The 144179-nt window shown below is 45.1% G+C and overlaps 2 protein-coding genes and 2 pseudogenes across 2 annotated transcripts; 2 read left to right on the top strand and 2 right to left on the bottom strand.

The window, feature by feature from the left end:
- Positions 1-26070: 26070 nt before the first annotated feature.
- LOC119382464 (beta-galactosidase) lies at positions 26071-75017 on the bottom strand. The gene is made up of 15 exons (XM_037650171.2): positions 74907-75017; positions 71815-71978; positions 68492-68642; positions 66466-66529; positions 63870-63964; positions 63056-63236; positions 62440-62620; positions 62283-62326; positions 61504-61619; positions 55765-55839; positions 55577-55663; positions 30047-30154; positions 28128-28259; positions 27775-27978; positions 26071-26308 (listed from the first exon to the last, which is right to left on the bottom strand). Exons 1-15 carry the CDS (start codon positions 75000-75002, stop codon positions 26078-26080), a joined length of 1929 nt encoding a protein of 642 aa, XP_037506099.1. The 5' UTR covers positions 75003-75017; the 3' UTR covers positions 26071-26077.
- Positions 75018-80146: 5129 nt separating this feature from the next.
- Positions 80147-140442, top strand: LOC119382460 (putative bifunctional UDP-N-acetylglucosamine transferase and deubiquitinase ALG13). Its single transcript, XM_037650168.2, has 20 exons — positions 80147-80421; positions 91921-92004; positions 93184-93234; positions 93486-93532; positions 94018-94090; positions 94157-94238; positions 94360-94495; positions 97548-97593; positions 97660-97789; positions 102863-102921; positions 103825-103937; positions 104739-104791; positions 105043-105120; positions 107369-107415; positions 110549-110682; positions 114116-114221; positions 124224-124290; positions 133300-133355; positions 139167-139364; positions 140119-140442. Exons 1-20 carry the CDS (start codon positions 80299-80301, stop codon positions 140440-140442), a joined length of 2007 nt encoding a protein of 668 aa, XP_037506096.2. The 5' UTR covers positions 80147-80298.
- Positions 85248-86415, top strand: LOC125757106 (uncharacterized; annotated as a pseudogene).
- Positions 119919-120460, bottom strand: LOC119382461 (uncharacterized; annotated as a pseudogene).
- Positions 140443-144179: the final 3737 nt, after the last annotated feature.

Genomic DNA, 144179 nt, shown 5'->3' with positions numbered 1-144179 from the left:
ACGAGAAATGTCGCTTACCTCAGAATCAGAGGGATCAATCGTAAGAGCATCTTGTCTTCTGACAGCGTGTTCACGAGCCGTCGGAGGACTGCTATCTCTTTCCCACACTTTTGCACTCAACGTCCTCGTCGCGCTGGCTGCTTTTATCGCTATCCACAGGCGGCGTCGCAGGACGATTACTTTGGCTTCCGGTACTCTGTGCTGCCACCTCAAAAATATCCGCAGTTACCAGTAAACGTAAGTGTCGGTCGAGCACCTGCAAGTAATGTATTCACATTGATAAGTTCTAAATGCTGCAAAACAAGGTAAGAAATATGCGCATGCCTCCGTCTTATGAACAACGAAGGCATGGGTTCTCGAGAGATGCTGAAATGAGGTAACGTTGATGCTACGCACCAGAGGCAAACTCACGTAAATCAGGGAACTTGTTCCCAGGGAATATTCCTTGCGCTCAGTATGGTTCTTCGTCGTACCGCGTAGCTTTTGCAGAAAACAGAGTCCGCACACCCGCAGTGGTAGTACATGCATGGAAATTAGGCACAAATAAATTAGAGTGCTTTCCGCCATTTGAGTCTACGACAAAGAGTTCTCGAAGAAGGAAGTGGCGATATTTTCTGCAACCCGATAGTGGTGGTTTGAGGACTGCTCTGCAAGGAAGCACGACGCAGTGTCGTTGTGATTGACAGAAGAGCACCCACGACACCGAGTGCCAGGCCTCTCTCCCCATTAGGAAAAACCCGTGGGTGCCCGGCGGCACTTGTAATCGAACCCAGTGCCTCCCGCATTGACCCTGTAATTCCTAAACAGGGTTCAAATCAAGAACAAGTAAAACACCTTGATCCCTTTTATTTCTAGCCATTAAGGATATAGTTGTGCAGCAAAAAGAAACGTTAAGCATGTAACTTGAATCTCATTTTAATTAATCGCCGTTAGTTTGTCGAACTATCTACAAATTAAACTTTTATCCATTTTATCAAAAGTGTTAAGTTACAGGCTATGCTTACGTTTCAAATCAAATCAATTCAAATCAAGCTTTATTTCCTTTGAGAGAGGAGGAGGCGGGACTAAAAGGCGCGAGTACGGCTTGACAGAGGCCCCTGCCCCCTTTGCTCTTGGCATGGCAGAGCGCGTATACGTAATACATGACATATACGTTGCACATAGCGTACGGTCTACAATATTTGTTTTAGAATACAGTAAGGTAGAGGCAAGGATACATTGCTGTATAGAAAAAAAATTGCACAAACTTCTCCAACACAAATACACAAAACACACAATAAAAGTAACACAATAACAAAATAAAAAATGAAACAAACTTGTTTAACAGAACTCAAAATATAGTATTAGTTCAACAACGTACAGTTTACGATAACGCACCAATAATGGATGTTATACCTGCACACTTCATTTAGCCATTTCCGATAAGAAAAGTCTGATTTCATTGTTTGAGTAACAAAACGGGTGAAATGATTCGTGATGTAACCAATTTAATAAATGCGGAAGGGTATAAGATAACGATTCTTTATAATAGTTAGATCATGGGGTGGCTATATATATGCCATAATTTTTTTGTACTTTGTATACTTTTACTTGCATGTAGGTTTGCAAGTTTAGCTATATATATATATATATATATATATATATATATATATATATATATATATATATATATATATATATATATATATATATATATATATATATATATATATATGTCATTGTGCTTGATTGATGATTTATAATTAGAGGCCGGAATTTTAGGCACTAAAAAAGCGCGTTTTGGGCGTCAAAAATAGGCAGGCATGACAACGTTTTAGGCCTCCTACGTCATAAATGTAGGTACAATAAATTTTTACATAAATGCAAATGATTTTGTGGCGATACACTGCGAACAAACCGGCGCAGCCTCCGCCTCGTCATTAGCTAGCCCGCCGTGACACGGCTGCATGCTGCACCACGCCTCCGATAAAGGACAGCGCCGCCGCAGCGTCACCGGAGGCTTATGTCACCGACGGTGGCTATAAACCCAAGCCGCCCAGCTCGGAAGTTATCATTCCTTCGCTAACCGTTCGAGCGAAGCGTCGGTATGCTCGCCCCGCTGCTGCTACTACGCTAATAAAGTCGTTATGTTGTATGTTGGGATGCGTCCTTCCATCGACACGGCATCCCACAATTTCAAGCGAAGACATGCGTGACCTGTATCTACGACAGGAAAACAAAAAAAATGTTATTGTTTCGTGATGGCGCAAGGGCGCCAACAGTTGAAAATGGCCGTGCAATTGCCCCATAAGACTGCTGAACTAACAAGAATCAATGGACCTTCAACAGGCACACTGCTGAGATACGTGTTCAACGAGCACTGTCGCTTACCCGAGCGTCGCATATAGTGAAACAGACACGAAAAAGAATACTTGAGAGCTGGAAATACTGATATAAAAAACGCTACTTTATGTCTGACAGAGCAGTTAAATTAAGACACAAGAAAAACAGATGTATAATAAATGCAAAACAGACGACGATTTATTAAGAAATTAACTTGTTCTTACATGAGGACTGTTAGGTGCAACCCTGGCAATTTTCTCATACACAATTACATTATTCGAATTGTACAGGCAAGGCGTCCCTGCGCTTCCAAATACCTTTCCGCCCATTTGAAGTGCACATGTTTGAAGGAATCTGTTTGGAGAGCACGCTCAACGTAGTCTAACACTCACTGTGAAAATTGTGGAAACAATAGCAAACTGTCACTGAGAATAAGCTCGTACGCTAAGAAGGAACTGCTCGACGTCGACAGATGTTATTGGAGCGCAGTTGAACTTGGGAATATTCGATGGCTTAACCGACACTGGGGTCCTAGAGTGCCCACCAGCAAGGACTCCTAAAACTTCTTTAAGGACAGAAACTCCCTCGTTCTTGTCCAAGACCGATTGTAACTTCGTGCGGGCCTTTTCGGCCACTGGTCTTTAGGAACAGTGGCGACTCTGTTGTAAATGAAGAATTAGCGCAATGTTCGCAATTAAAGTTTCTGCGGAACGTTCAAATTTCTTGATAGTGATTTCGAGGGACGTGAAGTTAGCGCACAAGTATGTCAGGCCTCCTTGGAGGCTATCTACAGAGAGGACAGCTTGAGCCTTCCTGACTGTAGCACTCTCGTCACCTGAAAAGCCGTTAATCCCGACCTTGATGTCCGAAAAGTAGCAGTTGTAATACTCAACAGCTTCTAACCATGTTCGCCAACGTATAACGATGGGCTCTGGCGGAATGGGTCCGTACGGCAACTTCTTGAACCAGCGCACGCGAGAAGGTGCCTTCAGGAACACGGTCTTGGCTTTTGTTTGCCGGGAGTTGGTTGAACAAGAGGAGCAGGTTGAACCCCATAAAGTTCCCAACAGTCAACATTGTCCGGTAACATGAATAACGGCGCCAAACTGCACTCGAAAGCAAAACTTGAGGGTAAATAGTGTTTATATAGGCGCAAATTTTCATATAGGCATTTATAGGTATTTACGTGCACTTAGGCATGAACGCCCAAAATAGGCATTTGTAGGCGCTATAAAAACACTATAAAAGCCCTTCTTAAACTTCTCATTTATGCTCATATGTCAGAGTGGCGCGAGAGGAGCGCAAGGAACAAAATCGGCATTTGCCTAAAATCAGGTCTCTATTTATAACACAGTAACCATCTATTGTTAAATAGTTGATACACTGGGGAAATATTATTGTACAAACCACTCTTTCGTGTGCTCATAAGGTAGATTTGTAGTAATAGCTTTTTTTGTAAGAGATGGATTTTAGTGATGTTGGTAATATCTGTGGTACCCCATACAAGATATGGCAATACTGAAGCAGGGAAAGTACCAATGAATTGTACAGTAAAATTTTAATCTTTTCAGGAAGCACGTTTTGTAATCCAGTAATTGCACCAACAGCTGAAGCAACTTTAGAACACAGGTACTCTACATGTTCATTCGAAGTTAAATTCTTTGAAAAGAAAAAACCTGGGATTTTAACACTGTCAACAACCTCTATGATGTCATTTCCCATGCTTATATTACTCAGTATTGGAGAAGTTCTGCCTTTGGGTACGTCTAAGACAACTTTTGTTTCACTACAGTTTATTTAAGGCTATTTCCATCAGCCCACATTTTTATTTGTGCAAGCGCACAGTTGGCCTTGCGTTCAGTATCAGCTGTTGACATGCCCGTAATAAAAACGGACGTGTCATCGGCATAAAAAATGAATTCACATAAATTCACGTTCACATAAATTGTGAAAAGGAGGTGCCCTAAAAAGCTGCCTTGAGGTACTCCTGCAAGTATTGACGGTGAGGGTGCTGCGTGATTGTTTATATCAATGTATTGCGTTCTTTGGCTCAGGTACGATTTCAGCAGATCGTTTGCTATTCCACGTATTCCATATTGTTTGAGCTTACAGAGGAGAATAGACTGGTTTATCGTGTCAAAGGCCTTCGAAAAGTCTATATATATGCCCGCAACGTACTGTCCGGCACTGAAGGCCTTCAAAATTATTTGTTTCTGAGCCAAAAATGTAGTTTCAATAGGCCTGTGCTTCCTGAAACCATGTTGGAAGCCATTCAGCAATTTTTGGCCAGTGAGATAAGAGGAAATTCTAGTGCACTATATTTTTTTGATAGCTTTTGATAATATCGGCAAGATCGAGGTTGGACGATAGTTATTAATGACTTTCTTATTTCCGCCCTTAAATAATGGTATAACACGGGCATACCTTTAGGGAATACACACTACACGGAATAAGGCTGTAAATATAAGTTATTACTGGGCATATTAAATCGAACGCGTACTTTACAGGCGTAATTTGAATTCCGATAGTTTTAAATGCGAAGCATTTCTTAGCGAACCTCTGGCACTTTGAGCGTTTCTATCTACGTATCTATCTATCTATCTATCTATCTAGCCGCCTACGTCTGGGTGCTCTCGTGATCGCCTCCTTAACTTGGTGTAGACCAAAATTAGCATGAGAGGGTAAGAGGACTTTACGAATATGACGGTGTGGTCATGACATGAATAACGTGAAAATCCTGTCGCGTGCGTCGTCAAACCCTTTCCTCCAGACACGTGTGGCACATACCCGTTTACCACCAGCCGCGGTGTACGGGTATGCGCCACAGGTGATTGACAGTCTATATCTACCCAGGAACGGCGAGAACAGACATTGGTAATTTAAATGCGACAGCGTTAAGAAAAACCGACATCGGCAGCGTTGACCCGACGAATGCAAAGAATAAAAATCAGGATTCTAGCAGGAATCGAACCTAAGTATTCTGCGTGGCAATCAGGGATTCTACCACAAAGCCACGCCAGGTCTACGAACTGGTTTGGAAAAACATCCTATGCAGGCCTGATGTCGGTGCAACGTCAGTTGTGGTTGTGGTGCTGGGTATCCAATTTTACAAGAAAGCAATAAGCACTACATGTGTAGTCCTGCAGTACAGGCGTCATATCAGATTAACGTCCGTGATTCCAGTGTTGGCTCCGCTTTTATAGCAGTCTAATAAGCATTACATTTGTATTCCTATGATTCAGCAAGCTATATTGAAGCACTGCTCGACCCCGCAGGAATACATTAACGAAGACATGTTTAGAAAATGCTAATTCAAATAAATGGCGTGTTATTGCACTTGGTGATTTTAATATTGATGTTATGGGTAGATCTCCGATTCAAGCGGCCTTAACTGAAATAATGCTACTGTATGGCTGCACAAATACGATTGAGTCCCCAACACGAGTAAACAAATCAACAGCAACAATAATAGATCTTTGCTACACGAACTTTTCTCGGGACGCGGTTTTTTCCGGAGTGTTTTCGTCTGGTCTAAGTGACCACTTGCCGTTCTTTGTATTTGTCCCTTTAAGTAAAAAACGAACTACCCCTATCCATTCACGTAGAACGAATGATTCCAATAATATCGCTGTTTTCTGTGAGTTGCTGAAAACAACCGATTGGACAGACGTCTACAATGCAACCGACCCAAATGAAGCGTACGAAAATTTCATTATAAAGGTTATTAACCATTACAATGTCGCTTTTCCTGTTATGGCAATTAAAAAACACAGAAAGGCCCGTAAAGATTGGATAAACAAGGCTCTTTTTATGAGAATAAAAGAAAAAAACTTGATGTTCGCTAAATTTCTTAAAACGAGAAGTTCTGAGATATTAGCTGAGTACAAAAAGTTTCGTAATGTGCTAAATGCTGATCTAAAAAAAGCGAAGTCGTCATTTTACAGAAAAAAGTTTTCAAACATAGGTAACAATCCTAAGCAGATCTGGGAAGGAATTAAAACTCTCATCGGCAGCAAAGCTAACACAACACCCGTCGAAATGCTGGTTAAGGGTATTATCTATGACGGTGTTGCATTAGCCGACAAATTCAATGAACACTTCCTGGAAGCTGGTAAATATGCCGACTTAATTCCCTTGCCTAATAATACCTCTCTTACGTCATGCATTCAGATTTCCAACTATGACTCGATATTTCTGACGCCAACAACAGAGGCAGAAATCACAACCATTATTAATTCTCTAAAAAATACTTGTGCTCCTGGTGATGATGACATCTCACCATTGCCAATTAAGAATTCCATTAGTTGCCTTATAGAACCACTGACCTATATATTCAATCAGATGTTGGCTACTGGCGTGTTCCTAGATAGATTAAAGATAGCACGTGTTACTGTTGTCTATAAAGGTGGAAATAAAACAGAATTCGGTAATTACCGGCCAATTTCAGTTCTGCCAATTTTTTCTAAGGTTGCTGAAAAAATAATTTATACACGTTTCTTTGGCTTCCTTTCCACAAATAATGTGATAAGTGATCATCAATACGGTTTTCAACCTGGGAAATCAACTGAAACCGCATTGCTTTATATAAAAAATGTCTTAATTCGAAACATTGAAATGAAACACTTTACTATCGGACTATTTCTCGACTTCAGTAAAGCGTTTGATTCGGTTCAACATGACATTCTCTTAGCAAAATTAGAAATTTATGGAATTCGTGGCATTGCAAAAAGCCTTATGAAAAGCTACCTGACTGCACGTCAACAATACACAAAGCTACATAACGACACTCGCTCTAACTACGGAACAATAAAATATGGAGTACCTCAGGGATCAATATTAGGACCCCTTCTATTCACTATGTACATAAATGATATTGTAAACATTCCTTCATCTTCGAACATTATCCTATATGCCGACGACACTAACATCTTCTTTTCTGGTCCCAACCTAAAAGAACTTGAGCAGAGAGCGAATAGTTGGCTTGAAGAATTAGAGGGATGGTTGAGGGTAAATCAGCTGAGATTAAACGTGAAAAAAACTAATTTCATTTTATTCCGTGCTAAAAACAAAGCAATAAACCACAACCCAAAACTTTATTTTGGTAATTCAGAAATAACATGTAACAGTAGCTGTAAGTTTCTGGGCGTACACTTCCGCAATGACTTGAGCTGGTCTGATCACGTGAGTCATGTAAAACTGAAAATGGCTCGATCCATTGGTGTTATAAGCCGTATTAACCATCTTCTTCCACATTCGGTGGCAAAGCAGCTATACTTTTCTCTCGTTCATTCGCACCTCACATACTGCAACTTAGTTTGGGGCACATGTAATAGGACCAATGCACAAAAATTAATTACCATGCAACAAAAAGCATTGAAGCTAATAACTAAAAGGCCAGATAGACATAGACATAGCAATTTATTTTCTGTTTTTCGTGTATTGTGTTTCACTGAATGCTACAAACTTAAACTGATGGTTCTTATTTATAATCGTATAAAACAAGATTTTGCTTCATTCAGCAATATGTACCTCACTCGTCACATTGAATATAACTTACGAAGGACGTCACTTGTTTCAGCACGATCTAGAACAAATTATGGTACCCAATCACTTGACCATCAAATAGTAGATATATGTAACAGTTTTCCTTCTGTAGTAGAATTATCACTGATAAGCAGATCTGTACATTATTTTAAAAAGAAAGTAAGATTACTCTTCGATCCAGGATGAAGTGCTTGTTTTTGTTTTGTTTTCTTTTTTTTTTTTTTTGTTTTTTTGTATGTTTTATGTGCATGCAATGTATTTTGCCACTTGCGATGTATACTTCTGTTCACCAGGTTGTACTTCACTGCGTTTCAATTGTTAAGCTACGCACATTGTTAGCTCCACTTGAATTCTGAATTATGATGGATACTATTGCACCTCTTCATTCATTAAATCTATTCACAACTTTACTCTGATGGACATATCAACATGAAATGGTTTTTATAGGTTTTCGTACTTCTATAGCGAAATTGCTTGAAATTGGTATGAACCTTCCATGACTTCTCTTCAGTGATGCTGGTGAATTGTGCTGTACTGGATGTTTTTCGCTTTCCTCACCGCTGTCCTTGTTTTTGTTTTTTGTTCACGAGCCGGGATGTAGGCCTAGTCAGGAAACAGTTTCGTCTGTTTCCTTTTGCCTCATCTCGGTGGCATGTAACTGTTGTGTACACATGCCAGAATAAAGTATTATTATTATTAAAAAAGTTTCGTATGATATTCACATCATAGCAGCGTAAAGTGCACTTAGTCCGCCAGAACGACGCAGTATCCTAGGCATTTCTTACAAGGCTGAGTGATGGCCTTATGCTGACCGAGGATGATTACAGATTGATTGACAGCCGCTTTGTAGACTAGGCTACGTAGGTCACATACGCCCATGTATCCTACGAATACGACAAGCGCCATCCACTGAAGTTGGTCTACGTAGCCCTATCCAGGCCTACCAGCCTCAACGGCCTAACCCTCACCAACGCGATGGGTGACTTCAGATTTCGACATGTCGCCGGCTCTACAGAAAGACAATTTGTCGACGAAATGACCGAAGCATCCACGATTTCTAAGAGCTGTAGTATAACTCATAATTCACTACAAATGGACCCCTCGCCACCGCGATCGCGACCGGATCCGATAACAAGTCATGAGCAGCGTCTAGTGCTCACTGATCACGGTGATGATGACCTTGTTTAAGAACTGTTGGAGCCTCTTCCACACATGCATACGGGTTCGTGAAACGTGCGTGCTTTCTCCACGATAACGGACAAGTATAAGCACTACATATCAGCTTACCGCTTCTGGTGTTGGTAATACCCACGTTGCCGTTGGCAGCGTTACCCAACTGTAAACAACTGGTTTATAACACATATGCGGCACTTCAAGATATATAGGTGCGTACAAAATTTATACAAATCTTTAGCATTATTACGTGTGTTTTGCTCAGTAAAAAAAATTACGCCACAGTCACTTTCCCGCCGCATGCTTCGCATAACATCGACTCCCACGGCACGTAGGATCTGCCGAATTTTTTGATTTTCCATTTTTAATAGAGCTGATACACAAAAAAACTTGTACAAATCTCTTTTTAGAGGAATCAGAAAAGCGTAACATATGTGATACATGTGTAATTGTAATGTTAAATTAGCGCTGCAACACTTTTTCAAGTCATCATCGAATGGCTTCATTAAAATAGTTTATTGCCTCACGAATCGACTGCCGCAATTTTTTTAGAATCCGTCAAGTACAAGAGGTGTCACATGGAATTGCCGCACGCTTTAAGCGCTTTCTCTCTCCTTTCGTACCAGCGAGCGCGCTAAAAGCTACGCAGAGGGGGCATGACAAGAGGTCAAGAAGCTACGTCCGGTCGTCAGCGCGCATCATGACCTTCGCTTTTTTTTCTTTGAACGCTCGGCTTACTTTCAGTGTGATAGCGAGCGAGCACTCGGGCATGTGGCGGCATCCCACGGCGGCCGCGGTAACTATGCAGCACACGACGCTCATCAGCCAATGGCTGTTGACTTAAGTTTTATGGTTTATGGCGTGGTCACTTGGGTTTATGGCATCATTTGTCGAGATAAAAGGGAACAAACTCTAGCTGACTGAGAATTAATATTAAATTCCAGGCCCCGTGCTGTACTATAATGTTTGGCTCGCGTGTTCTCAGGAGCCTCGACTACCGATCGACAGCGTTTTCTGACCACGCTGAAAAAGTGTTGCAGGGCCCCTTGAAAGGTGCGTGCTCTAAGCACATGATCACCGCCTTTTCGCCTCCCGCTCTCGCCTTGAAATGGGGGATGAGCATGCGCAACAAAGCGCAGCGCGCAGACATGAACTTCTGTCGCGTTCACCCTCCACTGTTTGCAGCAAGTGTTGTGTGTACGCCTTCACAGTCACCGCAGATCGGAAAATCCTGATTACAGATTTTTCAAGGCGTTTTCCACGTTACAAGTGCGTGATTAGACACTCTGACCGGTTAGCTTTCTGCTGCGCTAAAGGAAGCTGGTTTAACAGAACTACGATTCAGGTTCGTAAATAAGATTACCTTTATTAGCAACAATCAATCAACTGCTTCATATATACTTGTGATGTTTGGACTTTACTACTATTGAGGAGAGAAGAAAAGCAACGAGCTAGGGAGCGTCACGTGACAATCTTCTGGCCAGTCATAAAAAGAAATGTGACGGGAGCTTCTATAGCCACCTCGCTTAGAGTTACTCTCCAGAGAGAGAGAAACGAAGAGGAAAGGCAGGGAGGTTAACCAAGCACTGGCTCAGTTGGCTACCCTGCAAGTGGGCTGGGGTAAAGGGGGAATAATATATACGATAGAGAAGAAAGAGTAAGAAGAAACTTACAGTTAGTGTGCACACATAACACGCGGGCTCCCCGTGTATTGAGACGATATGATTTATATGTTTCGGCTTGCTATTGTAAAAAGCGCAAATAAGTGCGCACACTTTCGTTTGCTCTGCGTTGTGAACTGTGCCCGTTGTTTCTTGAGCGAGATCCTATGAATCTCAGTGGATGTTTCAACATGGCCGTCTCCGTTAAGCCTGATGAGCCACGAAACTGACAATGTATCTTGGGAGCACTGTCCAGTTGTCGCTAGTACTTGGCTGTCGAAGCATCACCGCTCAAATACGTGTAAATCGAAGAGCAGCACCTGTTGCGAGTAAGGGGACACAACATCGTAGTATGCGACTAGGAAATAACCGAAACGGCCGGCTTGGTGACAGCGTAACGTTGCTCGACAATGCCGCTGTGATGCGCGTTCCTAACGTAAATGTAAGCGGTCTGGCAACATTCCGGGTCCAAACCTACTGGTGTGCTATTCTGGACACTGTCGAATTCCACCATCTCGTGAAATTCGCGATCTTTTTTATTCTGATTGGCCCAGAGGACCGCTGTGGCCTGTCTGATTGATTTAAAAATGGCCTCATTGCAGATTTTGACAATACGGCGAGATTTTCATAGTATCCTAAATAGTACCATCGGTGAACCACCGGCGACTGCGTGGCCACCGCGCAGACAGGCTGCGTTAGGCATCAGATGAGGTTGGCTTCTCAAGACTAAAAGCGGGACGTCATGCTCTCTGCTTTGTTCCTTTCCCTTTGTTTTAGGGGCGAAGCACCTTAAGGCCGAGGCTTTATCGTCCGTTTGGCGTCCGTGCGCACGGCACAGCACGGTGTAAAATCTAAATATCAGGTTTAACAATAGACTAATATCACTCATAAGTGTGACATAATATAAAACACCTACAAGCACAAATTCTTTATACTGGTCGGCGACTTCAACGTACACGTTATGGACCTTAGGACCAAGCTTGTTGTTGACTCTCACTGCCCGCTGTCACGGTATATAGAAAACCGTTGCTATAGTCGAAACATATGTGTGTATGTGAATAAAAAAAAGGTTTACAATAGACGAACACCAATCATAATTGTAACGAAACATTATAAAACACCTACGAACACAAGCCCTTTATACTAGTTGGCGACTTCAACGTATACATTGTGGACCTTAGGACCGAGCTTTGTCGCCGACTCTTTATGTCACTTTATGTCACTCAGTTTACATGAGGCAACGCTCGGTAACGTACGGTTACTCACCCATACGTAGGGCTCCGTGTTTTCGGTTTTATCCGAAAAAATCCGATAAACATTCGCCGGTAAAATTTTTGACAATTCGAATTTATCCGATAAACTCCGATTTCAGGGGCCAATATGACCTGGTTCCGTTTTTATGGAAAGGGCAAGTTCTAAGCGCTCATTGACACATCTTCTAGTTTGACCGATTTAAAGTTTACCGCACGTAGCTGTATTAGGGCGACGTAGCTGTATTGTTCTCCAACTCAGCTTCTTACATGCAGAAGCTTCACAGGGACTTGTAACTCTCCAGCCCCGAATTCAAGGCGCTTCACTTCAAAGATCCGTGCCACCTACTAAACAATGCTCTGGGGGATGGAATCAGGACAAGCCCGTTTAACGTAGTTCACGATTTTATTGTGCACTTTCCTGCCTTGTTGAAGTCATCGCGGGAGCTGCGCCGTAAGTTTGGTCTTGTGTGCTTGGCCATGGGCATGTCCATCAAGTCGCTGAAAACCGTATGTCCGTCGAGGTGGTTCTCTTTTTATGAAGCTCTAGAAGATATCTTGGACCACTGGCGCGCCATTTTGTCTTTCTTGAGAAGCGACGAAGCCAAGGGAACGGAGTGTGAGAAGCTCAAGAGTCTTAAACGCCTGAATCTGTGCACGACTTGCTCGTTAACTAAGGTTGAGCGTTGGGCTAGTTGGTGCAGCTTAATCCAAAGGTTTCACAGCGCATACAACGAGGACGTGCAAAGAAGAGACACACACAGCGCTGAACTTACAACTGGCTTTTTATTTTCCTGCCACGGCAATATATATGCGCATTTTTACAGGAAAAAAAGGAAGAACAGAGCAGACGAGGTATACAAAAATCAGTCAAAGGAACAGCAACCCATTATCGATATCACATGTTTTGAGATAAAAATTCACTTTCCTTGCTCGAAAGAGCAAGCGACGCAACACTGATACACTTTTCACCACGTTTCAAAATTTCCTGGGCTTCTATGATTTCGCGCGCTATCCTATTTTTGTTTCTCGCGAGCACACGTGTGTGATCGAAAAGAGGCCGGCACCCACAATCCCGACAATGAATTCCTAAATGCCCACTGATAGCCCTGTCTACATTGTACCGGTGTTCCTTAAGACGTTCATTAAGGCACCTTCCGGTCTGCCCGACATATTCACTGTGACAAGATAGCGGAATACAATACACGACGCTATCTTCACACGGGACGAACCTTTCTTTATGCTTGGTGGTGCACATTTTTCGAGGTCTTGCTTCAGAATTCACCTGACGGCACATTGTAAGAAGCTTGGCGGGAGCTGAAAAAACAACGTTTACACCAGCTCGCTTGCCAACCCGCTTTATGTTGTGGCTAATTTGATGCAGGTACGGGATTACTGCGACTTTTTCTCGCACTTGCGTTGCCTCACCGGATGTTGCAGTAGAACGACTAGAATTCTTGATAGTTTTTAAAGTTTTTTCCGCCACGGACCTTAATACATCGCGAGAGTAGCCTGCCCATCCTTGAATTGCACTTCATGGCGTCACATGTTTGTTGGTCCTACGCCCCGCGAGGTAGTAAGGCCATACTACCCTTCAATTCAGCTCACTCCAAGCTGGTAAAAAGAAGCATTGCCGGTTTGTGCCTTAAGAATGCGCTGACAAAATCCTGTGCCCACACTGTGTCGTCCAGTTTCACCAAACAAGTCGAGCGCTTAGAATGTGCAGGCTACTCTCGCGATGTATTAAGGTCCGTGGCGGAAAAAACTTTAAAAACTATCAAGAATTCTAGTCGTTCTACTGCAATATCCGGTGAGGCAACGCAAGTGCGAGAAAAAGTCGCAGTAATCCCGTACCTGCATCAAATTAGCCACAACATAAAGCGGGTTGGCAAGCGAGCTGGTGTAAACGTTGTTTTTTCAGCCCCCGCCAAGCTTCTTACAATGTGCCGTCAGGTGAATTCTGATGCAAGACCTCGAAAAATGTGCACCACCAAGCATAAAGATAGGTTCGTCCCGTGTGAAGATAGCGTCGTGTATTGTATTCCGCTATCTTGTCACAATGAATATGTCGGGCAGACCGGAAGGTGCCTTAATGAACGTCTTAAGGAACACCGGTACAATGCAGACAGGCCTATCAGTGGGCATTTAGGAATTCATTGTCGGGATTGTGGGTGCCGGCCTCTTTTCGATCACACACGTGTGCTCGCGAGAAACAAAAATAGGATAGCGCGCGAAATCATAGAAGCCCAGGAAATTTTGAAACGTGGTAAAAAGTGTATCAGTGTTGCGTCGCTTGCTCTTTCGAGCAAGGAAAGTGAATTTTTATCTCAAAACATGTGATATCGATAATGGGTTGCTGTTCCTTTGACTGATTTTGTATACCTCGTCTGCTCTGTTCTTCCTTTTTTTCCTGTGAAAATGCGCATATATATTGCCGTGGCAGGAAAATAAAAAGCCAGTTGTAAGTTCAGCGCTGTGTGTGTCTCTTCTTTGCTCGTCCTCGTTGTATGCGCTGTGAAACCTTTGGATTTTGCTCGTTAAGATGAGGTTGCTGAAGACCAATTCGTGCGCCATGCTCTCAATCATTAAGCCAACTCCGGCAATTTTTCGAGGTCAATGGATCTCAATGAAATTCGCTGGATATGTTTCTTTGCACGTTTCCGTCATTTATGCCAAATTACAGGCTTGAGACATGCGCAGATTGTTTGCAAATGAATTTTTAAGATTGTCTGCAAACGCCCTCCTGGCTTCCCACAATTATTGGCAACATTGCGTCTGTGACGTCAGTATTGGGAAGGCGGCGGAAGTGACGCAGCCGAGGGCACCGCTAACTTCGGCCGCTACAGCGAGCGTCTGCTGTGCTGGCCGAGACACTGTCAATACCAGACGTGGCATTGTCAGTCGCAGACATTACAGCTGATGCGCGGCGTGCTCACTTCTCCACTGTGCGCCTGTTCGTCCCGGCTGTCACAGTTTTCATACTCCGCGCCGGCGTGACCGGCATGCCTTGCACGACTTCCGGTTCGTTCGTAACAACGTCTACGTCATACGTAGACGGTACACTAGTGATGCAGAACTATCGATGGTACTATCGATACTATCGATAGCCGAGTCACTATCGAACTATCGATGGTGAAAAATACTATCGATAGCGCTACCGCTAGTAAAAATTTCGATGGTACTATCGATAGTATAAAATCAACAGCGCCAGGGGTGTAGCCAGGGGGGGGGGGGTCGAAAAACTGAAATTCAGTTTTGCTTGCGTATATATACACGCGCACATACAAACTCACGCACGAACATACATAAAGTATGGTTGAATCCCCCCCGAAAAAAATTTCTGGCTACGCCCCTGAACAGCGCGGACTCACTGCAGAATAAACTTGGTTTTCCGCGCGCGTGGTACATGGTGGAGCCGGAGGAACAGGCTGAAGGGCAAGAAAGTTGACACCATTGCGTTCTTTACCAGAGTGCTTTGCTGATGACATAATCATAGGTCAAATTGTTGAGCTGTAGCGGAAAGGAAGCCTTTACGTGTGGTAGGATATTGATATTGCATTTTATGATTTCAAAATAAAAAAAATACCAAGAAGTGAATTGTAAGGTGTAACTGGTTGCTTTTGGATACGAATTTATTGATGGACATATACAGCCATTTTGACTGCGGAAACAATTAATTTCTCTGCCAAAAATTGCTCACAAATTAAGCGAAGCTGGTAGTAGGCTATCGCAAATATTTTGGCAATATGGCCGGCCAGTAACCGCATCATTATTCACACCACTATCGATAGTATTCTCACGTGGTTGTGACGGTGAAGAATGCTGCAGCAAGACTGGGAAATACGGAGCTCTTTATTTGGGCGAACTTGTGTCCGGAAAATCAAAACTCAAAATACAAGCGATACATGCTGCGCACTGATAGCGGCGGGAGCAGTCGTCAGCCGTTGAGTAATCTGATCATCGGTGGAACGCGTCGTCCTTTATACATTAGTCATCAAACCTTTCAGCGTTATCGCTGCTGCTCGCGTAAGCTCTCGAATAAACTTGACTATTCGCGTCCGCCGCGTAATCTTAACAGAATGATGTCAAACAATTGTGAAGCTTCTCACACATTACGGTGCGGTCTGTGTCAAACGATGCTAACAGTCTGTGTAGGTGAAACCCGAATACGTCAAAACAAAGCAATAAACACGCATGGCAGTAATATAGTAATATCGCTATGGTAATATTAACGATGGTACTACTGATTTCACTATCGATAGTTTATCGATATAGCACTATCGATAGTGTCTTTACACTATCGATAGTTTCAAAAAAAAACTATCGATGCTATCGATAGTCAATTTACCGATAGTTCTGCATCACTACGGTACACTCGGTTGGGTTTCGGTTTCGGTGTTGCGCTTTTTTACTTATTTAAAATTATTCTCCAATTTGTCGAGTATTTCTGCTATCGGGCCCGTAACAGGAGCGTCTCAGGAACATAAAAGCACCTTTACTTTGACATGGCCAAAAAATCGCCGGAGTTGGCCTTTTTAAGGAACTTGAGGCAGAGAGTACCCTGGTACACCAAGTTTATCCCATAGGCTATGGCTGGTTTTCGAAGAGGCCGTTCTTCTATTGATAATGTCATCGACCTTGTAACCTCTGTGCAACAACAGAAATACCTCAAGCGCATCTCGGTTGCAATGTTCCTCGATGTGAAAGGTGCATACGTCAACGTAACGCACGATGCCATCCTCGATGCCTTGGCGAAAGTTGGAATCGGTGGAGAAATGTTTCGATGGATTCGGAGCTACCTACTGAGGAGATCCTTCTTCGTGCATACTGCGGAAGGCCGCACCGTTGACCATTACACCACTCGTGGCGTTCCACAAGGCGGGGTTCTCAGTCCTACGTTGTTTAACCTCACGATCATTGGCCTTGTCCAAATTCTACCTCGATCAGTCAACCTCTCTGTATATGCTGATGATATATGTATCTGGGCTTCAGCAGTGACACGACCCCAGGTACGCGCACGGCTCCAAAAAGCAGCGAGAATAACGTCGATGTACCTCCTTGCTCGAGGCCTCAGAATTTCCACCGAGAAGTGCGCCTTAGTCCCTTTTACCCGCAAGCCCATGATCTGGTATCCCGTTTCCATCGACAACGTGAGGCTTTCGTATACGAGACGTCACCGATTCTTGGGCGTCATTATCGACAGAGATCTTTCGTGGAGTGCTCACATCTCGCACTTGAAGAAGAGGCTCACCTCTATCACACACGTAATGAGATTTCTCGCTGGGAAAACGTGGGGCACATCAGTGTCATCTATGCTTCAGCTGTACAGAGCGCTCTTCTTGGGATATTTGCGGTATAGCACGCCCGTGCTTTCCAACGCCGGAAAAACTAACATACGGGTCCTGCAAAGCATTCAAGGCCAAGTACTGCGCACATGCTTGGGGCTACCTCGGTGTGCTAATACAGTAGCAACGATTGCTATTGCTAAAGACCACCCGATCACGACATATATAACTGTCGGCACACTCCGGGCACATATCCGTTATATATCCAGAGTCCAGAGTGCCTGACCACCACCTCGCTAGCTTGCCACTAGAAAGACCAAAGGCAGCGTTTTCCAAGGGGTTTGCGGCTAACCAGCATTCTATCTCGTGGAGATTCTCGCCCGCAACAATACCACTATCTCCGGAGTGGTGCATGAAACGGCCCACTGTGCACCTTGAAGTGCCGGGGATATCTAAAAAGGCAAGCCTGTCATCTGCAGCCCTCAAGCAGATCTCACTGGACCTTCTGCATTTGTCGTATGCTAACCGAATTCATATTTACGCGGACGGTTCGGTCTCGGGAAGTTCGACAGGTGCCTTTGTGATACCATCTCGATCAATCACCGTCAAGTTCAAGACATCACACGTCACGATATCTACGGGCTCCGAGCTCGCCGCTCTTCGAGCCGCTATGGAGTTTGTTATGCAAGAATCCCCTAGTAGACGGGCCATATTCTGCGACTCCAAGGCAGCCCTTCAATGCGTGCGAAGTCTACGACGTGGAAATACCACCAGTTGGTGTCTGATATCAATGCAATTTGTCATCGCGCCGCTAATCAAGGACACGACATTGTTTTACAATGGCTGCCGGGTCACTATGGCATCAGTGGTAACCACCTCGCTGACGACGCTGCCCGATGTGCCCACGATGGAGCGCCCACACTGTTCATACCCTTGTCAAGAGTAGGTGCAGCTGGAGAACTTCGTCGCATCGCGCATAGTACCACGCTTGCGCACTGGAATTCTCCGCTTTACTCCAATCCTCGCCCTAAGAACCTTGAATCATTACTCCAGCTACAACTGCCATCCAAGATTTCTCGACGTGACGCTACAATGCTGTGCCGGTTGTGGATCGGTGTAGCGTTTACTAACTCATTCAGCCATCGCATTGGCATGGCCGATTCATCCATGTGCGAAAGCTGCAATTGTATAGAGACTATTGAACATCTCTTGTGCCACTGTGCCCAATTTGATGAAGATCGCCGGACTCTCCAGTGTGCCTTGGATAGACTGGATGACCGTCCCTTTAATGAAACAAAGATCTTAGGAGCCTGGTCGCGCAGCATATCTGCCCAGAAAGCCACACGAGCCCTACTGCGGTACTTGAAAAGAACCCTATTGAGCGACCGCCTGTGAAACTCGGCACTGTGTGTGTGATGTGACATGTGTCTATCCTTCTCTCTCTCTCTTTTACTCCCCTATTCCTCCTCCCCATGTGTAGGGTAGCAAACTGGACGCATTGTCTAGTTAACCTCCCTGCCTTTCCTACATTCCTTCTCTCTCTCTCTTATCCCATACTGGGGGTTCGTTTGCACGCACTCATCAGTCAATGGCGCGATCCAACCGAAATCTTCGCATCAGCTGTCACAAGTCTGTTTGACCTCCTTGACGAGACTGACCGCTTAACGACTGTCGCAGACTTTCACGGATACTACTCTGCTGTCGCCGAGAAGTGGAGAAAGACATCTGAGAGGAACCTGTGCGATTAACTCCAGTACACCAAAGAATCGTTTTGGTACTGTGTTCACATTGTGAATCCTAATGTGAAGCATGTGCTGCATTGCATGTTCGAAACCTATGCGCCTATTTTTCAACGAGTGCTTCTTGAAGCTGACGACATGAGCCAGCTCCTGAGTGATTTTGCGAAATATCAGTCTATGAAATATGTAACGTTGTTGAGCGCCTATCGTTTTGGAGACTTCACAATGTCCAGTGGCCAGTGCTTTCCCACTGCGCGCTGCGTCTTCTGGCGCTTCCTGTTTCTAGCCCTAACGTTGAAAGGGCATTTTCAAAATGGAGAGTCGTCATTCAAAAGGAGCGCGCTTCGATCACTGACAGCAACCTCGCAAAGTATGCTTGCACGTTTTACAATAAGCTTTAAGCATAAGGTTGTTATAAGCACACATACAGGTGTTATGTGTTCAAGTATTTCGCTTGTGCGTATGTTTTTGTGCATTCAAGCCTTCTAGAAAAAAATGTCGTTCGTGTGTTTTGATGTTTTAGCATTCATATATGAATTGATCTAAGATTCTGGGGTTTCGAGAATAATGCAAAACTCAGAATTTCGGAGAATTGGGGATTTACGAGAAATAAACTCCGATAAACGCCGAATTTCCGCCAAAAATATAAACTCCGATAAACACCCGCCGATTTTAAAGAAAAGTAAACACCGAAAACATGGAGCCCTTGCCCATACGATACCCAGAGCTTCGCCCAGTCGTCATGATTCACTTCGTGGAGATTCGTGGATTTTTTACACATTATGAAAAATCCAGTTTGGGATTTTATAAATAGTTCGCTGAATTTGCAAGAACAAAATTGTGCCAGAAAGTGTTTCGTGTCAGCTGTCACTGTCAATACGAATACCACAACGGTGACTCGGCGACACTTGGTTATCATTTTGAATACGCGCCAAGCGTCTCAGTAGGCTGACTCGCACAAACGCGATTCTTGAGGAAGCCATCAGCGTCGTGGAAAACGCGCTAAACATGTCAGCACACCACGCGGGACGTTCTTAAAGGCGTTCTATTCCGCCTGATGACGCTTGCAGCTGTGGCGAGTTGAGGTGACCGCAAGAGTGAGCTGATTCTGGAAGTTGTGCAACACTAAACTGCACTTTACTATAGTGACATACCGACGAAACGACAAGCTTCGGGAAAGCAAGCATCGGGAGGTTTCAATTGGGCTCTTCATTGCGTATAGGTTTGTTGTTTTAGAGTAGTTTTCCAAAGAAACGAGTGGGCAGCACACGCGGGGATGTAATTCTGATGAGGCTGTGTATTAAAAAATGATTTTATTTGTAATATTAATGGTTTACATAACGAATGGGTCATTATCCCGGTGATAGTCCTACAGTAGACATTACTTGAGTGTGCAGATGTTTTGTTGAATTTGCTAGCAAAAGATATGTTCTCCTGGGTGAAACGAAAAATTGGCAAGACTTGGCGAGACCTGATGAGACCTCGTGAGACCTTGAGTAGAGCTTCGATGCTTCTCATCAAAAATTAAAGAAAAGGCCCCGCAACGTTTGTTGTTACGGGACATTCTGGGCATAGTGGCTTGGTCTTAAAACTCAGGGCACTAGCTTGCCGTCTACACTTTCGTGCGCGGTGCTCACAGCACCGTGCAGTCCAGTTTTCGAATGTGACTGCAGCGCCAGAATGCACAGCCTAGCGGATAAAAAATCTGCAGTTGTTCCGTGTACGAATACTACCGATGAGCGAAGCTCCTTAGAAAGGGGACGCAAACGACTATGAGACGACTAGAAACTGTTTATTGTGCCGCGCGCCTTGTTTTTTGGCGCAACGCACGCCTTGTTTTTAGTTTTTTATTTTCTTTCCTTTTATTTTGCGCCGGCGCCGCATCTATGTTGCAGGGAGCTTCGACGGCGACGGCGGGGTGCGGGTAGAGTGTACTAGAATATTCTAGTACATTCTAGTGCGGGCCTAAGGAGCTTCGCTCCTAAAAAGAGCAATATTGAGTCGGGCCCGGAAAATATGCGAACGCGGTGCGCGCGTCTCCCCCCGGCATGCGTGGGCGTACTGTGACAGGGCTAGAGTGGGGACGCGTGCGCGCGTCTCAGTTTCTTCGTGCCCGTAGCGGCAAATGCCAGCGACCTTAGGACGGCCACTCAGAACTACGTAGTGTCCTCTGGTCAGAGGACGGTGCCGTGGTCGGTTGATACGCCCCTTTAGAGAAGCAAATCAGCGCGTGACACACGGGAATAATTGCACAAATCGCAACCTGCACGAATTCAGTGCCTGCTATCAGTGTGCGATGGGACACACTTCCATAGGCTACACCACATCGCAGTTGCTCTTAGAACGAGGAGCGAAGCAGCATTATCTTTGCGTCGTCTGGGTAATGCGATTAAATAATGAAGCTCTTCACTCACAGGGGATGAATTCGGTCAAACATGCAGAACGGAATCTTTGCCTTCTCTGCCTGCTTCACATTCAACGGATTAGAACCCTGGAAAAAACGTACGTCTATTCTCACCACACAGGAAGAGAATGACGACCAGCCGAACACCGATAGATTGATGAGCAGTTTGTTGTTCCCTTCTCGTTTACAACAAATAGGAGCGATTGGCAGACACGTAAGGGAGCGAAATAACAAATAATACAGGAAGTAGTCCACTATGAGCAAGCGTCTGAGTCACGAAATTCCTGTGCGACGTATCCGACATTTGATATGGCCAATGGGAGGAGTAGGAAGAGGCGCTCAGGTTAGGAAAAGACGCTGTTTCTGCAGTACGTGCGTTTGCGTCTGCCGTTTCCTTTCCTCTTCTTCTGCGGCGCTGCGTGAAAAAAAAAATGCCTGCGTTGCTGGCTCTCTTGATGACTCGGAGAGTCGCCGAAGGGAGTGGACGCATCTCACGTCGGCTCTGTCTTCCGAAAACAATTTCGCAGTGGTTAACGGTCATTCACTCCGTGCATTTTACACCAGCCCACGCAGGAAGTCACCAGGAATATACTGACACCAAAACTCAAGGAAGGAAACGACATTTCTTTAGAATTAGAGAGGCTTTGGCCGCGCCTCAACAGCTCGACACTAACCCTAACCAGCCACCCGTGAGGACGCGCCGAGCCCCTTCTCTGACGCGGGCGCTGGCTTCGCCCAATCAACGATGAAAGTCCAAGTGAATTAGGACGACATGTTCCCCGCAGAGTTTCTCGACCACGCCGATTGGTGCACCATCGGATCCAAGATTAATTTAACGACGCGACCATGCAGAACAACACCCAGAACGGAGCCCACACCCGCACCAGCGAAGAAGTGGACGGCAACCGGCAGCGTTCGCATGAACAGCGTAGCGTCAAGCAGCAAGACATCAGGACCGCGGTGCACACGGCACGCGCTTACCAGCTCTATCACCACAAAGGCACGCATCTGTGGGCAATGGCGCAACACGCTGCTTTCGAGCTGGTCTCTGACGCCGCGGCACCAACAGAGCAGGGCAACAGCGTCAGCCGGACCTCACTCTTACGTGCAACACACACAAAGTAACTTGGACAAACACCATGCAAGACATAGGTAGCCACCACTACATTATATCCATAGAAGCAGAAGGCGGCCCGCAGGAACACAATGCCGGTCACCAAAGATCACCATCTAGAATCAGCTACGCAAACATCATGATAAGCAATTGTGGCAGACATAAAGACCAACGCCTCCTAAACTGGCGTTGCAAAGACATAGAACTGTGGACCGACCAACTGTGGCGGGTCAACGCGCATGACGCAGACGATCCCGTCGACAGGTGTGTGTGTGTATGTGTGTGTGTCAAAAACTTTTATTCAATAAAATGAGAGTTTGCAGGCCCAAAAGGACCCTTTACATAGGGGGAGTCCTTATTCCGGGACTCCGCTGGACAACGCCGCTACCCGCGCCCGTTGGACTAGAGCCCGTTGAGACTCCAGGCCTGAGCAATTGAGTAGGGCTGCCTCCCATGCCTCTCTAGTAGGGGAAGGGTTAGGGGGAATGGAAGGATTCAACTGACATGCCCAAACCATGTGAAAGTTATCAGAGATTTCCCCACAGTGAGGGCACCGCCCCTCAACTTTCGGGTCAAAAGGTTTTACTATTGCAGGACACAACAAGGTGTTGGTCTGCAGGCGCCTTAAGGTTCGTTCATCGGCTTTACACGGGCCCTTAGCAAGGACCGGGAAAAGCCGATGACGTTCGCAATGGTGAGCCAGAATTTATTTGAATCGCAGAAGCGGTTGCATCTCTGAGCCGGAAAAGCCTGGGTGAGGTGCCCGGGGGATAAGCGCGCGGGCGGCCGCGTCCGCAGCCTCGTTACCTCTAAGGCCCTGGTGGCCCGGAGTCCAAATGATGCGTTTAGGTTAGGGGTCCGAATCCCTCACGGCTCGCTTTAGAATTTCGTAGGCTAAAGGTGAGACCTCGCCCGCCAGGTAGTTTTCACAGGCTCTGCGCGAATCTGTGATGATTACCCTCGAGTTCGTGTCCGAGGCGGCAAGCGCTATTGCTACCTCCTCTGTCCGCGTGGAGTTGATAGCCCGATAGGAGAGCCCATTAACGCGTTGGTCCTGGTGAACTATGGCGGCCGTGTAGAATCCGGTGGGCGACGGCCCTGCCACATCAACGTAGTATACACCCTACTTGGATCCATATTGATGTTCGAGGGCCCGAGAGCGCGCCCCTCGTCTGCCTTTGTGTGTCGACAGGTGGGCTCGAGACAATAGATTCCCGGTGACTGCACATGTGGGAAGCCAGAACCCACCTGCAGAACCGATGGAAACAGAGACACAAGAGGAGATTGCGAAAACGGATAGCGCAGCTCGCTTACATACCCTGCAACAACAACAAAGGGGAGAGAAATGCGTTTAGATGGATGGTGAACTCACTACGAGTTGCACGTGGCAGATACTGTGGTACCTGATCCCGCCAACACCTAGAGCACACGCGGGCAAGGCATATGCAAAGTCATACATGCTTACGGGGAACCAGAGCAACAATTCGTGCGGGAGACGGAACACTGTTACATTTCCCAAATACCTCTGCAATTACACTTGGACTACACGGGAGAAAGCAGCGCCACCCTGGACGTGGAACTCTCTGTTGCCGAAATCCAGGCTGCACTCGTCAAACTCAACGAGTCGGCCCCCGGCCCCGATCGAATACTCAACAGGGCACTATGCAGTCTCGATTGCGGATCGATCAAGAAACTCATAGAATACATTAAAGAGTGTTGGGCGCTCGGCAAGCTACCCCAGCAATTGAAAGGATCACGGATCATATTGATACCGAAAACCGGCATACAAATGACAGCTTGGTAACCTGCGCCCCATCCCCCTCACGTCCTGCGTAGGCAAGTTGATGGAGCACGCGTTTCTCAATAGACTCACGCATTACCTCGACGACAACGAACCACACACCATGATTGGGTTCAGAAGACGTCCTTCCAAACAGGACACCCTTCTGCAACTAAAATATCAAATCATTGACTATTCGGGGCGCTCCACGAGAGCCATCCTTTTGCTGGCCCTGAAGAAGGCCTTCGATAACGTTCGCCACGACGCCATATTGCGAAAAATAAATAAGCTAAATCTCGGACTGCTAACGCACAGCCACGTCCGCGACTTCCTAACGGGAAGAACCGCAATTCCCGTTAGTGGGACAACTAGAGTCAGATCAAACCAACATCGGGAGCTCGGGCACTCAGCAGGGTTCGGTGATCTCGCCGATGCTCTTTAACCTCACCCTGCTGGGGTTACCCGACCGATGACGTGAAATCGAAGGACTCGCTATACGCGGATGACCTGGACGACAACTGTCAACGACGGAGCGATCGAGCAGCGTTTGCAGGAGACCATTGAATGCGGGGAAAACTACCTCGTGGACAGGGGTACTCGGCGGGCGAAAAATTCGAATGGCTACCATATAGACCGCTCAGAGAGGGGCGCCCACCCAAAGGCTACGTCCCCCTGGAGAAGGAAGAGATCAAATTAACGCCATCAAACGGCCTACCTATCCAGATGGTGGACAAGATCCGGATATTGGGAACGGTGATGAAGAATGGTGAAACACTTGGCAAGATAACGGCAAAGGCCACCAGCACGATGCAGCTCATTCGACGCATCACCAAAAAAAAACACGCGGGCATGCGCAGTCAAGGACGTCTGACTGTATCCTGAAACTAGGTGGCTGTGTTAGTGCCCATACTCAGTTCATTCGGTCCGAGCAGCTATTTTGAAGCTACAAGAACTCATGGCGATGCGATTATGGCTGCGGCAAGAACTGCAGGTAGTTCCGTCATTCTTGGTGCGCGAGCTGATCGAAATGAAGCCAGCTGTGTTGCGTAGCCTCGTGCATTCATATACTATTACAGCAACAGCTGTGCTTAAATGTGCATCCAAGGCTTTTCCAAATGCTCCATGGGAAACATACCAAGAACTATCCTTTATTTGGTAAATGTAACTTGCCAAATAAGGACAGGCGCTCGATAACAGGGGCGTAGCCAAGGGGGGGTTGGGGGGTTCAAACACCCCCCCCCCCCCCGAAATTTTTCAGTTTTACTTGCGTATATACACACGCACACACACAAACGCACGCACGAACATACATAAAGTATGGTTGAACCCCCCCCCCCCCGAAAAAAATTTCTGGCTACGCCCCTGCTCGATAAACAGTGAAAGAATTGGACAAGGCAATGCAGCGGCAACGCATTACTGTAATCTGTCAGTACACGCGATCATTAACTAACATATCATGTTTTTCTTTGTTCTTTTACTGTTACACAGATCTCCGCGCTACATTTGTTCAGTGATTTGCTTAAACTAACGAGCAATGACACTCAGCCTTAAACAAGGCGTGTGACAACTACGTGTAAGGGAATGTGGTGAAAATTATGTCTCGTTCGGACTTCCTTGCTGCAAGATTTTCAGTGTTTCGAGCAATGCAAGTTGCATGTGTGTATGTACAGAACAGGGTGTACAGTTGTCCATGAGGAACTTAGGCATAAGTGTCCACTTGAAGTCGGCCTTTGTCTGCCTACCAGGGCTGTAGTTGCAGTGTGACATAACGGAGAGTCCGATGACCCATATTCAGCTGGAAGCTTTTATTTGCCGCGCCTTCGCAATGCAGAACTCGCGGAGAGTGGCACAGTTGCGTTGAGTTCGGGCGTGTCGACGAATTCGGCAGTATAGTCCAAGCATGGCGCTTTTTCAAGCTCGATAACGTTTAGAACGTTCTCTGTCTTGAAGAGCACGGAGGGCACGTACAGGGTCTTCTGAGGTCCCATGGGCGTCCAGTATCGACCAAGATTGAACCCGTTCAAGAAAGCTGCACCCTGCGTCAGCATAGAAAACTGTCAGTTGAACAACCTCGAAATACAAGCGCAAGGCCGGCACTTCGCTAAGCTCCGAATGTTAACTTCGAATTTATAAATGCAGCAAACATGTCTTGCATTAGGCTCAAGGAACATTAGTCAGCAATGAGTAAGCACCTCTATGTTGAGGTACTTCACGAGTTAGCGCGGCTCACACAAAGTACAAAGCGTTCTAGTCTACACAAGACACATGTTCAGGAGAAGATGGAGGCTTGAAGTGATCTAATAAGGTGAACTTGTTGGCTAGTTGGGTTGAACATATACAACCAGGAAACAGCGCGGTAACAACGAAGACGAAGCGAAGGAACGGACAATACACCACACGAGACGCTGACTATTAACTAAAATTTACTGAGGCGAAGGACGTATATAAATACGTACGTAAGAGCACGTCGTCACAACAAAATACAAACAAACCAAGAAAAAGTACAGATAAGAAAAAATAGGTAACTGGATGGTCATCATCACATGGTGCTTCGTGCGCATGGCGAAAGCGGTTCAATCATGACAAGTTAGCCGAGAGATATAAAACTTCTTTGTCACATAGTAAAATAGATTGTGTACTGACACACTTATATATCTTTTAACAATGCAATATCGTAAGCATTGATGATTTATGGCGTGATTTGATAACTGCTCCATGCTAGCACGCCACATTTTACAAATTCAGGGCGACAACCACATCGCTTACACTGAACCCCAAGATAGCCATTAACGGCTGTGGTTACGTTGTAGTGGCGCTCACGAAGTCTAGTATCGCACATCGGATACAATTATTGGTGTAGTACCTTGTATCTCTATCGCAAATACGTGTTGCCTGAGTATCTTGTATCCTATGATGATACAATTTCAAAGCAACTATGCCCAGCCCTAACAGGGGAGATTGGGGGGGGGGGGGCAGCCATTGGGCTGAATAACGATTCTGCTAGGCCTCAAGAAAACGGCTCCGCTGTATTTCTTCATGCTGTTGTCAGACACACACCATATACCAAATGCTTGTATACTAGCCAATTTTCCTTGAAGCTTTCATCGCAAAGGACACAATGTGGCTTAATGACACAAACACGACAGTGTTGCAGCGTCATAACGTGCGTCTGTCCTTCATCAGGATTGTGTCCTTGCACTACATCGTGTCATCAAGCAGGCATAATATATGGACTAACAACATATTCTCCTGCTCTGTATTCTATCACAAAGTTATGAAACAAACGAGGATGACGGATCAGGAAGTGGCAATCTTCTTTTAACCAAACATTTTTGGCGCAACTGAGACAAGGAATAAAAAAGGAGAGAAGACAGGATATCCTGTCTTCTCAGTTGTCGTTGTCTCAGTTGCGCCACAAATATTTGGTTAAGCTATTCACCAACTCACCCAACGTTGCACTCTGCTAATGACAATTTTTTTTTCGCGTTAAATTAAATCTTACCTTCTTCCAGCGGTCCAACCTTAGGAATGTGTCCAGCGGCGAGGACAGCGTGAATTTTGCCTCGTATACTGCTAAGCCAGGGGCGCAGCATGTCTTCTGGGGTATACTGGCATAATTTCCAGACAGTACCTTCCGTTCGTCGATGGCAGTGACATTCCAGTGAGTGAGCACGATTCCAGAAAGAGTGACATCCGAAATGACTCCCTGTAACATTGTGTAAACAATTGATTCGCGACGACTTTCACGCTACAAAATTCAGAAGTGGTGCATTAGAACTGTTATGCCAAACCATCAATCGTTATGTCCGAACCAAGAGATGCACAAATCTTCGACGATACAGGCTATAAACTCACTTTCGGATCGTTGAGGTCTCCGTAGGCATTTCTTCCTTGGCTTTCGACCAGCAAAGACAATCTTTGGCCTTTGCTTATGGACACCATGATGTCGAACACGTTTTCCATGCGGGAAATAACGCCTTGATAGAGCTGTAAAACAAGAGGTAACTCTCAGAATTAAGTGATATACGTAAAGATAAGTTGTAAGTTGACATTTCATAAAAGGCAGTTTCCTCTCGCACACGGCCCATTAAACTGCACATTTGTGAGTTAAGATACCCTACAGAATGTCACTGAAGGAAGACAGTGTATTGTATTCTGTCGTTCACATACTACAAAGATCTAGTATCTGTAGCGCACTGGAGTTTTCCGTTTGTGTCTGGTCCATCCTCGCACTCTTTCTGGAGCATACTTACTAAAATTGCATATTAGAGCGAAAGCTATACTCCTCCATGTTTCGCAAGGTCATCCATTGCGTCGCAATGCCTTGAACCGCCGGAGCGCGAGCGCAACGCAGGGCGCGTCCGGTCGGTCTTGGCAAAAAAAGAGCCGCATGGTTCGAGGCACGAGCCAGAGAAATAGAAAAAATTGGCCGCGTATCTGCGTGCTTCGCTGCAAATGTCGTCTAAAGACGATAGAAGAGGCGCTGCGTGAGATATGGACGCCATCCGGCAATACGTCGGGAAACATGAGTGCTGTGTTGCGGGCTGGTAGTCCCGGCGCAGCAGCAGGCGAAGACCGGCGGTGACCAACACGACCGGCAGGGACGCCAGCCAGCCCGAACACGCGGTTTGGCGCGAAGCGCTGAAGCAGAAGAAACGTCCGCATTCAACGAGTACTCTCCACACACTCCTTCATTTACACCTCACCTGGGTAACACAGGAATGCCAGAGCGGCGCCCCATGGCATTCGTACAGTGCAATACAGAACCGAAACCGAAACACAACAATGAGCTCGTGCAGAGGGCACGGAGGAAGTCAAGTTTAACGCGCAGTCGCATTTTCAGCGCAGCTTAAGAAACTAGGGTATTTAGAATTACGTATGTATGCATTTTCTATTAAAGGAAGACACCACGTAATACTTACCTAGTGATGTTGCGCCTCAGATACGCGTAATGTTTGCTTTTTTATCGACAACGTACACAAGTATAAACCCAGTCAGCCGTTCAAGATGGCTGGCCCTTGGGCAAGTGGTTCAACTTTGGCCGAGTGGCTGAATCGAGTGACGTGCCGACAAAGAGAAAGACAGACAGAAAGACAGACCAAAATTTCTCCGTTTAAGTATCCCAAGAAAGACTATAGTCTTTAAAACTGCGCTTTCCTCTCGGCCAGAGCCGTATATTCCCTTTGCTCTCGGCCAGCTCGGACGCTACAGCCGCAGCTGCTGCTCTGTCGTCCCTGCGCTTCTCTCACTCCGAATCACGCCACGTGCTCCGCTTCGGAGAGGCTGCGCCAGCTCGGAGACTCGCCGTTGCGGTACCGCGTGACTAGGCGAAAGTTTAAACGATCATTCACCGGCACTTGGTCCCTACGTCTGAGCGGACGCTCAGCTGGCAGCTGGCCCATATATATATATATATGTGACAGCCGCCGGTACATCTCCACAGATGTGAAATTTCCTCAACACTTCAGCTTTATCTATTGTTTCTGTAGAACGTTCCATCCAAAACTCTGAACCGTAAGAAACAAACTGTTTAACAGGGTGGACAACAATAACTCTTAAAAAAGAAAATCATTCTGCGGGGTCACGTGGCCGCTGCGTGCTGTCAAGCTAATGTGGCGTAGTCTGAAAGAGAAAAAAGAGATCGCGGAAAGTGTCCCTGATTCGTTTCGAACACCCTTGCACAATTTTCATTGTGTTCGTAAAACCCTCACAAAATCTTTTAAAAGGTGCGGCTTTTTCAAAATCAGTCCGTTAGTCGTGGCGTGCGCACGTACGTCGTTTACGTAGACGTATCCGCGGTCCCGAAGTCCAGGCACACTGAGCCGTCCAGGGTCGCGCGGCAGGAACGCCACAATTGTGTCATACAGCACCAGCGCTTGGCTCTGCGAAAAAGAGGTTTAGGCACAACAAAAGCTGCGACAGATTCGTTTTTGTTTATTTCTCCTTCAAGGAATACTAAAGTGAGACAATCGGTTTAGATTGATAAACTGTACTATGGGAACCCTAATGTCGTGAATTTCACCGTCATAGGTTTATTAATAGAGGGAAAATTCAAGGTCAAAGATTCATTTTTAAATTTCGCGCCTAAATCTTCGCACATGACGTTTTGGATTTCAATGTGCGTTATGCGTACTTTGACGATGGCTGAACGAAATTTTCTGAAGCTCGGTATGTTAAGTCTATGGCCCTCTCAGACGACAATGTACACCCGTCAGCAAACGTTTACGGGATGCAGGCTCCACCACAAATGCCAATTGCTTCTCTGTTATTGTGCAACACGTCTACTCGAGCTGGTGACTGTGTCAGTTGCAATACGAACTACAGGCTGGAGTATTTATCAGAATTTCATGTTCTCAGACAAAGCGAAAATGTAGCTTTTTTAGAAAAGTTCGCGTCCTGTAAACTTTTGCTGACGGGTGTACGTCATTTTTACTGATTACCAACGACGCAGGAGGAGGTAGACGCCGTCAAAATCTACACTGTAAAAAATAGTTGTAAATTTACAGATAAAATACATGAAATTTCTGTACCGCGAAAGAAACTTTCTGTAAATGTGCCATGAAGGAAATCTGTTAAAAAGAGAAACCGAAATTTCCTGTTATTCGTGACCTTCAGCAAAACAAACGACTCGATATTGAACCTCCACAGTTTTAAATACTTCAAAGATTACAAATGTCCATGAAATAACATTTCATGTTTTTCTGGTTTCTCCCACAATGCTATTTTGATTGATTAATATTCAGAACCTTTTCTGCGGTTCTACGTTCGTGCCTCGCGGGCCCCTACATTTACAAGATGGCTACTGTGGCTACCGCTCACGTCGAAGCGCGGCTACGCATGACTGCAGCGTAAAGCGCGGCTACGGCACCCTCCTGTTCCTGCTTTTTGTGCGTGTGCCATTGAAAGGTGGGTGGTTTTCTTCTCACTAGACTTCCTTACATCAAGAACTCGTTGATATGCCTGCCTGCTTTCGAAATTCGCTCTCGCGTAGTTTCTAATTCTGCTTTGCGTCGGCAGCTCGTGCGACCACAATGTTGTGCGAGAGCCGGAATTCCTTCCATGCTTTGGTAGAAATACTGAAGAGGCCTTGTAAGTGGGTGCTTAAGGGAACGCCTGCTGTTGTACCACATTTAATTCTTTGCTGGTACACCGGCAGCGTACGACAAGGTATTCTCATTTGTACTTGGACGGTTGCAGAGCGCATACTACAGCGTTCGCAGCGCACTTCATGTGCGTTCTCTGCGGGCAGCCATTAACGAGGTTTCGCTGTACAGAATAATGAGTGAGAGATATTTGTTCACCTTACCCGCTTTGTTTCTTTATTACATCAAACCTGTGTATTCTGTGTTCTGCACCTATTTTTTTCTTGATGCTTGGCTCGACTTTCTATAAAAACTAATGAAGTGCGTATAACTCAATTCAGCTAACCGAGCGACGTTACAGAGCATATAATTCTTTCTTTTTAACACGAAAGTGTTTTATGCCGGGGTCCACCAAGTACATCCGTCACGGATATGACGTTGATAAAATGGACGCCAACGGGTGAGAAAGAAAAAAACCAAGAAAAAGATACCCCGCTGGGAATCGAACCCAAGACGTTGCAGCCGCGACGGCAAGCGCCCGACGCTCTACCGACTAAGGCAACTCGGGAGATGCTAGGCACGGCGCGAACGCGCCTTATATCTTTCACACCTTCTCTTTCGCGGCGGGCAGAGCGGGGCGGTGCCGCCGTCTGTGAGAGGTGAAAAGAAGTAATGCTTCACGATCGACACTTACTAGCGCTTACTCCGAGATTGCACGTGATATCAGAGGTCATGGTTAAAGCGTCTCGATACCAGAGAGGTAGACTGGCCGCGCTGGCGTCGCCGAGGCACCCTTGACGCAGTTACGTTCTTTGCCTTTGTATTCGTGTTAGCGTGCGTCGGCTCATTGGAGTAGTGCAGCTTCCACGTGCACGGACGGGATTTCTCTGCCGCCGACTGCTTCAATTGCGAGAGCACCGACTAACAAAACTGCTGCAATATGCGTTGCAGATAGGACGCGATTTCGACGGGCTAATGTCGTGCCTTGGTGGAGCGAGAGCAGCGCCTGCGAGACAGAGGCCAGCGGGACGCACGCGTTTGCGACTCAGGCTGCGAACCTCTACCTCCCGCGTTGCTGAAGTGCAGTGTGTGTTATGTATGCATGAGCACAGGCGTCGGCTACCCATTACTAGAAAGCGCACGCCGTGCCGTTTCTCTCCTTAATTGACGACGCTTTGAAGAAGTGCATACCGGGTACCAATGTTGATTATGAGCTTGTTGATATCATCCTTACGCGCGATTCACGATTCGCTGTGTCAAAATATATGTTCACACCGTCAGCTACCTCAACGGTTTAATCATGATCATGGGCGTTAGTCGTCGCGATAGAGACATGCTGTCAACATGGGTGCATCCACGTCAAACGGTGCTATAGCTGCCAAACACGAATAGACGTTGTACAAGCTCTCATATATCATAAGCACTACTTCTGTGAAGACACGTTTCACTTTCGTGTTATACCGATTCCTATGACGGAGGGATCACCCATGTTTTTTTTAATGAAAGTGCAAACGTTTCCTTTTTTTGTGTGTTTGTCTACGTGTAATAGGTAGCTTTCTCCTGCATAGTGAACATGGCCCTGAGCAATGATGTTGTGGCTTGGTGTACGGCGTTTAGTGTTTTGTAGTGGTCATTGCATGATAATTTCTGTTTGGTTGTATAATGCTGTGTATCTTGAACATTGCTGGCGGGAATGTGCGAACGCATAGCTTCTTGGCGTAGTATCATTGGATGACCTTCCTTACGAAGCTTTAAGTTCCTGGCGAAAGATAGATAACCTAGGTAAACCTAGTTTACCGAATGGACGTGTGGGGCACATCCACACGGTAAACTGATACCTCGATTGACTAGCCAATGGGGCACGGGCTTGACGTGTTCACGCGCTACCTTGCGTCATCGCACTCCGCCTGCGTTGAGGTGGAGCACGTCTTCTCCTTGGTAGGAGAAACGGCGCGTTTCGGATTGGCGTGTTCCCTGCTGAAGCTTATGTTAGATACGCGGTTGTTATCCGTGGTTTACACACAACGGCGTGAAGCCGTGAACACCTCTGGAAAGTGGGCTCAAGTGCGCTTGTAGTACAGGCGGTGCATCGTGGCACATGTCACATGTGATCTCTCAGTGAGCACCAACGCCGACACCGCTGTTCTAGCCGTGCGTGAAGGCTTATTGTGGACATCGGTCATGACTACCTTTAAAGAATCCCGGTTTCCGGAGAGGCGGACTTTGTTTTTAGTGGCGTATTGAAGGGCGGATGAATCTTTCATTGGCTCTTGCCCGTTTTGTTCACCAGTGCTTGGCGGCAGTAGTTATTAGGACTTCCATCGTCGAACGAAAGTACCGACACAAATTTTGAATGACGCAAGCAAGTGTGTTCGAGAGGTGTGTACGAGATGTGTTCGTCGCTGAACGCAAACTTTTTTAGCTCTTTGAGGCGCACGTTTTGTCGCGCGTGAGGTTTAGGGCGTCTGAAAAAAAAAAGACGTGCGCACGTTTTGGTCGACAGCTTTAGAAGGACATCCGTTCTATACATCCGCCCTATCGACATGCAGGCCACAAAAAGAGCAGCTTGGCAGATAACAGCGGCTCCCGAACTGATCAGACGACTGGCATATGACGGAATGGTCTATGTGTTTTGCCAGCCATGCTACCGCGACAGATGGCCTTTGTTTATTTGACGGTGCTGTTTCCTGCCAAATGACGCCATGCGAAACAAACTGTAATTACGCTAATATTACCATTGAAAACATAACATCTACTCCTTTAAGCGCATCACTCCTTGAATGAAGCGAATTGCTCATTAGAAATGTTCTGCGATTTGTAAGCATTCACAATATTCTATAGATTTTGAACATATATATTGTGTTGCTCTTTTACGGAGAAGCAAATTTCATGCTATGTATAGTTTACAGCACGTAATAGGCAGGAAGTGGCGTACCAGGGTGGGGGTTCAACCCCCCCCCCCCAATTAATTGTTAGATTTTGCATGTCTACATATGCACGCACGAACATACATAAAGAGCGGTTGAACCCCTCCCCGAAAAGAATTTCTGGCTACGGCCCTGCAGGCAGGTGCAGCTCGTCTTCTGGCCCAATGGCTTAGCCCAACTCTAAGGAGTTTTTCAGTAAAAATAAAAACCAATTGACCCTCTCCTTTTCATAAAACGAAGGACATTTTGCTCCACCTCAGGTGGCAAGTTTTCCCAGATTGATACAGATCATTGGACCAATTTCCCCACTACGTGCCCTTTATAAATGGATTCCTGGTAACGAAAAAGTGTGACGGAAATCGCAACTTGGTGGCTCGCTAGCCTAAATAATGAAATAGTCGACGCGAAGCAACCGTCATTGCGAACGTCATTGCGCATGCATTGTTGATTCCTTGCGTAAACACTTTCTGCAATGGAGGTTCACTGAGCGCGCCCACGTGCTCTGGTGTTATTCGTCTGCATGCTTAGCCTCGCGTCCGTGCAAAATGCGCATGCACGAGCTAGTGGTACGAGGCTTTTTGAAAGCATTAGGAATATGTTTCAATTAGGTATAGCATTTAATGTTAAAGATTCATTCTCTCTGAATTAGCAAAAATGTTTGTTACAGTCAGGCATTAGCCTCCTTTCCTTTCTCTTTAGAGCTTTACAGAAGTGCTTACCGTTATAACAGACTTTTCTATTTCTTTCGGTAATTGCAGTTTTTTATTTATTTCAGCGATGTATGTCAGCAGTCTCAGTGGTACCACCACGACGTCTGTGCCACGTTTCATGAAGTATGCCGCACTGCACAAAAACATGAATGCATTCTGCATGAAGTGCCCATTGGAACAGCACAGAAAAGTGTTCCGAGAGTTCCTTCTCTGAGCTAGTGGTACGAGATACCGAGGACGAAAATAGGACTGTAAAGAAAACGAAGGGTCCAAAAGGATTTATATGGTTGTGTGTCATGGAAGCCCAAATTACCTGCACTAAGACACAACATAATGGATCACACTAAGTTGGCACTGATGCTATAGTGCCCTAAGGTGGTGCTGCATCTCGAGCTACCAGAAGGTAAGAGTGGCCTGCTCCTCAAATTGTTCGCTGCTTTAATTTACCTTCTATTATCGAGAGAATTTATCTATTTTTATTTTATATCACGTCTACAGTGTCTTTAGTTCAATAAAAAATATTTTCTAACTTTTTAATTGTCTTCGTATGCTTGTTTGAACTCCAGGGTACAGGAGTTTTAATGGCTGCTTATCGCATAATTAACTTCATAACTTTTATTATTGCAGGCAAGTACAATTGAAGATAACGTCACAGACGTGCCGTGCTCCCCTTTCATCATTGCAAAAGGTATTGTTATGGATACTTGCAATATATTGCTGAATATTTCTAAACAGGAAATATTTTGTTCCAGGAGAGAACTTTCTTACTGCCGGGACATTTACCATCTGTATTGATACCCATGCTGTGATCGAATCCACCACACGGTGCCAGGCATTCAAGTTGATGTTCTTTACACACTTCGCCTTTACTATTGAATACCGTAAGGAGGTCAGCCTAACCCTGGTGTTCACACAAAGGTAAAACTTAATGTGATTTTTCTGACTTTTTCAGCAAGATTCACGCAACTAACTTAGATAAAGCCACATTAGATAGTACAAAAGTAGACAAGTACTGGGTAATTTCCAATATCTGATACTACACTCCCATTTGGCTAAGTCAATGAGGGTTCTGATGGAGGGTATGACTAAATGGAAATGTTCAGCTTAAGTGTGAAACTGTCTACGGGAATCCTGAGCGGTCATGAAAGATTTTAAGTAATAACGTTAGTATATGGAACGGTTGACGTTTGAAGTATTTTTAATCACTGTTTAATGAAGATTTCGATGGGGCACCAAGTAACATGAAAATTTTCATTAATTTAAATAAGAGATAGCGCTTTTTTATGCAGTTCTGCTGCCGAAGCAAGGTGTGTGTCTGGGCTAGTTGGTATACCATAATTGTGAGCACAACGCAGAAAGAGAAAGAGACGCAATAAACAAAGGACCGACGTGGATTGGTGCAATCAAGCGAGAATTCCCTGTAAGCAATGGGCACAGATTGAATCAGCGACACGTCTATAAGTTTATTTGGCATCTACAGCTACACACGACTTTTTCATATCTCCTATTGTTTGCAATGGAGAACATGTGCACGCATGCGCTTTAGGATGAGTATGTTCTTTCCCTGATCGTTTGGGGCAATGCCATAAAATCTGTGGTAAAAATTGTGCCCGTAGTGTCCCATCATCCACTTTGTCCGGGTATATCGCGCTACCATGGTTTCAGTGTAATTTTTAGCAGATCTAAATTGTGAAACCCATAGTGCCTACCATGCAATCATGCGTGTGCACTTAAAAAATCTGATAGTTCGGCGGTGTTCTCGGGTCCCAGCAAGCACACGCATTGTTTAATAACATCTTTGTTTTGTTTAATTGCATGGTAGCTTTGTTTTGACTTTGGGCTATGCGTGCACAATGTCACAAAGCTCATACATGGTGGAAGCTGAGGACCTTCAGCGGCACTCCGCAAGTTCACATAAAACTCGCTTGTTACATTCCGATGGACAAACGATCAGTTACCGGCCAATTTTTCGGCGACAAAATGATCATCACGTGGGTGTGGTGGTGTTGCCCGCGGAGGTACGTAATAAGGGATGGGTTGAGAAAACGTTTCGGTCTTCGGCCGCGGTCTCATTGTGAACGATGAACCTAATGACAGGAATTGTGGCTTTTACTCCTATGCAAAATAGGTACTGGATTTGCGCATTCATCAAGAAAAAGAAAATGCATTGATATAATAGTCATTTGTTCATTTTTTTAACACGAAAGTGTTTTATGCCGGGGTCCACCAAGTACATCCGTCACGGATATGACGTTGATAAAATGGACGCCAACGGGTGAGAAAGAAAAAAACCAAGAAAAAGATACCCCGCTGGGAATCGAACCCAAGACGTTGCAGCCGCGACGGCAAGCGCCCGACGCTCTACCGACTAAGGCAACTCGGGAGATGCTAGGCACGGCGCGAACGCGCCTTATATCTTTCACACCTTCTCTTTCGCGGCGGGCAGAGCGGGGCGGTGCCGCCGTCTGTGAGAGGTGAAAAGAAGTAATGCTTCACGATCGACACTTACTAGCGCTTACTCCGAGATTGCACGTGATATCAGAGGTCATGGTTAAAGCGTCTCGATACCAGAGAGGTAGACTGGCCGCGCTGGCGTCGCCGAGGCACCCTTGACGCAGTTACGTTCTTTGCCTTTGTATTCGTGTTAGCGTGCGTCGGCTCATTGGAGTAGTGCAGCTTCCACGTGCACGGACGGGATTTCTCTGCCGCCGACTGCTTCAATTGCGAGAGCACCGACTAACAAAACTGCTGCAATATGCGTTGCAGATAGGACGCGATTTCGACGGGCTAATGTCGTGCCTTGGTGGAGCGAGAGCAGCGCCTGCGAGACAGAGGCCAGCGGGACGCACGCGTTTGCGACTCAGGCTGCGAACCTCTACCTCCCGCGTTGCTGAAGTGCAGTGTGTGTTATGTATGCATGAGCACAGGCGTCGGCTACCCATTACTAGAAAGCGCACGCCGTGCCGTTTCTCTCCTTAATTGACGACGCTTTGAAGAAGTGCATACCGGGTACCAATGTTGATTATGAGCTTGTTGATATCATCCTTACGCGCGATTCACGATTCGCTGTGTCAAAATATATGTTCACACCGTCAGCTACCTCAACGGTTTAATCATGATCATGGGCGTTAGTCGTCGCGATAGAGACATGCTGTCAACATGGGTGCATCCACGTCAAACGGTGCTATAGCTGCCAAACACGAATAGACGTTGTACAAGCTCTCATATATCATAAGCACTACTTCTGTGAAGACACGTTTCACTTTCGTGTTATACCGATTCCTATGACGGAGGGATCACCCATGTTTTTTTTTTATACTCTCGATAATTGGGCATTCGGTTAATTCAGACGTTTTTTCCGGACCCGTGAAATCCGAATTAACGAGCTTTTCTTGTATTTGGGTGAATGTTTAAAAGCACATGAACCTCAGAAGAATTGATGCCTGGGCAAGTTGGAATTGGTTATGCATGTTCGAAACGGGCGGCGCAAAAACAAGGGACAAAGGAAAGACTTCATTTGTCCCTTGTTTTTGCGCCGCCCGTTTCGAACATGCACGTGAACCTTGCTGTGTGAGGAGCATTATTTCCTTTAAATCCTTACACTGCAATAAATGACATTGTATGAACCCATAATGCAATTTTATAGAAATCAATCTCCATCTGGATCGTGAGGTTATTTTTTTACTGATTCCACACACACCTTAAAGAGGAAATGCGAGGGTTTCTTAAGCGCTCTACCAACATAATCAGTGTTGTTCTCAGTATGGTCCATTATGTTCAGCATAGTCATGAACAGCCTGCTGCACCTAAAAATATCATTATTCGTTTTTATGGCAGCCGCAGCAGTCAGCCCTGACAGAGGGAGCAAGGTCGAGAAGTCAAGGAAGCAGCGCCGCCTCACACCACAAATGACCAACTTAATCAAAGCTCTGCGAGACTATGAATGCTAAGTGTTACAACGAAAAATTTGCATTGTCATTATGAATATACCGCATTTACTCGAATCTAAGCCGGTGTATTTTTTTTCGAAAAAACGATGTGCGAAAGTGGGGGGGGGGGGGGGTCGGCTTAGATTCGATTACATGCAATGATTAAGTTTTTTTTTCTGGCCTTGCGAATTTCGCGGGTCGGCTTATAATCAGGACCGGCCTAGATTCGAGTAAATACGGCATATCTACACATTTTCCAAACCAGTTTGAATCTACGGTGACAACATGTACGCAGTTTTCATTATTTTGAAGCTGTTTATAAATGCAGCATTTCCTGTGCTTAAATAAAGATTCGTTTCTTTTATCATGAAAGGAGAATCTACTGAAACGTGCCTGTTTTATTGCGTTATTTACTAGAGTGCTGGAAGCAACACCTCGCGGGTGTAGCTCCAAGAAGTTCACAATGTCCGCTGCGGTAGTACAGTGGTTCCGGTGCTCGGCTGCTTACCCGAAAGTCGCGGGTCCGACCCCGGCCGCGGCGGTCGCAATTCGAGAGAGGCGAAATGGTAGAGGCTGTTGGAAGTTCGTAGAGAGGCTCTCCCGCAATTGCGCTGGTTTCCACGCGTCCAGGCAGGCGGTCGCAAACCTCGTCCTCAAGAAGAGCTGCTGTTGGAGGGAACCGGACTGAGGAGCAGAAGAAGCGTATAGGAGGTTTATTTACATTTTTTACATATAGACAACTTGTTCCGGAATGTCCTTCGCATGCATCCGTTGGCGTCTTTTAACCCCTTGGCGGTCCCTAGACGCCAGACCTAGGGAAACAGGGGATGACGTTTACATCCAATCGGGCAGTGAATCCTGCAGGTCACCTTGCTGGCACCGCCCCCAGCACACGCACACACAACCCAAACACGCGCATTGTTCTCGCAACGATGTCGCGTCGGGGGAAGCATGCCGCCAGCACGCGGGTTGTGATGAGTCCCTCATGTCGCTGCTCGAGCCGACCACCCATGCGGCCGAACGGCGGCTGCCGGCCCGGCAAATCCACTGGTATGCGTCTGGGCAGCTGGCGCTGATTTGAGCGTAGACGACCTACCAGCCGGAGACACACAGCGCGGTGGTCCGAGGTCCGTCTTCGGCGGAAGCTCGGCGTCGCGGCCTTTCCTGGGGCACAAAGGCGCCATGTGTCGCATTTCCGCTCCGGCACCGGCGACAATGGTGCTGTCTCGAGCAAACTGAAACCATGCTCCTCCTGGCGCATGAGAATCAGCCGGGCGTCTTCGCGCTCTTCCTTATCGCCGCAAAGCGAGGCGGCTGCCTTTACGCCGTCCCGGCGCCCCGCGGCAAAGGGTGGCTCGCCGATCGCAACAGCTCCTCCGGGGCCAGGAAACTCTGGAATGGCCAGGAACTCAATTGCTGGCCATGAATAGGGGGTCTCGGAGTCGACGATGACCGCAAACATGCAGCTCGAAGAACCTCACACAAAGGGAAACAGCAGAAAGAACGATCCAGGCGGCACAACGCTACACCGCGCACAAACGTTCAGGATCTGCCTTCAACACGCCAGGCTTATCAAAACAAAATGTTCATAGTAAAAACTCAAAATTATGAACCTCATTAAATTTTGACCCCCGAGAGGCACATCAAGCAAAGCAAGTGACCATCTTCCCTCTTGAAGTTTCACGCAAGACAGAAATCGTTATTATGAATGATAGGTTGACTCCACTTGGGAACTATTCAGTAAACAATTACAAGACACCTATCAAGCAAAAGTTTATAATGGTATGCTCCGACATTACATTTCCATCTCGGCTACCACGCTCGTCGGCATTTCTACTCCTTTAACCCCTTCTTATGCCAGAGGAAAAGTAAACTTGGAGAGGAATACTCTATCGGAGCAAACGTTCATTCTTTTGATATGATTACTACACTTCCGCTAATTCAGACTCTCTTGGAGTAGGACGACAGTTTACAGATTCATGACGGAAGCTTATGTCCTCTCCCGGTAACGTGATCCGTACGTAACTCTACCTTTCTGAACCTATACTTGTCGCAGTTCTCGGCTTATGCGATCACCTGATCATCAAGCATCGAAACAAAACAAAGGAGATTAACCTGCCTACATCAGGCCCGTCTGGTTAATCTTAACTACCGATGTTGGCACTTACAATATCAAGCGCACAAAGCTCTTCTGAGCGCTTTAACTCTAGGTTACTCTCAATCATGGAGCGCCGCACTGCTTAAAACCCACGATTGGCGGCACGCCCAATTGTTCCAAACAAGGTTTGTCTAAACGTGCGTCGGCAACGCAACGTTACGACGAACAGCGCACAATGGCACTGTGCCTAAGTACCACACACAGTGAAAATACATGACATAAATTACGTTTGGGTACTGTGAACCTAGCCTCGCGTGCTGGTCACTCCCAAGCGCACGCAACGAAAACTGCACTAATCAGCACCAAACTTAAGCATTTCGCTAAGCAATTTCTTTTTTTTTACGCTAAGCTTTCCTTGAAATTTTCTTTTGCTGCACATTGACGCGTCAATGACAGCCTACCATATTTCACTAAGACATTAAGGCACCACAAAAAATACACAGGGTTTGCGCTATGAAACCTTAATCGGAAACATCCTACTGATTAGCGCGACTACAATACTCTCATCAGACTTCAGTACCATGCGGCTATTATTCTTAAAACTTCGCACCGCGTCTTATAAAATACTAAATAAAACTTACTGAAGTCGAACTCAAACAAATTAATCATTCAAAGCTTCTTTTACACGCGCCTGCAAAATACCCTGCTGGACCATGCCCCGTTTCCCAATTTGTGAATTCTTTTGAATCGCACCCGATGGGGCCTCGGTCCTGGCGAATTTGGAGTTCGCCCGCGGCTACAGAAGGCACCATCCCTTACTCGCGCTCTGTGTCCTCGCTTCCTACGGCTGTTCGGCCGTTTTCCTTCAGTTCGGCGAAAGGAAACCCACAAACGTGGGGAAAGAATGAGTCTTCCCCCTCCCTTTGTACATGCTCCCGCGCGGGCGCGGCACCCCACTACTGTGGCCCTCCGTCGCAGAGATGCGTCTTCTTTTTCAACAATGCGCCTCCGTCGCCGCTTGCGCTTGACCACCCGCATCAATGGACGTTCTCTCGAGCTACGCGGTGTCCTATTGTGTGGTCTTATTGGCTGCAGTGTGAAATCCTTCGCGAGTGTTTGCTGTGCGGACTGCTTCGGCCTCTTTCTTTTCCGGCGGTTTCTACAACCATTCTTCTTAGTTAGGCGTGTCGCGATCGTACCCTCGAATCTACCGATAACCGGGGACCCATCGCGCTCGACCGCCTTCACCTTTGCTTCTTTTTGGAACACCAGAGAGCCGCTCAATTTCTGAGGCACCTCCGCCTCGCCGCTGACCTCTTTATCGCTGCTGGAAACAGCCTCGTCTCCGCAAGGAGCGCTCTCTGGGTTGGTCTCTGAACCATTTTCCCGCACAGTGACGTTACGTCTCACAACTTCTTCCTTGGTTGGGATATGCACACACGCCAGTCCGGGGTCTTTCTTTTGCTCACCACTTAATGAACCTCTGTCCACTCGCAAAAACCCCTCAAAACTAAGCGTACCCCCAGCCAACAGCATTTGCTTCTCTTCTCTCTCCGCTTCGTTGTACGGTCGGGCCCCTTTCTCTGCACTGTCACTGGTGACATCTAAAACTGGGCGCTCCTCGGCGGTACTCATCAACTTTGGAAGCGTCGCGTCCTTGTTAAGCTCTAGGCTTGCTTTGCCTTCCCCCTGCATTGTCGGACGATCATTTATGTGCTCAGGCACGAGGAATGATTCCAGCTCCGCATTAGCCTTATTAGGGCTGCTGAAACGATCCTCGGCCCCGCAAGGAACACCTTTCTGATACGCCCCTGGCTCTAGACCACCGATGGCCTCGTCCTGTACGTGCTCTACATTAACCCATTTGTAGAGGCACGCAACTTTCTCTAACAGGATCTCACAACTCGCGTCCTGTCGCTCTTTTGATTCAAGAGGCGATTCTACCTGTATCTGACTGTCATTTCCCTCTCTCTTATGCTCGCTCTTTTCCTGTTCTTGCTCTCTTGCTTTTTCAGGAATGCGGCTTACTCCTCCATGAACTGTTAAACGCTGCAGCTCAATTTCGAGCTGTAACCTCCGTAACTTCATTTACTCTTTCTCTTTTTCGTATGCTCTCTTCATTTCCTCCTCTTTCAGAGTTTTCTGAACCAGTTCCCAAGCAATCTGAATGCTCTCCGCACTACTACCACTTTCGTCTATTTTTTTCAATAGCTCACACTTTTTCATCTCTTCATCGCATTCCAGTTCCAATTCCTCACACAACAGCAACAATTCTCTCTTTCGCAACTTCACCAGGTCCATGGTCACTGCTTTTAAGCGTTGGCTTTGCCCTCTCAATGATGCTCAAACAAACGCACTTTGCATCCCAACAATTGACGATTCCCAGGAATTCAAATTATTAACCCAGAAATTGAAGCCTGGCAAATCTCAATGCAGAAACCAAACGCTCACCCGCAATTGCAGCTCCATGTCACCAGGTCCATCCCATCGCTGATCACCAGTGTTGGAAGTTGTGAGAGGAGGCTCTCCGGCAATTGCGCTGGTTTCCACGCGTCCAGGCAGGCGGTCGCAAACCTCGTCCTCAAGAAGAGCTGCTGTTGGAGGGAACCGGACTGAGGAGCAGAAGAAGCGTATAGGAGGTTTATTTACATTTTTTACATATAGACAACTTGTTCCGGAATGTCCTTCGCATGCATCCGTTGGCGTCTTTTAACCCCTTGGCGGTCCCTAGACGCCAGACCTAGGGAAACAGGGGAGGACGTTTACATCCAATCGGGCAGTGAATCCTGCAGGTCACCTTGCTGGCACCGCCCCCAGCACACGCACACACAACCCAAACACGCGCATTGTTCTCGCAACGATGTCGCGTCGGGGGAAGCATGCCGCCAGCACGCGGGTTGTGATGAGTCCCTCATGTCGCTGCTCGAGCCGACCACCCATGCGGCCGAACGGCGGCTGCCGGCCCGGCAAATCCACTGGTATGCGTCTGGGCAGCTGGCGCTGATTTGAGCGTAGACGACCTACCAGCCGGAGACGCACAGCGCGGTGGTCCGAGGTCAGTCTTCGTAGGAAGCTCGGCGTCGCGGCCTTTCCTGGGGCACAAAGGCGCCATGTGTCGCATTTCCGCTCCGGCACCGGCGACAATGGTGCTGTCTCGAGCAAACTGAAACCATGCTCCTCCTGGCGCATGAGAATCAGCCGGGCGCCTTCGCGCTCTTCCTTATCGCCGCAAAGCGAGGCGGCTGCCTTTACGCCGTCCCGGCGCCCCGCGGCAAAGGGTGGCTCGCCGATCGCAACAAGGCCCATGTACTGTGCGATGTCAGTGCGCGTTAGAAACACCAAATTGTCGAAATTTCCGAAGCTGTCCACTACGATGCGTCTCATAATCATATAGTGGTTTTGTCTTGTAAAACCCCAGATATTAATAAAAAAATTGGAATATATTTGTATTATGCAAACGCAATATATTGGTATTTTTGCCATTGCATTTGGCTAAACAAAATATGTTTGCGCATCGCTTGTACAAGTGACATAACTACTTTTTAGTACTGAGAAACGTTTTTCTAAGAAAATATATATAAGTTGATCTTTATGCATAAAAAATATGTTCCCGAATTAAAATGCAGTAATGAAATAGCAGGAGGGCAGTAACAGAAAACACAGCCTTTGTGACTCGATATCCGAACTTGTACTTATAGATAGCGTTTCTGTAAACGATAATAGACACTATTTGCGAAATAACAGATAAGTGAGAACAGTAAACAGTTTTTTTCAGTGTCTGAAAACTGAAACGTGTTTTTAAACATAAAATTTCTGTACTGTAAAAGAGAAAATAACAGTGAAATAACAGAAAGAAGACAAACAGAAAACCAAGTTTTTTTCTGTAACACAAAACTGAACATTGTGTTTATGCAGAAAACTTCTGTGAAGTAAAACGGAAAAAATCTGTTAAAACACAGAAAGCTTCAAAATAGAAAACATAGCTTTACAGAAATTTTGTGGCAAGAGAGCTGCCAGACAATTTCTGTTTTTTTCACAAAATATTTTTTACAGTGTATGATGCTGCGGGAATTTCAAGGTAGCCTCCACCAGCTTTTTCTTTGTGCACGTTTTCTCGTGGCAAGCGGGGTGATTTTGGAATTGTGAAAAAGTAATTCGCTAACACGAGAAAAATCATTTTAAATGACTTGAATATTGGGGGAGTTGGTGTTTCGACATAAAAATCATCGTGAGTAGCGCAACTAGACAGGACCACAGAAAGGAACAGACGTTCGTCTGTTTTGGTCTTTAGTGTCGCTCTGAACTTCCTAGAATGTGCAGCGTCAAACCCCTCTAGGAAAGCTTCTGTTTTGTTTTGTTTGTTTTTTACTTTTCGTTTCCCGGCGGTACAGTTCTAAAGTACAGGCAGAGAAGAACCGCCCATTCGGCTTGCGCATCGCGTGATGAGGAATCATTAGCAGTGAAGCCACCAATGCCAAGCTACTAAGGGAAGGAAGGCAGAGTTACGGGCTATACATAAATCGAGACAGCCGGGCCCCGAGCACGGTGAGATTGGTGCCTACAGTACCTCTGCTGATATTGTAATGCAGTAGATGAACGTTTTCTGAAGAGCATCGGTTGAAACATTACGCAGAGTGCGGTGTATAACTATTGCACTTCCTGATAGTAGGATAATTAGTAGAAATGTATATATTATAATTTCACTGTCGATCTCGCTATATATGCCGCGTCGAACAGTACCAATACCACTCCCGTGGCATTTTACCGAACGTTGAAATATTACAGTCGCATCTGCATTCCGGTCACGTCGAAGTTCAGCCATCGCAGCTATGACAGTATGAAATTACGGAACATATTTTGGTCATTCAATGTGAAAACAATCAACATTCTTGGAGCATTACAATTTTGAACTAAAATACAAAGCACGTATAAAATTATACTTGCCACTTTATTTTATCTATACAAAGGGTTCTCGTAGAAAGGCGCGGCTTATATTTTCGTTAAAAAGCGGGCCTACGACATTCATTGTGGAAGTTTCGTTGGAGCGATGAAGAGTAAGCGAGTTTGCCTGGCCACTGAAGTAAGCATTATTTTAAACGTTAAATTTATTGCGGCACGAGAAAGTGCACCTATCAAAATAAGAGAGTTCGGGAATTTACTTTTTTTTTGTTGGCGCACCGATGAAGCTATGCGTATTAAAATTTAATAAGCTGGTCGACAGCAAAATAAAATATATATCAGAATAATTTGAGTGCTTGTGGTAAAAACAGTAAGGAAGGGAAATGTTGTTAAAGCCCAAGTTTTAAAAGCTGAAGCATGCGTCTTGGTAGTCGCGCTAAAAGTCTTCTAAAATGTCGGTAAATTATTCGCCACAAGTACAACAGATGAAAGGATCGAGCTAGAAAGGCGTATTACATTGCGTACGCGCGTTTGAGTTGTCCTTTTTCATCAATAAATTAAAGACGACTAAATGCGATTAGACAAATGTACACTGTGCTGCCTGCGCGGTGCAAGGAGCCAAAAATGTCGGATTAGAAATCTCGCATAATGCTTATTTGCAAGGCTGTTAATGAGCACAGTAGAGAGACTGCTGCAGGTGTTTCTTTAGCCACTGACATCCGATCCGCGAAACCGTGGTAGAATGCACTAAAGGCTCGTGTATCGTGAATCATCTGTACCGCTTGTCGTTGTAATGCCTGCGAAAAGGATATGCTTGCCGTAGTTTTAGTTCTAGGTCATAGCAGCGCAAGTACACTATAAACAGCACAGTCTTATCACTCTGCACAGTGGGGACGAGTTTCGTTGCTTGAAAAAAAAAAAAGATTAAGGCGGCTTCGCACTAGGGGTGCCAAGCCTGAAGGAAGTGCGGAGCTGGGCAGCCTTCTTTGTTTCTCTTCGGTTTTCTCTTTCTTTCCTCATCTCTTTCTTTTTTTCATTTTTCCGCTTTTTTCCTCTCTTTATTACTGTTTATTTCGTCCTGTCTCTATGTATTTCTTTCTCTTTCTTGCCCTTTCTGTATTTATTCCTATTTTTCCCCTTGCTTTCTCTCTCTTTCTATTTCTCGCTTGCTTCCTTTTTTTCTGTTTTTATACGTGGTTTTTTCTGCGTTACGCCAGGCGATGACAGCATACGACAGCCCGGGCACCTAAAGTGCTTCGCACTTATCATCACCAAGGCGCTCGATGAACAAGAGGAAGAAGAGTTCTCCTTGGTGCGAGCGCGCGCTCAATATGCTACAGATGGCTATGCCGTTCGCGGTTTTGCCTGCGTTTATTTTATTTATTTCCAAATACTGTTGGCCGTCATGGCCGTAACAGGGTGGGTACAGTTATTTTAATGATAACACAGAATATAGTAAGTAGAACATAGTATAATGAAAACGAAACTGTATAAAAGAATACATATTTTTCAAAAACCAATAAGAAACTGTACGGGAAAAAAAGCATATAGACAGACATTGTGACGATGTTACAGTATGCAATATGAAAAAAAAGAAAACTACAGAATTTCGAACGTCATGAGAACTCATGACAATTTACGTACAACACAAGCAATAATCATTTTTGTAATAGATTTTTAATTCGCTCTTCAAAACTTTCAATGCTCGTTGAAGTCAATACAGACACTGGCAACTCGTTCCACTCTTTTATCGTTCGAGGAAAAAAAGAATACGCGTACACATCAAGACAGCATTTTGGAACCAAGAACAAAAATTGATTGCTTGATCTGACGTTGCTGGTTTGCCTGGAAATAAGATAAGGCTTAATTTCAATACTAAAGTGTCCTTTTGATAACATAAAAAGAAATTTAAGTCTAGCAAGTTTCCGGCGTTGAGCCAGCGTACGCAATTCAAGCAATCGAAGCATTTCAGAAACGGAGTCATTTCGAGAATACCGGGATAATAGCAGCTTTCCCCTGTATTTTTTCAATGCGATTTGTCAACCCCGATTGGAACGGATCCCATACTGCACTGGCGTACTCTAGCGTTGGTCTTACGTAGGTCAAATATGCAAGCAGCTTAACGGATGGTGTTGCTAGCTTTAGTTTGCGGCGAAGGAACCATAACTTTTTTTCTGCAGCTGTACAAATCTGGTTTACGTGTGGTTTCCAATTTAAGTCATTTGAAATTGTTAGGTCTAAGTATTTTACTGTGTCCGCTTCGGTGAGAGTGGTGGAATTCATTTCGTAATTACCTTTAATAACGTGCTTTTTTCGCTGGGTAAGCTTGAGCATGACTGATTTAGATTCATTGATTTTCATTTCCCATTTAGCGGCCCAACCTTCTACTGCTATAAGAGCTCGCTTGAGTGACGCCTGATCATTATGATTATTAATTTCTCGATATATTAGGCAATCATCTGCGAATAACCTAACAGTTATGTCGTCGCCTATGTCATGAGCAATGTCGTTTATATAAACCAAGAAAAGAAGGGGTCCTAAGACGGATCCCTGTGGTACGCCTGAGGTTACTTTTAGCAGATCGGATTTGCTACCGTTTATTTCGACGTATTGTGTCCGACCTGTGAGGTATGAGCGGATCCACGCAGCAACTTCATAATTTATATTCATTTCTATTAGCTTATTTATTAATTTCATATACACGACCCGGTCAAAGGCCTTGGAGAAATCTAAACATATAGCGTCTATCTGTTTTCTGTTATTCAGTGCAGTTGAAAAGTCATTAATTGTTTCTACCAATTGTGTAACGGTGGATAGGTTTCGTCGAAAACCGTGTTGATGAAAAAAGAAAGCCTTCTTGTCTTCAAGGTAACTATAGATCGACTTTGATATTATATGCTCAAGAAGCTTGCAGCACACACACGTCAATGAAATAGGCCGATAGTTTCCAACGTTTTGCTTTTCACCAGATTTGTGTACCGGGACAACTTTTGCAACTAGCCAATCATCTGGAATCTGTTTTTGTGCTAGCGATGCCTTAAATATAATCTCGAGATATCGGGCTACCCACTCCGCATACCTACGTAAAAACGCATTTGGTATACCGTCTGGTCCGATAGCTTTCTTGTCTTTAATATTAAGACAAAGTGCTACAATGCCTTCATATGATACCTCTATATCAGGCATCTGTGAAATGTACGCGGATTCTAGCGCGAAGGATGAAAAACCATCTGCAGAACTATCAGTAAGTTGTAGCTATTACGAACTGTCGTAGCTATTACGACAAGGTACGACAGCATACGACAGGCCGGGCCCCTAAAGTGATCCGCATTTAAAAGCTGCGTTATCATGAAAGCCAAAGAACAGGCGACAGAGAAATCGTCCTGTCAGTTGTGTCAGCAACGTGTGATCACGTCTAAAGTCTTTCGTAATAAAAAAAGGTGCTTTTATGAGATGTGCATGTGAGTTGATTTCTTTTTGTTACTTCGAGTACAAATGTGCGTCTTCTGACAACGAATTGTAAACAGCGCTTTGTCCACCTCGTCTACGTTCGTCCCTCATTTTAAGCACTGTTATAGCGACAAAGAAAAGAACACGGAGAAATAGAAATGTCACAGTACACTCTACACTCTAAGAAAAAATCGAGTATTTGGGGAGTACTTCTGCAACACAACAATAGTCGTCATCTGGCTTGCTCGCGATTCCTTTTTTGAAAACCCGGCTCTCGTCACTTCCCTGTCGAGAATGCTATGTCACGCTGATAACGCTCGCGCCGTTTGGGACCGCGAAGTGCCGGGACCGCGGTGATAACGCAAGGAAAGTACGCTAGGTGGATGACGATTTTAGTTGTGTGGCAGAAAGACTCTTCAAATGCTGTATTTTTGTTAGTGTGTAAGAAAAAAAGAGTATGTGTGACTCTTTTCGGAGAGTTCTAACTTGCCACGTATACGGCTCTCTTTAAAGAGGCCCGGTGACTCTCTTGGTGGGTCAGAGTCGGCGCTCTCTAGGAGAGTAGCCCGACCCTCTAGGAAGAGTGGAAGGGCTCTTACCCGAAGGATCACATTACCACTTATGAAGGAGCCAGACGACTCTTGCTGGTAACACTCCTACGGGAGTCAAATGACACACACCGACGCGTCAAGCGACTCCACAACTATTTCAAGTTACTCAGTTGACCCATGCTCTACTTTTGCGCGACTACTGTTGGAAATAGTGAAGTATTCATTTTAAGCAAGTAAATAATACTTGCCATTGTGCCTAGCGACTGCAAAAAAAAAAGATTATTTCAATTTTAGCATTATTTAATCAGACTCATCAAAACAGCACACCTTTTCCAGCAGAGTAATCTAGAAAGCGCGAAAAGATGGTCTGGGATTTCCAATTAGGCCGTTGAGGTATTCCTTATTTACATGCTTGTATGAGTATAGCCAACTAAAATGTGTGACAGTGACGTGCAATAAACTGCAGAAATCGGCATCATGTTTCCATATTTATTCCTTATGATTATGAAAGATCAAAAAGCGGTGACGGCTGGAGGCATCAGACTTGTGACTTGCTATGTTATTGCTCCGGTTCAGCGTGAGCAGCCATGAAAAATTGTATCTGAAAAACAGAACGTGATATTATTATGAGAAAACAGAATTGCAATAAGAGTTTGCAAAACCATTCACAAAAAATTCGGCAGATCCCATGCGTTGTGGGAATCTGTTTCATGCGAAGCAGTCAGCGAGTACATGGCTTGTTCGCGCTGCCAGGAACTGGATGATGTTGAAACGGAAAAAAGACACATACAGTGTGAAACGCGTACTAACAACTCAACTCAAAGTTGTTAGTACGCGCTTCACCCTGTGTGTGTATTTTTCAGTTTCAAAATCGTCCAGTTCCTGGCAGCGCGAACAAGCCATGTACTCGCACCAACTAGCCCCCATAGCAGCTTAACTTGCAGTCAGCGAGTAGTTCTATGCTGTATTTTATGGCTTTGAGCCAAGCGTTACGAGGTGGATCGACGTGTTTTTGTAAGTGTCGCAGCTGTGTGCGCATCGTCTGCTTACCAGGCACGTCGACAACACTGGCGTTTAAAGGGTAACTTATGGTGCGACGTAACGTCAGCCCTCACGTTGGAGTACATACATCAGTATTACCGAAACTAAGTGCACTTTACGGCTCAATCATGTGAATATCACACGTAACTTTAATGTACCCCACCGGGTCGAGCAATGCTTCAATATAGCTTGCTGAAACATAGGAATACAAATGTAATGTTTTTAGACTGCTATAAAAGCGGAGCCAACACTGGAACCACAGACGTTAATCTGATATGACGCCTGTATCGTAGGAGTAAATATGTAGTGTTTATTTCTTTCTTATAAAATTAGATAGCCAGCACCACAACCACAATTGAAGTTGCACCATCATTACGCCTGCATAGGCTGTTTTCCCAAAGCAGTTTATAGACCTGGCGTGGCTCTGTGGTAGTATAGCTGACTGCGACGAAGAATGCTTGGGTTCGATTCCTGCTGGGATTCTCATTTTTAATCTTTCCATTAGTCGGGTCAACGCTGCCGATGTCGGTTTTTCTTAACGCTCTCGCATTTAAGTTACCAATGTCTGTTCTTGCCGTTCCTGGGTAGATATAAACTGTAAATCACCTATGACGCATACCCCTACACCACAGCCCGTGGCAAACGGATATGTGCCACACGTGTCCGGAGAAGAGTGTTGGACGACGTACGCGACAGGATTTTGATGTTATTCATGTCATGACCCGACAGTCATATTTGCCAAAACATCTTACCCTCCCATGCTAATTTGGTCAACGCCAAGTTAAGGAGGCGATCATGAGAGCACCCAGACGTAGGCGGATAGATAGATAGATAGATAGATAGATAGATAGATAGATAGATAGATAGATAGATAGATAGATAGATAGATAGATAGATAGATAGATAGATAGATAGATAGATAGATAGATAGATAGATAGAAACGCTCAAAGTGCCAATGCTTCGTTGAGAAATGCTTCACATTTAATAAGTGATTTCATCATCATCATCAGCAGCAGCAGCCTGTCTACGCCCACTGCAGGGCAAAGGCTCTCCCATGTTCCGCCAATCAACCCGGTCCTGTGCTTTCTGCTGCCACGTTATACCTACAAACTTCTTACTCTCATCTACCCCCCTAATTTACTGTCTCCCCTTCACGCGTTTGCCATCTCTTGGAATCCAGTCAGTTACCCTTAATGACCACCGGTTATCCTGCCGACGTGCTACGTGCCCGACCCATCTCCATTTAATCTGCTTGATTTCAACTATGATATTCTTAACCTCCGTTTGTTCCCTGACCCACTCTGCTCTCTTCCTGTCTCCTAAGGTTACACCTATCATTTTCCTTTCCATCGCTCGCTGCGTCGTGATTTACATAGACATATAATGAAGGCTCACAACAAAACAACGAATGCAAACAGGCATGGTAAGGAACCAAGTCTGTCGCCGTTATCGTGTAAAACACAACTTGCAAATAGTAGCTTTGGTAACACGTAACTTGGCGGCAAACTTGTAGCGCAAGATGATGTGAGCCTCTTTTAAACACGAAATTGGTTTAGGCTCCTTTGCGTGGGTGCCCATTCACTTCTTTTCCTACGTCGTGTTGTCCAACCAAAGGAAATGGAGGACCGACTGCCTCGTTGACAGGATGAACGCCGCTGTTGATTTTCCCATCAAGAGTGGTGAGGCGCCAGATGATAGCGACACCTTCGTTTCCCCGAGTGTGGCTGTCAACTGGAGTGAAGAGCCGGGAGAAGCGATCCGGGATTCTGGGTATAACCAACACACACACACACACACACACACACACACACACACACACACACACACACACACACACACACACACACACACACACACACACACACACGCAGATTATTATTGCGATAACAATTATATGACCAGTCTCGGCTGGTTTTTGCCGTTGCCGTCGTCATGCATCGTATATATATAAAAGCCACAAAGAAAAATAATTCAGAAATACTTTCCGACGCGCGGAATCTAACGGCCGACCTCTCGCTCCGAAACACGCGGCGTTACGGCTAGTCCACGAAGAGTACTGTCTTTCAGCATGCTAACGCCGAGCTATTTATATACACCATTTACTTCACCGTGCTTTTTTACTCACTAGCGAGATGGCGCTAAGTGCGCGCGGGGCGTGCTTTAAAGGTCGTCGCCCCGCTCCTGCGAACGCCGTTGCTCTTCGCCCTACAGGGCGTGGTCGCCTTCGTGCGCTTATCTCGAGGAAACAAGGGGGCGGGCGGGGGTGTGAAGCGGGGGGTTGTATGTCTTGTGCTTTCCCCGCGATGTCCGCGCTGAAGTCACAGAGCGTACGAAGGTCCCTTCGCTCGCTGCAGCGGCCGCATTTGCGAAAGGAGCGCGCTGTTCAAACAGAAATAAGTAACAACTGCGACATTTAGTTCGCGCTCGTCCTGTGTGTACCTGTTCGTTCGTTTCGTGCGTCCTGCTTTATGTTTGAGCGGTGCGCTTCCAGTGTCGAGCTGTGACGCATGACAGTTCGCGCTCGCCCTGTGTGCGTTCTTTTCGTGCGTCCTTTGGGCTCGAGCGACGCGCTGGCAATTTCGAGCTGCTTTCCATTCTTCACGTTACATTCCAGTTTGTGTCTGTCGCATTCATTGCTTCGCGGTTGCGGCGCAACTGTGACTTTTTTGTATTTAAAACCACCCTTTGTTCAACGCACCGTTACTGTACACACATCTGACATGTGTGTTTCGTTTTAAATAATTTCGTAACGAAAATAAATTTTCACGTGAAAGAAGGCGGGAACCTCGTTTCGCAAAAGGCGCTGGCTATGCACGAATGAAAGCGCTTCTTTTCTGAGAAATCGCTTCAAAATTTGCTTTCAGAATAAACTCGGCTATGCGCCGGCATAATCCGACGCCCAAGCGCATCTTCCGGCAGTCAGAGGCACATCGTGAGCGGTTACTGACCGCGTGTTTTACACACTTAACCCATCTTTAAATACTCAGATAAACACATGCGAGTACGAGCGCCAGAACGACACCCAGCGCGCGCGGACGCCGTCTACGTCGAGAGCAGACATTTCATATGCTATAATTACTGCGCATAGCTCCCACAGTCGCGCGCACTCACTCGATTCTGTTATAACGTCAAACTCCATCGCCGATGTAGGCAAACCGCGAAAACAGCAAACAAAAACGAGGGAGAAGAGTGGACGGCGGCGGCCGCAACAACGCGCGCCGTTGAAAGTCTCCAGCTTTTCACCTTACCGGCGAGGCGTGTCCAACTTAGGTGATTGCCGCGTACACGCTGGAAACATCGTACTATATCTGCATCTTAAACTACCGTCTTCAAGCCAACAAGAACCAATATATATAGCTCGTCTAAGTGTTCTGTACACTTATACTTTTTTTTTCACGTTCCCACGCGCTGAAACATGCTGCACACTCAATGTCGATGAAAATGCTGTTATGAAGTAGACTAAAGCGCATCTCAAAACGACATCTTGCACCTTCAGCAGTGCAGACACAATGTGCGATCAGGAAACAATGACTCTTGATAAGTGCTTGCATCGCTCATTTTATGGGAGCCTGTACAGGAACGCGCATAAAGGTGTCAACTCGTTAACAGTTTTAGTTGGGCATCCGCAACAGCACCGCGGACGCAGGCTGCTGTTAGAAATGGCTAGCGGCCTACTTCCGCAGAGCTGCTGCAGACGCCCAGCTAAAGCTGTATAATTAGTACCTACGAAAGCAGTACACTCACCGTTAACAGGCGCACGCTGTCCGTGTCAACAGCTCCATGAATATTCGGCCCTCCAAGAGTCACTTCGAGCACGGAGCCTGGCGTCACCGATACCGAAGATGCGCATGTTTGCTCGAACACAAAACTACAAGACAGGCAACCCGCGCAACCAACGCAACGCATTCCAAAAGACCGAGGAGACTGAGAGAGGAGGCGGAGACGACGCGCCAAACGGCAAACGCGAACGCGCGATATGTACGTCATATACAGCGGCACCTTAATCACGGAAGCCCATCGAAACGCGCTTCACGAGAGTCTAGTGACCCCTGCAGAAATACCAACTCTCTTTTACTGCTTCTACCTTCCAAAAGGGGCCAATAGACACCCGAAGAGAGTCACGGTGCCGTGACCCTCTTTTGACTCTTTTTTTTACAGAGTACAAATGTGTACTCGCGTTCAGATTATCTGCTCGGCAAATGCTGATTACTCAGATCATTGGGCGTGCGTGGCCGCATTCTTTATAAGCGTGTAATTCGATGTTTACAAATTAGTAAACTACCGGCACCTTTGTGCACTGATGATCATTCTCTGCGAATGGGAGCAGTCAGCATGACTTTCACAAGCAGCAAGCCCCGTTCTTCTCTGACGCAGCTACATTGCATCAACAAGCCTAACAATACGTTCTAACCTTCAAGAGCTGCTGGAACCTTGTTCTTCTTCTATGTCAAAAGAAATAATTTATCAGAATAGACTGTTGGGCTAGTTGGCTATCCACGAACACTGAAAGAAGAAGCGCTAGAAATTGACGAGCGCAAAAAAGGAAAGCAGACAAAGGACTGGCGATAAATAATTTATGAAGGATTGGTGAAATACAACGTTTCATGTTCCCTTACCTGCCTAATTTCCTCGAACGTCAAGGGACGTTGTGACGTTTTCGTGCCCCCTGAAAGCATCTCTCGGAGCTCGCTCAGGCCAAACAGCTGCAACGATAGAATTTAAAAAAAATGATCCAGTTAAAACTGAGGTGATGAACGATAATAGCATCAGAGAAAGTCTTATAGATTACAAAAATTAAGCTCACCCTATTAAGCTTTAATGGTCCGAGAGTCATTTTCCGTTTAGGCTTCGGAACGGGTCCCGGTGGCAGTGGAAGGTACTGCGCATAATTAATATTCTTTGTAAATGAAGGCTGTGAAATGTATTTCCGATACCAGCTTTTTGTATTCCACGTCCATTGACAACATCTCACTTTTATTATTCCCATCTATTGTGCAAGAATTGCATAAAGAGCTTCAAGTGTGATGTTCCTTGGGCTAGTTGGAATAGCATACTGTATTTTTGGATGCGCCTGAAAAACAAACGTAATTCGAAGGTTGTGGGTTCGGATCCCACCAACGGAAAGGGTGAGTTTTCGTCCACTTTAATTTCTTTCAATTTAAGTGAGAATCGCTACAATACAGTTAAGAAACCACAAGTAATGTCCCCTCTGCTTTCCTGTCGGTTTCATTAGTCGCGCACAAGGACACAGTGAGGCACACAAAAGCGCTTTCTTTTGTGCTTTTGTGCGTGCCTCACAGCGTCATTGTTTTTCAAGCGCATCCAAAACTACAGTGTGTATAAAAAGCGCTCTTTTGGTGTATTGTAACTCTTTTGATTTATTATAAAACTCTGGAAAGCATGAAGCTGGCTAATGTAGGAATGGTCAACAGCGGACCAAGACTGGAAGCTTAAACCAAACGTGTTGTAGCCGTTTCCACCGTTGTCGAGTGCTTTTACACTATTGTCCCGCTTGACGGGGAAAATTCGCCTGGAGTATATATCCCGCAGGAGTGCTGTCCGATGCAAACCAATAACAATGCCTGCCAATGAACCCCGAACATAAACAAGATTGTCGTTCAAACAAACTGCAGGCTTTACACTCTAAGAAAAAATCGAGTATTTGGGGAGTATTTCTGCCGCACAACGATAATCTTCATCCACCTCGCGTACTTTCCTTGCGTTATCACCGCGGTCCCGGCACTTCCCGATCATGAACGGCGCGCGCGTTATCATCTTGACATAGCATTCTTGATAGGAAAGCGGCGAGAGCCGGGTTTTCCAGAAAGGAAATGCGAGCAAGCCAGATGACGATTATTGTTGTGTGGCAGAAATACTCCCGAAATACTCGATTTTTTTCTTTAGTGTATGTGCGCAATATATGTTGTTATGCAACGCAGTATGACCGGGTGCGCGTGTCATTCGTGCCCCGCTGCAGTGCTTCAGTGCTTCGCGTTCAATAATGAAACTTGTTATTCTGTACATGTACACGTGTGTTTCAAAATTTGCCACCGGCATTTAACGGCCGTCGAGCATCTGCATAAGCGGCCGTAATTTCTATCTCTGCGACAGTACGTCGAGCAATATATAGTCCAAAATGGTACAAAGAAACAAATGCCAAATATTATCATAGAACGTATAAAAACCTTCGAATCGACTGAAACAACAAAACCCATTTTGTGCAAATGCTACAACCAAGTGGAGTTCCGTGGCAGTACGACGAAAACCCTGCCAGGTGGGCGATGTCCGGGTACGACGGAAGCATCGCGTCGTCTTCTCTCAAAAATGGCGAAGCGTGCATTCAGTCGCGCTAGGCTTGAGACAGCTAAACTGAACAATTCTGAAGTCTAATCTGGTCGCTTCTAGGTTGTTGCTAGCCTTTATCTACGTGATGCTAGGTTGTTTCTATGTTGATTCTCAGTGCAGAGAGGTTCGAGTTAAACCACAGACAGCCACAGACACGACACGGATGTCCAAATTCCCGAGACAGAAACTCGCGCTGAACCCGAGCGTTCGCACCTCTAATAGATCTACGTGCACGTCGTCGTTGGCGTAGGGCTTCCATCGCTACGGGGTCCAGTGGTGAGTAGTGGGATTTTCCCAATTTCTGCGGCACATACCCGTTCATGATGACGATAGTTATTGGTGGTCATCCGTTTTACCTCGAGCTTTAACAGCTTCGCTGTTAAAAAAAAACGAAGCGTACGACGGCACGGAAGAACAAGATTCGGTATCAAGGCCAAACTCCACACGCCATCGCCACGTTGTGTCCTCGTGCCAATACGCAGGGCCAACAATGCATTGTCGGATCGGGCCCGGGCCGGGCTCGGGTCGGACTCGGGCCTGAGTCAGGACCGCCATCGGCTCATACAAGCCCGTGATATGCGCGGGTATGCTATATATAACTGTGTGAAACTACCTAATATAAACACCCGCCCTTGCATAATTTTCATTCAGAGACACTTTTGTGTATCATATAAAAATTGCACATCATCACTGGTCAGTAGGAGTGTGTGCAACGTATAACAATGATAAATTATAATATGGGCTGCGCTAAACCAGTTCACGAACCAGTAACCGGTGATGCGAACCGCGGTTCGCAAGTTTCTCCTTCAAGCCACCACCCCGCGACTTTGAGCCCCGGTTTTTAAAGACGATAGTCTTTCTCGGGATACCTAAACGGAGAAATTTTGGTCTGCCTGTCTTTCTGTTTGTCGGCACGTCCCTCGATTCAGCCACTTGGCCAAAGTTGAACCACTTGCCCAAAGGCCAGCCATCTTGAACGGCTGACTAGGTTCATACTTGTGTACATTGTCGATCAAAAAGCAAACATTACGCATATCTGAGGCGCAACATCACTAGGTAAGTATTACGTGGTGTCTTCCTTTAATAGAAAATGCATACATACGTAATTCTAAATACCCTAGTTTCTTAAGCTGCGCTGAAAATGCGACTGCGCTGAAACTTGCCTTCCTCCGTGCCCTCTGCACGAGCTCATTGTTGTGTTTCGGTTTCGGTTCTGTATTGCACTGTACGAATGCCATGGGGCGCCGCTCTGGCATTCCTGTTTTATCCAGGCCACGTGTAAATAAAAGAGTGTGTGGAGAGTACTCGTTGAGTGCAGACGTTTCTTGTGCTTCAGCGCTTCGCGCCAAACCGCGTGTTGGGGCTGGCTGGCGCCCCCGCCGGTCGCGTTGGTCACTGCCGGTCTTCGCCTGCTGCTGCGCCGGGACTACCAGCCCGCAACACAGCACTCATGTTTCCCGACGTATTGCCAGATGGCGTCCATATCTCACGCAACGCCTCTTCTATCGTCTTTAGACGACATTTGCAGCGAAGCACGCAGATACGCGGCCAATTTTTTTCAGCAGACGAGTATCGCTTCTAAGCTTGAAGGACTCCGTCTATACAGATGCATAGACTGATTATTATAGGTCATACCTGAGCTGTGTCTAACGCGTAATGCCCTAAATGTTGAAACAAAAATAGCAAGGGCCTAGGTTCATTCATATTATAAAACGCATCACCGGACTCCGGCCTGAAAATTCGTCCCGTTGCCAATTGAAAAGTTGACATCATCAATTAGAATGAAGCCTAAATCAAGCAATAGGACATACCTGACCCTCGTGAAATGTCGTTTCACATGAACGCCACCAAAGTGTTTCACCAATTTATATACAGTTTATCAAATTATAAATGTACGACCCGTTTATTGATTAACCTGAGAGTTGTATGTTGCAATTGTTCTTTGAATTCCAATGTTAAGTGGCTAGCGCTCTGTACATGAGACAGCCAGATATTCATTCGCTTATATCGTCCTGAAACTATTTCGCAAATGCGTTACAGGTGCAATAGCCCCAAGATATATAATCAACATGGCTGATACCTAGTGTCATAGGAATCGGTAAAACCATAGGTGTGCGCAGGGTTCCCCATCAGGGGGGGGGGGTCGAAGGTTCATCGCAGCGCCCCCCCCTCTTACTAACTTAATGTAAGAGGCAGATTTTGCGCCCCCCCCCTCTTAGGTGACTAGGGGGGGTCAATGTATGGGGCAGATTTTGCGCCCCCCCCCCTTTTAGGTGACAAGGGGGGCCGGCCACCCCCCCCCCCCCCGTTCGCACGCCTATGGGTACAAGACGATAGTGAAACGTGTCTTCAGAAACGCATTTGAGCGTTTGTTGCGCATTGTTTCGGCAAAAGGGCGAAGGAATTAATGTCATAGCAACAAATTGTAATGTCACGCGAAGAACGGCAAGCAGCTAGAAACTCGCAACGCGCTGCTGGAGCAGAAAGGACGCACGGAAAGAGCATACCCAGGATGAGCTCGAACTACAACTGTCGCAGTTCGACAGTAAAAGCGTGCTGCTCAAACACAACGGAGGTCGCACGAAACGAACGCACAAGTATATATACACAGGATGAGCGCGAACTAACTGTCACAGTTGTAACTTATTTGTGTGTGAGCAGCACGCTCCTTTCGCAAAAGCGGCCGCTGCAGTGAGCGAAGTGAGCTTCGTGCTCTCTGTAACTTCAACGCAAACTTGCGGTGAGAGCACAAGACGTACAAACCACCTCCCATCACAAGATAAGCGCGCGCGCACGATCAACCACGCCCTGTGGAGACGCGCGCGCATCGCAACGCGCGGGGCGACGACCTTTAAAGCGCGCCCTTCCAGCCCATCTCGCCATCTCGCTAGTGATAACGAAAACACACTGAAGTGCCACCGATCTCTGAGTACCGCGAACGGTAGATGGTGTATATAAATAGCTCGCGGTTAGCAGGCCTATATGCTACAAAACGAGCCGTATGTGGTCGAGTCGGTTCGCGCCGCGCGCTGTGGAGCGAGGTGTCGTAGGTTCAACTCCCGGCGATGGAACTTTTTCTTTGCCATCTGTTAGTGTATATTTTACAACGTCATATCCGTGACGGAAATACGTCAGTGGAGCCGTGGTGGACCCCCTCATAAAACACTTTCGTGTTAAAAACGGGCGCAATAAGCCGAAGGTATACAAAAACCGCCTGTGTAAATCACACTGTCACAAGTTCTCGCAAATGTCTCCATAAAATATTCTGTGTGAGGTATCTTCACAACAACCGAGAATTAGACAATCCCTTTTATTTTTGTAAAACTGTAAACTTTCAACAATGTCTCGTTTATTCTCAAAAGCTAACTGACTTAACCGGGCCGGGCCAGGTCGGGCCGGGACCAAATCTTTCGGGCCCGTGCAGGGTATGGGCCATGTTTGAAAACACCGGGCCGGGCTCGGACGGGCCGGAGTATGGCACTTTTGGGCCCGGGTCGGAAAAATCGGCCAGTGCAGTGCTCTAATACAACTACCTTTTACGCGCCACGGCTTTCAGTGAGCGACATCAATATATGTTACAATACAAATGCACTTAAGTATCTCTTGCTTCTTTTTTCGCGCCACTGCCAACCACAAATATCGCGCGTAGAATTCCTCGCACGGTCTTCGTCATCGTAGCTACTGAGGTACGTGTAGCACCACCACTCTCTTTTAGAAGTACGAGAAAAGAACGGCCCCTATTTTTTCGCGCAAAAGAATGACTGGCGCTCGCTTAATACAAGCGGGTGCATAAAACATCTTCATCGATCCCCCCGTCATTAAATGTGCGTCAAAATATAATGCGCAGCACTTAAAATGGGGAAGGATATAGGCTTCTCTCTTGAACAAAACAAACCTTCGCAATAAAACTTGGAATCCTTCCTTCGCACTTCAACGTAGTGCCTTTTGTATGCGTGTCTTAGACGGGTTGTCCACGGAGGCACCTACTGTATTCTAACTTCTCTTTCTCCATCTCATGCCAGCTTCCCCGCCTCTACTCCTCTTTCATTCGTTTCTACTCCCGTAACTTCCACCAAGATGCCGCACCTATAACTCACTTTATTTGTGCATAGATACAGCAACTCGTTAGTCTATACATCTATAGCGAAACCGACTGCACGCAGCGTATAGAATTCATATTGGCGACCGGCACACTTACCTTCGCGATGGTTTTCCGTATGGCGTAGAATTTGTCCGTTGGATCGCCGGCTTCTGTGATCGGCGCGTCAAAGTCGTAGCTGGTAGGAATTGGATGGAAATGGTCGTCCACATTGGCTGCAAGTATACACAAATAAACTGGCGACTTTAAAAAGACTCACTGACGTGTATAGTCTCTATAGTATAAAACTGCGTCGGTCTCACAATTTAGTGGCATTAGGTGGCAAAACCGAGGCAGTAGGTTACCATAATTTTCATTGTGGATTTTTTTTTTATACAGCATACATCCAAAGCAAGCGCAAATACACCGAGTAAGTTGACCGGTAATATTGCTATAACTGGAGGCGGCAGACTGTAGAGATTAATGGTCTACCGGGAACACCGACGTGCAGTACAGGAAAGCCACCAAGGAGAAGCTCGGAGGCAGTTAAAGGTGCAGGACAGATCAACAGAATGCGCTTATTTTACTGTTGCACCTGTATAAGTTTCGTTTGATACCGAAATTCGATACTTTAGTCTGTTCAACCATTTGTTTTAGGAGTGCTTTGGTTTGCGCAAGTTAGTGCCACATCTGCAAGTTAAGCAACACGAAATACGATAGACACGAGAAACACGCACACACAGGTCATGTGCGTGCGTGAATATAGATAGATTGTGCACAGCAGCTAAAAATGAGAATGCTGATAGCGGACCCGAATTGCAGTCGAGTATACACCGCCGCGTGCTGCTTATAGCTCAACTAATCCTGCGTTTCGAGTGATAATAAATTGGGGTGCTTACATCCTGATTTATATCCAAACGACGTGCCTCCATGGAAGACGTACCTGGTTAAATAAGCCATTACATAAGACAAAACAATCAATCACTCAATAAATCTTTAACATGTTTGATCAGTACAATATACGAAGCCGTAAATCAGTGGTCGCATGGGACTTGCATGTTGACAGAGGCGTTCATGCTGAGCATCTTGTCTAAATGGCTAACGACAGCGGTCGTGCTCACGACCGAGTGTGGTTCAGCCCAGTGGTCCATCCAGCCCGTGTAGTACTCCGAGTTGACCAGGGGCCCCCGTTCCTGGTGTCGCCGCTGCACAGCGAATGCTTCGCCGACGTCGTTTCCTGCAGCGACACGGAAAGCACTGGGCGCAGAGCCTCGACGCTCGATTGTAGCAACTTGCGTTTCCCATTTAAAGAGTCCTTCAGTGTGCCTCAGCGTTAAATAAAGCACTTGCCTCGTTTATTGAATCATTTAGTTGAAGACAGGCGACGGAATCAGTAACGCCTCAGCAGCTGCTAGTCTCTCTCTCTCTCTCTCTCTCTCTCTCTCTATATATATATATATATATATATATATATATATATATATATATATATATATATATATATATAGAGAGAGAGAGAGAGAGAGAGAGAGAGAGGGAGGGAGAGAGGGAGTCATGTACGTAAGAGTCATCGCAATGTTTTTCGAAAGCGAATAGGACTCGGCATTAGCCTTCTATATATAACTGTTCAGTTAGTTCTCTGGCAACATACTACAATTCCTACTTCATATACCTGTGCCGAAGTCCACCGTCGTGTAGGCACCATCAAGCTTTCCGCATTTCAGGTAGCCATCAGTGTCGCCATCTGTCGTGTAGAGGATGACGTCGTCGCCCAAGTAGCGGCGCATTACGTCGCGAAGATACGCAGTGTACACGTAATCACACGCTGCGTAACTGCCGTATTCGTTTTCCACCTGGAAATTGTGCGAATATTATAGGAGAAAATTGGAAACTGTAAAATATAATGCTCCATATCGATAAGGAACGGTCAGCAGCGACATAAAGCATTATATATGTATGCATATAGAGCTGAGTTTCGAAACATCAAATGTGTTGTTAGTAACAACTGGAGACGTGTGGAACAGGCCTATGTCCTGCCCAACTCTAGCATTCTTCGCATTATCTCATACAGCCAGCTTCGGTAGTTTGGTTTAAGAAGCCTTCAATCTGCCTTGCATCATTGAGCCTTTTGGGCACCAGCAAGGTATGATATCTTCCGTACCGTCCCTCAGGAAGTAATCTTTAAGGTCAGAAACGCGTCACAGGAACATTTGGCTTGGATATTTTGAATATGTCACCAATTTCATATCAATCACCAAAAGGTATTTTATTGAACACTAATCTCATGGCTCTTTCCTGCTGGTTTTCTGCTCCATGCATTGGGCGGCGTCACCAAGAATGGTTCGAGGCAGAACGTTTAGTGCTTTTGACGCCGAGGTATTCTGATGACATCCTAAAAATCTTTCTTGTCACTAGTGCTATACTGCGAGTATTTTATGAAATTAACAGTGTACACACATCACTATACGATGCCTCAGTATACTCGCCTGAACAGCAATGACAGGTCCTCCGTTGGCATACAGCAGAGGTTGAATGAGCGGTAGAAGCTTAGAAAAGTATCGATGTACATAAGCGATGTAACCTGTGAATAATGAATATTTGCTTTAAATAAACACCTCCATATAAGACAATCAATGTGTCCCCTAAGATTAACAATGCCAACAAATTCTGTTTAGCTGGCAGAACTGATCAGCATGTTCCTTAAATACGCATTTTAAAAATAAGCAACATGTTGCATTACATTTACGGAGAAGTTGCGTCCCGGTGCCAGTTGCTATTATAATTTATTAAGTGAGATAATACATGCATACTTTAGCGGTTAAGCTTCTATTCTGCACGCGCATATAGCACCGGAGTTTAAGCAAATGACGCAACCCAGTCCCCTGGTAAGGTTTTGTTCTATTGCATGATCACAGAAATGAACGTTCACCGGTAACAACAGGAGCAGTGCCCGCTTTACTTTCTCGCTTCTTTAGGCTGGACGCCACTCCGATTGCAACTGGTGATTACCCAGTAAGCGGTTCGTAAAGACGCAACTTCACTCACAGCGCGAATGAAATAACGAGGAAACGCTGGCTCACGTGAGTCAGCGCCAGTGCTGCCCACCACGCTGCTTCTATTTGCATCCAGTTATCTCTTCTACGTAGAATCATGCTTTAGCCGCATGGAGATGTCAAAAAAACAACTCGAGTTGGTACCACCTTTCGCCCGCCATCACAAGTGGTGCTTCAACTTATTCTAACACGTTCCCGTGAGAAAATTGAGGTTTAGAACATTGCACAAACTGTATGAAACCTCCAAAAGCAAAGAGAACATACTTTTCGGTCATGTAAGCAATAATGACCACAGACAAGAAAAAAAAAAGCTACGACTACTTCGTGAAAGCTTTTTTTCCTAAGGGCTGGGTCCCAGTACAAGGAAAATTCTGGAAAATCAAAAATACACACGCAGAAGGCATCCTAGTCAGCAGTTTTAATCTTAACATGCTCATCCAGGTCCCTCACCACTCCTTCCAACCAAGAGCGCCTTTCCCCCCCTCTCTCTCCGTCTTCTCTAGTCCACTTTCGCCCTGTGCAAGGAGCAATACTACATGGTATCAGAAATGTCGAGACAAGCTCTGTTTTCAAGAACGCCATTTTAAGGCGTGTTCAGATGCTCTCGTCTTGGCAGGTGGCCAATGACAGGTAGCCCGATACGACAGTCTCGGTGGAAAGACTCGTATCGGGCCACCTGTCATTACGCTGTCGAAGTTGGGCATGTGAACTGCTCTTTGAGGAATGTTTAGAGACTTGAAAAGACAAAGACAAGCTGACACGTGAAGTGATGGAAGCTTACGAAATCCTAAATAGTGGATAGCGCGGACTTAACACGGGACAGAGAATTAAACACTGATGCACCGGGCAAGTACTAACCACTAGCCCAGCAGCGAGTTTTGCTCAGCTTACGAAATCGATCGTGGTAAAGACAATTGCGTAAGCACGCCCTCCGTGGCGCTCTCAAAAAAAAAAAAAAGGAAATTGAGTATCTTAAATCGACTATGGCAGATGCCATCAGAGGGCATAATGACGAGTGTCTGATTTTACTTATGTTTTAGCTTTTCAAGCCTCTCATTGGCTAGCTCAGCCTATATACATGTTGCCCCTTTCCATCAAGTATGCGTTGTAGTTCAGAGCTGTGTCCTTTTTCATTTCTTTTCTTTTTTTTGCTACACTCTATCACCGTCTGTGTGCGCTGTAAACCCTTTGAAGATCCTGTACCAACTAGCCCACCAAGCCATCCTCGAGGACTATATATATTAATCATTGGTCATTTTATATTACGTTACCATCGCATGTTCGCATCACCCCGACAAAGGCTGGTCCCGCGGCCGAAACGTCAGTCATTTACAGAACGATCTTTTCCTACGTGCTTGATTTTCTTGAACTATATTTTAACTCATCCCCCGAAGAAGGGAGGACCCCTCCCGAAATCACTGTTGACAACGCCTCCGTTGTATTATACATATATATATATATATATATATATATATATATATATATATATATATATATATATATATATATATATATATAGTTCAAGACGTGGCACGCCCGTTTCGGCCGTGCCACGTCTGAAACGTGCCTTCCCTTCAATTACACACACACAAACACACACACGCGCGCGCGCGCGCGCGCGCGTGTGTGTGTGTGTGTGTGTGTGTGTGTGTGTGTGTGTGTGTGTGTGTGTGTCAAAGTGCCAGTGCTTTAATGCCCACAAATCAATTACTTAGTTTAGAATTGTTTGAAAGGCTCGTTTGTGTTCGACTTGCGAAGGTTGTGGGTTTGGGCCCTACTGTAGGCAAGGGTGTGTTTTGCCCACTTTAATGCATTTCAATTTGTCATAATTACTGCACTACAGTTAAAATAACAAATAATTATGCTTTCCTTGGCTTAATTGTCTGTTACATTCATTAATCGACATCGTATTATTTATAACACGAAAGTGACACATAGTAACAGCTTCTGCATGAACATGGTGGAGGTTCGTTTATGCAGTGCCAAGGAAACATTCTCTTCATGAATATTTCAGTTTTTTTTTTCTTACGCGGGTCACTGGTTCGTAGACCAATTGAGCGGTTCGCCGACAGCAACCAGTAAGGTAGGCCGCCCTGAAAAAAAAAAGAGTTCAGCAGAGACGAGTGCATGGAGACCAGCATGGCCTTAGTGAAATGACAATAAGTTGTCAAGTACAAATTCACCGCGGAATAACGATGGGCTGGTGTGCATAACGGCAGGCATGCTCAAGTCATGACTGGCAACTTACCTCAGTCACTAAAGCGGGATGTGTACAACCATTGCATTTTGCCAGTTCTAACATATGGGGCAAAACATGGAGAATAACAAAGAAATCCGAAAAGAAGATAAGAAGACAAGCACGGATGCATCCCCAGTCTGTCTGACGTCACCATCCTTAAACGCTATCGTGACAGGCACGCTAGAGAGATATGTAAGACCAATGTAATCAGCGAAAAAGGGGAGCTGTGTATAAGCGTGCCGTCTCTTGATCTGTTAGACAATGAAATCCGCTACCTGACGTCACGTCCACGATTGAAAAGTGTTATTACCTAATATTTGCTCGGGCCTTTTTCGTTGTTTCATGTATGTATGTACTGGTTCCTTTCAATAAGCCTTCAGTTGGCAGTCAGCGCCCGTCCTCGTGTGTCTCCTTCGCTTCGTCGCGCATCTGCGCTGTTTATTCCTTCTTTAAAAACATGTACGAACTAGGCCGCCTTTCACCGCTTGTCCAGATAAGAACCACACCGCGTGCGATGGAACGACAGATGAGCTTAAGAGGTGACAGCAAAGTAGATCAGAGAGGAAACAGGGGTAGCCAATATTCTCGTTGACCTGTGCAGGTCAGAAGGACAAAGAGAAGAGGCTAGAGCGACGGAACGGATGGGAATAAGTGCGGCCGACGAGGTGATTAAGTTAAGGAATGAGCAGGCATAAAATTGAATTAGGCTGATTTGGAGATTACTGGGAGAGGCCGCGGTGGACATAAGACAGGATGATGATCACGATGACGATGATGACGAACGAAAATCTGCTTACACGTGTAGGTTGCTAGACGGTGGATGTATTAAATCGTTCACCATTTCGCTGCTGTTTATTGCACGTTTTTCACTAACGGCTTAGTTTAGCAAGATAGCATCACATGCAGAGTTCCACAGCACCTGTCCTAAACACCTTATAACTTTGGTGCTCAAAAGGGGACAAGGATTTTCATAACCTTGATAAAAGATCTAACCAGTTGGGCAGCGCTTGAATTTATCTTAGTTTTGCTGCGCATCACACTGTACGCTCGATAACGTGCTCAATTGAGGACACGTATGTGAACCAGCCACACATTTCGAGAAGGCCAAGTATATAGGATGACGTAAAGCCCCCTTCTGTGAGCAGCGCACGTAATGAGCGGAATAGCTGTCCTTGAACGTTGTTTTTAAATGGATTATGACTTTCATTGCTTCGCTAAATCCCGTCACAACGCCATCAATGACCCTCAGGATTACAGTGGCGCTTTTCTTTCGACACCGTGGATAACCTGCATATCGTTGTGATGGCGAATGCAGACCTCCAGCTCGCATATTGCACTGTCTCGGTTTCCCAAGGTCAGGTCTCGACTGATAGATTAACAACGATAAGATAAATTGCAGTACGTATCCGAACCCGCACATGCGACATGTACCGTTGAGCGCATTCAGAATTTAATTTCATCGTGTGGCCTATGCCAGCGCTACTACGTGTTTTATGCGGTGCGTTACCTTAGCTTTGCAAAGCCGGACTGTGATGTATTTGTTCCTGATTTAACCATCACACAAACGATGCCCTACTGACCTGCTAAAGCTAAGTCACGATGTGCGTACAATGTAGATTTGAAATACGTAGTCAGTTTTCGCGTATAACCTTGGTAGCTGGCCGTTAGGCCACTTATATGAAAAACTCTCGTCACCATAGCAATGTTTCGCCTATGAAAACATTTCCTTCACACCAGTCATTGTATCCTTCCAGACCACAGCACATCATTTGCAAGATGAGGGTGTCAAGATAAAAGTGACTGTGAACACGCGCACCATATCCCTCTCTGAATCTATGTAAGGTCCAGGTCTAAGCAGGACAAGCAGGTCATGCTTCTGTGCCAGCCTCAGGAAGCGGACGATGTCCTGTTGTCCTTGAAAGTTGAACCGACCTTCTTCGGGTTCGTGGCTGCTCCACTCCACATAGCTGCATCGGAAGCAAGATACAAGGGTCTCAATACTCGCTGCCCCCCTCCCCCAAGACTCTGCAACACGGATTTCACCACCTCCGACCCCCCCCCCCCCCCCCCCCCCCGGGCAAAATCCTGCCGACGCCCGTGGTACTCGCTATATCTCGGATTTGTAAAGCCTGTTTTACTTCTCAGGCTGTTTCGATCCTTTATATCATCCACTGCACCGCGCTTTCAAGGATCGGTAATATACATTCGAACCAGTGCACTTTATGGTGCAATCATGTGAATATCATATGTAACTTTGTTAATGTATTCCTCCGGGGTCAAGCAGTGCTTCAATATAGCTTGATGAATCAAAGGAATACGAATGTAATGTTTATTAGACTGCTATAAAAGCGGAGCCAGCACTGGAACCACAGACGTTAATCTTATATGATGCCTGTATCGTAGGAGGACATATGTAGTGTTAATTGCTTTCTTGTAAAATTCGATAGCCAGCACCACAAACGCAACTGACGTTGCACCGACATTACCCCTGCATAGGCTGTTTTTCCAAACCAGTTTATAGACCTGGCATGGCTCTGCATGTGGTAGAATACCTGATTGCCACGCAGAACGCTTGGGTTCGATTTCTGCTGGGATCCTAATTCTTATTCTTTTCATTCGTCGGGTCAACGCTGCCGATGTCGGTTTTTCTTAACGCTCTCTCATTTAAATTACCAATGTCTGTTCTCGCCGTTCCTGAGTAGATATAAACTGTCAATCAGCTATGGCGCATACCCGTACACCGCGACCCGTGGTAAACGGGTATGTGCCACACGTGTTTGGCTGGCGGAAAGGGTTTGACGACGTACGCGACAGGATTTTCACGTTACTGATGTCATGACAAGACAGTCATATTCGTCAAATCATCTTACCCTCCCTTGCCAACTTTGGCGTACACCAAGTTAAAGGGACACTAAAGATAAAAACAATTTTTTGTGCATTAGTAAATTACAATTTTACAATACCGAAAACACCACTCTTACCGCGAGAAGACGCTTCGTAAGCGAGAAAATGAGCGAAAAGAACATGCGGTTGGCGACGCCATTTTGAAATTCTCGCACCAAATGACGTGACGTCATAGATTTTGACAGCGTCTACTAGGTCATATGTAGTTCCTCATCGGTAAAAATTAGGTACGTTGTCCTCTGATGAGGCCATAGACTTAACATATCGGGCTTCAAGAGATTCCGTTGAGCCACTGCCACCAAAACCCGAAAAACTGACTTTGAAATCCGTGACGTCACGTGCGGAGATTTAAGCACGAAATTTAAAAATTAAACTTTGACCTTGATTTTCTCCTCTATTAGTAAACATATGATGGTGAAACTAACGCCATTAGAGTTCTCAGAAAACAATGCATTAATCCAAACCGATTCGTTGTTTCACTTTACTGTCCCTTTAAGGAGGCGGCCCCGAGAGCACCCATACGTAGGCGGATAGATAGATAGATAGATAGATAGATAGATAGATAGATAGATAGATAGATAGATAGATAGATAGATAGATAGATAGATAGATAGATAGATAGATAGATAGATAGATAGATAGATAGATAGATAGATAGATATGTTCAAAGTGCCTTGGTTTCGCCGAGAAATGCTTCGCATTTAAAATTGGAGCTCACTCAGGCCCACTCAAGAAGAAGAGATAGTAGAGAAGGAAAGGCGTGGAGGTTAACCAGTTTAGCACAACCGGTTTGCTACCCTACACATGGGAACAGGATGGGGGAGATAGATAGATGGAGAGAGAAAGGCAGCACATGACACAGCACACACACACAGTCAGTCACTTGCGTGGTACGTGACGTCACTGTCACAGCCGCTTGTCCAAGTTCGTTCGCTTTAAAAACCCCAGTAGCGCCTTCATCGCCTTCAGCTGCGACGTCTTCTGTCGACGACACGTAAGAATGGCTTCAGCAGACATCGGTCAGGGTGCGCTAGAGCAGACGCCAGGGACTGCCTGTCAACATTACACCCCCGCAGACCCACTCATTTTGTTCTGGAGGCTCACTCGGACACCGAAATTTTCCTCAACTGGACTCACTCGGACTCAGACTCACACAACTTTTTCTCAACCGGACTCACTCGGATTCAAACTCACGAACATATTACTCAGCCGAACTCACTCAGACTCAAACTCACGGCTTGACCTGACTCTGAGTGAGCCTAAGTGAGTCGACTCATGAGTCCGTTAGCGTAAAATTAGCTTTGTCGCAGCAGCCCAGACCGTCGTCCAGCAGTATATGATCAGTCGAGCCCTTGCCGTGTCTCAAGACTTTCTCCTGGCGTGCACTGACTGATATCCTAATAAAGTTTTATCTCTCTCTCTCTCTCTCGAGCATGGTGTCAGTACTCTTTAACGCCAATATCCCACATAATCGGTGCTCTACGATATGACTTTTGATCTTGTACCTTCACGTACGAGTTATCAGTGGTTTCGATCCAGTAAGGCCATTTTGATGAAATACGCGACTCACACGAGGCAGTGGCGTAGGCAGAAATTTTTTTTTTGGGGGGGGGGGGGGGGACACCTTCTTGATCCCACATTGGGACGACTGGGCAGATAAATGGGGTCGAGTGTCATTTCGTGCTCTTTATACCATGGGGGAAAATTTTTCGGGGTGGGGGGGGGGCACGGTCCCGGTGTGTCCCTACCCCCCCCCCTGGCTACGCCACTGACACGAGGTATTCTTATCAACAACTTCCCGTGAAAGAGTTTGCGGGGCAGGTCATGGCACCTTCCCCCTGCCCCCAATCACGCCTCTGACCTATAAATAATGAGGTGGCGCGTGAACGCTAGTGCGTTTAGATATGTGTGAATAGACTTGAGTATGAACGTAAACTATGAGGCTGATAGTAATGCCGAAGATGAGTAGGTGGGAGAGGTAATAACACGCATACGGGCTACACGAGGCTTTCTGTGCATGTCTTAACACATAGCAAGGCGCATATACGCTTCCGCCTTCAAGTCGTCTTAGATAAGTGAACCCCTGTGATTTTCTTTCATCTTGCTGCCTTTTGGTTTTGTGTCACAAGAAAATGTATTTTTTTTCGTCAGTCGCAGGGACAATAAAATCACGGGCAATGTCGCATATGGTATGGTCCACAGGAAACAAACGTACAAGTCGAAGAACGTACTAACGTTTGTATTGCGTTGAGTCCAGCAGCCCTCATTGTTGACAAGCGGTCGTCCCACTGTTCAGGAAGTGAGCGGAAGGAGTGAATGGATCCGGACACGATCTGTATCGGCTCGCCATCCTTCAGGTAGCGGTTGTTCTCGTAGTCGATCACGAAGGACCTTCGAACCTACGTGCATGCGGCAGTTCTCATCCGTGTGCAAATAATGGTGACTGTTGACGAATACCGTACACGATGAACCTCGCTCTTAGCGAAAAGCAGAATTAACGTTATTATATGAAGTATTATTATGGACCTTTGAATTGTGCAAAGCAGACATTAGTTGCCCAGCTAGCTTAGGCCAACCTCTTCCGCCTTCCTAGAAATAAATTATCTTGTTCGACTCTATTTGCTACTTTCGAGAGCACGGCATATTTGTCAGTCTCGAAATCGTGATTTAAAAAAGCAAAAACAATACAGCGATGTCGCATGGTTTCCGCAAACAGCCACCGAATTAAGATAGTCACTTCTCTGTGCTGTTTTCACATTTTTCTCAACAGCTAGAAAACGCTGAATTTAGGTTATCAGAAATTAATCCTTGCGTTTTGTTCCATCGCAAATTGGACAAGAAGCAGAGGTGAACATTGAAGGTTCACAGGGCTTATTTGTGAATTTATTTGTTCCCTCACAATGTGCACGTTACACTGTTACAGAGGGAGGGGGAAAGAACATTTCGAAGAAATAAAAAGAAAAGGCATACACTACCCACAGCACACGAAGGCATAAATTAATAACGCAGTACATGGCATAACAGTACAACGAAAAACACCAAGCAAAGCACGGAAGAAAAAAAGAAAGCAAAAACAATAAGTAATCAAAACTACAAGTGCTATTAAGATATTTTTGTTTACCATCAAGGAAAAAGATGCACGTAGCATATAATCAAGCACTCTAATCAACACGCATTTGACAAAAGCGTTTTGAATAGGAAACAAATCTCGAGGGAAGTGGCAGGCTGGGAGACGTCATTTCATGCTATACTGACTGGCCTTGCGGCGGAAAGCACGTGGGTATGTTAGCGTATTGCAGCGAGGTAACACTAATTTGTTTATGGTCAGTCCTACGCGAGATGAATGCATTGGTGGACGGTAGAAATGCTTGCAGTTGCAGTTATGATATTAAATTTCGTGAAAATGACGAACGCGAGCTATTTCAAGACAAATGGAAAGCAGGGGGAAACCGATATTTGATTTTAATTGCGCAACACTTGTAGTTCGGTTGTAATTCGATACGAAAAACGAGCAGCACGACTGTTCACTGCATACCTCAAGTTCCTTCGTTAATGTTTGTTTATCAGTAATAATAATATCTGGTGTTTTACGTCCCAAAACCACGATATGATTATGAGAGACGCCGTAGTGGAGGGCTCCGGAAATTTCGACCATCTGGTGTTCTTTAGCGTGCACCTAAATCTAAGTACACGGGCCTCTACCATTTCGCCTCCATCGAAATGCGACCGCCGCGGCCGGGATCGAACCCGCGACCTTCCGGTCAGCAGCCGAGCACCGTAACCGCTATACCACCGCGGCGGACGTTTGTTTATCAGGGTCCCATACTGTTGAAGCATACATATTAATTGAGACCGACTATAATTGATGTAAAATAACTTTTAGAGGACTTGGGACCATAAGGAACTCCGGTTAGGATAACCATGTTCTTATTAGATTTTGCCTCAGTTAGTTTAACGTGATGTTTACAATCTTTGACGTACGTACAGGTAAAACAGAACGTGTTTTAGTGCGGTGCAGTTCAAGTAGTCTAGACTGGTTAGTGAACGCTATGAAACACGCGCATATTTACATCTATTAACATTTGACACCGAGTTAGAATGGTATTAGAGTCGCGCTGAACAGTGGCAACATAACCATCATTAAATCCGGTATATCGCGCAGTCGTCCGCGAACAAGTAACTTCTTTTTAGAAAATATTGGGTTGTGAGTCAGTAATCAAGATCAGGAATAATAACGGTCACAGTACCGAGCCCTGCGGAACTCTGGAAGAAAATAGGGGCCGAATTCACAAAACTTCTATTTCGTAAGCGCGTTTTCTCATTGCTCAGCCGGCTTCACTAATGATATCCCGCATCGTGATTGGCTCAAAGAGTTTCTTGCGAAAATTTTTTAACGCAAGACATTGTTGTGAATACGGGCCCTAGTTCAGTCGATGTATGAAAATCGTTAGCATTACGGTTAGATAGAAAAGCTTTAATGTAGTTAAAGACGTTTGGGTCAAGTTGAAGAATTAATGAAGCATGACTACAAACTTATCGAAGGCTCTAGAGAAGATTTAGTCCGCTATAACTTCAGATCTAGTGTCCAATGCAAGTCATTAATGACAGTGAGTGGGTGAGTTTCACGAGAAAAAGTCTTACAATAGCCTTGTTGAGCTGACGTGAAAAACTGACCGTTTTTTGGAAACCTTGCTAAGTGAGAAAATGTTATATGGTCATGAATTTCGCACTGCACATATCTGAGGGGATACAGTTACGAGGATTAAGAGTTATTGCGGACCTGTGCACTGGTATTATTTCAGACGTTAGCCAATCACTCGAAACAATCGCACATTCAAGTCACTGAAAAAAATGCAGCTTAGAAGGATTGAGCAAATTTCAATCGTGTATATTTTTTTACAGAAATTTACTTTTTATTCCATCTGTGTCACTGGCCGGTGAAGTCCTACACCCCTTGATAACGGCACGGATGCGACGACAACGAATTCCATCGGCACAAATTTAGTTGCTTCTGCTTTTGAGCGTGTTGTATCATGTCAAGGCAGCTAGTTAGGAATGCGGTTACGATGCTGTATAAACCCATGTCACAGGTCGAGCGACTCTGTCTGCCTTGCTAACAATTTTGAGGGAAGCCACCAGAAGTTCAGAACCCATGCACTACTACAGACGCGAATTTTGCATGTATGTGGAATAGCCTATATAGATCGTACCGATACCCAGCTGTAGGCTAGTTAACGACGAAGCTTTTTTGCGTCTCTATCACCTCTCTGTACCCCTTTCGGCCACTTGCAAATGTCTGCCCAGTGTCTTCAAAATATCTTCCTCACTCTATGCGGCGCTCCGTCTTCGAGTGACATCGCTTGAGCCCAGAACGCTACGATGAGCACTTTGGACAGGGCGGCCGTCGGCGCATCGCTGATCATCTTCCAAGATTGCCTGCCGACTTCAAAGACGGCAACGACGTCTCTGCTGCGACCACCGCAAGCAAGCGCACATCGCAGGAAACGGGCCTGCTATCCCACTGCTACGAGATTACCGCGATAGAGGCGATATATCCGCTTGCGCCTCGCCTCTTGACACGTGAGGTACGCCTGCCGACATCCGATAGCCCTACACGTGACGTTCCGAGGAGAAAGCTGACCCGTTCAGTAAGATAAAGGGGGGAAAAAGGGGGGGGGGGTTGAAATTATTACTGACAGATTGTATGCTAAAGGCGCGTCTTGCGCTGAGCGATATTGCACGGTGAAAAACTGTCACCAAGAAAAGCATAAGCGAATATGCAGAGGAGAAACATCTGGCGTCTTTTGTTAAACAGCTGGCGTCTTTTCGTTTTGCTTTAGAAACATCTGGCGTCTTTTCGTTTTGCCTTTAGAAAACATCTGGCGTCTTTCGTTGGTTTATTTCATCAATCAATGGCGTTTTGAACAAATTTTTTATTGTTTAATCACGCACAGGAGAAATCTCACCAGGCACTACCTTGGAGGTAAACAATGGCTGCTAATGGGAATGAGAGACAGAAGAAGTCGGCTTTTAGCTAACACTTACACTTCTACTTCTACTAACGAACATGCCAATGGCTGCTAATGGGGAATGAGAGACAGAAGAATTCGGCTTTTAGTTAAAGCGCACGCTGCGAATTTTTTATTGTTCAACAACGCACAGGAGAAATCTCCCACCGGCACCACCTTGGAGGTCAAGATCTGGTACTAGCGTTAAGACTGGTTACGCACTACGACGGGGACGAACGGGTGCCGCTTTAAGGAGCTTCGCCCCTAAAAAATGCCAGTTGCGTAAGCTTTATAGCTGCGGGAGGGGACAGCGTGTTTGAAAACAATGCGCCGTGCTTTGCTTTCTGAGATGTTCAGTTTCCTTTAGCAGAAGCGCAATCAGATTCCTCGCATAATAATAATATTAACTGATGGGGTTTCACGTGCCAAAACCACGATATGATAGTGAGGCACTCCGCAGTATAGGGTTCCGGAAATTTAGACCACCTAGTGTTCTTTAACCTGCACTGACATCGCGCTGCAGGAATCGAAATTAATGGGGCGTGTCCAAATTGTAAAGGGGGGGGGGTGAACAGGGAGCCGTACGGAGGTAAATTCAGGCATGCAGTTTTTTGTATTCTTTAGTGTCATGAAGTACCGCCTGCAAGGAGCATTATGTATTACGCATACCTTTGTTTAGTAACTTCACGAGACGACAGACAGGGACTTCTAGCTCGCGCGCGTACGAGACAGGTCAGCCGCGAGCTATTTTTTAGCTTACGTAGGTTCTGACCGCGTTAAGCCCGTACTGTGTGATGCGTTCGTGCCTTTTTCTTGCCGTTCGTGCCTTTTCTTTAGTGTTGAAGGTTTTGAGTTTGTGAAATAATAGTGCGATAGCGTTAAAGAGCTCGTTTTGCAGAAATTCCGGTGTCGGCGTCATTGGTTGTGAGCGAAAAATCATCATCTTGTCCGTGATCGAAAAATCGAGAAAGCTGCAAATAAAACAAATAATAAAAGTGTTAAGTCCGAGTGAGAATCGAACCTAGGCCGTCTGCGCGGCAAGCAGGTGTTCTACCACACAGCCACGCCTGTGCTTCGAACTTCACTGAAAGTAACTTTCATGCTTCACAAACATACGCGTCCTGTATACAGGTGTCACAGTACGAGATGTAATATCGCAGTAATATTGCGTGGTACAAGCGTACATTGTCATCGGGCGTCACACCATACGTGAATATAATAAAGACTTCGTGGTTTAAAGCCAGCCACCCATTACAAAAGTCACACACCTTAGTGCGCGCATTCTGTTTTACACACGTAGTGGGTGCACTGATACTTCGAAAAAAATGTCACGCGCACAGACATTCTCTCACGACACCGGGCTCTTCACACGCTTGTGATGCATTCTGTGTCGTGAGCGCCAACCACACCGCGGTGTCTTCCTCATCGGCGAGTTTTGGTGGGGCATCAGTGTCAAGTGGCGCACTACAACGAGGGCGGCCACTCAAGACGGAGGCGGAGAAGGCAGACACCAAAGCTCGGCGTGCTGAGGCTATGCGACCATTTTGTACTTTGTCAATTACATTGCAGTAATGCACTATCTGAACTTCTCGGAGTAACAACATACTGATGTGATCGGGGGTCTGCCCATAGGACCGGGGAGCAGCCAGGCCTCAGGGAGAAGTCGAGCTCAGGAGCCGAAGTTGATAACAGTAACGTTTATTTTACATGTCGTTTTGGTAGCGTGTCGTAACGTCGTCTAGCGACGCTGCGTCGCGTCGACGTAGCCTCGACGTGGCCTGTCGAAGCCTTGTCGTAGAATAGCCTCTTGGAGCGTGCTGACGCTCGCGTTATGAAGCCTGGGCCTTCCCAGGATTCCCTGCTGGAGGAAACAATCAAGTCCAGGACAGTCCAATCAGACACGTGGTCTTCATCTCCGCCCACTAAGTAAGCACCGCCTCCTTCGCACTCCGGGAAAGAGAGAAGCGGTGCACCTGGACGACGGACGGTCCCGGGAGACAAAAAAACATAATAAAGCACTCTACACACAAGGAACAGTTCCCGGCGTGGCACATTCCCGAAAACAGGCTGCGTTGTCAGGTGTGCCGTCAGGTGCAGTCTTTCCTTGACTTGATAGCGCCGTCGGTGCAGCTGACGGCCAGCTCCCAGTCAGGTCACAAAGCCACAAAGGAACCATACACACAATGAACGGATTGCTGCTGTACACATTCCTGAAGACTGGCCGCGATGTCAGGTGTGTTGACAGTTGCAAACCTCTCCTTGCCTCGATGTGTCGCCTCATCTGGTGCGTTTAACGTTGAGGTCGAAGAAAGCAGGGCTGATGCCGCCATACCATTCTGACGATCCAGCGGCGCCAAGCCGTGAAGTCCGATCATAACAATACAATAAGTATTCACTAAGTGGGGGAAGTACGCACTAGATGCAGGATATCGCTATCGCGTTAAACTCTTTGCGCGTGCTTGCATCCGCAAGGGAAAAGAGACGTGAGGGGGGGGAGGGCTATACAGCACAGGCAGTCTTTATTTCACTGCCGTGTCATGACCAGCAAGATTAGTCAATAGTGTGTAACGAGCAAAGTTGGCTGGCAATCCTGAAGGCCGTATCACACGGATATTATGCGGGACCTGAGTAGGCAAATCGAGCTGTGCCGCTTATTGCTAAAATATTATCCGAAATTCCAGAGGGGGGCAGCCGCTCACCCTTGTACCCCCCTCCGGACGCCCATAACTGCTTTCTTTAGCCATTTATTTCTGGAAAAACTTCGCTAAATCGGGTTTGGTGCCTAGTTAGTTTCGTTAGTTCGGGTTGATGACAACATTGAGCCCTATGGATACCTGTTGGGGAACTGAAATTTCTTCACTATATTAAGGTAAAAATTTGGGCGAGTTGGTGATGCATGGTGAACCACTGCGCAACTACCGAGACGATGACGATAAGAAGGAGGGCACACAAGGCGCTGACTTAACAATTAGTTTATTTTCTTGAGAAACGCGCATATAATTGCATGGCATCAGTACCACACACCAAGAAAGAGTTAAGCTATCTCAACAGAGCACGTGTCGATAATGGGTAATAGATAGGCTTCATCTCTTGCTGATTTATCATGCGTTTTTTTCTTGTTTTTCTTTCTATGTTGTTTTTTTCTTCTTCTGCGTCGCGTATATATAATCGTTCTTTAAGAAAATAAACTAGTTGTAAGTCAGCGCCTTGTGTGTCCTTATCGTCCTCGTCTCGGTAGTTGCGCTGTGGTCCACCATTCTTCGTTAGATCAGGAACTTGGTAAAATCGGGTTTCGTTAGATCGAGTTTCAACAGTATACACAACTACAATTACGTTTCCGTTGCGCGCACGCGCACTGCACACTTATTTAGCAAATCATGCGAAACATAACGATAATTCTACGATTGCAAGCGCGTGTTCCATGCCGCCGGAAGACAATACGCCCGGGTTTCTTTTCGGTGTCAACACTCGCGTGTTGACACAGAAAAGAAACCCGGGGCATGTTGCCGCGCGGCAACAGCTCCTTTCTGCACGCTTCCTACGCTTGTGCCCTGGCACTGACGCTTTGAAGCCCGGGCGATCGTCGTACTTGCGGTACTTTCTTTAGTGTTTGAGTCTCCCATCATCACAGATAGCAAGCTGTAGAGAATGTGTCCTTTCGCGTACATATGCCCTTCTTCCGGCGATATTACGCCAAATTTTCTGCCGCGCGTAAAAAAAACAAAAAAAGAAAAACAAAACAAAGAAAGAAAAGTCAGAACGAATAAACGGGTGCCTTCAGGAAAACAAGCGGAGGGGAGGGTGTACTCCCCCCGCCCCCCAAGGGTGTGTGTGTAGGGAAATCACTGCTACATGGGCTTCTAGCTTGGAATAACAGAGAGCTGAGCTAGTTGGTAAGTATTCATTCCAAAAAGACAGGGCGTGCAAACACGGACACAAGAAAGAAGTCAGGACACCACAAACGCCGCTTTTAGTATTTCGCCTCCATCGAAATGCGACCGCCGCGGCAGGGATTGAAGCGGACCGAACGAAGACTCAGACAGCGTTTAACTGGACATAGTGAATTAAAAAATGTTTTTTTTTTTTTTTTTGCTCCCAGTTCTCATGAGAAATGCGCTAAAAACGGGCACACGTGAGGTTTTATAAACAACCGAAAAAGTTATGCATTTTTAGAGGCTTTACGAAAAACCACTTGCCCCTTCAACAACTGCGCGCAGAAACAAGCCACGAAGCCCGCGAAGGCGCGAGGGTACTAGATAGAGTGATAGAGTGAGGATGTTATGTGGTTATGTCGGTTATGTCATGTGACCCGTGAAGCAGAAGGGCGGAAGCAGCAGCGCAGTTGGCGCAGCGGCAGCAACGCGGCGACGCTCGTTGGCGTTCCGAGTATTCCGAGCATCGCGAAATAGTTCGCTTTTTGTATGCGGTTGGCTGTCGATCCTTACCCTTCGTAATGTTGACTGCTTAGCGTACCGCTTTTGTGAATCCTAGGAGGCGTTTGATTTGTAAGTTTTGGCATTGGTGACTGCGGTCGTAATTCTGCGATAAATTAAAGTGCGGAAGGGCACACAGATAAGTGCAGAGGCACACAGAAAGCGGCGAGCGCGAAAGTGAAAGTTGTGTTGGTTGTGCTCCTTTGTTACTTTCCTTAGTTATCTACGAATTGTCACAGTGGGCTGGTCCGCGCGTTACAATAGCCTCGCTTTGCACAATGCCCGGCCTCGGCCAAGAAGAAGGAACACAGAAGATGGATGAGTATCTCAACTCGTTGGGATTCTGGAGGAAACAGATTGCCGGTGATGGCTCCTGCTTGTTCAGAGTGGTCTCCGAGCACGTGAGTGCACCGTTAGCATATTTCACGTATTGCCCGCGTGTCCACTGTGATTTGTGTGGGCTATTAATTGGTTTAATGGCGCCTGTGAGAATTTTTAACGTGACAAGTTTGTTCCACGAAAGCACATGTCAGTTTCGTGGAGCGCTGTGCCGTCTCCAATGCTTTTGCGAGACGCTTTGCATAATAATTATGCGACATTTATTTGTGTTGTGATTTGCCGTTTGTGGGTTTTTATATGATTGTGTCTAGCCTGTTGCCGTTTCGTTATTGGCATACTCAGAGAAGCCTCTTGACTCCCACCGTCAGCCTAGCTGTTCCCCGAAATTGAAGACGTCTGAGACGGGGATGCTCTTTCTGGTTTATTACGAAGCAGTGCACTCGCAGAGCATGGAAGGTGATGATCCGGAAGCTTATCGGCGCAGCTGCAAAGCTTCGTCTGTTGGACGCGCAGCTTAAAGCCAGGCAGATGAGCAAGCAAAGAAGACACGCGACCACCGGGCGCAAGCACTTGAATTTGAATGCAAGGCGCACGATACCCAACACAAACGTTTACAGCTGCAACGCGGACGCTCAAGTTGAAACGTGAAGTTCGTGATGCTGCAATGCGCAAGTTAGACGTTCCACATCCTTAATCAACTACGTGGGTAGGGTGGCTAGAATGGGGAGGTGTGCTGAGCGCAGCGAGTTTCCCTTGCCAGACGGGGTCTCTCTGCGCGCCGATGCCGCCAGGCCAACAGTGTAGACAAGGACGATTTCAAAGGGGCACCAATATTCAAGATGCGTAGAGTCCGTGGGAGAAGAAATCGACGTAAGCACGAGGGCCAAACTAATTCAGGCATAGGGTATATAAACATGCAGGGTGGCAGGAATAGGTTGAAGTAGGGAGAGATGGAAGAGCAGCTGAGGCAGGAGGAACTGATGGTATATGGGTTTGTAGAGACACATCTTAGGGACATGGAGCAACCACCTTGCAATGCGGACTACGCATGGGAATATTGCAATAGAACAGAAGGCAGCAGAAAGGGGGGTGGAATCGGGGCATTTATTCGTAAAGGTACAGGTTGGCAAAGGGTCAAGCAGGAGTGCAGGGAACATTTGTGGCTAAAGGGAAAAGTGGCAGGGCAGATGACGCTCCTTGGTTTTGTATACTTGTGGACAGGAGCAAAGGCAGAGAAGAAAACCAAGAAATGCTGGAGTGCATAGCGAATGATATTGACGAACTAGGAAAAGAGTGCGAGATAATTATACTGAGAGATATGAACGCGCACATAGAGGATATGGATGGGTATACTGACTCAACCGGCAAAATGCTGATGGATATGTGTGAAAGGCATGATATAATCATTTGCAACAGTACTGAGAAGTGTGAAGGACAGATAACATGGGAGGTAGGAGGGCTACAGTCAACGATAGATTATGCACTGATGTCACACAGGATGTATGATAGGCTAAGGGTAATGAACATAGATGAATATGGCTCCAGAAGCCTAGGTAGTGGTCACAAACGTATCAAGCCGAGTTTTGGAAGAGAAATGAAAATAGGAAGGGGGCAAGATGAGCAACCACAGAGGAACTTTTGTTCGGAAAGAAGGCAAACAGAAATAGCAACTAAACAAATTGAGAAAGTAATCACCGAGGATACTAAAACAGTGTGGACGTACACAAAGCTAACTAGACTGAGCTAGAGCTTGCTAAAGTACGAGCCAAGTCGACCGGGAAAGAGAGAGACAAACCCAAGAGCTGGTGGGACGAGGAAGTTAAGAGGGCCATAGTAAAACGTCTGGAAGCCTCCAAGGAACACAGATACGCTAAGCAGAGGGGTGAACAGGAAGATGATGTCGAAGAAAAATGGAACTAACTTCTTAAGCTGTAGAAGGCAAGCATCCCATCTTATCAATGAAAAGATTAGAAGAAAGGGGGCCCAGTGGTTGGCAGAAGTGAACAAGAAGGACAGAAAGGCAGCTGCAAAGTTCTGGAACCATCTCAACTTCCTGAATAACAAGACAAGCCTAGAGCAGAGGTTTATAACTACAGCTCAAGATGTCAGGCTAGAAGGGGATGAGGCAATGGAATATATAAGAACAATGATGACAGAAAAATTTAAAAAACAAGGAAGCGCCACATGCACCCTAACAGACAAGGATAGAGCAAGTAGCGCAGTGGCTCCACTTGGACAACAAGAGTGGGAAAGGGCAGAGAAGAGAGTTCCTAGTAGCACATCAACAGGCCCTGATGGCATCCCAATTATGCTCATAAATAAATTGGGTCCAAAGTCTAAGCAAACATTGATAGGCAGCGAGCAAAACAATAATGGATGGTGAAGTCCCCAATGTGTGGAAACTAAGCAGGATGAGCATGATCTATAAAGGAAAGGGGGACAAAGCAGACATAAACAACTACCGCCCTATAACAGTGACACCAGTGGGAAAGGGCAGAGAAGAGAGTTCCTAGTAGCACATCAACAGGCCCTGATGGCATCCCAATTATGCTCATAAATAAATTGGGTCCAAAGTCTAAGCAAACATTGATAGGCAGCGAGCAAAACAATAATGGATGGTGAAGTCCCCAATGTGTGGAAACTAAGCAGGATGAGCATGATCTATAAAGGAAAGGGGGACAAAGCAGACATAAACAACTACCGCCCTATAACAGTGACACCAGTGGGAAAGGGCAGAGAAGAGAGTTCCTAGTAGCACATCAACAGGCCCTGATGGCATCCCAATTATGCTCATAAATAAATTGGGTCCAAAGTCTAAGCAAACATTAGATAGGCAGCGAGCAAAACAATAATGGATGGTGAAGTCCCCAATGTGTGGAAACTAAGCAGGATGAGCATGATCTATAAAGGAAAGGGGGGACAAAGCAGACATAAACAACTACCGCCCTATAACAGTGACACCAGTGGGAAAGGGCAGAGAAGAGAGTTCCTAGTAGCACATCAACAGGCCCTGATGGCATCCCAATTATGCTCATAAATAAATTGGGTCCAAAGTCTAAGCAAACATTGATAGGCAGCGAGCAAAACAATAATGGATGGTGAAGTCCCCAATGTGTGGAAACTAAGCAGGATGAGCATGATCTATAAAGGAAAGGGGGACAAAGCAGACATAAACAACTACCGCCCTATAACAGTGACACCAGTGGGAAAGGGCAGAGAAGAGAGTTCCTAGTAGCACATCAACAGGCCCTGATGGCATCCCAATTATGCTCATAAATAAATTGGGTCCAAAGTCTAAGCAAACATTAAGAAAGGCAGCGAGCAAAACAATAATGGATGGTGAAGTCCCCAATGTGTGGAAACTAAGCAGGATGAGCATGATCTATAAAGGAAAGGGGGACAAAGCAGACATAAACAACTACCGCCCTATAACAGTGACACCAGTGGGAAAGGGCAGAGAAGAGAGTTCCTAGTAGCACATCAACAGGCCCTGATGGCATCCCAATTATGCTCATAAATAAATTGGGTCCAAAGTCTAAGCAAACATTAAGAAAGGCAGCGAGCAAAACAATAATGGATGGTGAAGTCCCCAATGTGTGGAAACTAAGCAGGATGAGCATGATCTATAAAGGAAAGGGGGACAAAGCAGACATAAACAACTACCGCCCTATAACAGTGACACCAGTGGGAAAGGGCAGAGAAGAGAGTTCCTAGTAGCACATCAACAGGCCCTGATGGCATCCCAATTATGCTCATAAATAAATTGGGTCCAAAGTCTAAGCAAACATTAAGAAAGGCAGCGAGCAAAACAATAATGGATGGTGAAGTCCCCAATGTGTGGAAACTAAGCAGGATGAGCATGATCTATAAAGGAAAGGGGGACCAAAGCAGACATAAACAACTACCGCCCTATAACAGTGACACCAGTGGGAAAGGGCAGAGAAGAGAGTTCCTAGTAGCACATCAACAGGCCCTGATGGCATCCCAATTATGCTCATAAATAAATTGGGTCCAAAGTCTAAGCAAACATTAAGAAAGGCAGCGAGTAAAACAATAATGGATGGTGAAGTCCCCAATGTGTGGAAACTAAGCAGGATGAGCATGATCTATAAAGGAAAGGGGGACAAAGCAGACATAAACAACTACCGCCCTATAACAGTGACACCAGTGGGAAAGGGCAGAGAAGAGAGTTCCTAGTAGCACATCAACAGGCCCTGATGGCATCCCAATTATGCTCATAAATAAATTGGGTCCAAAGTCTAAGCAAACATTAAGAAAGGCAGCGAGTAAAACAATAATGGATGGTGAAGTCCCCAATGTGTGGAAACTAAGCAGGATGAGCATGATCTATAAAGGAAAGGGGGACAAAGCAGACATAAACAACTACCGCCCTATAACAGTGACACCAGTGGTTTACAGGCTGGTGATGCAAATTATAAAGGACAGGCTGCAGGCATGGGTAGAGGATGAGGGGGTGCTGGGGGAACTGCAAAACGGGTTCCGGAAACAAAGGAGGTTGGAGGACAATCTTTCTCATTGACGCAGTGCATTGAAATTGCAGAAAAAGAACACAGACCCCTGTGGCTGGCATTTCTGGATATCTAGGGAGCCTACGATAGTGTGATTCAAGAGGACTTGTGGGAAATACTGGACACACTAAATGTGGAAGATGGAATAACTAATCTCTTAAAGGATATCTATAAAGGTAACAAGGTAGTTATAAAATGGGAAAAGCAGGTATCCAAGCCTATAGAGATACAACGAGGGCTTAGACAGGGGTATCCCCTGTCACCCTTGTTATTTATGCTGTACCTAAGAGGATTAGAAGCCAAATTAGAAGAGAGTGGACTTGGCTTCAGCCTCTCTTTTGTCAAGCAAGGAAAACGCATTGAACAGTCATTACCAGCATTGATGTATGCAGATGATATAGTATTGATGGCCGACAATGGGGAAGATTTGCAGGGATTGATAGCCATCTGCAGTAATGAGGGAGATAAGTTAAATTTGAAGTTCAGTAAGGAAAAATCGGCAGTCATGATTTGTAATGATAACCAAGGCAGTGAGCATAGGATACAGGAGGTCACACTGGAAATAGTGGATAAATACAAATATCTTGGCGTATGGATAAGCAACGGGGCAGAGTACCTAAGGGAGCATGAAAGATACGTGGTGACTAAAGGTAACAGGAACACAGCTGTAATGAAAAATAGGGCACTGTGGAATTACAATAGGTATGATGTTGTGAGAGGGATCTGGAAAGGGGTCATGGTTCCTGGTCTGACGTTCGGCAATGCGGTCTTGTGTATGAGATCAGAGGTTAAAGCAAGATTAGAAGTTAAGCAACGTGGCATAGGTAGGCTGGCTTTGGGAGCACATGGGAATACACCAAATCAGGGGGTACAAGGTGACGTGGGAGGACATCATTTGAGGGCAGGGAGGCTAGCAGCAAGATAAAATTTGAGGAGCGATTGAGAGAAAAGGGAGAGGAGCGCTGGGCTAGGAAAGTTTTCAGCTACTTGTGCATGAGGAATGCCGATACAAAATGGAGGAGGCGGACCAGAAAATTGACAAGTAAATACTTAGAAAACGGCAGGAGACCGAACCAAAGGGAACTATCGGTTAAGAAGAAGGTGAAGGAAACTGAGAGGGACATGTGGAAAATAGGGATGAGTATGAAATCAGCACCGGAGACCTACCGAACTTTCAAGCAGGAAATTGCGAAGGAAAAGATCTACGATAATCCTCGGGGTAGTTCACTGCTGTTTGAGGCCAGGACGGGAGTATTGCGGACCAAGACGTACCGAGCCAAATACGAAGGAACAGACGCGTTATGTAGTGCAGGTGGAGAGGAGGAGGAAACGGCGGAACACTTGATACTGGTCTGTAAAGGGCTTCACCCTACAGTTCAAGAAAATGGCGCAGAATTGTTCAAAGCATTGGGGTTTAGGGACAGTGAAGGTAAAATAGACTTTAAGCGGGCAGAAATAACCAGGACGAGGTTATCTGATTGGTGGCTACAATCAAGGCGCGAGTGAAAATTCCGTCACCTACATAGTGCTAGTATTTAAGTGTATTACGGCTAGGTGGCGTGAGCCGCCGCCCGATCTAAAGGGTACAGCCTTATCCATTCATCCATCCATCCATCCATCCATCCATCCATCCATCCATCTATGCATGGGACAGCCACCGCTGTCACAGATTTTACCGGAATGAAGCCTAGCGCTCGGCAGTGCGGCGTCATTTTTTTTTCAGCTTTCACGTGGTTTTTATTGAACATGGATCATGCATTTTTGAGCTGTGAGGATAATTCCCTATAAAGCTAAGAACAATGCTGAACGTTCTTGCTTCATTCCCAACTGCAACATTGTGTACAGATAGGGGTCTGTGAAAGTTCGAAAAGCTCGAATAAGAAATCGAATGGTGTTCTATTTGATTCGGGACTTGAATTGAATAGCACATATTCGAAATGCCGAATATTTTTCAAATTTTTAGCATGGCAGGAAAACCCCAAGGGAGCAACACACTGGAACATCGAGGCAGCATTTTTCTTCTTTTAATTGTTGGATTACCAAGATACATGCATGCAGCCGAATTTTTCACGGGACTATCGATGTCATACTAATCACAGATGAAGGTGCTTCTATTTAAAACTTTAGTGCCGCCAAACGATAGTGTCTTTAATCTGCTATGCTCATCATGAGATTCCTGATGTTGATTCATCAAACGTTTGATTTTTACGCCTCAGTTTTGTCTAAAGTTGGCGACAAGGTACCGGCTTGAATTCTGAAGGAACCGCTGTATATCAACGTACAGTTACAAGATATATCGTAGGCTGTCACTGCTTATATGAACTTACCTCAGTTTCCATAACTGTGGTGTTTTTTTGCCGCTTATAGTTAATTGTAATGTTCCTTTGTTAATGTTTGTGACTATTTGTTCCAAATAAAATATTGTTAAAATATAGAACTGTCTTCAATTAGTATTCAAATAAATTCAAATAAATATTGTTAAAATATAGAACTGTCTTCAATAGAATAGTATTCAATTAGTATTCGATTCGATTCAAAATTGACTATTCCCACAGCCCTAGGTACAGGTCATCCACAGAAAAAGCATCTTTGTTCCAAGCATCGACGTGCAATAAAAAAAAAAAGGAGCTGTTTGAGAAGTGGGCTCGTGCAATACGGAGAGCTGATGCTGAAGAAGTGGTGTCCGCCTTGTCTATTACATCGCGGGCTATGTAACAAGGAATAGATTCTTTGCATCAACGAACCTTGCAAAGCAGCTTGCCTCATCACCAAAGAAAATGGGACCCTAAATCTGCCGGCACGTGCCTCTTGGCAGTGGGACCATGGTGGGCTCCTTTGTCCATCAGGCGTGCTGTACGACTTGATTCAGTCGGTTGAGAACAAGCTGACCACTTTTTTAGCACAGCTCGCCTCCACGCACAGTCCGTTGCAGACATGTGGCATCATCATCATCATCATCGGCCTGTCTATGCCCACTGCGGGGCAAAGGCCTTTCCCATGTTCCGCCAGTCAACCCGGTCCTGTGCTTTCTGCTGCCACGTTATACCTACAAACTTCTTAATCTCATCCACCCACCTAATTTTCTGTCTCCCCCTCGCGCGTTAAGATTGGGCAAACGTCACAGGTCGGCTGCAGTGAGCATAGCATTACGTTAACCCGATCTGTTGCACGCTTTTATTGCTTGACTCGGGTGAACTTCTTTTAAAAGGAATCAGCCAAAAGGAGGAAGAAAAGAAAGCCAAGTGGGCTAAGCCCTGTGTTCTGTAGAGAACTTTTTATTGCACAGTTCAAATAAACTCGCTTCGTGTATGAGTGTGTTTTCTATCAAATAATTCTTTTCCCCTCTGCCGACAAAAAGGTACACATGACTTACTGAAATACAAAAAAGAGGCATACCATCGAGGAACAATTTTAAGACAGAACAGAAAATTCTTTCTCGATGGTACGCGTCTTTTTTGTATTTTAGTAAGCATGTACCAACTAGCCCACAAACAAGTTTTACTAACGTACACTACGTTTTGACCAGAAGCCTGTGAATGAATAGTAGTGGGCCCAAGTACGAGAGCAGGCAAGTTTTTAACAATTTGAATAAGCATTGAAAATGACTTCAGTATGTTGCAGTGATGCGTAATTGCAATTGCTTAAAATGGCAGGACAAAGGCGGAAAAAAAAACACGGTGCTTAAAAGTGGCGCGCCCGAAGTGCCTCGAGCGATATTACTGGCGCGCGCAGTGTTACTCGCTATGCAACCCGCTACATGATAATGCATACAAACACTATTTTTCTAAGGAGAAGATAAAGTCAACCCTTTATTAGTGCACTCGCTGAGGAAAAACGATTAACGTCAGAAAGTTTAGCACGCAAAAAAAAAAAAAAAAAAACGCGAGCCATGTCCGTCAGACGCTGCTAGCAAGGCTGCGCTGTACGTCGTGTGCTCAGCGCCATGCGCCCCTGCGTACAGCGCCCCTTGCGGCATCGGTGCACTTTCGGGACCGGTTTCCGAAGCCGCTTCTCAGACCTCCCCTCTTCTTGCCACCCTAACGTGGGGAAAACATGCGCGCAAGGAAATTGGCAAGTTGGCGACTGTACATTTTTTAAAGGCCGAAACCAGATGTCTGGTGCTTAAGCGCGGCGCGTCCATTGCGAGTCGCGCATGGATCACCTGCACATCATACAGCCTGAACTTGTGTAGAGTGGCCAAACAGCCGGTTTGGCCGGCGTCTTCTGCGAAGAAAAGAAAAAGGCTGACGGTGCAATGATAGCGCCACGCGTGGTCATACGGCATGCTAGGTCCTTGTACCATATCAGAAATAGAAATATAAGTGGCACTTCGCAGCTACTGCAAGGTGGCAGCTGCGTACTGCGCCAGCATGATACCATATTGACTTGCAATGAAGAAAAGGAACTAGAGTGAACTCACCAGGCCCGTAGCCAGGAATTTCTTTCGGTGGGGGAGGGGGGGGGGGGGCACTTGCTGAAAACCTTGACTATTTGAGAAAAACACCTATTTTCATTATTTATTTTTGGTAAAAACATCTACTTCACCAAAATTTCGGGGGGGGGGGGTGCCTGGGCCCCTAGGTCCCCCCTCCCCCCCCCTGGCTACCGGCCTGGGACTCACCAGCGAGTATATGGCTGGCAGTGTGAGCGATTTGGTTACAAAGAGCATTAAGGAAAAAGTCAGAGAAGAGGTTTATTGGATAGCTGTGATGAAAAAAAAAACTAGCTCCGAGTAAACAATGAAAGGGTAAAGATGAAATAAGGAGGGAAGCACATATTCTATGATAACTCAAAGGGAAGCACTTTACTGTTTGAAGCGGGGTTAACTCAAAGGGAAGCACTTTACTGTTTGAAGCGGGGTAGGGTTGCCTTAGAACTAGGCTTGTGCGAATAGTAAATTTTAGGTTCGAAGCGAATAGTGATTTTGGTCGAATAATTTCGAATCGAATTCGAATAGTATATATCACATATTATAAAGAAAAACCAGCATACTTGTCATGACCCAACCAACCTGCACAACGTTTTTAATAACGTAACAAGGCATGTGCAAATGTCATTCTTTTTGGTTCAAAGGAAGTGGAGGCAACTTTGAAGAGTAGCAGGATTTGGCTTTCGGTAGAATGCAAGTGATAACCTGTAAAATATGTTACGTTTTAAAATTTACTACACTTGGAGCATATAAGCCGGTATAACAAGTTTTTAAATTTTAAAAATTATGAATCGATGTGAGGGTAATATGTTCATTTAACCTTGAAGTGGGGCTTCACAACAGTGCGGATTTTTTCTGGAAAGGTGTATTCACGGTATAGCATTCCTCCACCGCAGTGAAACCACCTTTACAGGAGATTACAAACGGAGTGCGAATTTTTCCTGGAAAGGTGTATTCACGGTATAGCACCACTCCACTGCAGTGAAACCACCTTTACGGGGGGTTACAAGCGGATTAATATACACCTACTCGTTCATTTCGAATACTTCGAAATTTTCGATAATTTAAATTCGAATCGAAGCGAATTCGAATACTGTATTATTCGTTCGAATATTCGAAGTGCTCGAATATTCGCACAAGCCTACTTAGAACGCATAGTTATAAAGCAAGATTTGGTAAAGAAGAAGAATGTACTTGTTACGGGAAAGCTCAGGAAATGATGAAGCATGTTTTAAAGAGACACTAAAGAGAAAAATGATTTTTTTCATATTGGTAGATTGCTCTTTCACAATTCCAAAATCACCACACTTGCAGTGAGAAGACACTTGATGGGCAAGAAAACGCACAAAAATAAAATGCGGGTGGCGACGCCACCTTCAATTTCCCGCGCCAAACACCTTGACGTCATAGATTGTGACGGCATCTCCTAGATCCTGTGTAGTTCCTAATCAGTAAAAATGATGTGCGTTGTCCTCTGAGGGGGCCATAGACCTAACATACCAAGCTTCAGGAAATTTAGTTGCGCCAATGTCGCTAAAATACAGAACATACTCTTGGAGATCCATGACGTCATCCGTGGTGATTTTGGCACAAAATTTAAAAATGAAACTTTGACCTTGGTTTTCTCCTCGATTAATAACCTGTGGCAGTGAAAATGAACACATTAGAGATCTCTGAGTACAATTTAGCTACATAAACCTATTCATTGTTTCACTTTAGTGTCCCTTTAATTGAATGTGAAGATGTCCACCCAGGTGTGTGTTTGGGCACTAGCCTACATTAAAGCCTTGGGTTTTAAGGACAACACAGGTAAACAGGTTCACAATACAGATAAGTAAAGGATGGTTGGAGAGTTGGTGGTGGAAAAGTAGGGAGAACGGACAAAAGTATATAGTGGGAAAACTAAGGTTACTCTGCTATAAGGGTGCAGAAAGTTGGACTGTGAATTTTGGGCTAGGCAAGACATTAAGCCGGATCAAAAGATAATGACAATTTTGTAGAGCTTGGTGGTGCACAGGACACCACTTCGTTGTAAAGGGGACGCTCAGCATTCACCCATCCAGCATCCGCAACTGGCCGTTCATCCACTCAAGGGCAAGTGGGATTCAGGCCGTACTAGCCGACGTTCAGTCCAGGCGCATATATGTGGAAAACCGTATGTCCAGAGTGAGATGTGTCTGTTCGTAAGTTAGCTCTCAAGAGGAAGGTTTGTGAGCAGTTAAATACCTACAAAGAGACTGTTAAATTTTCAGGCTGTCATAAGCACAGGATTTTGCTAGGACATTTATACAACGACCTTCTGTGAGCACATAGCAAACGACAGGCATTCAAACATGTTGGCTGGAACACCAGTGCTAAAGCTTGTTTAAAAAGTCAGTCATATCTGTGTTTAAATTTATGTGAGAAGACGAAAAAGGAAAGCATATTGTCTTAAGCATTCAGTGTAGCCACTTCACTGTGGAAAAGAGGATATAAGAAAGTCCAAAAGCGAAAAATAAATTTGCCGTTTTCACAATGCAATTGGGAGACATACCTCCCGCCTCTAAGCCTGTTCCATGAACCAAATATTTAACAGCATGGTTTTTATCTTCCTGGTGGGCTAGGTGTACAACACACAGTCAAAACATGAAGATGTGCGAAAAGCATGTGTGCAACACTTACGTGAAAACAAGCCTGTCTATGCAAAGGTAAGAATTCTGTCCCACGGTTTTTTCTTTTTTGAAGGGAAACTTCCTTGCAAACTATCCTGCCCATGTCATGTAGATTTCTGTTTCACCTAGTAGGGCTCAAAGGAGTCGTCAAAAGCTCGCCCCTTCCCCCTTTAAAGGTTAGAAACATTCCAGAGCAAAGCGCTCTACGTGTTTAGACGTTTGGAAAGTATGAGCGGTTGTGGGTGACGAGAGGTGCTGCAGAGTCCTAGGAGGGGGGCTACCAGGGGTGGCACCAGGGATGGTATTAGCTTTACTTCAGTTTGGTCTCATGAGTGCAATTAAAAGTTACGACAGCACAGGTGATATGCCTGCAGTCATCATTGGTGACTTTATTTAACGTCTATCTTCACAAAGTCTGACTCCTGGATTCCCAGCTTTCATAAGGACACCTATGGCCCACATTTAATATGTACTCTTAAAATACCCGCCAACAGGTTTGCTGCCACATCAACGGGGATGCAGTTGTTTCCTTGTGGCTAGGTTGCATGTTGTACAAAATAAGTCTCTTAATTACTTCTCAAAGAGGCTCATCCTAATCATTTTGCCATCATCCTCATGCACTTTTCTTTGCAGGAGAAAAACAAGTGTGCAAAATGATTTTGTTCGTCTTTGTATTGCCATAGTTGCTGCTTCTGCCTCTTCAAAGATAGACCCTTTAGTGTCTTTGGTAACTCCATGTAACTTTCCACAACAAAGATACCCATTGACTTTCTACTCTTTCAGCATTTCAATCATGAGCACAAATTTGCATCTCCAGTAAGTGCTGCATACTAGCATCAAAGTGATCTTGGCTTTCACAGAAAAAAAAACACACCTAAACATGGCATGAAAGCTTTGCTTAGTTTAGACGATCCCAGCTTTGTGTTGGGTCTGCAAAATTTGTTGTTCGTTTTACTACACTGCTGCATTTGCATTTTTGCAATGAAAAATAAATCAATCCTCTAAAATGCTTGCGGGCCAAACTGAAGCACATACAACTTCCCTGTGACTATTTGTGGCACTGAAACTGTAATTGGGAGTCCCAAATTTTTCATTGCACAATGTGTTGCACTAATGTTCAAAGAATGTTATGCTAAAAATGGTACAGTATCGAACCTGCTTTACGAGCCGCAATATGGTGCCTTCACATACCGCTTTTCTTTTGTTATTCTTTAGTATATTGACGGGGACTTTGAGCAGTACACATCGAACATGGAAAATGTGAAGGCAAGTACTGCATAATGGCACTACATGTATTTTATACCAGTGTCACACAGAGTACTGCTGATCGCGATTACGTTTGATCCTGATAAAATTACTTAACAGGGATTGGCTCCCTTCTGCAGCGTGCATGAAGAAGCCAGTCATGATCAATAAATTCTATCCGGATCAGGCCTGATCACTATCAGAAGTGACTGTTTGGCACCGGTGTTACACTTTCGCTTCAGAAATGTAGCGGGCAATTTTTTTTCTTGCAGGTCTGGGGAGGCCATTTGGAGATGCATGCAATGGCAGAACTTTACAAGTAAGAAAAAAAATGTTCCTTACAGTTTCTTTTTTGGCCTTAGTCATGGTCTGCCTTAGAATGAGCAACTGTTAATATCTTTTGAATTTGTTTATTATTCGTGGTGGACACCTGCTTACTTTCGTATCGGGGAGCTGCTGCTTTGCCCATGTTTGCAAAAGCTTTTATTCTACAGGATCCATTAGCTGCTTGTGTAAAACTGAGCATAAGTATCACATTGCAGAGACAAAATAAGTAGAGCTAAAAGCCTTGGATGCTAGCATACATGCTACAGGGTAAAATAGCGAGGGATATCTTGTTCTCTTGGTTTTTTCTGCACTATGTGCAAAGCTTTCAGCATTACATGTAGCCTTTCCATCACACAGTATCCTTCACAGTGTTGCTTATGATTGTTTCTGACTGGTTTAACTGCAATTAATGTGTCCTTTTTTTGTGTGTCCCTGTAATGTTCATAAAGTATTTGACTCTTTGCTTGGAACTTACAGGAAAGACTTCCTGATCTTTGATACCCCAGGCAGGAGTCCGTACTATGCAACAGAGAATCACTTTAAAGATGTGGTATGATCAATATCATACAGTTTTATGTTTGCCATGCAAATGCTACTTTTCACCTTTCTTCTCTAGGTAATGCTGTGCTACATGCATGGTAATCACTACGATGTAATCTACTCAAGGCAAAGGCTCAGTGCTGCAGCAATGTGCCAGTGTAAGTTCCAAGGTCTTCTAAACCCAATTTGTATTGCCTTTTCATTGGTTGTAATTGTCAAATTCTAGTGACAACATACACGAGGCTACACTAATATGGGCATTCTTACTGTTCACCACAGCAATTGTGTACGAAACTCTGTACAAGACAGTTTTTGAGTTTGGCGACGATGTCGACCTGGCAGTCAAGAAAATGCTTTATGACAAGACTTACTTCAAGCACAAGAAGAACATGACCTTTGAGCAGTGGAAAGAAAGGTAATGGGCAAGAGATTTTATTGTCCCTTAAATGTGCTTTCATGTGATGGAAACATTGTAGGCAAAGTTGCACTTGCTGTTTATATTGAAGATTCTTTTGTAATATAAGGCCTCTGAGACAGCCTAGTCGTACTTGTGCATAGGTGTCTATTACACTTACCTCTCATTATACTGTAAAATCCTGAGCAAGTGCCCCCTTCCCCTTTTCTGGAGATTTGAAATATGCGCCAGTGATCGAGCAAGCCCACCCCCCCCCCCTCCCCACCTGCTGTGTTGTGGGTGGCAGTCCCAATGCAGCAGCAGTCGAGGAAGACCGGCGATGACCGACGCGGCCGGCGGGGACACCGACCTGCCACAACACGCGGTTTGGCGCGAAGCGCCGAAGAAGAACGAAACGTCCGCACTCAAAGAGTACTCTTCACACACTGCCTTTATTTACACGTCGCCTGTTGAAACATGAATGCCAGAGCGGCGCCCAAATGGGCAAATCGAATGATTCAATCGCGTTCTGAAAGAACATATCCAGATTGCCCAATTGGAACACCGATCCGCTCAAACAAGTTTTGACTGAATGTTTAGCTTCATACAGGTTCTCACCGCAAGGCACCACTGGAGTGTCTCCTGCTCAACTTCTTCATGGTAGGCAACCGCGAGTTGCTCTCGACATAGTGTGGTTGCATCGCAACACTGCAGTTCCCACGCCAACCAACCACGAACACGCGGTTTGGCGCGAAGCGCCGATGAAGAACGAAACGTCCGCACTCAAAGAGTACTCTTCACACACTGCCTTTATTTACACGTCGCCTGTTGAAACATGAATGCCAGAGCGGCGCCCCCTGGCATTCTCACAGAACAATTGAGAAACCGGAACTGGTGAATACACATCACGAACAATTGTGAAACCGAAACTGGTGAATACAACCACAACACAACACTGCCCCCCCCCCCCCCCTCCAAATCTTGTCCAATCATCTTGCACCGCAGGGGGTGGGCTTGCTGGTGGTTTTACAGTACTTTGTTCTATCATTATTGCCCTTTACGTTACATTTGCCTAATAAAGTGCAAGACAGTAATCATGCAAAGAAGAAAACGTTGCGGCCCATGGTAATACAGCCACGTATGTGATGAAATTTTGTTGAAGCGCAGCAGCAAAGAATTTTTAGCGCTGGCATCTTGTGATTTCTTAGCTCCTGGCGTGGCAGCCTGGAGGAAGACAGACTGTGACTGCAGCAGTCGTCAAGTGATAATGTGTTGGCCTGTGATGCAGGAGGTACTGGGTTTGATTCCCAGTGTCACTGGTCACCTACTGGTTTTTCTTATGCGGAGCGGTACCCCAGCCTGGCACTCTGTGGTGTGGGTACTCGTCTCCGAAAGCCAGCTTCTTCATTCTGCTCTCTTATGTTTCACTCCCCCTCACCTTGCCCCCCATGATGCAGCGTCATGCTACCTTATGTGTTGCAGAAGTTAGCATCTTTCATAACCTTAAATGGCTATGATCAGTTTGTCAGCCGCTGCTTGCGCATGGCTATGTGTCGCTCTGTTTGGGCGCAGGAGTTTTGAGTGGCCACACTAAATGGCTACCAAACACCATGGAAAGCGATATAACCCGCATGAAAGTATAGTATCTTTTTAGTTTCAGAGGTGAATTTTGTTTGTTATATCTGTTGACAGACCTTTCTTACTTTGTTGAAAACAAGGTTTCAAATACATGTACACTATGGAAATTTCAAAGGGAATGTTATTTACTTTGTGATATTCATTCTTATACCCTGTTTTGTTATAACAAGTGTGCATACTGCACAGTGTTGTAGATAATAAAGTCCATTTTCTTTTTATTTTATTTACTATAATTTTTTGATGGCTTGAGTAGGCAGCGATTTGTCATATTTATGCATGTGCTATCGACATCAAATGAAACCTGAACAGCAGCAAGCCTTCGCAATGGTATAGTGCACGCCATCCAGTCATCATTGTGGATAGGCACGCGCATCCCGTTTGGCAGCACTGCGCATGTGCGTGCCTGTCCATGGTGATGGCTGGACTGCGCGTACTATACCATTGCGAATGCCTGCTGCTATTCGGGTTTCATTTGGTGCTGATAGTACACATCTTGCCTTTTTATCATTTCTGTGTTTGTTTGTTTTCCACGCCAGGGCCTGAATAATACTTTAGCTCAATTTATCCTATTGCTGTGGAGCTTATAGCTCAGTGGCCACTGCATTGAATCATTACCACCGTGGCTGCTTTGGAGAGGAGGTCAAATGCAAAATTTTTCTAGTTATGTTTGATGGGTGACCAAACAGTAATACAAGAACAAAGTTCAATAACTTGGAAATAACATAATCAGTCTTCAATTATTTTTGCCCTAGAAAGATGGTCTTTGGTTTTAGTGTTCAAGCTGCTGAGATAACTGAAGCACCACGTGCCTGTGGCAGATGTAATCAGTATACTTTCCAGACTATAGAACTGGGAAGACAAGGGAACCGAAAACTTGACACTAAAGTTTATTTGTTTACTGAATAAGCCAGGGAAAGAAAGTATCTGCAGTAATTCACTAGCAATAAAGAATGTGAAATCAAAGGTTGCGGTCTGCATCCTCGGGAACTTGGATGAGTTCTTAAACAAGAGTAGCAGTTAAAGCATCAGTGTGTGTGCATGCATACCTTTTTCCCATGCCCATCTGTGCACTTTTATTTTTAGGGGGGCATTACCTGTGTGGTACGCTGCGTAGGCAGTGTGACAGGGCAGCTTTAGTCATTTCCATGGGCGAATGCAGTAAGTGTGGGCGAGGTGCATTAAGATGTCTTTTGTAACCATCGACTGGTCTCGACTAAATTCCAGGGTGTAACATATTAGGAGCTGACTTGCACCTTTTTCTTCATTATGGGAGCTCTCTTCTTGGTAGCAGTAGCAAGTAATTTGAAAACACTGTTAAATTAGTCGTAGGTATGTCTTACCTTTTGTGTAGCATTAAAAGATTGCTCTTTAAACCTGTGAGCAACCATACACATTTAATACGCCTGTTTTGCATTGTTCTTTCTTGCTCTTTTAGTGTCAAGTTTGGCACAGAGACCAACGTCCTTTCTGAAGAAGAACAGGTGAGATAAGATGCTGTTGCAATTGCTGTGGTGCACTATTTGTTGAAATTGTACCATCTGTTGCAGGCCACTGCTTCGGACGTGGTGACCGCATTGGCGAATCGAATACCACCGTTTCCATTCAAAGTTGCCAAGGCTTTGGACCCAACAATCTATAGAAATGTTGAATATGACATCTGGAATGAAGCAGAAAAAGGTAGTTTGTTATGCTTGGTAGGAAGTTTGTCTCTAAACTTATTAGAGTTGGAGACTGACCGTGTTGTTACACTGGATGTTGGATTGCGCAGCATTGGTGGGACACAAGAGGGGGCCTGTTTCCCCTTGTGTCATGTCACTGTTGCCAAGCCACCATGCCACCAGTCTCTGAAACTGCACAAGTTGCCCATTGCAACGTCTTAGTTGTTATACTTTCCTGCTGCTGAGGGCAATTTTCTGGCCATGCTACAGTCGGGATGATGTCCAAAAGGTTCACTTTACAAAATAGTTAATGCACATCCATCTACTGCAGGGCCTCCCACATTCCATGAAACTCCCTGCACGTAGAAACTCGGCACATTGGGGGCAGCTACGTGTTATGCCTGATATCAGAGGTTATATCAAAGGCTCTGTACATTCTCAGTTGCTGCTTTGTCGAGCAGTTATGGCAGTGTTTGTTGCAGTATCAAAAATGCATGTTGTGTTTACAAGGTTTTCGTAACTCATCCATTGATATTCTGAACATATTTTGCACAGAGCAGCCCTCCACTAAGGTGTCCTCTTATAATCATATGATTTTGGGATGAAAAATCCCAACAGTTATTAGGTCTTTGTTTAGGGGCTCCAGATGCATTTCTCAGTCATTGACATCCATATTTTTATGTGAAATATTACTGTCCTTGCTAGCTTTCTATTTACATTCTCATTTCTGTGTTCAGAAGTTGTTTGAGTTATTCTGAATGAAAGCTAGATAATGAGGTAATTGAATTTTACTTTTGAAGCAGGAAATGTGTGAGTACACCTGTAAGGTCAAGACATGTCAGGATGGTATAATAGCAATATAAACGAAGAAAGTAATAGATAGCACTTGGAGTTTATTTTCAGCGCTATTGACAGCATAGTGAGCCTAATTTTTTAGAGGATAAATGGAATTAGAAAGATTTGGTGCTTTCAAGCCTACATTGACCTGTGAAAGTAACTGCAAGCAATCGTTGAAAGAACAAAGCGGGCTGCAGAATCTGCTTTAAAGGGGTCATGAAGCACCCCTTGGGCTTGTTGAAAAAACACATCCTGCAGAAAGCTGACACGACTATGAAATGCTCAGCCAAATATTGCAGTCGTGCGCGCTGTGTAAAGGATGCAAGTGGAGCGCGAAGTTGCTGTTTTCTCAGGTGCCCTCTTTTCAAACAGAGGCCGGTCCTCACTCTCGTCGGTGGGTGGAGCGCCTGCCGGTTGACGTCGCGTATCTGCTTCTCCGCGTCGCAAAAGACATAGCATCCTCATTGGCCGATAGCCGACATAAATCGAGAGTGGCGTTCAGATCAGATGCGCTTCTTGCCACGGGGTGCCGCCACTTGCCGGCGCCGCACTCCTCAGTACACTAGAGTTACTGTATATGCTACCTTTAGGTAGCAGAGTTGCGCCTCTGATAGAACTCGCCGCTCGCGCCACCATTCGCCCAGCGCGCTCACGTGCGCAAAAAGCATCCGTTTCAGGGAAAGCCAACTTCACGGCCGCGCGGGTGCTGGCGATCGCCGCGCCACCACCGCTGTATCAAGCCAAATCAAGCCGTCCGGCGAAGCGCAAGACGGTCCAGCTGAGTTCGGATTGTTTGTCGTTGTTGTGGTAGTGTCTTCTGCTGTCCGTTTTTGCAAACGTCTGCGTGGCGCAGTGCCCTGACACAGTGTTGCGAAGTTGTGACAATGACAGAATGCTGCGCTCCCCACTGCACGAACCGACAAGAGCACGGAAAGGCCTTCTTCTTGATTCCATGTGACAAGTCTGTTTCCGTCGTCCGTCGCCGTCTCAAGTGGCTGCTGCGCATGAGACGTCAGAAGCCGGCGATAGCGAACAGGATATATATCGCTTCTCTCTCACTGGTCAAAGGTTGACTAAAAATCGAGCGGGACAAAACGGTAAAAATATGCGCGAGTGACTGTGTGAAGGAGGTGATGTGTGTGAATATGAACCTTCATTCCGAGCACTGTGCGGCATAAAAGTTTGAAGCATGACAGAGTGTTTATTATATGCCACATCTACCTAGACGTACGCGAAATTCTCGTTAGCTTGCGTTACTTGTAAAACACAGTGATATTTTAGCACTTGTTTTCTCGAGCTATTCACTTATTCTTTTGAAGCGCTGCATCAAAAACTACGTGAAACGAATAATTAGGCTGAATTTATTTGGCCCAGAATCGTGACCATCGCACTTTTCCTATTTGCCATTTAAAAAAAATATTACTTGCGATGGTGTTTAATCTCCACCTGTTCCATCTCAAATTATTGTTTCTCCGAGCTTTCCATTCTTTTTTTTTTCTTAGAATCGAAAGTCATTGCGCCAGCGACGCGTTATGAACGAACGAGAAAGTAGACGGAGCCGCTGGGCCGAGAGGACAGCAGCAACAACAGCAGCCGCGTCGGCTCCTACATTCCAGAGAGGTGGCTTTCCTGCTTAGCGTGGATGCCACGGCGGGCAAGATGGCGGACCTATGCGCAACTCTGCTACCTAAAGGTAGCATATACAGTAACTCTACAGTACACGGTAGCCGCACTCGCACAAGCGAATCACAGCGGGAGAGCGATCGCGTTTCATGACGCGCGCTGACGTAACTTCTTTCCCCCGTGCCATCCCTCCCTGTCTAGCTTCCAGTGCGCTCGTCGGCACGAGGAAAGAAAGAAAGCGCTGAGAGCATGCGCCGAACACCTGTAACTCCGCTCGTTCTTGATGGATTCGAGAAATTTTTGCGGCAATCGATTCGGGAGGCAGTAAACTCCGATACTGAGGTCATTAGATCATTACCTGGAAAAGTGGTTCATGACCCCTTTAAAATTTGAACAGTACAGTGTGCTTGCAGAGTGTCCTTAGTATTTACACCTATTTCTGCTTCTTGAATTCACATAATTTTTGTTGCTAGGTTGGCTCAGGCATGTGTAATGCCAAGGGATTGGCTCTATCCTCATTTCATCAGCTTTATCACCGTTCTTAACTTCATGATGATTTTTTTCAGTCACAAGCCATTATCTTTCCTCATCCCGACCATCCATGTAAAGTCAAACGCATAAACTGCTGTCTTTCCACTGTTCATTCTCCTTCTTACCATGCACAATAATTAATTAGATCAGTGCTGTGGTGTGTTCTTCAATCTCCTCTTGTCCGTGTCATAATTTGCCCTGTTTTCAAGATGTTCAAGATGATGGAATTCGCCTTGTCCCATCACACTTTGCCGCTGAACACGACCTAACCAAGTTTCAAGATCTAATTTGATCCCAACTAACCACCTAATATTATTATTATTAATAATAAGGCTTTGCAGTAATTTTATGGCAACCCTTTCTTTTTTTTTTACCTACTTGTGTGCATCCATGGTTTTGTGCAACGTTTATACATTGTCTATGTTTAACATTGTATTATTCGGTCATTTTTTTTCCCTCATGATCATTAGTAGAGACCGGAACTTCAGGCACGGAAAAACAAGGTTTTCGGTGCCTATAATAGGCCAAGACAATTGTCATTTAGGCATACAGTATATAGGCGTTCGATACTTTCGTTTTGGCATATATAGGCTCAATTTTTAATTACTTCAGCAGCGTATCTCAGGACAAGTTTTCTACTTCTAATGAACACAACAGACAAATTCTGTGCTTTGGGAAATGTTAATTTTATTTTCTTCGTGCAAAGTTCGACAAGGATCACCATTTGAACAGATATACTTGAAAGCTAGGGTGATTCGGCTCTATGAGAAAGGCTTTGGAAGCAATGAAAAAACAGTACAATCTCAAGGTTTTCGGGCTTGAAGTTGTGCCTTCTTTCAGTCAGTCTTTGTTTGTGTGCGCAAAAAGAACGCTTACCGTCCACTGAAGTTAGCGGAGCGTACTTGTAGTGTTGAGCCTTCAGTGGTGTAATTGCATTTGGAATCTTGGATTGTTCTTTGCTCAGAACCTTGGACACTTTTAGCACAGAAAATCCGGCATTTCTGTCCAAGACAGATTTAAGCTTCGAGATAACCCTGTAAGCAACAGGTCCATTTGGGACGGTGGCGAACCTTTCCTGGACGTCCAAAATTAGCTCAACACTCATAGTCGGAGTGGCGCCCAAACTTTCAAGAGTGTGTATGGTTTCTGCTAGGACAGTAAAGTGATCACACAAATATGCTAAGTCAGATTCAAGTGTATCATGGTGTAGAACAGCCTGGGCCCTTCTCATGGCGACGCGGTCGTCTGCAGCAATGACAGCATTAACACAAGCCAAGTGTTTGTTGTAGTAGTCGCTGCCTTCAGCCAAGTTCTTCAGTAGGTATCAACGGGCTCTGGTGGAAGAGGCACATTTGGTAACTGCTCTTTAAGTGAACGTAGCCGCCTTAAAGGGGCACTAAAGGCAAATATGAAGTCGACGTTGATTGTTGAAATAACTGTCCAGAAACCTCGTAGAGCTACTTTTGTGCCAAGGAAGTGCTTATTTTGAAATAAAATCACGTTTTAGTGGTCCGGATCGCATTAGCACACTTCAAATCACCCACCTGAAAGCGGTGTTTCTCACATCACTGCTGCCATGCCCAACGTTGCCCACCTTTGCTGCGCGGCGGCGTGCGCCATTTGGGCATCCGGCAACATCACATGCATGCGACATTTTCTCGAACTTTCTGTCAGAGCGACTTTCACGAGCGCACAAAACACACGCGGCAGTATGCGATACCGAAACTACCACTGAGACGCGACCGCGTGAGCAAAGCAGGGTGCCGGGCAAAGCGCAGTTCGGTGAAAACGGAACCTTTGAACCATGCGCGCCGTTCCCCATGGCAACGCCAAAGAGGTTCTTTTTTCTATGAATCAAACAGAAACGAACAAGCACCATTTTATTACGTCTCTTGATGCACGGAATGTTCTTTTTTTATTGCACTCGGATCATCGAGGGGCTGTTGATACCCAACCAAACCTAACTCCATCCACCCATGTTTTCATCCATATATTGCAAACAAAGTATGCATGTGTCACTTGTTTTTGATGCAGTGCTCTTCAGTGACATACCTGTGCAGCTTCTGTTTTAAGCATTTCTTTTCTTTTCATTTTTTTTTAGAGAGAATCCGCAATGAGCAACTTGTGATTCCAGAATTGGAACCTGGGGTTAAGTGTTTGGTGAGTTGTGCAGCAGCTGTAATTGCATTTCTATAACAGGAACACAGGCATTCAGTTCTGAAAGTTTCTGCAAAGGACCTCTGTTTGGGAAGACTGGCTCTGTATTATGCAAAGCATTTTAAAAATAAATTCTTTTCGTTGACGACACTGTGTCAGTGTTACAAGAAGGATCGAGATGGGGCAGTCATTGCATGTAATGTTTCACACTAGCCTGCATGCTCCTTCTGAATTGTCCACTTTCATCTCTACCGATTTCCTCCTTTTCCTCTATAGACTTTCAGCAAACCAAGTATCACATTTTGTCTTCATGTTTGGCTGATATGAAACGTTGGTGTTCATAAGGCATACTTTCTGTACACGCTGGTTTGCCACTACACTATGCCACTTTTGTAATCAAAATGCGTGAAGAGCACTTTGATGTGCACCAGAGGCATCACCTCATGCCGACTGTGGGTTACATGAGAATTTAGGCTTAGCCTTGTGTCCCATTTCGCATTGCCATTTTTTCGGCATGTTGGTAAACATTTCGCAGCGCGATTAACATGTACCTAACTTTTTTTTTTGCAAGAAATAAAATGAAGTTTTGTACATCCCACATTTTGTGTGCATAAAGATGCCCTTTACATCACGGGCAGTGCATGGCCATGGAAAACGATCACCTGTCTGTCTTGTATATTATTGCGTGTACCCCATCGAGAGTGATGGCCTTCGAGATTAAAGATAACACGCCACTGCAGCAGTGGTGATGCTAGAGTGATGTTGTTTTTCAGTTTCACATGATGTGCATGATGTGTTAGTGTGTAAGTGATCATTGCAGTGGTTATTTCTGTACTTCAGAAGCCAGTAATTGCTACCTGGCACTTGTACAAGCAACTGAATATTTGCAATCTTTTTTGTTTATAGGTGCGGCTGACTCGTGATTTAGAAGGCCACAGTGCATCATTCCAAGCCCACATTCAGAAAATGGAGCCTGATGAAGGGCCCATCACAGTTTTTATTGAAAAGCTGGGAAAAATGTGAGTGTGCAGCTAGTTTTATAGTTGGGCTTGGTGATGTAAACTTAAGTAGGAATACTTTGATTCATCTATGTCTTTTTGGCTACATCGTAAAAAAAGAAAAGTTAAAGTTTGCAGCAGTGGCGTAAATCCAATTAAAATCACAAGGGGGGGACACACAGCTTGTCATGGTGGCCATTTCGTTTTTATTTTTATTTATATAAAATTAAAATCATGCTTTGAAATAATATTTAAAAAACCAGCATGGTTTCCCAGCTCATGTAATTGCACTGTTCTATTGAGTCTTCTCCGAAAGCGGTCAAGCGGCAGTTGCGATTTCAATAGTCTCACACAGCTGAAGGGTATTGAACACAGGCCTACACACACTACAAAATAAACAAGCATTAATAAAAAAAAGTTGATTGCACTATACTTAATTCTCAAGGAATTCAAATATATAGCGTTTGAAAGATAAATCTCGAGGGGGGACAATGCAAGAAGGGTCCCCCCAGCCTGAACACAAGGGGGGGTCACCCTCCCGTGATTTACGCGAGTAGTTTGCAGACACAGTCACAAAAGAAGGGAAACAGAGCACGCATACACCTTTTTTCGATAATGAATCCCTACCAACTAGCTCTACTTTCTGTAGTTTGAAGTTCCTAAAAAATATTTGCCTCCATTTCTTTTTTCTTCTTTTCTTTCACACGGGCATGACAAAAATAATATGCATCTTAAGCGAGCCGGATATTGTTAACTTAGTTTGTGTTAGTTCTCGACATCAAAGCTGGAACTGAAAATAGTGAAATTTCCGTATCTTTAAAGGTGCACAGTCCCATACAGCAGCGTTCAGGCACTGCCCCTGCCAGCGCACAAAGGTAAGGACGTGGCAGTTGTAACCATACAGTACATACAGTAACACAGCCTCATTATAACGAACACTGATGCAGCAAATTATCGGTTGTAGGGAACTAAGTAAGTACAAACTTTGGTTTTACGCAGTACATCATAAAAAATTATGTCTGTTTAGCATGAAAAATTAACGAGGGAAGGGGCCAAGGCCATAATTTATTATGGTCCACTGTGTAAAATGAACAGACACTTAACCGCACTTAATTTCTGCCTACAGTATTGACTTGGCGCCAGGGTCTACAATACAAACTGCGAGGTTCCTTCTACCAGAGCGCATTGCTGTCCAGCCTTCAAGGTGATGCACCTATGGGTCCTTTAAATGCTTTTTCTCTTCTCTCATTGCCTATTGGGCCATCGTTATTAACCGACGAGGTACAGAACTGTGCCATTGGGTGTGATGTCACGCGATCTCACTGACAGCAGCAGCAGCTTGAGTATAAAGCTGCACATATCTGGCATGAAGAATGGGACTCAGATTGTTTATGACAAATAACCTAAACAGAGCAATTTAGTACGTACATTAACAAAGGTACACAACAAGTGCATGAATTTGAGACATCTTGTGTGTTGAATTTTAAACATAATAAACCAGTGTACGCAAGACTTTGGTACTATACGGAGCAGTTTGTAGTTTTGACCTGGGGAACAGATTTTGTAAAATGTTGAAGAGCAGATTGTTTGCATGTGCACAGAATGTTTGTGTGTGTGGCAAGATTGACTGCAAAGGTAATTGTCATGTATTTGTGATCATCTTCTAACCTATGCTTGTATCTGAGCTAAGGAGTCGTTTTTCAAGGATATGTATTAAAAACTTTGCATTCACCCCATTTTAGAATATGCCGTAATTATTTGGGATCCACTCATTAAAACCGATATTGGAAATCTAGAATCTAGCTCTTGTGTGTGGGTCACTCATTCCTTGTCCTGGCTTCTTTTTTTTTGTGCTGTTTAAATTGAAGGTGAACCAATACAACTCGCTCAAGTTACTGTCTTAAGGAAATCTAGAAAGCTTACAAAAAGTTAGATTCATCCGTAATATATATGACCGCACTTCAATCATTAACCTCATATCTTAAAGCTTCCTACCTTCTATAATTAATCGAAATTGTGTATGTTGCAAAAATGATTTTTTCAACTAATAAAGGTCACTACTGAACAGCACCACGTCTCACCTTATGTATCGAACAGGTTACGCTACCAGGCACACACACTGCATACTAGCTGTAACCCCATTTACTACACTTGTCAATTGCCTGAGGTATTCCTTTTTTTTTTCCCAGAACGATAGTGGAATGGAACAAGTTGCCTGATTAAATTGTGACAAAAGATTCATTATGTCAGTTTGAATCATACCTTCACTGATAAGCATTTTTGCTCTGGCAGAGATCGCTTGTGTGTTTTTCCTTTTTTTGTGTGTTATAACTGATTGATTGTTGAATCTGAAAATCACTGGAACAACATTGCTTGCATGTATATTTTGTTCAAGTGCATGAGTGAATTGAGTATAGCTCATCCTTGTTATTTTGTCTGTTTTGTGCACTTAAATATGTACCATGTTGCCAAGATGTTATTTAAAATTGCAATATCTACAGTAAAAGCTCATTAATTTGGATTTCACGAGACCAGAAAAAATATCCGAATTAACCGAATGCCAAAGTATCGAAAAGTATCTAGAAAACAATGGACAAATGTTTGTTACATTGAAACACTTTCATTTTCTTGGTTATTAGTAGATCCTATACTTATTTTGCACAAGAGCAGTAGAAAAGCGACCATTTTCGTCATCCTGCAACTTCGTTCTCAGTGCGACCACAGTGCCAGACTCCCATGTTTAATTTGCGTGAAACGTGCTCTGCACCCGTCCCTTATTACGTACCGCCACCACCACGCGCACGTGACGATATTTCTTTCGCAGGTAAAATGGCCGGCAACTGATAGTTGATCAATCACGGTGTAGCAATCAAGTTTTATGCCAGCATGTCGACTGCAGCCCAAAGCTCTTCATCTTCAACAGCTTCCACCATGTTTGAGTTTTGTAGCATTGAATGCGTTGCACCAAGTTAAAATGAAGCTGGTGGGTGCCGGACTGATAAAGATGGGGATGTGGACAGCGCCGCCTCGTTTCGGTTGTCTGCGAATGCCTTTTTTACTCTTTTGCGTCGCACATTTGTGGCGCTTCGCACACGGCACGCCCAGTGGATCGTCCAAAATAACCTGGTTGCGGCCAAATGTGAGCGAATTGGCGAGAGTTTGATGCCATTAAACCATGCATATGCTGGCCGGGACCAGCTAACACATGCGAATTGTCCGATTTTCCGAATTAACGGAGGTCAAACTAACGAGCTCTTGCTGTATAAATAAACAGAAAACATTATGGCTCCTTTCGTTAACTCTAGCTAATTAATGTTTGTATATGTTGACATATGTGAGTATGATTTGGCTTAGTGTTCAACAACTGCTCAAAAAGCTGTTGGGGTCTGTGACCTGTGTATGTAAAATTTTTACTTAATATCAATTGTTTCTGGCTTATACCTTGTGTGCAGATTTTCAAAAGTCACAGCGCAGGCTTGCACGTAAAGGAAAAGGAAAGGTGAGCTTTTTGTATGTCCCCTTTAGGCACAAATTATGATGAACTGTCTGTAAACATGTCAAGTTTGCATAGCTTACTCCAAGGCTCTTGATGTTCTGTTGCAAGAAAGAGAAGGTGGTAATAGTATGTTCATTTGTGCAGTTTTCAGTAATCTTAATTAGTATGTAATTAAATATATATTTATTCTGAAGTCAGACATATTCTATTTTTGTATATAATAATGAACTCCCATGCTCAAAGTTAATGGGCAATTTGTAATCGGTTATATCCATTCTGAGCAAACAAAAATTATAATTTTGGTGTGGCTTCCGAAATGGGGCGTGTCAAATGGCTTGTCAAATGGCTTGTCAAACATGGTAGCATCTTAAGCAAAGTGATCCTACGCAGGAATACGCAGCACACTGAAGTTAATGAGTGCTAGTTGTCCACTCGGGAGGAGTGTGCAAATGTGCACATTGAATTCCAATCCAGTTGAAGTAACATGCAGAGCGTGACAAGCTTCTACACTTGATGTGTACAGTTGTGCACACCACCGCTGAAGGGGATATGCTAGCGCTCGAGATGCACTTGAATTGCAAGCATGCACTTGTGACAGAAACCGAATAGGAATGGCATAGAGTAACAGTTGGAATTTTTGTGCAGAAAAATAAAATAGATACCACTGTAATAATGAGTTATTGCTTGTGAACTAAATACTGTTTACCTGCTAGGACAGTTGCATGTGTTTTTGGCAGTAGCTCATGTCTTTTACATGATTGAGCTCTCAGTGAAATTGTATTTCTGCAACAGCACTGATAACACATATGCTATAAGAGCCAGAGGGAAACTGTGCATGTTGGTAACCATGATTCAGTAAAATGCAGTCGAACCTGGGTATAGACGATATTCCGTAGTGGTGCACGGGCATGGCCATGTTTGATCACGTGATCGTAACGCCTTCGGCCAGCGAAGCAGCTGTGGCCGTACCACACAAGCTGGTTGCAGCAAGGTGTAAGCAGGTCACATGCTTACGCAACAAAACATAGTTGGATATTTAATTGCCTGAAAGTTGACAAGGTTGATACATTTGCATTTGTTTGGCACATACTACACCACAGCCATAAGTGATATGTTTATTCTACTTCGCATTTATGGTGGATGCTTTTACTTACTGTTCATACTGTAAAGCGTGGAACTGAAATGACGAGGACGGGACAGGGGGTAACACACACAGGTGCTAACTTTTAACAATGATTTATTGGAAGCCGGATCAAGCATATATACACGAAAACTTGTGATCACTCAGGCATGCGCAAATGTGGAGGCATCAAGGAATCTTCCTTGATGCCTCCACATAAACTGTACCAGTTCAAGTACTACAAACTAACTTAACCAATCTTCAACAAAAGTCAAATGCACCAGATAATGAAGTTGAAACTTTGTTCTTTGACACTGCAATGGTGCTGTCTCATCTTGGCGTGACGCTCGGGTGCTTTTGTGTGCTTGCGCAAGACTATATATTTGATGCAATTTGCCAATAAAAATCAGTTGGAGGTTAGCACCCTGTTCTTTCATTTGGCCGGCTCGACCGTTTCTTCTTTTTTCCCGGGATGCGCTGTACAAGTTCAAGTGAGTTTCACTTTGTGGCTGCCGGATATCTGTGCAGACGTTTAGTCAGTTTAACAACTATTCGTTAAAAAAAAATTTTTTTCTTAAACGTGAATTCACATTGTGAATTTTCCTGCATGTCTGGAAACCATCACAGTATTTTAGAAGCGCCTAAATTCACAACTGCACCCAAGGTCTTCCTCGTTTACCTTGGCATTCTCGTTAGGGCTCTGTCTTCTGTAAACAGCTTTTGGGTTTCATCCTGCCTTTCCTGAAACCTTCTTTCCTGTTTCTCATCTTGTTCCCTCTATCCCCTTCCCTATCCACAGGTTAACCAACCGTACGTATGCCTAATCACTCACATTCTTTTCTCTCAGCACACTTTTTCTTACTTGAACAGCAATTGACTGCAGTCATTCGACCATTGCTGCTCATGAACCACTATGGTCCAGTTTTTGTAACACTCATTATTTCAACTACTCACAGATTTCGCAGGGACTTCCTCATAGACATTTGTTTCCTTAATAAAACCTCTTACAAGTGTATGAAAACATTGAGCCACAGGACATGGCACATGGTCATTTTAGGACTTCATTCTGTGTTGGTGCTGCAATAGGCAGGTGTCTATGTGATGACAAAAATGGCATTCTTCTCTCTAAACAAGGCACGTGCCAATAACCATTGATGTTGTAAAGTGTACTAAGTAATTTTTAAAAAAATTTTAGAAATGTGTTCTAGTGTACACATTTTAGCTTTAGCCAGAACACTAAGCTTTAGCTAGAACACTAATACATTTTGTCACACATGCTGTGTTGCCTTTTCTTTGAACAGATGCTATGTGCAGGGTTGGCCACATCTAAGGTGAACACCTCATCAGTATTCAAGCCACTAAAACTAGAACGATGATTCATCACGAGGGAAATGTGCATTCTATGACGTCTAATCATGGTGTCCATTAGCACAATAATAATTTTTCAAGTTACGTAGTATTAAGCATCAGCTTTTGTGAGGTCTTGAATACGAATGAGGCGTTCAGCTTGGATGTGGACGACCCTGTGGATGACCCTGAACAAGGAAGTATTCTGCATCATAACCAACTTATTCTGCATGATTCTTATGATATGATTGATATATGACTTGATGACTGCATGATTCTGCATGATATTTTGATGATGATTCGTTGTCTTTGCAGTTCTCTTCTTCACTTCACCTTAACTATTACACAAGGAGAGTACACAAATACGAGTTTATTATTCTGTCAACTGGTGATTATCATGTACATATTCACATGTGTCGTTGCAGGTAATCTGTTAAAAAAATAAAGCCATGTCGTGAATGGCCTGTTGTTCTGTTTTTAGTAATCGCTTAAACATCTTGTATTTTTTCTGTTGTACTTTGTTCTGCAATAGGAGAGGAATAGGCTAGTTTCTAGTCTCACTTTTTCTTTCCCACCTATCTAATAGCAGGTTGAAGCTGCCTTACGTTGAGCTGCATTCAGTTTGAAAGCGCTGTGTTGGTGCAGTGCCTCATTGCCTTGTGTTTGTAGGACCTCTCTCTCTGGCTGCCTACACTGGTCACCGGAGCACGTATGCCCATGGACTTCTCTCTCCCGAGGCCTTCAGATGTCAGCTGCACATCTCCTCATTCACTCAGAAGCAACGACATCTTTACAACTGACAAGTGAGTTACCATGCTAGCTTTTGTGCACTTGTTGCAGTATAAACTGGTTTCTCCTCCGCTTAAACCCGCCACGGTGGTTGAAGGGTTATGGTGCTCAACTGCTGACCCGAAGGTCGCGGGATCAAATCCCGGCCGCCGCGGCCACATTTTCTATGGAGGTGAAAATGATTGAGGCCCGTGTGCTTAGATTTAGGTGCACGTTAAAGGTCAACTCCGGCAATTTTTTCACCATTAGCATAGAAGCTTTCACCAGGAGCATAGCACCATTAGCATAGAGCTTTCACCAGGAGCATAGAAGCACCAGTAGTGGTGCTTCTATGCTCCTGAGACGCTCCTGTCATGGGCCCGATAGCAGAAATACTCGGCAAATTGGAGAATAACTTTAAAAAGGAAAAAAAAAAAGCACAACACCAAAACTGAGACCCAACTGATCATACCGTCTTCCCGTGAAAAATAAGTCGGCAAAAACGGGAAATCATGCGAGGCATGCCAGTCCCGCAAGCGCGTAGTGTGTAAGCTGTGAAAATGGTGAAGAGCAGACGCTCAGGGGAAAGGTGACCTCGTCGAAACAGCGGTACCTTCCGTGTGACTGATCGTGCCACGTGCATGAGCTGCTTGGAGCTTTCAAAAGTGACAGCTGCGATTCCGACGCATATGGAGGCCAACTAAAATTGCCATTCCTCTGCGATGAAGTTGAACACACCTGTTTAGTTCTTTGCTTGCCTGGTTGCGCATTCCACCGCCAGATGGCGCCACCTGTCCAGGCGGCTCAAGTGGGGGTAAAATGCTATCGTTGAGAAGTTTGCGAACTAACTAAAGCTTCTTAAAGGGTCACTCAAGAGAAACAATGAATTGATTTAGATTGATAAAGTGTGCACGGAGAACTCTTGTGTAGTTTATTTCACCACCATAAGTTTATTATTAGAGGAGAAAACAAAGTTCAAAGTTTCATTTTTAAATATCGCGCCGAACTTTGTAATTCGTGACGTAAAAGACTTCAAAGAGCATTTAACGTATTTTGGCACCACTGGCTTGACGAGATTTCCAGAAACTCGTTATGTCAAGTCTCTGGCCCCCTCAGAGGACAATGTACTTCGATTTAACCAATTAGGAACTACGTAGGCACAAGCAGGCGCCGTCAAAAATATATGACGTCACGGCAAATGGTGCGGGAATTCCATGGTGGCGTCGCCACATGTATTGTCATTTTGCGCGTTATCTCGCTTATGAAGCGTCTTTTCGCAGCAAGCGTGGCATTTTTGGTATCGTGGAAGACTACTTCACTAATGCGAGAAAAGTCGTTTTGCTCTTTAGTGTCCCTTTAATATTGCTGTAGGAAGAGTACATAAGTTCAGCAATACAGGCGCTCAACATCGCATTGGTAGGGCTGAAGGAATTTAATATAAGCCAAGTACGAGCCACCTTTTGCACCAACATTACTAGATGTTACAGAAAGTGTTTCCGTACTGTAATGTTGACGCATGTGCACTCTTAAGCCGGTACAGTATTACTGTACTTTCCATGCGATAAACCGGCATTGCTAGCTAAAACAGGGTAATCGTTAGGTGTGAGTGTTTCATGACTGCCAAGGTGTTGTACCAAAGTGTTTCGTGGCTGCCAACGGGGAGTTGTGTGCAGACGGCAACGCAACACTGCTTGCCACACTCTGCATGCACCTCCACAAGGAACTGAAATTCGCACGCCCAGCCAACGAAGCACTGGCCAAACACACACGATTGTTGCCTTGCGGATAGCAGACGCTGTAGTGGCCCCTCGGTTCCATCACTTCCGCTTTGCCTAAAATGATGTCACACACACTATGTTGCCAATAATTCTGGGAAGCGAAGTGGGGAGAGTCGGGGCAATCTATAAAATTCATTCGTAATGAATCTGTGTATCTCTCCAGCTTGTAATTTGGCATGAATGGACAAACGTGAAAAGGAACGTATCCAGCGACTTTTATTATTGACCTCGAAAAATCGCCGGAGTTGAGATTTAAAGAACCCCAGGTGGTCAAAATTTTCGGAGCCCCCCACTACGGCGTCGCTCATAATCATATTGTGGTTTTGGGACGTTAAACCCCAACAATTATTATTATTAATTATATTTCCACTTAATTCAAATATTTAAACACTGCCTGGCAAAATTTCCTTTTTGTGGCTAAATATGTTCTGTCAATGTGGCTTTTTGGGCCAGTTGGTTAAGTGCATCACAAGGTATCATAGTGCTAGCAGACACAGACGAGGAAGACACAACGGGACGTGCGCTAGCTTGGTTAGCACTCGTCCCGTTGTGTGTTCCTTGTCCATATCTGCTAGCGCTATGACACCTTTCAATAAAAAAAAACTGAGGCAGCTTCGCATTAGTGGTGCCAAGCCTGAAGGAAGAGCAGAGCTGGGTGGGCTCCTTGTTTCTTTTTTTCTCTTTCTCTGTTTTCTCTCTTTTTTGTCTGTTTCTTTCTCTCTATTTCTCTCTCTCTTTTTCTGTCTTGCTCTGGTTTTTTCATTCTTTCCTGTGTCTGGTTTTTTCTATCTTTTTCTCTCTGTCTATTTCTTTCGTCTTTCTATCTTTTTGTGTCTCTATTACTTTCCTTTTTATCTCTTTCTCTCTCTCTCTGTATTCGTTCTCTTGCCCATCCGAGCTATTGCATCCCATGCCGGGCAAATTGGCGCACGGGTTCTGGGACCGAAGCAGAAGATGACGTGGGCACAGAACACACATGCCGGCTAAGTTATTGCGCTCATTATGATGATAGTTTTTATACTTGACCAATGGAGTTTCTCCTCGTGAAAAATTTTGAATTCGTTTTTACTCGGTAGTGCGCCTTGCCCAATTCCTGTGGCGCATATCCGCCCATGGTTTCTTGTCCACGACGGACAGACTTCCGCTTGGCTTAAACAGCCGTGCTGTTAATATGGTCATTGAGGGCAGCGGAATAGATACCAAGGGATGGGAAATGCAACCGACGACAGCCGAGAGTCAAGTGGGAAAATGAAATTCAAAAATTGAGGGATAACGTCATATCAGCTCGGACAGTACAGGGTCAATTGGAATGGTTGGGATAGGCCTTCATTCTGTAGTGGATGTAGGCTGACGATGATTGTGAATAAAAAGAAGCAGATACAGCCTGCACATCAAGTTAGGATCACTTAACCGTATTAACCTTTTGAGAGTCATGTTGTTTTTTGTGTTTTTTTTTGTCAAGTGCAATCCCACAGGGCCGATTTTTTTTATTTCATATTTAAAATCTCCAGAGTGAACTTTATGACAAAGTTACCCTAAGTTTTGTGGAGTGACTATAAATTGAAAAATATTTTTCATGGGTATGGGTGCATTGCTTCTTCATGAATAATGGAAATAAAAATGAGAACTTATAACATCTTGTGTTGACGCTTGTTAATGTGGAATTTACTGCCCTACATATATCTGTCAGGGTGAGGTTCCCCTTGAGCCCCTCATTGCCCATGGACAACAGCCAGGCAATTTGGAGCCCCCCTGCACCTGCGTTGCCACCTGGCAGTCCCTGCCAATTTCCTCAGGTGTTTGCTTTTTCTTTTCTTGTTTATTCCAACACGTGCCCTTAAGCAACTGTAAAGAAAGAATTACTAAGGGCAAGGGAACTAAGTATGCCTCACTGGTGAGGCCTTTTGTAGAAACAGGGAAATGATGTTCAATTGTTATGAATACTAGTTGAGAGAATGATATTCTTTTTGTCCAGTTTTGGACAAGTCCAGCCCTTATATAAAGTTGCCATTCTGGCTAATTCCAGGGTAGTATAATATTGTTTGATTTCAGATACAATTATACTGCACACAAGAGTAGCTAGCTGCTGTGGGAATGCATCGTATTGCAGCATGTCTGGCTCTGACCTGAGCAGCTTTTGGGTGTGCACAACAAGGCATGAGCTTAGAAGCTGTGCTTTGAAATTCTGTATAAATTTTTCTGGCTACAGCTAGTTGTTTGCACTTCACTCATCTGCATGTCTGTCATAGACACACATGAGTAATGTGTCTGAAAGAGAGAAATTATTTCAGGCCAGAAATGCTTGAAAGATGGTGCTTTAAAAGGAGATGTGTAGGATGTTATCGTGAAGGTCTAGGCTTCGTGCTGGGACAGATCACTGAGTGAGCTATGTGGGCTCGGGTGCTCAGCAAGAGCGTGGCAGGGCATCGCGCAAAGGCAGTACTATAAAATCAATACCTTGGAGCAAGCTTTTGAGCATTCTCCTTCATCGCGTGTTGCATACTCAATTAGATAATTAAGAATAGGATGGATAGATGGGCTAATTGGTATTGCATTCTTGGTGAAAAAAGTTCAGGAAACAAGACAGATAGTGAAGGTAGCTTATGTGCTCCCTTCAGATGTCATGTTTTCTACACTACGTTTTTTGGTTAGTTGAAGAACTAGTTCATCTTGATCAAACTTTTAGCCAGGAAATAAATCTCGAGTCTTCCTTACATATCTAGAGCACTCTGTCTTCGCTTCACCTCATGTCACATGGTGATTGTACAGTACTCACGGATTCAAACGTGACATCAAATTTTGTAGTATAATGACTGGTATGCACAATTGCTTCAGCTATCCTCGTCATATCGCGACGAATCTGGTCTCTAACGATAAGGTGGGCTCTGATCTATGTGTTCGAGTCGAAATTACGCCGATATGTCCCGAGCTGAAGACTGTGTAAATGAAAGCAGTGCGTCACTTATCCCTAAATTGTCCTGTTTCAATCCGTGAATACTGTACATTGCAGTTGAATGCAGTGACACGATGCGGGCACATGCATAGGTCGGCAAAAAATGTGGAGCTCACTCAGACTCACTCATGAAATATATTTTGCCCTTAGAGCTCACTTGGACTCAGACTCGCCAAAATTTTCATCAACCGGACTCACTCGTACTCAAACTCACCAAAATATTACTCACTCGAACTCACTCAGACTCGTGGCTCTATCTGAGTCTGAGTGAGTCGACTCATGAGTCCGTTAGTACAGTAGAACCCCGCTGATACGTTTTTGAAGGGACTGTAAGAAATAAACGTAAGAGACGGGAAACGTAAGAGACGGGAAACAGGAAAAACGACAAAATATTTAGTGGTACAGAATTTTATTTCAATGCTTACGAGCAGCACGAAAATTGGCGCGCTCAGCCGCGATCTAGTCGATGGATAGAAACGCGGAGCTGGGGACGGCCTCATCCACAGAAATGTAATCAACGTATGTGATCTTTTTAACACCAACAGCTGTAAGCATGAAAGAACTAAGCACACGCAATCACGACCAGCGCGGCGAGTCCGACCGCGAACCGCGCGCACGACCATGCGAGCTCCAACCAGCTCGAACCGCTCGAACTCCTCCCGTCCTCCGACAAATAACGATGATGATGAGTCTACGCCAACGTGATGGCAGAAGTGAATGCCAATCTCGAAGGCCTTGCTTTCGCAAGCAATTACGTCATAGACGCCATGTTTGTGCAATACAAATCTCAAAGGCTGTGCTTTTGTCAATAGTAAATGCCGATCTCAAAGGCCTTGCTTTCGCGAGCAATTACGTCATAGACGCCATCTTTGCAATTTGAATCTCGAAGGCCATGCTTTTGTTTGCATCAATTGAAAGATTCTGTTGCTTGCGCCTCTCATGCGGCTAATATTACGGTAAAACCAGGCCAAGCTGCGTGAAAATGCACCATGGTCCGCTCTCTTCGGTAGTCACTCGGTCGATTCCGAGCGCACTTCGCGACGTATCATACGGGAACGGTCCGACAGTTACGACGTAACAGCGGGGTTCCCAATACATTGTATCCTATGGGAGCTATGCCGGGACCGGCGGAAAACGACGTAACAGCCGGGAAAACGCACCAGTGAGGAACGTAACAGCGGGGTTCTACTGTATATAATTAGCTTTTTCGACCATGTAAGACCAATATCGTGAATAATTGGTCCTCTATTTGGCGCCTTTTTGTCTCGTACCTTCAAATATGAGTTATCGGTGGTTGCAATCCAGTAAGGACATTTTTATTGAAAGAGATGGCTCACATGAGATATTTTTACCAAGAATTTCCTGTGAACGAGTTTGGGGGGGGGTGGGGTCACGGCACCTGCCCCCCTCCGTAACTCACACCTCTGATCAATAAATATTGAGCTGGCATATGAACACTAGTGCTTTGAAGTATGTGTGAGTAGATGGGAGTATAAAGGTGAGCCCACATAAGGCTGATAGTAATGATGAAATTGAGTAGATAGAACCACAGATCGGCAAAAAGGTGCGGAGCTCACTCAGACTCACTCGAGAAATATATTTTGCGCTTAGGGCTCACTTGGAGTCAGACTCACAGAAATGTTCCTCAACCAGACTCACTCGGACTGAGGCTCACTAAAATTTTTCTCGACCAGACTCACCCGGATTCACACTCACCAAAATATTGCTCACCCGGACTCACTCAGACTCAGAATCACGGTGTGATCTGAGTCTGAGTGAGTCGACTCATGAGTGAGTTTGCTGACCTATGGGCACATGTGTTCCCAACATCATGCTTACACTGTTCCATATGTGTGACATGAACATCTTGAAAGGGTTATGAATTGTGAATGCAATTTAAAGGCACCCTGAAAGGTCTTCCTTTTTAACAGAAGCTGTTTAAGCCGGCCGTAAAAACTTTAGTGTGTACAGTCTGTACAATGAACTATGATCATCATGAACTGGCACGCACTCTCTTCATTCTCTTTACAGTGAAGCTGTTTAAGCTATCGGTAACTCGTGCTCCGTCGTGCAGAACTCGCCAGGTGGTTATGTGCCACAGGAATTGAGCAAGCCCCACTACCGAGTACAGCAGATGCGAGCACTAAGTGAAAACTCAGCTCGGCAAAGTGGAGCACATGAAACACATAAAATAGAGAGAGAAAGAAAGCGATATAAAGGAAGAGAGAAAAAAAATGGCAAAGCTTGCACTAAGTCGCACAAGGCTTGAAACAGCAAAGCTGGACATTTAAGTCTAACAAAACAGCCAATAACCTAGAAACAACCAAACAACAACTAGCTAAAGCCCAGCAACGACCTAGAAGCAACCTAGAAAACAACATAGCCAAGAGCCTAGCAGCTACTTAGAAGTAGCCTACCAACTACCTAGCATCACCTAGCTAAAGCCTAGCAACAACCTACAAGCAACCAGATTAGACTTAAAATCTTCCAGCTTCGCTGTTTCAAGCCTTGTGTGACCTAGTGCAAGCTTCGCCATTGTTTGAAATCATGCAAGCAGTTAGACTACAACTTGTTGGAATTGAGAGCGCCCTCCCTTTCGGCACCTCATTCCCCAGCTAGTGTGTTGTGCTGGCTAGCGTGTTGTGTCAGGGCTGCAATGCCAGGCCTTATTTTCTGGCGAAGCCATGCTTTCCTCTATCCGGAGTTCAGACGTCCGGGTGCCGCACGTTGCACGGCACGCTAGCTTACGTCACTGTGCCATGCCCGTTCCATTGGCCACCTCTCCACCAGAGCTCGCTGCTGTCTGGCGCTTGCTTGCCGCGGGAGAGATGCTCGCACGCCTGCAACGAGAGAGTCATGCGCTGCCTTTGCAGGCGACTTCTTGTTCGTGCATTCGGTAGTCCCCTTGTGTGGTAGCCGATAGCGCCACAGGCAAGCATACTCAATAGGTCTTGCAGAGTTACCCTGTACGGCCCGCAATCCTGTGATTGTCACATTGTGCTGCATCTTGGGTTAATAAACCAGTGTTTCTCAACAGCTTGCCTCGAGTGTCTTTTCTGCACTGTGTTGGAGAGTCAACATACCCAGCTGTAGCGGCTTTGTGTGCAGTGGTGGTGGAGCAAGTCGCGTCCCAAATACAAAATTTTCTTATATACAGGGCGTTTTTTTTTTAGACAATACAGATTTTTGAGAAAAAATCTATGACACTCAGGCTCGAGGCGGATATTCTTTCTTGCAGCTGAAATGACGATGTGACTAATTAACAAAACGTGTTATCTTTTTAATTATTGACTTGAGTGCAGTTATTTATATTAGGAAGTTGTAGTGCATGATAATTCATGACATACTCATTTTTTAGATATCAAAAAAGTTGCACGTTATTCGAGATATTCAGCATCAAATCTCAAGGGCAGAATCGAAATTAACACCGCCCGGCACACACAAAGCATGGCGGAACACCGGAACGACACGTGACAGGGAAGTGACAAATTTTGAATGAAGGCGCGCCAAAGCAGAATCTGGTTAGAAAAATCTGCAAGCATTCTGAAATACACGAGTAGATAGCTTAATGTTTGCGTGCAATGGGTGATGCTTATCTGTTTCTTTCTTAAACTATAAAGAGGCGCAATAAACTAGTTCGCCTGTCTGCATGAAAAAGCGCCGCAGTCGCAGCCCCTGAGTTTTATGCTTCCCAGACAAAGAGAAGATTGATACTGGGCTTTTCTTGTGCACACTCCGAAAGAAACATATAAGCACCAAACACTACGCGCTAAAGTAAGGCGATGCGTGGGCATAGCGAGATGAATTGCAGCTTTTCACGAAAACATACGGCCGCGGTGCGCCTTCATTAAAATTTCGTCACTACCTTGTGATGAGTAGTTCCGGTCTGACGTAGCAGAATGGTAGCACTTCTTGCGCGCCTTGCGCAATCAGTTTCGATTTCACCCTTGAAATCCAATGACTAATATCTCGAACTACATGCAACTTTTGGGATTTTTAAAAAATAGATATGCCATAAATTAGCACGCACTACAACTTTGTAACATAAACACCTGCCCTCAAGTCAATAATTAAAAAGTTATTTAACAAGTGTTTGTTAATTAGTCGCAACAGTGTCAATTTCACTGCGGCAAAGTATTTCCGCCTCGATGTAGAGTTTGTGTGCGAAAACGACAGGAGCCTTAGTGTCATAGGATTTTTATAAAAAATTTGTATTGTCTAAAAAAAAGAACACCCTGTATACAAAAGTGCTCTTATATATACAAAATGTGATTACTAAAGTGTGCTTATATATAAACGACATTACACTAACACATGTCCAAGAACTTCTTGCGCTTAACTACTGTAAAATTCCGAGCAAGCCCATCTTCCTCTCCCAACAAAGTCGAAATAGCCGGCAAAGTGGGGAGGTGCTATCTCGAAACGGCACCAAAATTTAAGATGGCAGCAAAATTTTCACACCAGAAAAAGAAACGCAGTGGGCATGGATTAAAATTTTATTACAGTGAACTTTATTTAGGCCCAGGATTTGTTGTAGCTTTTAATCGTTTTCAAAACCATCGAAAGACTCCTCCGAGTCAGTTGCAAAAAACAGGTCGCAGCATTCCGCTTGAAGTCCGCCGCAATCTTCTGGCACCACAGCTCCAACATCGGCCAGTCCGCTGTGCAGGTCGCCGTCCTCCGAGCCATCGAGCGCGTTACTAATGCCGCATCCCTTGAAGGACCTGCCACTGTCTCCTCAGGTACAGCGGCCCACGCCTCGGCAACAAAATCGAGCACATGTTGCTGCGACGGCTTCTTCAAGTTTCCTTTCGGTGTTCGCGCTTGCTCACGCATATACTGCTCCCACAAACTCCGCAAGGTGGACTTGAACGGCTTATTCCAATACACGTCAGCAGGCTGCAGGATGCTCGTGCACCCCACAGGCACGTAAAGCACGTCTGTGTCGTACTCCTCAAAGGCATTTGTGGCGGCTTGTGTCTTATGGATGGGCACCTGGTCCAACACTAGTAAGCGTTGCACGTCGTCGACGTTTGGGCCCCAGTCTCTCGACAGCCATTCTTGCATTTTCTCCAATGTCATCCAGCCATTTTTCATGGCGGTGAGATGAACATTTGCTACAAATGGGAACCAAAGTCAGCGTTGTCATAAAACGAACTAGGCGACAATGTGACCCCTCGCCCCCATCAAAAAAATAAAATTATTCTCATCTGGTATGCGAAGGCTCGCATAGGCCCTGGCTGGAATTTTTCCGCTTTGCTCCTTGAAGGTAATGAAGGCCAGGAGCTTGTGGCCAGTGGCGCAAACAGCTAGGCAAACCATGAAGCCTCGCCGGGCACATCCAGTGTTCGCAATTCGTATGGTGCTTTCGCCGACCACGTTGTTCATCCTGTTGGCGGGGTTGTCTATTCGCACCATCGTTGATTCATGTTGGCCATGTTATATAAGGTGTAGCCGTTGCGCCGTCGCAGCGAGTTCGCGGAAGCCCAAAAGGCACTTGCTGCCTCCGAAAGTTCCTCGGGCGTCTTCTGGCTCTGGTTCTATAGTGCAGCGCATTGAAACGCCGAACTGCTGTTTCCAGCGATTTATGTAATGGCTGGAGGCTACGAAGTTTCCCAACTGCATGCTGTTGCCAATTTTGACGGCCTCTTCGGAAAGAATCCGGTTGCTGACGGCACGTCCTGCACTTCTTTCACGCTCAAGGTACTCAAAGAGCGCATCGTCCACGTGTTCGCTGAACACTGGTGCGCCGTTACTGAGCTTCTATTGAAGTTTTGCCTTCCTGTATTTTAGCTTGTGGGGTTGCACACGCAACCCATTGTCTTCAACGCGGCAGCACCTCGGCATCGCGCTAGCGGCGAGGGGGGTTGCGTGGGAGAGGACACTGTGCCGCTCCTGCTGCCCTTCGCGCCCTGCTCCCTGGCCGAATTCGAGATGCCCCATTTTCCTTCCTTGCCCTTTTCGGGAGAGACTCCTCTCCAGACCCCAAGGAACGCGCGCCGCTTTCTTGGGGAGCTGCTCGTCTTTCGACTCGGGGAGTGGTGACGGCCACAGCTCGATCGTGTCGGGAGCCACCCAGCCGCCATCACCCCCTGCGCAACGCCCAGTCTATTGTGAGGTGACTTACTGCCTCAGGGCCGGACTGCAAAGCCACAATAGGTGAGTACGAGCCTTATCGCTCTCAATCTCGCGTGCTTCCCATCTTGTTGCTGTTTTAACGTTGTCGTGCGGAACTTCTCTGCCGCTTCGTTCCTACCTGTATATTTTGTTGCGTTGGTGGCACTTTGGCATAATAAACTGTGTCAGGCGTAGAACTCGTCTCAGTTACCACTGGCCTGAAACCCGCTGTGGTCGCGACTCAATGCAAACCACGGGTTAGGGGTCCAGCTCTGACTGTTAGGGCTGCTGCGTAGCGCTAGTAGCGAGTAACTACACTCCTCTAGTGCGCGGTGTGATCCAAAGACGGGACAGTTTCGCACAGGCGGATCTGTTCGTTACAAAGTAACCCCTATAAGCTGCAGCAAATTATCGAAATTCTCCCATTCCCGTATCCGCTTCCGGTCGTGCTTGAAATGTCGAGACGTCTGGTGCACGTTCTTTCCGTTTTCTCAATGCCATCGAATAACCTCGATTTTCTTCGCCACTGTGTAGGACTGCATAGGCATAGCTGACCTCTCACCGCTAACACAAAGCAACGAATGGCGCGGAGCAATCGGGCTGCAGTGCAAAGCAGAATTGGATTGGATTGGATGGCAGCCAGCAGGACCTCAAAAAAAAAACACACAATATTTGTAGGAAAATCCACGGAATCTTTTTTTTGTCAACTGGATGTGGCAGGCCACTGTTGCCTGGGCGCGTTGTCGCGGAGCGGTGAAAGAGGGGGGCGCTTTCCCGGAACGGCGCGGATATTTGTAATTGCCAGGGAAGTTTTGGGAGGGAGGGGGTGGGGGTGCTTGCTTGGAATTTTACGGTAAACCTTTACTGCACGATTTTTTGTTTCGTTGTAATAATTTTCATGGAGTTGCACGGAAGCATAACGATAGCTGTACTGCCATCAAAAATAAATTTTGTGGATTTTTGGAGTTTGTATAAGCAGAAAAAGGGTACGTCTGAAATTTGCAATGAGAAATTAAAGAACAAGTTGAAGGGGAAAGATGACTAGTGCGATACGAACTTAAATATTTATTTGCACGTGACAATGAGTGGGTGCACTCATATTGTAGTGTTGTACAAAAGGAAGCAATTGCTCCTGCTTGTTAAGCAAAGCTCATTTCCACATATCTAGAAGTAAGTCATGCAGATTTTCATGCAGCCAGGAAGCTTGCAGCGCCTTTCCACATCAGGTTGGACATTTGAAGGAGAGAGTAAAATATGTTTATTATTAATATTAGAATTGAGCAAGGAGCATGGGAGGAACCTCTTGTGTAGGGTCCCTAGGATGATTCCGGCGATGTTTCTAGCCCGTTATATGGCTTGGAGGATCTCTGAAGGAGGAAACAGATCGTAACAACGCGAATAAAATTTGTGGCAAGATAGAGCTAAATGCAGCCGTAGACGAAACGGAAGCCTGTGTAATTTTAGCGCAGGCAGAACAACTTTCTTTACACATTCCGGGATCGGTCAAGGAACAAAGAGGAAGAAAATCGCGAGGGCACAAGAGGCAGGGATGCTCGGAATTGCGGGCAGAGCGGAACGTGTCATAAAGCACCACCACACTCATTGTTTTAGCGCTGTAGCCCAAAATTTAGATGTAGAAGCAGAGATGTCAGAGTACACCCGGGACGAAGCGACATGGCAGCGTGTGAATACATCAAACTCCTATGTTTTAGCGGTGTGACCCAAAATTTAGATGTAGAAGCAGAGATGTACGAGTACACCCGGGACGAAGAGACACGGCAGCATGTGAATACACTGAACTCCTATTAGAAAAATTGGACATACGACCTAAATACTTGCTGCAGACGTGTTGAATTGAAATGTATTTACATTCATGATCGTCGTCAACCCGGAAGGTCTCTGTCTTCACTATCAGAATGAATTATTCTGCCATGAAAGCATTTAGGGACCATTCCCATTTCTGAGAAAACGCACCTCATGTACACGTTGTTGCACTTGCACAGCATAGCAGTGTTTTGTCGCCAGGAACAAACTATTATGAGATGACAATGTTTTTTGGAATCTACACAATCGGGAGGATGTGTAGCAGAGCTTAAGAAATTTTCCTGTGCTTTATCATGTTAGGCAGTGCACTTATAATTGGCAAAACTTACCTGTATCACAGCATGATGTCACGTGCAACGTCTGCCATGGATGTTTTCGAAATAGTTGCACGGGATGAGCACTTATGGCAACACAAAACGTTGCCTTTTTTTAAGCAATGTTGCTGAATTTCAACGATGTGTACAGGCAGCTTCAAACGGGCTTTCCTTTTGTTTTAATAGCTATTTCTTTGAATGTTGCGTAAATGAAACAAGGTGCAGTAAAGGGTTAACAAACTGAGAATGCAAAAAGTATTCTCAATTAGTTGAGCTCAAAAAGTTCCCGCACACTGGTGGATCAATGTCATAGTTACAAAAAATAATTTGTGTGCTCCATGAGCGAGCTCTTCTGAGTGATTCTGCAAAATGAAGACAACATTCATCTTTGTCATCTACTTGCTCCAACTGCTATAATTGCTGGGCCAGAAATTAGATTGAAGTCTAGCCAGTACATGGAATGCATGTGTTCCAGCAAATCACACTTAGCTTTCTATTTCACAATATTATATTGTTGTACAACAGTGTTTAGTGTGTTCACGCAGATTGCTTTGAGTGATGGTGATAAAGACTTCTGAAAAATTTTCTAGCCAATCATGTACCAAGAGAAGCAAAGGTTTGAAAGCCATACAGTCTTCGATTTCAAGCCCCAAATTTGTAAGTGTACTTACCCAATGCTTTTATTCTGAAGTTCTTATGTTCGTTTTCGTTAAAGGGCCAGCAATACTTCCAAATCTCCTGCTGCAAAAATTTTTTGAACCCGTCAAGTGTAGAATTGCGAGGCAATAAGATCCATTAGTGAAGCCATTTTATGACTTCTTGGAAAGGTATTGCTGGCCTTTCAACAAAAACAGGTAGTTATCACAAGCTCCTAATAAAACTTCGTTAATTCGGATTTGAGGGCTCCGAAAAATGTCCAACTTTAATTGCATGTCAAGTTATTGATATACACTTATTTTGTGCATGAATATGCAAATTCCGTCTTTGTTCTGCATAAGAGCAGTGTAAAAGCCACGATCCTCATTATTTCATAACTTTCTTCACGATGCAACAGCGGTGCAAGACCCCCATGTCTTAATTCTTCCTAAACAGGCTCTGCACTCCGCCCTTCTCGTGTGCCACCACTACCAACATCACAACGTTCATGTGACGATAATATTTTCACCTGCAATACGGCTGGCAACAGATTGTTCGTCCATTGCAGTGTAGTAAATGAGTTTTCTGCCAGCATGGACACCACGGCTGATACGTTTATCTTCAACAGCTTCTGCCGTGTACGAGTTTCATGACACTGTCCACGCATTGCACCGTATCAAACCAAGTTAATGAGTGCCACATCAACAGCGACCAACGGTGGTCTCAAAATGAAATCGTTTAATACTTAAGGGGGTGTGGTAGGGTAGATCGACCAAAAAGCGATTTTTTTATTTCATTACTAAAAAAATAATACACACTCTGAGGAGTGAAATCGTGGATTGGAGTGATTCCACGTAAGATCGAACAAACGATGGCTGGTCGACCTCTCAAATTTATTTCAAAATTTTATATATTATTGCCTGATGAGTGGAAAGAAGAGATCCGCAATTTGTTTTGTCGCCAAAAATTTTTTTGAACCACAGGAAATCAATAATGACGAAGAGGTGGAGTGGAGCGCTCATCCGCTCTGCTGTTTTGGCCAACTTTCGTTATGAATTGCTCAAAATATATTAAAGTTAGGTAGCTGAAATTTATTTACCTAAATATATGCATGTTTTTGCTTCTGCTCAGGTATTTTTAGTTTCTATGTGTGGTGTAGATGTTTTTATAAAAAACCTCAAAAATGGCCCAATCGGCAAAATTTTCTTTACTTTGAAGGTCTTTATCTCAAGAAATCCTTGTGGCAGAGCGACAAAAATTCTGCATTACGTTCTTCGCATGCTTATCTACCAAACTGCCAAATCTTGTATTTATATAATTTTTCAGTAAAGAGATATGATCGGGCTAAGTTCAAGAAAACACCGAACAATGGAAAATTCTGACGACAATTAAAAAAAAAACCCATTTTTTAAATTTCTTAAACTTTGTCCACTTATTCTCCTCCACATCAGCTTTCACAATCATTAAAAACATGTTGCATAATGTCGTTGCACTAATAGTTACGGCCCCTCCAATGAGACCCTTAGGCAAGGATGGGCAATTCCAGCTTCTTGCCCTAGCAAGTGTATAAAATGCAGCAAGGATTGAATTTCTTTTTATTAAAAGGCCAGCAGGTACCTAAAAAGGTGTCGCCGGCACTGAAGACGTTAATTTTGAAATACTTTGGTCACTGCAGCGGTCACGAGCGCGGAGCTACCAAGTAGGCGCGCGCGCACTCGAGATGCTCGTTGTAAGAGACGGCGCAGTGAGAGCTCGTTCTCGCGTCCTCAGACCGATTGAGTTCGAAACAGCAACACCTCTCGGGTGACTTGAACGCACGTGCACCGGTAGACGCAGTGATCTGGTTAATTGCGTCGATTTCTTTTTCAGGGGGCATAAGAATGTCATCGTTAAACTGTGCGTTCCGTGAAGATCTTTCATTGCAGTGGTAGCAAAAGCACGCGTAGCACAAGTAGTCCGTCTCACTGACAGTCACTGATCTTTCAGGCGTTAAACGTTCCTTCAAAGCATTTATGTCTAGGTCGGTAACTCTGCGAAATTTTGGTTTCTTTGCAATAATTAAAGGAGTACTGACACGATTTTGAGACATCGCAAAATGGACATTTTTTGCTTCGTTGGTATGCATGTGTCCACGCTGTCCACACACTGGAGTCGGAGAACACGTATAAAGTATTTAATTTGACTTTGAAGTTTTCGTCGCTGAGCATTTGCAAGCCAGCCACACTGCAAGGACATTATCCCGACAAGTCAAGACAGTTACTCCGAGTTCGCGAGTTCGGCGTCCTGCATGCAGCCTAAATCGTAGAAATCACTGTCAGGGTCACTGGACGACAATTCACTCATCGTTGTCTATTGCACCACGAGCAGATGACGGATTTCCCGCTAGTACGTCGCGAATTTCTGTATCTCCGTGACGACACACTGCTATGAAACGACACTGAGAAGCCACCCCCTCGATATCGAAACCGAAAGTGTCTTTTTAAGGTGGCGCTAATTAAAATATATAGGATGCATTCCCAGGCACCACAATAGTCGTTTTAGGTTTCTCGACACCAGTATTTTTATTTAGACCAACAATCCGAAATTTTTTAAAATTCGTGTCAGTACTCCTTTAAGCTTCTTGTGCTTCGAAAGGTAGTCTCCACAATAGACTCATTCAGAGCTATACTTTCTCGTCATGAGACGCACAGGAGTAGTGTAATAGCAAAGCACAAGAACTATCCGCGCCGAATGAAGTGTGAACAGCGCACCGAACGCGAGGCCAGTTCACGCCGTCTGCTGCCGACATCTATAGACAAGCGCATCCGGTTACCGATAGTTTTGCTTTTCTTTCCTTTGACAATCCATATTTTGCTTTGCCACTGGAGCGCCACATTCATGCTTTCCACTGATCGCAACTGGCGCAGCGCAGTTTCTGTGGCAGCAGCGTGCGTGAAGCGAGCGCTCATAGCTCCCTTATAGAGTTTTCATCTTGCTTCCACCTCCGCCGTGTTATCAGCGCCTAGCTGAGATGCGAACAGAGGGCGGATAGAATAGCGAAGCTCCAGTGCACGTGCGTTCAAGTCACCCGAGAGGTGTTGCTGTTTCGAACTCAATCGGTCTGAGGACGCGAGAACGAGCTCTCACTGCGCCGTCTCTTACAACGAGCATCTCGAGTGCGCGCGCGCCTACTCGGTAGCTTCGCGCTCGTGGCCGCTGCAGTGACCAAAATATTTCAAAATTAACGTCTTCAGTGCCGGCGACACCTTTTTAGGTACCTGCTGGCATTTTAATAAAAAGAAATTCAATCTTGCCTGCATTTTATACACTTGATGGGCAAGAAGTCGGAATTGCCCATCCTTGCCTAAGGGTCTCATTGGAGGGGCCGTAACTATTAGTGCAACGACATTATGCAACATGTTTTTAATGATTGTGAAAGCTGATGTGGAGGAGAATAAGTGGACAAAGTTTAAGAAATTTAAAAAATGGGGTTTTTTTTTAATTGTCGTCAGAAGTTTCCATTGTTCGGTGTTTTCTTGAAATTAGCCCGATCATATCTCTTTACAGAAAAGTTATATAAATACAAGATTTGGCAGTTTGGTAGATAAGCATGCGAAGAACGTAATGCAGAATTTTTGTCGCTCTGCCACAAGGATTTCTTGAGCTAAAGACCTTCAAAGTAAAGAAAATTTTGCCGATTGGGCCATTTTTGAGGTTTTTTATAAAAACATCTACACTACACGTAAAAATTAAAAATACCTGAGCAGAAGCAAAAACATGCATATATTTAGGTAAATAAATTTCAGCTACCTAACTTTAATATATTTTGTGCAATTCATAACAAAAGTTGGCAAAAACAGCAGAGCGGATGAGCGCTCCACTCCACCTCTGCGTCATTATTGATTTCCTGTGGTTTGAAAAAATTTTTGGCGGCAAAACAAATTGCGGACCTCTTCTTTCCACTCATCAGGCAATAATATATAAAATTTTGAAATAAATTTGAGAGGTCGACCAGCCATCGTTTGTTCGATCTTACGTGGAATCACCCATTGGCGAAAGCATAGGAGTGCTCCAAGCCATTCAAAAATTGCGCCAAAGACTGCGCCTCCATCCATCATTGTTTCTGCATGTATATATATTTTTTATAATAACTGTGGCTAGTTCAGTTGAATATATTCACTTCCTACCATTGTCATGCGTTTTGATTGCAAATTTTGCCACCAAAATGCTTTTGTACCATAGTCATTGCTACGTTATGAGCACTTTCCACGCATTTTTAAATATAAAAGATAGTATTTTGAAGATTTCCAAAATTTGGTGTACCTTTTCGGGAAAACTATCGATCACGCTGAAATTTGCTCAGTTTATACCTAAATCTCTTTCAAATAGTCTGAACCCAAAACTTGAAAAACTGTTGAAGTTATGATTAAGAAAAAAAAATGACAAGTGAGTACAATATATTTTTTTTTCTTCTGAGGCAAATGTAGGAGCCCGTCCTTATAGGTAGGGGTTAATGCCAATATCAATCGGGATACTGTTTTTCGTTTCTGAGAGAAGGTACATTTTATTTTGTACACCACTCTAAAATTTGGTACTCAACCAGAAAAGAGTAAGAGAAGCTACAGGGTCAAAATTGCACAGAGTGGAGGCCACAAGTATTTTTATCCTCTTCAGTCGCAAGAAGGAAATTCTAGGTCAATTTATTTCAAACTTCTTTATTTTGCTCTTGAGCGTAAAGAAAAGGGGAAAAAATTATTTTGGATTAGCAAGACATAAACTTGTGATAATTATTTATTTGAACAATTAACATTTTATTAATTTAAATAGCTGTCAACCATAATTTATAACACAGATTATGCCTAAAAATTGATTACAACTTGATTGAGGCCCTTCAGTAATGTGACACATACAGGGTAAAAATAAACCACGAGAACCTCAAGAAAAATCTAATTACCTCACCACGAGGACAAAAAAGTTGACGTTTGCTGGGAAAAGCCCCTTTAAAACCCGCTGTGCTTCGCAGATGCCCGACACAGAGCGCCATCTTGTTGAACTTAAGTAATGCTCTCTGCGCGAGAAATTCAAGTTGGACGTAAAAGCCTATGAACTCCAGAATTAGCTGCGCTTGCTCGAACCAATGGCCCCAAATAGGATCACTGGGACTGAAGAGGTTATTGAGCACGGTAAATTTTGCAACAAAATATGGAGCATTTCCTGAGATATAAAGCTAAAACCAGGACAACCCGTTTACCCTACCATACCCCCATAAGGAACCCCGTTGTTTCGAAAGTACAAAAATGGCATGACGTTTCTTTCTTATGCAAATGGTCTTGTCGTTGAGGCAAAATTGTTCACGTTAATCTGCCATGTTGGCGAAATCGTGCACCTTTATGTTTACATTTATGTCGTGTTCATCTTTTTGACACAAAAACGCTGGATTAGTTGAGTTAATCGGTTAGCCAAAAATCGTTGTCCCATGCGTCTTTTGTCTGCAGGCGTGAATCGTGCAAGAACCTTTTTTTTATACAACTTCACTGCTTGAAAAATTCTTCCATGGTTCAAAATGATGTTGCAGTTAACCTGAACTTGTGAAAAAAAGCTTAACGACATAATTGTGGTACAACTGAGAACGAGGAAGAAAAACGAGAGAAAACAGGATAGGGTGCCAGACTTTCAACTAGTTTATTTTCCACACATCACTCAAATAGTATACATGGTGTTCTTTTTTAGACAATACAGATTTTTTATAAAAATTTGGCAGATCCCACGTACCGTGGGAGTCGATGTAATGCGAAGCATGCAGCGTGAAGGTGACTGAGGTAATTTTTCATTACCGAGCGAAATGTTACAAAATGACGCTAAAGATTTGTATAAATTTTATACGCACACATATATGTTAAAGAGCCGCATATGTGTTATATATCCAGTTGTTTACAGTTGGGTAACGCTGGCAACAGTAACGTGGGTATTACCAACACCAGAAGCGGTAAGCTGATATGTAGTGCTTATACGTGTCGTGAGAACGCACGCACGTTTCACGAACCCGTGTGCATGTGTGGAAGAAGTTCTTGACAGTTCTTGAACAAGGTCATCATCACCGTGATCAGTGAGCACCAGGAGCTGGTCATGACTTGTTATCGGATCCGGTCATTATCGCGGTGACGATGGGTCCATGTGTAGTGAAGTGAAGCTGTTGGAAATCGTGGATGCCTTGGTCATTTCGTCGACAGAGCTGGGGATATGTCGGAACCCGAAATCACCCTTCGCGTTGGTGAGGTATAGGCCGTCGAGGCTGGTAGGCCTGGATACTGCTACGTAGGCCAACATCAGTGAATGGCGCTTGTCGTATTCGTAGACTACCTGGGCCTATGTGGCCTACGTAGCCTAGTCTACAAAGCGGCTGTCAATCAATCTGGCATCATCCTCGGTCAGCATGAGTCCATCGCCCAGCGATGTAAGAAACGAAGACAACACTTCGTCGTTCTGGCGGACTAAGTGCAATTTACGGTGCAATGATGAGAATATCATACGCAACTTTCGTTAATGTATTCCTCAAGGGTCGAGCAATGATTCAATATACCTTGCTGAATCAAAGGAATACAAATGTAATGTTTATTTGACTGCTATAAAAGCGGAGCCAACACTGGAAGCACAGATGGTAATCTGATAGGACGCCTGTATCGTAGGAGTACACATCGTAGGAGTATCAAGTAGTGTTTATTGCTTTCTTGTAGAATTAAATAGCCAGCACAACAACCGTAATTGACGTTCGACGACATTACGCCTGCATAGGCTGTTTTTACAAACCAGTTTATAGACCTGGCGTGGCTCTGTGGTAGAAGACCCGATTGCCACGCAGAATGCTTGGGTTCGATTCCTGCTGGGATCCTAATTTTCATTCTTTCCATTCGTCGGGTCAAGGCTGCCGATTTAGGTTTTTTAAAGCTCTCGCATTTAAGTTACCAATGCCTGTTCTCGCCCTTCCTGGGTAGGTATAACTGTCAATCACCTATGACGCATACCCCTACACCACGGCCCGTGGTAAATGGGTATGTACCACACGTGTCTGGAGGAAAGGGTTTGACGACGTATGCGACAGGATTTTCACGTTATTCATGTGATGACCCGACAGTCATATTCGTCAAATCCTCTTGCCCTCCCGTGCCAATTTTGGTGTACACCAAGTTAAGGAGGTGACCATGAGAGCACCCAGACGTAGGTGGCTAGATAGATAGATAGATAGATAGATAGATAGATAGATAGATAGATAGATAGATAGATAGATAGATAGATAGATAGATAGATAGATAGATAGATAGATAGATAGATAGATAGATAGATAGATAGATAGATAGATAGACAGACAGACAGACAGACAGACAGACAGACAGACAGACACGCTCAAAGTGCCAAAGGTTCGCTAAGAAATGCTTCGCATTTAAAATCCTATGACAGTAAGGCTCCTGTTGTTTAGCACACGAACTCTACGTCGAGGTGGACATACTTTGCCACAGTTAAAATGATTCTGTTGCGACTAATTACAAAAACTCAATAATTATCTTGTTAATTATTTACTTAAGGGCCGGTATTTATATCACAAAGTTGTAGTGTGTGCCAATTTATAGCGTACCTATTTTTTAGAAATCACAAAAGTTGCACATAGTTCAAGATATTCGTCATCGAATTTCATGGGCGAAATCTAAACTGATCACACACAAAACGTGCCCATTCTGCTACGTCAGACCGGAACTACCCATCACATGGGAGTGACGAAGTTTGAATTGACTGCACACCGCGGCCGTATGTTTTCGTGAAAAGCTGCAAGTCATCTCACTTGTGCCTGCACATTGCCTTACTTTTGCATGTAGTCTTTGGTGCTTATCTGTTTCTTTCAAACTGTGCACAAAATAACCGCAAAATCAACCTTATTTTTTTTTTTTTTTTTGTCTGGGAAGCATAACTCAGGGGCGGCCACTGCGGCGCTTCTTGTTGCAGACACTCAAAATAGTTTTGCGCGCCTGTTTGTAGTTTAAGAAAGAAAGAGATAGGCACCACCCATCACACGCAAAAATTAAGCCGTCTACGAGTGTATTTCAGAATACTTGCCAATTTTTCTGACCAGATTCTGCTTTGGCATGCCTTCATTCAGATTTCATCACTCTCCTGTCACATGTCATTCTGGTGTTCCACCGCGCACGTTCAGTTTCGATATTGCCCTTGAAGTTCGAAGATGAGTATGACTACGTGTAACTTTTGTGATTTCTAAAAAATAATTATGTCATAAATTGGCACGCATTACTATTTTGTGATATAAACACCTGCCCTCAAGTCAATAATCAAAAAATGAATTAACGAGTTTTTGTTAATTGGTTGCATCAACGTCATTTTAGCTGTGGGAAAATATTTTCGTCTTGACGTAGAGTTCATGTGCAAAAACGACAGGAGCCTGACTGTCATAGAATTTTTATTAAAAATCTGTATTGTCTACAAAAAAACACCCTATATATCTTCTAAATGCACGCACAGAGAGGGCGCAGCATATGCAAGCTATCACACAGCACTATCAAAAGAAACTATTGCACAGCAGTATCTAAAAATAAGCATTCACTCTTGTGCAGCCTGACTAAATCAAATCAAAAACCTTTAAATCAAATTAAAAAGCTTTAGCTTGCATAGCATGTTTACATCATGGAGAATATACAGAAGGGGTTCCCAAGGTCAGGAGACTGTACCGGGACCCTCTGTACGTGATTATTAGATACAAATTACGAAATAAGCACAACAATGTAAAAAAATATCTAAACCAACAAAAAAAAGAGTACAATTATATTAGCGATCATTACTGAAGGAACACTGACAATTATTTCGTTAAGCTGCGGTGCAAAGGTTTGCCAGTAAGCTTATTTCTATGTATGCTTACTTTCATAATTTCGAGCGCTATGCGAGTCTTCATGTTCAGTGCACTCGTATCTGAGTAAAGCTGAAGATATGAAAAATTTTCTTGTTGCTGTTCATTTTGCTGATTCTCTTTTTTTATTTCCATGCTACCAGGTGTGCCGTCCAGCTACAGTCAGTCTAGCGCTCAAGACATGCCACTCAAGAATGATGTAAGTAATATACACAGTTTTGATTTTACAATATGTTTGGTAGCAATGCACAATGTATACTCTGTCAGAAGTTTTCTTCCCCCTCCCTCTGTGTTCTTAGCTATTCTGTCAATTGCTTATTTATGTACATTCACATCCCATTGCTCGAAGCAGTAATGGTAACAAAGTGTGCTGGGGGAAATAATAGTGCCTCATCAGCTGTATATTATAGAGCAGTTGCACCTTCTGTGATGTGCTGTGACGAAGGCTAAAACATGTTAAAGCTTGCAACTTATTATGTTCTTCAGTGCTTGTGTATTTTGAAGTTTCAGTACATTCTGCTAGTACCAATATTATTTCATTGACTCATAGATGTTCCTTTTTAACAGCGAAGCTGATTAAGCTCACCATAATTTGTCTGTCGGAAACAGAATTGACTATCTTCATCTCTACATCCTCTTCATCTTCGTCTTCTTCTGCTTCGCTTCCAGAACACGTGCGCCGATGTCTTCGGCATGGCCTGTAATAACTCTGATGGGTGAGAGATACAGTACAGAGAGAGAAAAAAAAAGAGAGATATATATATAAAGAAAGTAATGTTGGCGAAAAAAATTCTTCACGAGGCGGGATTCGAACTCGCGGGCCCCAATCCGAAGGCAAGCGTCCTAACCACTCTGCTATCCAGGCACACTAGCAGAGCATAGCATAGCCTTGTATAGTATAGTGCAGCATGGAGGTGGGAAAGGGAAGTGAGCGTGAGCAGAGGTGTGATGGTGAGAAGGGAAAGGAGGAGGAGGGGAGAGAGTAAAGCATAGCACTAAAATAATGAGAAAGAGAGAAAAATAGATTGAAAGAAATGGAGAAAGAGAGAGAAAGAAATAGAGAGAAAAGAATAGAAAGGAGGAGGAAGCAAGCAAGAAATAGAGAAAGAAAGGGATGAAAGAGGAAGAGAGATAGAAAGAAATAGGGAGAGAGAGAAATAAATAGAAATAAAGAGAGAAACTTAGCAAAACAGCAAAAGCCAGGACTCTACATAGGTGCCCATCAGCGCCTCCAGTGCAAGCTGCGCTAAGTTTTTAGCTAAAGATGAATCTGTTCTGCAAGTTGCATAACTTATTTCCACATGTTGACAGGGTCATGGTATACTAGGTAGAGGAGTTAATGCTTACTGTATCAAGCACTGGAGTACATTGCATTTTTCGCCACATTGCGAGTGTTAAACGGCTAGAAAGACTAGAGTGGTTGAGCAGAGGACCACATAGAAAATGTGGCTTTGACGTAGTACATGAAGGTCAGGATGATGATCCAGAACTAGTATCAGACTTATAGGGGTTACTTTGTAACGAACAGATCCGCGCGTGCGAAACTGCCCAGTCTTTGGATCACACAGCGCACTAGAGGAGTGTAGTTACTCGCTACTAGGTGCTACGCAGCAGCCCTAACAGTCAGAGCTGTGAGCCCCTATCCCGCGGTTCGCGTAAGTTGCGACCGTGGCGGGTTTCAGGTCAGTGGTAATAGAGACAAGTTCTTTGCCTGACACAGTTTATTGTGCCAAAGGCGCCACCAACGCAACAAAATACAAGGCAAGAACGAAGCGGCAGAGAAGTTCCGCACGACAATGTGAAAACAACAACAAAATGGGAAGCACACGAGATTTAGAGCGATAAGGTTCGACTCACCTCTTGTGGCTTCGCAGTCCGGCCCTGAGGCAGTAAGTTGCCTCACAATAGACCGGGCGTTGCGCAGGGGGTGATGGTGTCTGGGTGGCTCCCGACTCGATCAAGCTGTGGTCGTCACCGCTGCTCGAGTAAAAAGACGAGGCGGTCCCCAAGAAAGCCGCGCGCGTCTCTTGGGGTCTGGAGAGGAGTCTCTCCAGAAAAGGGCAAGGAGGGAAAACGGGGCATCTCGACTTTGGCCAGGGAGCAGGGCGCGAAGGGCTGCGGGAGCGGCACGTGCTCTCTCCCATGCACCCCCCCTCGCCACTGCGCGTACCAACGTAGCGCGAAGCCGAGGTGCCGCCGCGTTGAAGACAATGGGTTGCGTGTGCAACCCCACATCCCCCCCTCCTTAATTGAACCCTTTAGCCAAAAAGAGGATCGCCATCACCTGGGGCTTAAGAGGGGGCTAGCGGCTCCACCAGGAATATGGCGAAGTCCGTGTCGATGAGGGAGCTGCACGGAGACGCAGATCACCGTTATCGCCGAAGGGGCAGTCACCTGGCGAGCCGGAAGGTGTTGGTGAGTGATAATGCAGGGCAGCTTGACAGTTGAAGACAGTTGTCAGGTCAGCCATCAGGGCGGTCGTCGGGATAGTCAGGTACAGTTGTCAGGAACTTGACAGTTGTAAGGAACCTAGGCAGCTCGGTCGGAGTCAGCTCGGCTTGCTTCTGGCATCGCTCGCTCGCTCGGATTTTGCGGCCCATGGTGTTGAAAGGGGCACACGGCTGGATTGGTCTCAGCGCCAGACTGCAGGCCACCTCGATTTGCGTTGGTCGCATCGCCAGGAGAGCGTCGTGTCGACGCAGGAGAGTTGGCTTGGGCGCTCATCAGTCGTTGCCTTCTGGTGGGGGTAGAATCGTTCCCCTCCTTTTCTAGTTTCTCCTATAGTCTCTGCTGCTCCTCCCGCTCTTAGTACTCTTTCTTTCGCTTTTTCTTCTAAGGCGTTCAGAGTCGAAATTCCTCCGACGCTGGCGGCTGGCCGGCTGCAACCCCCGTTCTGCGCAGCGGGATACCACGCTCGTAGCGCGGGTGCGCTCCGTAGTTCGGTCGCCGGGTCTGCAGCTCTTCGCCGGGCTGTGCAGTGGTTTCGCGAATTCTTCTGCACCGAGGCCATTCGGGACCGGAAGCTGTTTTGCTGTTTTTCTTTCGCCTTGACTCTGGCTGCTGCTGTGGGCTTTGGTGTCGCCGCTCCCTGCTCTGCAAGACGCTTGCGTTACAGCTTGACGAAGTGCCAGGCTATGGGGCATCCGCTGGCGAAAACGGTCGTTTTCGCTTGGCTGTTGTTGAAATGCTGCCGATGGGTGATCTGCGACTCGAACAATAAGTTAGCCCCTCTCTTACTCTCCGAAAAAGCAAGCGCGTGCTCGCTCTCGAAGGCTGCATGCTAGATATCAGCGGAGCGTCCCATCCGATATCACGCATAATAAAGCCCCTCTAACCGGACAGAGTTAGTTCTGCCGAGATGGCAAGTTGTAATGTCGCACTGAGCTCGTACGTCGAGCCATGCCTTCGGATGCCACTGCCTGCGGGCGCGGGGAAGCGTTTCCCTTGGGCCACTCGTTCCCTCTGTCATAGTAGGGTTTGAGATCACAGACATGCACCGGTCCGCCGATCGGTCTTAGCGTTAAGTCCGTGAGCTTGTACACGAGAGAAGAGACAGTCTCTCCTACCCGGTACGGTCCTATCCACTTCGGTGCCAGAGAAGCTGAGAATTCCTTACTGGCATCGCTTAGGACATGATTCCGCTTCAACACCAGGTCGCCCACTTTGTACTGAATGTCCCGATGAGAGCGGTCATACTGCGCTTTCTGCTCCCCACGAGCAGTGCTCAGGTTCCGTCGTGCTTTGCCTAAAGCCTCCGTCGTGTGCAAAACTGCCCCGTCTTTGGATCACACAGCGCACTAGAGGAGTGTAGTTACTCGCTACTAGGTGCTACGCAGCAGCCCTAACAGTCAGAGCTGTGACACCCTATCCCGCGGTTCGCGTAAGTTGCGACCACGGCGGGTTTCAGGCCAGTGGTAACAGAGACAAGTTCTTTGCCTGACACAGTTTATTGTGCCAAAAGCGCCACCAACGCAACAAAATACAAGGCAAGAACGAAGCGGCAGAGAAGTTCCGCACGACAACGTGAAAACAACAACAAAATGGGAAGCACACGAGATTTAGAGCGATAAGGTTCGACTCACCTCTCAAGGCTTCGCAGTCCGGCCCTGAGGCAGTAAGTTGCCTCACAATAGACCGGGCGTTGTGCAGGGGGGGATGGCGTCTGGGTGGCTCCCGACTCGATCAAGCTGTGGTCGTCACCGCTGCTCGAGTCGAAAGACGAGGCGGTCCCCAAGAAAGCCGCGCGCGTCTCTTGGGGTCTGGAGAGGAGTCTCTCCAGAAAAGGGCAAGGAGGGAAAACGGGGCATCTCGACTTCGGCCAGGGAGCAGGGTGCGAAGGGCTGCGGGAGCGGCACGTGCCCTCTCCCATGCACCCCCCCTCGCCACTGCGCGTACCAACGTAGCGCGAAGCCGAGGTGCCGCCGCATTGAAGACAATGGGTTGCGTGTGCAACCCCACAGACTGTACCTTCTTCACTTCCACAAGTGTGGAGGCTATTATTGCGCTCAGTAGTGAAGGTGAACAATTTCATTTGTAGTTGTAATTTTACCATCTTCTCCTGTGTCCTCCGTGTTTGCATGCCCACCCCTCTGTTGTGATGAATACTTACCAACTAGCTCAACTTTCTGTCATTCTGAATATATTGAATTGTTGTGTCTATAGAAACATTGTAGAGTCCTCTTCAAAATCCCAACTAAAATTATAGCACCGTGCTATGTGGGTATTGAACTCCATTCACCTCTACATTCTGTATATTATACACGAGTTGCATGGGTTGTCAGTGGCAGTGCAACAGTATTCAAGTGTGAGTGCAACTGTGCCATGTTGCTGCGGTTCTTCTTTGCTGCACCTTGCTGTGCCCATCTGAACAAGACTTGCACAATCTGCACGAAAGTTTACTATTTTCACCTGCATACATGACAGTGGAGCATATCGGGACTAAAATGTTCTTGGTCTGCAACTAGCAGTTTCTAAATAGTGCCACGGAACCTCCTCGCCTTTTTCCATTGATGTGCTTTTGCTGGTTAAAGCTCTAAAACTTGGAGAGAATCTGGATCAGCATGAGCAATGTAGCAGCATTTGGTCTTCAATATTTACAGTTCAGCATGTTATGTTTAGTCTGGTACGTCATCCCTCTTAACGAGTAACTCTGAATAATCTATGGGCAAGTAATTGTTTGTAGCATGTGCCACTACAGATGATGCTTGTCTGTACATATTGCAACGCATGCGATTACTTTGCTTATCACTTTAGGCACTGGATGCCATAGAGGATGTCCTAACGAAAGCAAAGTTTTGGATTTGGAAAGTTTATTTCTCATGGAAAAAAAAAAGAAGCAAGCGTGTTCAAGACCATCGCACCGTGAAATGGTTTGCTGAGCCAGGCGGCATCAATGAACGACAGCAAAGCAGGCATTTATCAAGCTGCTCAAACATGCTCTGGAAATGTAACGGCACAAAATCCCTCCAGAATATTCATAGTAATAGACAGCGTGAAAAACTACAGACAAAAGAGAAGAACAACAGGGGACGAGCACTTTTGTCCCTTTTGCCTATAGTTTTTCATGCTGGTTATTACTATGAATACTTACCAACTAGCCCAGCTTACCATTCTCTTTAACCTCCAGAATACATCACGGCTATTTTTAAAATTTTCCAGAAGCATCTCCAAGCCTGTATCAAAGCACAAGGTGAACATTCTGGAACTAAAATTTGTGTTCTTCTACAGAATTAAATGACATTTCGAATAAAAAAAAGTGTCCCTCATTTTGTTCATTTGTTTTAGTTATTGCTGTTTTTTCATGTTACAGTATTTTTTGGCCACCCTTTATATATGTGTGTGAAAATTTGTGATGTGTGCTTCAAAGGGAGGTTTTATGTGCTGCAAAATTCGTTTTAAAGCAGCTTGGACATATGATGGAACTTAGTATTTGCATAATGATCGGCTTTAGGTAAGCTTAGCAGAACCTGATGTATGCATTATCTAACATCTCAACATTTATTTTTTGCAGGATTCCAGTGTTGTGAGCCCTGGTATTCAAACCCAACTGCCAACAGCTCACCATGTAGAAACCCCTTACTATGGTAACTTCACCACCACTGTGTTTGACTCATCTATCCTGAGTCAACCTGCTCACACAGAACAAGGGCTTTTGAGTACACCACCGCCTTCATCTTATGACTATGTTTCTGCTCCTTCCTTTACTTATGTAAGCACCTTTTTGTTTGCTGGAAAAATTATGAACTGTTGCTTTATTTCCTTGTGCCATGCTTCCTGCTTTATGGGTTGCTTTCTTCTTCTTTTAAAATTATTTCCAAGTAATGTTCCTAGGAAAACAGCGCCGGAGAGCACAAGGTACTAGACGAAGGGGAATGACACATACACACAGGCACCCTGTGTATGTGTCATTACCCTTTGTTTAGTAGTGTTCTTTGGTGCATTTTTACTGCGATTATGAACCAACTGGCCCAAAAATGTCTTTGTAGGCAGTTATCGTGTCAATTGTCACACCGGTTTTGGCAAATGTTAGGATTTGTTTAACTGGTGTTTAATGTGAGGAGAGAGAGTTTCTTTGTTGCAAACACCATAACTCACTCACTTTGTGCAGCTTGACTATTCTGCTAAACTTGGACACACCTAGAGCATTCTTTGGTAGGAGGAACCATGAACATTAGGCAATGAGAGCGTTGCCTAGGTACAGTGCTTATGCTTGCCTAAAGAATAACTTCTTGTTAGTGCGTGAAATTTGGCATGATATCAATAACCAATACCTTCAGACATTTGCTATGAACAAGTGTGAATTTATAAAAGTATTAGAGCATAGCCTGTGGCATTGTGATAGCATCAGACCACCAATTCTCTTTTTCTCTCTCTCTCTCTGGGTCAGTGTTGCTGTGAAACAGTGTGCTGATAAGGCATTTTTGTACTCGCAACTACAGGAGGAATGATAATCCTGTTTGCAGGGTGCTCCCTCTCCGGATGTGTTGTGCAGCTCACCACAGAATGGAGTCCTGAGCCCTGGTGTCACTCCACATGCTTGTGCCACTGATGCAACTCTGCCATATGGCCAGGAAGTCGTGGCTGTGCAGCAGCCACTGCAGCAGCCACAGCAGCACTTGGTGGCCTCCTACTCTCCAGTGCCCTTCACTAACTTGCTCTTCTCCTGTGAGCCCCCAGCACCCACTGTTAACCTGGCTGCTCAGCGCTCTAATGACCCAGAGGGCAGTGACCTTCCCACTGGCAAGTGTGGTTTCTTTTCTCGTCTATCGAAGAAGTTCTTGCTGTGAACAGCTGTTTTTACTGCACTGAGCTACGATCACATGCACTTTCTGTCTCTGCTCGCAAACTTCCTGCACCCAGCCTTGTGACTTGTCAGGGCATTACACTTTGTACAATACCTTTACCGTGACAAAGTGTACCACAGACCTTTGGTTCACCTTGCCACCATTAGTGCAAAGGTAAAACAACTGCAGTTAAGGGGAGACGCGGGTCTTTTTTTTATTTCTTTTATTAGCTGGGTGAACTGAACGAAATTTAACAAACTTATCCCATTTTTTCTGCAGATTCCAAATCTCTAATTAGATTTTTGGTAGCTGCATTAGTACAAAAGATGTGCAATCTCTAAAAGCATATTTCTTACGGGAATTTTTGACAACTTTGCTTTGTCAAACACAGAAACAAAATATGTGGCAAGGCTGCCAGAGAGCTGGTTTAGCCGGTGATGCTAATCCGATTGTCTTCAACAAACTTTGAATGCAAAATAAATAGACGTAAATGTGTGTGAAATTTTTTTGCTGCATACTATTTCTGGTAATCAAGAATTTTAATTTGGTGAACAACATTATAAGAAAATAAATAGCATCACCGGCTAGACCAGCTTCCTGGCAATCTTGCCACATACTTTGTTTTTGTGTTTGACAAAGCAAAGTTGCCAAAAATTCCCGTAAGAAATATGCTTAAATATGTGTTAGAAATTGCATATCTTTTATTCTAATGCAGCTATTAAAAAACTACTCAGAGATTTTGAATCTGCAGAAAAAACTGAATAAGAGCATTAAATTTCATGCCATTCACCCAACTTTAAAAAAACCATTTTTTAAGACCCACGTCTCCCCTTAAGGTGAGAAAAGCAGGGTAGTGCTGTCTATGATAGTAGCCAGTGAAGGTTACATGCCTCAAATAAATTTTCTAGGTATCATTATGTCTTCTTCACTTCCTAACAGTTTACCACTGTAAACCTTTCAACAGCACGGTTCAATTCCTTGCTACCTGTTCACAACATGTAAAAAAATTAGGGGTTCTTTAGTTAAGCACCTTGAAATGTCTCGGAAGGATGTTTAGGAACTCTAGGATCTTTTGAGCACCTTTGGGATTTTTTGGGGATAATTCAAAGTCCATAGATTTGCGCTGTTTTACCTATGGATACGTACCAACTGGCTCGGATTCAGATGCTGTTAGTTCAAGGTCTTTTCAAATTATTCTGGTTTTTTTTGTGTATGTGTGTTTGTGTGTGTGTCTGTGTATGACAGCGTTATGTGGTCTTTGAAAGAGTAGCAGTACTTGTAAGTGGTTCTTCATTGTAGGGCACCATATTTTAAACCATTACATACCACTACACACATGAACTCAACCACCCATGTAAATATTAAAACCAACACTTCGTGCCTCTGAACTCTTCTAAAGGCAGGAGAAAGTGGTGACCACTCTGCATACGGTTCAACACCACTTGCTCTCTGCCTTCACAGTGCCTCCTGGCATCCAATTGTATTCACTTCATTTTGGGTGACATCTCTGTCCACAATGAATGACACCGAAACTACGAGTGCTCGCCTCCCCGACTGCGAAGAAGCTTTAAAAATCCCCCCGTGGCGGAGAAAAGAAACTCAAAAGCATAACTGTTAAAATACTTCCTCTTTTACCCATTGGATGGCATTACCTGTCCAAAACCACTCGGAGAGTGATAGAATTTGAATTTGTATTCATTGATAACATACTGTCATTGGGAATGGGTGTGGTCATGAAAGCGTTAGGGGCCCGGCTTATCGTCCATCCACTGTCTTATGTCGCATGGTCAGGTAATAGTCAGTACAGGCCTAAAATAAGTCTAACAATGCTCAAAACCAGTAACAAATAAACCAAGAAGGTCTAATATATTATACAGTCACCGACCGTTTATTCGGACGCTGAAAATTTGGACATGCTCGTTTATTCAGACACCTTTGCAGCACTGCCACTCATCCCATTGAAGTAATATAAACTCATGATTGAAAATTCTGACGCCCCACAGTGCGACATCGAATGCCATGACAAGCTGTCAGCAATGTTTACACTATTTTTGCTAGGTTGCCAGCACTGAAATGTTGCAATGGCTATAACTATAGTCGGATACAACTTTAGAATGCAGTGGCATTTCCTCCTCAAAGGCGGATGAACACAAGCCTGCACCAATGGGCGCGCACTCGGGACTGACGTCATGAGCGGGACGGCCAGTGGCTCCGCCTTCGGAGAACATCGGCGCATGCATGAGCGGGACTATTTCTTTAGTCGCGGAGGGGATCGGCTGCCGCGCTTCGGTCGTCTGGGTGGCACCTCTCCTGCCTTCTAAAGTTGTATCCGACTATAGAGATCGTGCCAGTGTCAAAAATCCACACAGAAATTACCGATCTTGAAGGCTGTGTTTGTTGGCTACACGTAACGGTTGCCTTTTGGCTTTAGCCAGTCAAGTAGCCATTGAACGGCTACCACGGCCGAACAGCAGGCCAAGCCAAGCCAAGATTGGAATCGGCTCGGTGCGACGTTTGAGGAGAATGACGGCACGTACGGGTACGACGCGAATCCTAATTCAGACAAAGAGTACGACAACAGAAGCGCTGCAACATCAACTAGCCCAACGTCGTTTCCTTTTGGCGTTTGAGGGTTTTCGTTGTCAGATGTTTCAGTGGCTAGGCGTGCTCTGCGTCCCGAGTTTCGTGTCTCGCTCCCTTGTTTGTTGCTTGGCGTGCGAGGCCTGATCTGCTGAAATTCCTCAGACGCCGCCCGTTTCATGTGTGCCGCCGGAACTAAAGAAACGCGGCAACTGCATGGCCCTGACGATGGCCATAAAATCGACGATTATTCACCAGGTGGAAGGCGGCCGACCTCAATCCGAAGTTGCTTGGGAGTTTTCGCCGAGTTGGGCGTTGAGATATCCGTCAGCTACTCGAACCAGCGCATGTGGCCAGTGACTGCCATGATGACACACCTCCCACAGCACAGCCATTAAATGTGGATTTAGCTTAGGCTGTTGCAGTGCTATTGCCGACCCACAGGGGTGGCCAAACATTGGCTGAAATACAGGCAACTTGGTCGCGCGTAAACGTACATGTGTACAGACACGCACTGACAAGTTTCTTCCGGCCACTGGGCCAACAAAGGTGCTTTTTTCTGGTGAATGCTTTTTTTCGAACTCCCGATTATTCGGACTTTTCGGCGGTTCCCGCCAAGTCCGAATACCGTAAAAACCCGCGTATAGCCGGGGTTTTTTTCTAGATTTTAGGGTGCGAAATTTCGGCCCCGTACTATATGCGGGTCCCAAGAATTTTCGGCCCAAATTCAGTTTCGGTTTCGGCATAGCGCGGTGCTATCATCATCATCAGCTGTCTGCGCGCTTCTGCGCTAGGTAGTGTTAGCGGCGTTAGTCTTAACTGGTCAGTTGGTCAGTGGCCTTTGCTTCAACTTGGTGCCCATAACGACGGCCTCGATTTTGCTCCTGTGATTTTACGCCATGTCAGGACCGCGCAGGCAGTACTCTGCTGCTTTTAAAAGAAAAGTTATCGCTGCTGCCGAAACCATCGGCAACTGTGCCGCGGAGCGGCAGTTCGGAGTCAACGAGCGGAGCATTCGCTGGTTGGCGGAAGCAGAAGGAAGCCCTCTTTGCATGCAGCGGCCAGCGAAAAAGTTTCCGCGGACCAAAAAATGGAGCATTTCCTGACGTGGAACGAGAACTCACAGACTTTGTGCGGGAGCAGCGAGCTGCACATCTCGC

This window comes from Rhipicephalus sanguineus, chromosome 2 (assembly GCF_013339695.2).
Source record: "Rhipicephalus sanguineus isolate Rsan-2018 chromosome 2, BIME_Rsan_1.4, whole genome shotgun sequence".
NCBI lineage: Eukaryota > Metazoa > Arthropoda > Arachnida > Ixodida > Ixodidae > Rhipicephalus > Rhipicephalus sanguineus.
This window is presented reverse-complemented; position numbering and strand designations above follow the sequence as displayed.

Excerpts from the sequence above, each read along its gene's own strand:
- LOC119382464 (XM_037650171.2), bottom strand. The coding sequence starts at position 75,002 with ATGATCAGCGATGCGCCGACGGCCGCCCTGTCCAAAGTGCTCATCGTA. Across the intron at positions 71,979-74,906 it reads AAGACGGAGCGCCGCATAGA|GTTCGAAGGTCCTTCGTGAT; the intron begins GTGAGGAAGATA and ends GCATGCACGTAG. Across the intron at positions 55,664-55,764 it reads GACCATTAAAGCTTAATAGG|CTGTTTGGCCTGAGCGAGCT; the intron begins GTGAGCTTAATT and ends CTATCGTTGCAG.
- LOC119382460 (XM_037650168.2), top strand. The coding sequence starts at position 80,299 with ATGCCCGGCCTCGGCCAAGAAGAAGGAACACAGAAGATGGATGAGTAT. Across the intron at positions 94,496-97,547 it reads TTTGAGCAGTGGAAAGAAAG|TGTCAAGTTTGGCACAGAGA; the intron begins GTAATGGGCAAG and ends TTGCTCTTTTAG. Across the intron at positions 107,416-110,548 it reads CACGTAAAGGAAAAGGAAAG|GACCTCTCTCTCTGGCTGCC; the intron begins GTGAGCTTTTTG and ends TTGTGTTTGTAG.